The 144,179-nt window shown below is 42.8% G+C and overlaps 2 protein-coding genes and 2 long non-coding RNA genes across 8 annotated transcripts in view; 3 read left to right on the forward strand and 1 right to left on the reverse strand.

Annotated features, from left to right (window-relative positions):
* Positions 1-24,427: 24,427 nt before the first annotated feature.
* On the reverse strand, positions 24,428-84,521 carry NPR3 (natriuretic peptide receptor 3). Of its 4 annotated transcripts, none has more exons than XM_043547199.1 (9): positions 84,312-84,521; positions 83,001-83,674; positions 74,265-74,387; positions 70,447-70,613; positions 44,884-45,019; positions 40,223-40,317; positions 35,770-35,905; positions 33,881-33,968; positions 24,428-30,834 (listed from the first exon to the last, which is right to left on the reverse strand). In XM_043547199.1, exons 2-9 carry the CDS (start codon positions 83,656-83,658, stop codon positions 30,723-30,725), a joined length of 1,515 nt encoding a protein of 504 aa, XP_043403134.1. In that variant the 5' UTR covers positions 83,659-83,674; positions 84,312-84,521; the 3' UTR covers positions 24,428-30,722. The 4 variants fall into 4 exon arrangements, with proteins under 4 accessions (XP_043403134.1, XP_027687347.2, XP_027687346.2 ...); XM_027831546.3 differs by lacking the exon at positions 84,312-84,521 and adding an exon at positions 83,789-84,023; XM_027831545.3 differs by lacking the exon at positions 84,312-84,521 and having other exon boundaries at positions 33,881-33,965; positions 83,001-84,024.
* Positions 62,655-80,259, forward strand: LOC122465925. Its single transcript, XR_006291069.1, has 3 exons — positions 62,655-62,950; positions 76,212-76,291; positions 78,261-80,259. It is a non-coding gene; the product is annotated as an uncharacterized LOC122465925 (long non-coding RNA).
* Positions 84,522-102,346: 17,825 nt separating the features above from the next.
* LOC122466029 lies at positions 102,347-118,163 on the forward strand. Its single transcript, XR_006291230.1, has 3 exons — positions 102,347-106,566; positions 115,793-115,861; positions 116,933-118,163. It is a non-coding gene; the product is annotated as an uncharacterized LOC122466029 (long non-coding RNA).
* Positions 118,164-123,481: 5,318 nt separating this feature from the next.
* Positions 123,482-144,179, forward strand: part of TARS1 (threonyl-tRNA synthetase 1) — a 28,382-nt gene continuing 7,684 nt past the window's right edge. Inside the window, exons 1-10 of one of the 2 annotated variants that reach the window (XM_037902617.2) lie at positions 123,482-123,937; positions 126,987-127,064; positions 128,532-128,722; positions 130,346-130,469; positions 132,915-133,036; positions 133,345-133,462; positions 135,934-135,998; positions 136,108-136,186; positions 136,886-137,032; positions 138,056-138,154. In XM_037902617.2, the coding sequence (XP_037758545.1) occupies positions 123,929-123,937; positions 126,987-127,064; positions 128,532-128,722; positions 130,346-130,469; positions 132,915-133,036; positions 133,345-133,462; positions 135,934-135,998; positions 136,108-136,186; positions 136,886-137,032; positions 138,056-138,154 (1,032 nt within the window). In that variant the 5' untranslated portion in view covers positions 123,482-123,928. Of the gene's footprint in view, positions 123,950-126,986; positions 127,065-128,531; positions 128,723-130,345; positions 130,470-132,914; positions 133,037-133,344; positions 133,463-135,933; positions 135,999-136,107; positions 136,187-136,885; positions 137,033-138,055; positions 138,155-144,179 lie in introns of both variants that reach the window. The other variant, XM_037902616.2, reaches the window with a different exon arrangement.

Below are 144,179 nucleotides of genomic sequence, written 5' to 3' on the forward strand. Positions count from 1 at the left end.
GGTTGCTAGTTGGTTTCCTGTTGCAGGAGAAATCAGTGATGAGGAATCTGGGTATGTTCTTAGTGTAACTTCTTGTATTTACACATATGCAACAGTCCTTGACCAGGCATGTAGGCCCTTCTCTTTCGGGGATCTTAGCCCAAACACCAATGTTCCCGGGGACAAACTCGGACCCAACTTGCTCATGCATTAAAATGAAAGGAACATACTTGTAAGACTCTGTGTAAAGACACCATGTGGTGATCCCTTCGCTAATGATGTTAAGGTCTATGTGGTGAAGTGGTCATCAAGAGGTTAATTGGGTTACTTAGACTATTGCATTGGAGGAATACGCCTCTCCTCGTTACTTCCTGTTTAGTTAGTGGGAGTCCCGGCAGCACCGCGCTTGCGCATGCACACACTCTGTGATGCAGTTAAATAAAACCACAAGTTCCCAGCCTGCAGTTCTGAGAGTAGATTTTTTGTTGCACTAAGCAGTCCCTTTACAAAAGCCTATATCCTGCCCCGTGGTTCACCAATACACTTGGGGATAAAAGGTGCAAGAAGCTGCTTCTCTCCTACAAGTGACAGGGATATGTCTCCCCTCAGCATTCAAGAGTACTAGCAGGGTGTACTAAATCCTGCATTGTACTGAGCCCAGGGCCACAAAGAGATGGGGATGCAGCAGATGCGAGCTTTTCTGGACATCCTATCTGATGATTATGCAGGCTGCAGTCATTGGCATGTGCTATCCAGGGTTGCACAGTGGTCCTTGTCAAAGTTGCAATAAAGTTCATTCTATTCCACCATGGAATGCCCCAGTCCACCCCTTGCAATCCAGCTCTGGTCAACAGGATTCCTATAGCTAAGCAGGTACCTGCCAGGATTTCTCTTCCGCCTAGCAGTGTTGTCCAGAGAAGGATTAGGCCACAATTTGTGAAGAGCTTCATGATTAAATATGCTATTTAATGTGAGATATTTCTGTGATCTGATGTGTAAGGCACTATTTGATTTACTGAAAACTGAGGTTTTGTAAAAAATCTCCTTAAGGTTAGTTAATCATTAGTTACAGATTTAGGGATTGGTTTTCAAAAACTGAGAACCCAGGAATGTTTGTTTCAAGTTACTGTCGTGAATACAAACTGAGCATCTACACTTACGAATACGTGGTCCTCAATTTTCAAAAGTGACTATTGATTTTGGGTGCCCTACTTGAGCACTTTAAAGAGACCTGATTTTCAGAAAGTTCTCAGCACCTCTCCTCTTGACACATTTAAGGTGCCTCCAGTTGGGCACCCAAAAATTTAAGTACCCAAAGTCCCTGATCATTTATGAAACTTAGTCCTTAATTTGTGTAACCAATTTTGATAATTGTATAAAAATTAGCTAAACAATTTTACATACATCTCATGATATCTTAGGGTTTTCTAATTTTTTTAATTCAAATGTAAACTGACACTTGCAAATATGCAGATTTGGTGGTAAATTCCCAGATTTTGCAAGTGAGGGGTTATATTTGCAGAACAGGACACCATCTGGATAATATCCCATAATTTACTGTCTGAGGAGAGGGATTTGGATTTTCTGCAGGTTTAAACTAGACTCACTGCTAGTCCAGGGTTGATTTATACCAGCACTACCACACACAGGCAGGTTTGCCTAATCCCCACAGAATGTAATTTAAATCCTGATGAATGAGTATGCAAAAGATTTAAGAAATAACCAAACATAAAAGGCCAACCACCTAGACTGTGTCTGGATGATTTGCACGCACACAGAGTGGGCATGAAAATCCCATATTTTGTGCAAAGCTCTTCCTGAAGAAGAGCTCAGTGTAGCTTGAAAGCTGGCCTCTCTCACCAACAGAAGTTGTTCCAATAAAAGGTATTACCTCACCCACCAGGTCTCTCATGCATGGAAATAGGCAGCTGTGTGTGGTAATGTCCATTGGGAGGAACAAAGGTGGGAATTTGCATGCCCAAAAGAGATATGTGCTAATTTTGTAGGTGAAATATAAATATCATCCTCTGAACAGTTGATATATATAGGAGGGGGCACCCTCACTTCAATAATCTGATTTTTTTTTTTTTTTTTTTTTTTTTAGTCACAAGTAAAATAGCAAATTCATTTGGATTAAACTCATATAAAAGTAAAGATTTTGTTACATTTTACATAAGCAGCTCTAGTAGGCAACCTAATTTATTTCAAATACAGTAATACTTTCAACCTCTGTAATGCTACAGCAGAGGGGGGCAAACTACAGCCCATGGGCCACATACGGCCTGCGGGACTGTCCTGCCTGGCCCCTGAGCTCCCAGCTGAGGAGGTAGTCCCCGGCCCTCCCCCGCTGTTCCCCCTTCCCCGCAGCCTCAGCGCGCTGCGTCATGAGCACTCTGGCCCGCCACTCCTGCCGGGCTGCACAGACGGCGTGGCTGGCTCCGGCATGGTAAGGGGGTGGGAAGCAGGGGTCCGGGGGGGCAATTGGATGGGGCGGAGGTTCTGGGAGGGGCGGTCAGGGAAGGGGGGGCTGGATAGGCGTGGGAGTCCCGGGGGGCCCGTTAGCGGGAAGGGGGTGGATAGGGGTCAGGGCAGTCAGGGGACAGGGAGCGGGAGGGGGTTGGATAGGGGGTGGGGTCCCCTGGGGCGGTTAGGGGCGGGGGTCCCGGGAGGGGGCGGTCAGGGGACAAGGAGCAGGGAGGGTTGGATGGGTTGGAGGTTCTGAGGGGGGCAGTCAGGGGGTGAGAAGTGGGAGGGGGCAGATAGGGGGTGGGGGCCAGGCTGTTTGGGAAGACACAGCCTTCCCTACCCTGCCCTCCATATAGTTTTGTAGCCCTGATGTGGCCCTCGGGCCAGAAAGTTTGCCCACGCCTGCGCTAGAGGAATAAGTCCTATGTATAATTGCTAGCACTTCAGTTTGATTAAGGGTAGGGTAGTCAGGGTCAACTTGCTGTTGCTTGACCTTGTTCTTCTGAAAATCCTTTTCCTTCTACTCACACATAAGTGAGAGTTATTTTCTCCCTGTAAAATATGTGGGAATGAGGTGCCTCCAAAATTCCTCCTGGGAGGGCTACACAAGGCCTATTATTGTTTTAAAAAAATGCAGCCCAAACTAGTTGCCCTATCACAGATGGCGCCTCTCCCATATGCCTCCTTGTGGCCCTTCCACTTCCCTCAGGTTCTTTCAGTTACCAGACCTCGGTTGGCTCAAGAACATGCACCTCTGTAGTGGGGGCTGCTTTTATTAAGTTTTATACAAAGGTTGACTTTTTTAGTTGCCCCAAGTCATCCTGCTCCTGGACCCTAAAAGAGGCCTGGTCAGCTCTTTGTCCCAGTTTGGTAGGAACACACATACCTCTGGCCCCCCAGAGCTGGTGTTGTGCTTCAAACAGTCACTCTGTCACTAGCCCCAGCTCTCCTCCTTGGGGCTGGGTTATAATTTAGCCACTGTAGCACCTTAGCCAGCTTTTCCCTCAACTGGCCCCTTTTTCCTCAGCTTAGGTTAGGACAGTGGTTTTCAGCCTTTTTTTCATTTGCGGACCCCCAAAAAATTTCAAATGGAGGTGGAAATCTTTAGACATAGACTGCGGGCACCAGGTTGAAAACCACTGGGTTAGGAGGGTTCAGGAGGTGGCCTTCAGCTGGCATCTTCTCCCTGCTAACTCAGGGATCTGCAGGAGCCTTCTTATTCCCGGCAGTATCAACTACTGCCCTACTGTGAGGGAAGAGGAGCTTTTATGCTGGTCTCCTTCTCCCAGCTCATTCCCAGTTGGTTGCAGGGAGACCAGCCCCCTCTGCAAGTCTCCTGGCTCCAAGCCCTTGAAGATACAGTGTCAGGATTTGCTCCCAAGTACCATTCATTCCCAGGATTGCTTCCTGTCTCTCCACATCCCCCTTAGGTCCTTATATTGGAGATTTCAAACTCTTAATCAGCCATGCCACCTGGTGGGGTGGACTGACCACTAAGCATGTCATAAACATACAGTTAAGGGTAGCATAAAATCCCTCCTTTGCCTGTAAAGGGTTAAGAAGCTCAAATAACCTGGTTGGCACCTGACCAAAAGGACCAATAAGGGAAGAATATCCTTTCAAATCTGTGGGGGGAGGTTTTGTTTGTGTTCTCTTTGTTCTCTCTTGGTCAGAGAGGGATCAGGACAGGGAAAAAAATCTCCTAAAACCCTACCTGAAATAAGTATCTAAGATTACAAAAATTGTAAGTAATAGCAAGGAAATGCATTAGATTATCTTTTGTTTTAGCTTGTGAATTGTCCCTGTGCTAAGAGGGAGGTTTATTCCTGCTTTTTGTGACTTTGAAGTTGAGCCTAGAGGAGGATCCTCTTTGTTTTAAATCTTATTACCCTGTAAAATTATGTTCTATCCCGATTTTACAGAGGTGCTTCTTTTACTTTTTTCTTTATAATAAAGGTTTCAGAGTAGCAGCCGTGTTAGTCTGTATTCGCAAAAAGAAAAGGAGTACTTGTGGCACCTTAGAGACTAACCAATTTATTTGAGCATAAGCTTTCGTGAGCTACAGCTCACTTCATCCAATGATGAAAGGTCACGAAAGCTTATGCTCAAATAAATTGGTTAGTCTCTAAGGTGCCACAAGTACTCCTTTTCTCTTTATAATGTTTTTCTTTTAAGAACTCGATTGGTTTTTAGTGTCCTAAAAACCCAAGGGTCTGGTTTGTGCTCACTTGGTTAACTATTGGTTGGTATATTATTCTCAAGCCTCCTCAGGAAAGAGGGTGAAGGGGTTTGGGGGGGATATTTTGGGGAAATAGGAACTCCAAGTGGTCCTTTTCCTGAATCTTTGTCTAAATCACTTGGTGGTGGCAGCAATACCGTCCAATGACAAGGAAAGGATTTGTGCCTTGGGGAAGTTTTTATCGTAAACTGGTAGAAATAAGCTTAGGGGGTCTTTCATGTGTGTCCCCACATCTGTACCCCAGAGTTCAGAGTGGGGAAGGAACCCTGACAAGGCGCTACTGCCTTTAAGGGAGCAGACTATTCCATCACATTCCCAATGTCTACATATTCTTGTGATAGCCCTTTAGACAGCCTTAGTACAGGTACCCTTATCTGATACATTCCACTGTACTGGAGACATCTTTTAGTAATCAGGATTATATCCTTAGCACCTGTGGGAGTATCCTGGCATCGATCCACTTGTGGAACACCAGTAGGTGTTCTGCACAAAAATTGAGGCTGAGAAATGGCAGCATAGCTACATGGCAAAGCGTAAGCCGTTATTGTAACCAAACAGATATCATTCAAACAATGGAATGCAGAGCAAGAGAAACCTCCTAGCACTTCCTTCCCTAGTTATTAGTGAATGTGATTTCCAGAACTGCACAGAACCCATAGTAGGGGGGAAGCCTTGGGGAAGAGTGGCTGTTCCTAGTTGTGGGGAGCTTGGGGAAGGGAGCACTGGCAGGCTGGCATCCCTACTGGGAGAGAGCAAGGGTCATGGGGGGTTGTCTGTGTTTTACGGTGGTGGTTGAAGTGATGAGGTGCACATCTCTGCATGCAGGAGTAAAAGGTGTGTTGTGTTAGCTGCCATTACTTTTCATTTCTTTGCTTTTGTGTTTTGTATAGAGCAACCTTAACTTACACACAGTGTTGCAGTGTTATTTTGTACTAATGAAATTCCGAAGGCCAGATCCTTGGCTCTGTTACAGCCCCTTTATATTTGGCACGATATTGCAGTTGGCTTAATCACCCTTCTTAGGCTATGCCAATGTCTGGGAATCCCTGGGTGGCACAAAGGAAAAACTTTTTGACACAATCATAATGAACCTCTGGGTTCAAAAAGGGGACTTGACGTTTCTACGGGTAATGCAACAATCCACAGTTAGGTTGGACAGGATTACAAAATGCATGAAGAGTACAAACCCTCTTGCTTCAGGGTAGATGCCGACCCCTAATTGATGGGGATATAGGAATAAACTTCCCTTATGGGTGGGGTATTCTATAATTGTCCGGTATGGAAGTTTTTACAGCTTCCCCTGAAATATGTAGCCATTGTGGAATGCAGGATTGTGGGTTAGGTGCACCGTTGGTCTCATTCAGTATGACAACTCCTGTATACCTAATACGTTTCATGAGCAAAAGTTACAGCAAACAAACTATCCTTTTCTCAGTTTATTGCCTTCTTGATAAGTACATATATTTCTGATTCAACATATTGGAAGCAATACAGCCCTCAATAGCAGAACACACCCTTCTTTGGAATAAGATTCATTGCTAACTAGTCATAGAAAGACTTGCCCAACTTCTTTATCCATGAGATTAGAGAGAAAAAGGGGTGGTTATTTACATGTCGCTTTCAGAAATGTTTTACCGCAACCGCAGCAATTACTGAGTTCACCTATTGGTAGAACTAACCACCCATACACAAGCTGAACTCACAGTGGATCTTGTCTCGCATCACCAGTGTAACCCCCTGACTTTAATGAAGTTACTCTTGCTTTACACTGCTTTAAGAGACAGGAGAAATCAGGCCCCTCAGATATTTATTTAGCTATTTCTTTGACATAGAAGATCAGTGGTCAGACACATCGGTTAGCAGGTTTTCCTCATGATTTTTAAAAATCAAGAGCCAATTAATTTTTAAAGAATTTTAAAAAATCTTTAAAATATCTCCTCAAACTAACCTGTAAAATCAGGTTGCCTCGCATGGGAGAGAGGAAAACAAATTAATAAGGGTCCCCCCTGTCAGAATGTGCTGTTCCAACAAAGAACATCCACTAGATACCAAAAAAAGCAACAGTCCAGGAGTGCTGCAGAAAACTGAAGGAACAAAATGTTGTGGATCAGGTTATGATGTCCATGTCAGTGGTATAAATCCTAAGAAATTGTTGATATTCAGTGGTTTCATGAGTTCTTGTCTCTTCCTGAAGTAGCAAGTCCCTTTTGCATTTAGGCCCCATACAGCAAATATTTTAAGCATGTGCTTATCCTTAATTTTGACTTCATTGGGATTATTCATATGCTTAAAGTGCTTTGCTGGCATGGTGCCAAAGATTTGTGCTTGTTAAATCCCTTTATTGTTCCTGTTCTTACATAGGAGGTGATTAAATAAATAAAAATAACGGGCCTGATTATGAGCGCATGCCACCTTTACCGCTGCATGACTCCATTAACCTCATGGACTTACTCCTGATTTACTTCTGGATAAGTGAGCTCAGTATCCAGTTCAGAATTTGTTTTAAAAAAACCCCCCACCCTGGAGATCAAATTTAAATGTATTCCTGTGTAAACAGCAATTTGATGGCTTGTGTGAGTTCCTTCTTTCTTTTGTTTACTCTTCTATCTTCTTGAGTAACAAAAGTGCCAAATGCTTTGCAAATGCTGTATAGTAAGTTAGCTTTTTTATATTCATTCAGACTTTAAAAAAATCTCCTTGGGAAGCCTTGAGGCTAACTGAGAATGATAGGAAATCATTTATCACAATTACAACATACTCTGGCTTCTGTGTGGTTTAACTGCATCTGGGTTTCATGAGTTCATGCTTGTGTTCTCCCAAGAGCCCTATGGAAAAAACATATTTGGATATAGTTTCCCCCGGCAGTATAGCTCTTACCACAGGATGATACAATGTCATTGTTTTTTCAAAGCTCAGAAAGGGTGCTTCTACCTTTCCACTCTTGAACTCGCTCATTTCACTGTGAGCCAGGGGCATTTCATAGCCTGTAGAGTAGAGGACATCAGAAAAGTCCCCTTGCAAACAAATTGTCGTCAAGAATTCTGCATGGAGATAATTTCCTATTTATTTAGAAATAACTTTGCTCGAAAACATTTCAGTTCTTTTTTTCAAACACTCAAGGAGCACTTAGCCCAAACTAATATTAACAGATGGTTAACATAATATTTTTGACAGGTTTCAGAGTAGCAGCCATGTAGCTCACGAAAGCTTATGCTCAAGTCCACTGAATGCATCCGATGAAGTGAGCTGTAGCTTACAAAAGCTTATGCTCAAATAAATTTGTTAGTCTCTACGGTGCCACAAGTACTCCTTTTCTTTTTGCATAATATTTTTGGTTCAACTCTAATCAGTTATTACAAAGAGAGGGAAGCAATGTAATTTTAATTGCCGGTCACAATTGCCCAGCATCTTATCATGTATTGATAAAACAATGTAATCACACCCTCTGTTCTACACACATTTGCACACCATGACAATGGAAGTGGTGTAAGAACCAGAACAGAATAGAAGGAAGAAAGTTTACAAAAGCCCTTTAAAATGGTGAAGTGACAACAGTATCAAAAGCCTGATTTAACAAAGTACTGTTTGAATTATTTAGGGCTCAATCTTGAAAGGCCTAAATTTCATGCTTAGTCCCATTGGACCAATTTTTCAGGGATGCTAGAGCTCTGATCCGTGCACCTGAAGAGCGTGTGCGTGTGTGTGTGTATGTGTGTGTGTGCAATCATGTTATTAAATCACCTTAATCTTCCCTAATCCTGAGGCTGACTGGGAAGGGACCATCTGCATCCCTTGTGTAATTAGAGCACCTCAAAGTTGTTCCAAACCACTCTAAGCTATGACAGACCTCAGGGGTCATTTCTCAATCTGGGATTGCCAGAGCATGGAAAGGCTTTGGCTGCTTTCCCATGACCCTGATATGTTCCTTAAGCTAGGGCTACAAGCACAGTTTCTGCAAACCTGGATCTAGCTATATCATTTACCTCCTCACTGTAACTACATCTACAACATTCTTGGATTTTCCAGGAGGCTAATGTTGTGGTGGAAAGCATGGTATGAAGGATGAAATCATTTTCAGTATGCTTCTGATATTCAGAGGGTGGAAGATGTTTCAACAAAGCATTGGCTGTGATTTTAATAACAGAAAGAAAAGATTACTAAGGTTGGAGAGAGAAAGAAAGTGAAGGTGAAAGAGAGAAAGGGCCATAAGGGCAGAATTGGAGCACTGAAGGGGGGAGGGATAAAGTTAGTTACATAGCAGTCTAGCCCCAAGTAACCCATCTGGGCAAAGAGGCTGTGAAATCACCAAAGGTTTACTGTTTATTTTAACCTGAGACAAAATCTGAAGTTATATACTGAGATAGGAGATATACATTCTATTGTATTGTGGATTCCTATGTAATTTCCTATTAAATAAAATAAGCATTGTTTTCAGAAAAATGGAAATTTTTTTAGATGTTTAGGAGTACGTTAATGTGGAAAACAGACAAAGATCTTGCATCCTTAGTTATCAATTATCTCAGTCACTTAAACCATCCACAGCCTCAGAAACAACTCTGATATCATAATCAAAAAGGTTGACAAAGGAGGTGCTCTCGTCATCATGAATAGGTCGGAATATGAACAAGAGACTGCTAGGCAGCTCTCCAACACTACATTCTACAAGCCATTACCCTCTGATCCCACTGAGGGTTACCAAAAGAAACTACACCATCTGCTCAAGAAACTCCCTGAAAAAGCATAAGAACAAATCCGCACAGACACATCCATAGAATCCCGACCAGGGGTATTCTATCTGCTACCCAAGATCCATAAACCTGGAAATCCTGGATGCCCCATCATCTCAGGCATTGGCACCCTGACAGCAGGATTGTCTGGCTATGTAGACTGCCTCCTCAGGCCCTACGCTACCAGCACTCCCAGCTATCTTCGAGACACCACTGACTTCCTGAGGAAACTACAGTCCATCGGTGATCTTCCTGATAACACCATCCTGGCCACTATGGATGTAGAAGCCCTCTACACCAACATTCCACACAAAGATGGACTACGAGTCGTCAGGAACAGTATCCCCGATAATGTCGCGGCAAACCTGGTGGCTGAACTTTGTGACTTTGTCCTCACCCATAACTATTTCACATTTGGGGACAATGTATACCTTCAAATCAGCGGCACTGCTATGGGTACCCGCATGGCCCCACAGAATGCCAACGTTTTTTTGGCTGACTTAGAACAACGCTTCCTTAGCTCTTGTCCCCTAATGCCCCTACTCTACTTGCGCTACATTGATGACATCTTCATCATCTGGACCCCTGGAAAAGAAGCCCTTGAGGAATTCCACCATGATTTCAACAATTTCCATCCCACCATCAACTTCAGCCTGGACCACTCCACACAAGAGATCCACTTCCTGGGCACTACGGTGCTAATAAGCGTTGGTTACATAAACACCACCCTATACCAGAAACCTACTGATCACTATGCTTACGTACATGCCTCCAGCTTTCATCCAGACCACACCAAACGATCCATTGTCTGCAGCCAAGCTCTATGATACAACCGCATTTGCTCCAACCCCTCAGACAGAGACAAACACCTACAAGATCTCTATCAAGCATTCTTACAACTACAATACCCACCTGCTGAAGTGAAGAAACAGATTGACAGAGCCAGAAGAGTACCCAGAAGTCACCTACTAAAGGACAGGCCCAACAAAGAAAATAACGGAACGCCACTAGCCATCACCTTCAGCCCCCAACTAAAACCTCTCCAACGCATCATCAAGGATCTACAACCTATCCTGAAGGACGACCCATCTCTCTCACAAATCTTGGGAGACAGGCCAGTCCTTGCTTACAGACAGCCCCCCAACCTGAAGCAAATACTCACCAGCAACCACATACCACACAACAAAAACAATAACCCAGGAACCTATCCTTGCAACAAAGCCCGTTGCCAACTGTGTCCACATATCTATTCAGGGGACACCACCATAGGGCCTAATCACATCAGCCACGCTATCGGAGGCTCGTTCACCTGCACGTCTACCAATGTGATATATGCCATCATGTGCCAGCAATGCCCCTCTGCCATGTACATTGGTCAAACTGGACAGTCTCTACGGAAAAGAATAAATGGACACAAATCAGACATCAAGAATTATAACATTCAAAAACCAGTTGGAGAACACTTCAGCCTCTCTGGTCACTTGATTACAGACCTAAAAGTGGCAATTCTTCAACAAAAAAACTTCAAAAACAGACTCCAACGAGAGACTGCTGCATTGGAATTAATTTGCAAACTGGATACAATTAACTTAGGCTTGAATAAAGACTGGGAATGGATGTGTCATTACACAAAGTAAAACTATTTCCCCATGTTTATTCCCCCCCCCCCCCACGGTTCCTCATATGTTCTTGTCAACTGCTGGAAATGGCCCACCTTGATTATCACAACAAAAAGTCGTTCCCCCCCCCCCCCTCCCCGGTAATAGCTCATCTTACCTGATCACTCTCGTTATAGTGTGTATGGTAACACCCATTGTTTCATGTTCTCTGTGTATATAAAATCTCCCCACTCTATTTTCTACTGCATGCATCCGATGAAGTGAGCTGTAGCTCACGAAAGCTTATGCTCAAATAAATTTGTTAGTCTCTAAGGTGCCACAAGTCCTCCTTTTCTTTAAACTGCTGACACAAGCTTCTGTGCTACAGGGTGAAAAGTACGTTAAGCAACAAATCTGAGAAAAGAACCTACGGTGTCAAATACTCAGTGGTTTTCTGTGTCTCATTTCTCACGTCAGCTAAGAACACAAAAGTCATGGGAATTCCTCATAGAACCCTGAATGAACATTTTTAATCTAACAAAGTAGCTAAAATTATATCACTCTGAATTTATGAAACTGTGGGGGGGAAAGGGTGTAGTTTAAAACACCTCCCTTTAAAGAACATTAGCACAAATCTGCTCTCGTAAGTAAATAAATTAGGACATGGAACTTTGCTGAAAAATTCCTCATGGATTTACAAGTTGCTGTAAATCCCTGGGGAGATGGATTTTGATCTGTAAACCTGTCCTAGGTACACAGATCTGCATAGTATAGTGAACATTTGGGAACTGACATCTTTCCACAACAAAGACACCTCTGATTCTAAAACCCAGACCTATCTGGCTTTTTTTATCCCCTATGTTAAATCACACTTAGTGTAGACTTAAATACACATTAATAGTTACTGACTTTAGGAAGAGAGAGATTTTAGCATTCAGTGTGAATGTAAAAATTAAATGGAGTAATTCTGAATTAAAGAAACTTGTGACAATTTTCTTGTGTCCCTTTTACTGTGCACACTCCTGGACAAATGATTTAATGTTCATTGTTTAGAATATATTTTGCAAAAATATTTTTCTCTTGTCTTTATCCTCTGCTTGCTTCAGTGCCAAAGGAAAGCAATTACTCCAGTCTGTAATACCATTCAGTATTTTTATTGTGCAATGTATCCAGATCAGCTGATATGAATTTGTCAGAGCATGGTACACTTTAAAAGCAGGGCCTGAATCTGCTGCTGTTCCTCACACTGAGAAGTGACACAGGGCTTGATCAAAAGGCCACTGAACTCCATGGGAATCTTCCATTGACTTCCATGGGCTTTGCATGAGGACTGTGTTATGCAAATAATCTCACTGATTTCAAAAGGACTACGGTGGAGTAAATTACTATTCTTCTTAGAGTAGGCAGAATTGGGCCCTTAGATATTAGACATTCCCTTTTGAGTTTACCAGGGAAGTAAAATTTACAGCTTAATTTTTCTGCCTTTTCAGTGTTTGCTTGTTGAAGGCAGTACTGTATAGTACACCTAGGTTGTCTTAATTTCCTCGTTAGAATTGTATGCTTAAAAGTAGAGCAGGTCAGAAAACAAGGGGTTTTTCCTAGGGAAAATGTTGACTTTTCCGTGAAATATTTCTCGGAAAACTGAAATATTTCAATTCAAAATGGAGCTGTGGTGCCTCATGGAAGTTGTAGTTTTAGTATGCTGTGCTCCCATTCTCTTTCATTGACTGGATTCTCTGGCCAGACTGTATTTCCCATGATGCACTATTTTTCCCATCTTGGCAAAGGGCGTATCATAGGAGTCCCTGGCTGTGGTGCATAACAGGAGATGTCCTACTGTTATGCTATGCAAAGCACACAGGATCTTTTATAAGAGAGAAGGCAAATACGCCATATTTATTGAAAATACAATAGTTAGCATATGCGTTTCAGTCACACACATACACATCATGCATACAGTCCTGCCAATTGATGTTTTATAGTTACCAGTCCAGAGTCTGGATCAATCTAGAGGCCAGCCAGACTGGTCGCAGAGGGGAGCTGGGCTCAGTCGGTCGCAATCTGATGCTCCCGGAGTAGTGGCAAGACTGAACCCAAAATCCCATGGCAAAGCACCCTATTCTTATAGTTCCTTTCCTCTGTTGAAGTCTATGGATTTTGCTGTGTCAGTTTGTGACAGGTTACTTCTTAATTGGTAAAAAGAAAAGGAGTACTTGTGGCACCTTAGAGACTAACCAATTTATTTGAGCATGAGCTTTTGTGAGCTACAGCTCACTTCATCGGATATTATCTTCTGATGTAAACATTCTAATACGCCTCCGAAAGGGTTATCCTGTCCTGGTTCCAATTTAATCGATTGTCCTGTCTTTAGGGGTGCCAACCTTCACCTCAGGGTTGTCAATTTGCCCTTCCTCAATCATGAATGCGCATTGATGGTTCTCTGGCAAGGATAACTCTCCTTAGGCCCCTCATTTCTTGACCATCTGGTTAACAATGGCCTTCACACCTTATCTTTTCCTGAAGCATGCATTCCTCATTCACACAGTCTTTCACAGAAACCTTCAAAGGTAGCAGAATACATTGTAAATTAAGCCTTCCTAAATCTTATAACTAAAATGATTTACACTGGCTTCAAGCCCTCAACATTTCTCTAATCTGTTTATCATAGACACAATACAAAATCCTGTCTTTTACTAACTAAACTTTATAACAGGTCCTAATTGTAATGCATATGGGAAACAGGATCCCAGTCTCAGACCGTCATTTCTTTCTGTTATTCAAAAAGGGTGGCTGGCAGAATAAATTAAAAGTTTACATCCATTTTTATAGTACAATTATAAAATCCTGTCCTTACACTACAGGCAGAGACCTACAGTTACCACCTTTGAAATTCAACTCTCACACACCAGGCAAGCCCACCACAACCCCCACCACTCTACACTTTCCCTTCTTTCAACAGCCACTTATAGTACCTAGAGAGAGAGCACATATAGTGATTGATAACATCACATGTCTCCTCACTCTTGCGCGACTCAAACCCTCTCCCCTACACACTCTTGCATATTGGTGGGAAGACAGCTGCTGTATTCAACAGTTTTGATCTGTTATCACTTAAACTGCAGAAGTGGGAGCACTGCAGCATCTTTAGCCAGACACAGAAACTTTTAACATTAGGACAGGTTTCAAAGTAACAGCCGTGTTAGTCTGTATTTGCAAAAAGAAAAGGAGTACTTGTGGCGCCTTAGAGACTAACCAATTTATTTGAGCATAAGCTTTCATGAGCTACAGCTCACTTCATCGGATGCATACTGTGGAAAGTACAGAAGACGTTTTTATACACACAAACCATGAAAAAATGGGTGATTATCACTACAAAAGGTTTTCTCTCCCCCCACCCCACTCTCCTGCTGGTAATAGCTTATGTAAAGTGATCACTCTCCTTACAATGTGTATGATAATCAAGGTGGGCCATTTCCAGCACAAATCCAGGTTTTCTCCCCACCCCCCCCAGCAGGAGAGTGGAGTGGGGGGAGAGAAAACCTTTTGTAGTGATAATCACCCATTTTTTCATGGTTTGTGTGTATAAAAAGTCTTCTGTACTTTCCACAGTATACATCCGATGAAGTGAGCTGTAGCTCACAAAAGCTTATGCTCAAATAAATTGGTTAGTCTCTAAGGTGCCACAAGTACTCCTTTTCTTTTAACATTAGATATCTCAGTGTGATGATAATGCAAATCTTTAGACCCATGTAAAAAAAAAAACTTGGCAGATTAAATTATTTTTCTGTCAACTGGTAAGTCCATAAAAAAAAAAACCTGGCCAGGCCATTCAAATACTATCCCAGGTGGTAACCCTACAGGGAGCCCAGAGCCTGGAGGAAATGTGAATATGAGGCAAGTGAACTACAACTCCCATAAGGCACTGTGGTGTTAAATTTAAATATTTTGGTTTTCAGCTGAAGTAGTTCTGCTTTTCATTTTTTAGTGAAATATCAAAATTTTCCTTGGAAAGCAGCCACTTTTTGTGAAAAATATAGATTAGTTCAAAACCCAATTTTCCTCAAAAGTAATTTTGATGAAAAATGTTCAACTAGCTCTACATAAAGGTTTTTCTTTTGTGGTTACCCAATTGGGAAAAAATGGAGAAGAACCTGACAGACATCCGGATCCTTCAAAACCTGGAATATATACTCTAAAAGATATGGGTGGGTTTTTTGCCAAATTCTGTATTCTTAGTTACAAAAAATGGGGTTTTGGTTTTGATAGTATTACATTACTCTTCTATAACAGTTTATGAGAAATCCCATATGTATGTGTTTTATCTTATGGACCAGATTCACAGCTGGTGTAAGTAGTTGTAACCCCACTGAAGAGCACGTTTGGAACCATTTATGAAGTTCAGACCCTATTTAAAATTAAATTTTTGCTCTTTCTGAGTGTTAGACTTGATAAAAACAAACAAAGAAACAAAATTTCCATGATAAATGTTGTTTTTGAAGTATTGGTTTCCCCTCCAAACAGTGGAAACTGTGCAAATCAGTAAGTCCAGAGAGGGGACACACTTCCAATAGCATTGGATAATATTTTATACCCAGAAGCAGGGTGTAATAATGAAGCACAACTGGTGCGCAACAAAGCATGGTGTCCAGCATATAGTTAACATGAAACGTTGACATTTATTCTATTCTGTTCTATGTTGGTCCTTGTATCACACTCATCACCACAGTGTCTGAGCGCCTTCAAGTAGTTAAGCAAAGTGACTAACATCCAGAGGTGAAAGTAAGCTGGTATGCCCCGGTACGGCGTACCAGCAAGAGCCGGTGCACCGTACTGGGGCAGCCTGGCTTCCCCAGGGGGCAATTTAAAGGGCCTGGGGCTCCCAGAAGTGGCTGGAGCCCCAGGCCCTTTAAATTGCCTCCAGAGCCCTGCTGCTGGAGCCCTGGGGTAGCAGCTGCGGGGCTCTGGCGGCTATTTAAAGGGCCCGGGGCTCCCCTGCTTCTACTGTCCCAGGGCTCCGGCTGCTAATTAAAGGACTGGGGCAGTAGAAGCAGGGGAGCCCCGGGCCCTTTAAATAGCCTCCGGAGCCCCGGGCTGCTGCTGCTATCCCGGTGGGGGAGGGGAGGAAGGAGGAGAAGGAGAAGGAGGGGGGGCACTTACCTTACAAGGTGGGCTGGGGCTGGCTCTGACCCCCTCAGCCCCACCCCTTCCGGGGGCCAGAGCTGGCCCTGGCGTACCGGTAAATCACTCGACTTACTTTCACCCTTGCTAACATCTGTCATGTACTGTTTGTCCTCTCATCTTCTCCCCAGGGGGAGAAGAGTGTGCACTGGAGTGTCTTGTTTTAGTATGGTTTTAGATTTGTGGGGGTTATTTATGTATACTTGTGGTGCATTTTCATGTTAGAAAAGGCAAGGTGAAAGGAATGTATGTGCCTTGCACTTGGAGCAGAAAATAGTGGGGTTTGTGATGGTCCTTTAATTCCTGGGGGAGTTCATTCCAGAGTACAGGACTGCCCCTGATACATTTCTGTCTTTTGCACAGACAAGCTTTGCCCTTATTGTAGAGAGTTCCACTGTGCCAGAAGAATGGAGTTGTCAGCTTTAGCTCTAGCTGGTCTTTTAGATATCCTGGGCCAAGGCCATGGAGTGCCTTGAAGGTAAGGACCAAGACCTTGAATTTGTTTCAAAATTCTATGGGAAGCCAGTGTTGGGTGGAGGAAACGTGTGATGTGCTCACCTTATCTGTGTTGCTGAGGAGATGCACTGCAATGTTCTGTACTAGCTGGAGTTTCTATACATGGAAGGTTTTGTTCCCAGGGCTATTGCATAGCTGTAATCTAACCGAGAGGTGATGAAAGAGTGAAAAATGAGACCAAGTAATCATCTGCCAGATTTGGAGGGAGTCTCTTAGCAACTGCAGACATAGATGCTGGAACTAGGGTGCTGGGGGTGCTGCCGCACTTCATGGCTTGAAGTGGTTTCCATTATATACAGGGTTTACAGTTTGGTTCAATGGCTTTCTGCACTCCCACTATACAAATTGTTCCAGCGCCTCTGGTGGGAGATGATAGAGAGTGTTACTCACAGATGCTACTATGCAATAGCGTAGCATTAATGAGGAACCCATGTGTGTTCCTAAACTATGGACTATATTTATTTGTTTAGTGTTTGCGTATTCGTCAAACCAAGCAATAGCGTTCTTAGTGGCCAAGTGGAGCTCTTGGAGCCCACCACTGGATTTGGCTAGTGGGCACTCCTCGACAATGTGTGTCATTGTTTGATCTGTGCAACAGCTGCAGCCTGGATTGTCTCAAAGACCCCTACAGTGCAGGTTGGCTGCACAGAGGCCTTGCCCAGTCCAAAATCGGTTGAGAAGAGTCCACTGACGACATGGTAGATTGAAGCTGGTAGGGTGAGCAGTAAGGTCTGTGATGAGGAACTGGTTGGTGTTAAGCACCAGTTTTCCCACCATAGGGACTCCGCTGTCACAGCCTGGCATGGCAGCCTTGACCACAGTGGGTGTCTTGATGTAAGACATGTAGCTGGTGGGCTAAAAAGGTCATTGAACAAGGGCAAGCTTGGGTTGGCATGTATCTTCTCAAGCAGCTTGCCAACTGCAATCTCTTTCCTGGTGTAAGGGGGAGCAATGTGGTTCAGAACTGGAAGCCATGGAAAATGAGTCGGTTGGAGAGTTCCTGTGATCATGCACATTGTTAAGATGAGTTGGATGTAAACAAGGTTGATGTGTGCCAACTGACTCCATACAGTACTCTGCTACTGAGTATGAGATGGCAAGGACTGAGGTCCTTAGAGTTGGAGCACCTGCTCCCCATAAAGAACCTGCCAGTTTGCTGAGAAGGTCGTTGCATGTCTTGACCTTCTCTACTATCTTGCTCCCATGACTTTTGTATGTCAGTGTTCAGTCGAGGGTCATGCCTAAGTAAACTGGGTATGCTTCAGTGGCAATGGATCAGTGTTTTCATTGAACCACCTGTCAGTATCCGGCACAGTCCAGGGAAGGTAATGATCCTCCTACAAAACCGAATTCCGCAAGTTCATACTTGAAGAATCCCAGTATTGCCACTTCTGGTAACCCGAAAACAGTGCAATCCCATGGTTTTCATACCATCAGGCCCTCACTCTAAGTCTTACAACTCAGTGTTGAGGGTTTATCAACAGCCAAGCAATGTTTAATCAGTGCTCTTGCTCATCAGCATGCTATTGATGTGAGCTGCATGGACTATATTGATCAATTGTTGGTTTCCTTTTGCTTTTTTGGTTTAACTCTAGTAAAACAGGATTTGTTTTTTTTAAATTATGCATTCAGCTGGCATGACATTGCCTTCTTGGTATGGACATTGTAACTAGAGCTGCAGGGAGCTCATCAGCAAGGTCAGATGAACTGATCCTCAAAACTTACTAGCTTTCCACCATCCTTCTGGGAAGTTACTCCTTATCAGCAAGCCTGATTCCATCCAGTAAGGTTTGCTAGAAGGAGAAAGGCTGAACAAGGTGTGAAAATTAGAGCCCCAGAGTCACTGTAAAAGTTAAAGATTTTGCATGTGTAGCATTCCACCCACTCTAGCCGCAGAGCTGAGATGTGATGTTCTGACAGAGCATTGCATTAGGAGCTCTTTCTGAATGTGAGTTCAAGACAGATAATCATGTTGCATTTGTGATGTTCACAAAAGGTTAATGGGCTTTTGGAAGTCAGTAGGTAACAATATCAATGCAACAACAGGATCGGGAGAATAAATAAGTCACTTTTAGCTTATTAACAAAGGGGAGTATGAGGTTTATATGTTACTATTTACTTGAGTTAAAAATCATTTTCTGCTTTTCTTTTCTTTTTTTTAAAAAGGAGGACTTGTGGCACCTTAGAGACTAACAAATTTATTTGAGCCTAAGCTTTCGTGAGCTACAGAGCTGTAGCTCACGAAAGCTTATGCTCAAATTTGTTAGTCCCTAAGGTGCCACAAGTCCTCCTTTTCTTTTTGCGGATACAGACTAACATGGCTGCTACTCTGAAACCTTTCTTTTTTTTAAGTTTTACACACAGCTACTTTACTATGGTTCATGCCTCTCACTATGTCACTTTTATGGAAATAGTCTGAGCTAATGAAACTACCAGAGAGAGAGGAGACAAAGATCAAGTTCTTCAAAAGTGAGTAGTGACTTTTGGATGCCTGACTCTGAGGCAGTTGAGGAACCTGCTTTTCAGAGCGTGGGTGCTCAGCCCTTTTTGAAAATCAGGTGCTTTTTAGGTGTGTCAAATTGGGCAACCAGAAGCAGACCCATCCAATGTATATGTAAAAAGTGCACAAACTTTAGCTCCGCACTGTTCAAAATCTCCACCAAAGCATCTGAAAATATTTCAGATCACCAAGGGTACTTTGATGTGTGGAAATAGTGGGTGTTGCCCCACTTCCATCACTTAGAGTGACTCAACCTGAATATTTAACTAAATCAAGAATAGAAAAAGAAAGGGCTTTGTCAAATACCTGAACTATCACAGGACATATCTAATTACACTGAGTTTCAGTCAAAGAACTTACTCTGTAAGGAAAACTTAGCTGCCATTCAGCGAGAATGTTGTAACATTATCTGAGAGGTGGTGCTGTTCATTGTCACTGCAGTGATGGGTGGGTTAGTTAATGTTTTGTGCATCCCATTTTACATTTACAAAGAGGGAACCTTTACCATGCTTTTAGTTTTTGTCTGCCATGAACCTTTCCTTGTTGGTTGTGCATAGAGGTGCAGTTCTAAAGATAATAAAAGAAACATACAGCATATGATTTCACATTTTACAGCCATATGGTAATAAGAAGAATTGCACAGATGTCATGAGGAATGTGAAGGCATGTCTTTGCCTCCTCCCTCTACTGTCTTGTTGATAGTGTAAGGTTGCTAAGTTAGGCACAATATGTTCTAGCTGGACATGAACTCATAACAGCATGTGATTGACAATAAATTTTATTTAAGGTCAAGTTGTAAATGGGTGGGCCTGGGCATGGCTGAAGGTTGCAAAATTGCAGTGTAGAGTTTCATTTTTCCTCACGGGTCGAAGGGACAGAGTTCAGAGAGAAGGCAGCAACGTCTGGAAAAAAAGGTTCAGAATACCCAAATGAGGTTTATTTTACCTTCCTAGTAAGAGTACATGAAAATAATCCATATCATAAGACGTTATAGCGGATCACAGATTGAATGAGTCAACAGTGTGATGCGGTTGCAAAAAAGGCTAATATCATTCTGGGGTGTGTTAACGGAAGTGTTGCATGCAAGACATGGGAGGTAACTGTTCCACTCTACTCGGCACTGGGGAGACCTTAGCTGGAGTACTGTGTCCGGTTTTAGGTGCCACACATTAAGAAAGATGTGAACAAATTGGAAAGTCCAGATGATAGCAACAAAATTGATAAAAGGTTTAGAAAACCTGACATAGGAGGACAAACTGGGCATATTTAGTTTTGAGAAAACAAGGTTGAGTGGGGACCTAATAAGTTTTCAAATAGGTTAAGGGCTGTTATAAAGAGGACAGTGATCAATTGTTCTCCATGTCTGCTAAAGGTAGGACAAGAACAAATGGGCTTAATGTGCAGCAAAGGCGATTTGTTTGGATATAAGGGAAAACCTTCCAACTGTAAGGATAGTTAAGCTCTGGAATAGGTTTCCAAGGGAGGTTGTGGAATCCCCATCATAGGAGGCTTTTAAAAATAGATTGGACAAACACCTGCAGGGTGGTCTAGCTTTCCTTGATCCTGCCTCAGTCTGGGGGGGAGGGGGAGGGGGAGGGAGGCGATGGACTAGATGACCTCTCAAGGTCCCATCAATCCAGAGTAAAGCTAAGATACTCCATCATCGAAAAGGATTGAAGACAATTTGTAGTTATTTATATTGCAGCAGTATCCTGAAGCCACATTGTAGAAAGATATAGTGTAAGACATCATCTACCCCCAAATAGCTTGCAACCACAATAGACAAGACAGACAGAGAGGGAGGAGAAACACAGAGGTGGGGAGAAACATGCAGTATGTCAGTGACAGAGCCATGAACAGAATCCAGGTTTCCTGACTCCCATTCCAGTGAATCCAAACAGAGAAGAGTCCATTAGAGCCTGTGTTTTGGTTGTCCTTGGTTGCAGGTACTGTGAGGACATCTTTCTGGGTTCTGCAGCACCCAGATTGACCGTTTTGAAAATCAGAAATACCTTGAAGAAAGAGAGAGAGCTGAGGAAAATTAGTAGGAAGGGGGCGGGGGAAGGGACAGGGGATGGAGAGAACCATGGGAGGACCACAGAGGAGGAGAGGAAAAAATAGAGAATGATCTGAAGGTGAAAATGAGTGATGAATAATAACAAGAGAGTGTGATGGAAATCCAGGTCTTCCTCTTGCTCACACATAGACTTTCAAGGTTGGTAAATGTTATTTATCCTTCATTTATTTCCTTGGCCCAGAAAGGGAAACTTTAGGAGAGGGAAACTCAAATGTTAGCTGGTGCTGGTGAAATCTGTTGGTCCAGTTGCAGTTAGGGACAGGGGAAGGAATTTTCAGGCCAATCATGGCCCAGGTGATGAGAACATATAGCAGCACATTGAGCCCTTGAAATGTCAATAGCTCCTAATGCCTTTAATCTCCAGGATCTGACAAAAGAGGGAATTTGTTAATGAGGCCTTTAAGATATTTGCTATTGCCTAGTGGCACACCCCTATAAGTATTCAAGGAATGATGGGTTTCTGGGCTGAGATTTGTGAACCAGTCCTCCTGAGCTTGAACCTCAACTCCCTTCCCAAATGGAAATGGAAATTTTTAAATGGCATGTGGCTTGCTTTCGTTAAATTAGACCCCTCTCTTCCCTCTGTCTCCCTTTTCCGGTCTGCTTCCCCCAGATCACTCCATCTGTCAGTATCCAGGCTGCCTTCAACTCCAGCACTAATTTGGAGGTTTCCTCTGAATGTATCCTGGCCCATAAATAATGGGGAATCAGAGCTGTAATGATAACCAATCAGATCATCTTGCCTTCCCACCTGCTGCTGCAGGATTTTTCCCTGCTGCGTACTCTCAAAGGCTTTTGCTTTAAATACCTGAAGCAACAAAAATTCTACACACCAACTTTGGGCGATTAGTAGATTCTACTGTTCTGCAATTTTTCCTGATACCAGCCTACATTTTCCTCGGTTCAATGTCATGATTCCATTGTTCCTATTTATAACTGGTGTTGGGTGAAACTCAAAGGGTTCAGAGGCTTATTTCAGTCCAGCTAAGCATCCAAAAATGCATCTGCTTATCTGAATTCTCTAAATCTTGTGGGAGTCTCACAGCCAGGCCTAGTTTCCACTCTCCCCATGCTGCCCATCTCCCTGCAATAGGCCCTGCTCCTCGTGTTTTTTGTGTCAAGGTGGTTAGGTACTGGCCAGTTTTTGAATCCCTGACTCTCCAGTATATAACCATAAAATGTCATTAATAGCTCTTCAAAGAGCTCCAGTATAGAACCATGTAAAAGCAACTTGATTTTTTGCATTTCTTGTTGACAATTTCAGACTTTACCCACCTTGAGAGTGGGACTGTCTTTCAATGTGTGTGTACAGTATCTAGCTGATAGCGCTGCTTGTTTTGCTGAGCGGCTGTCCTACTATCCCACTCCACTGCTCCATGACACTCCCCTTCCGCTTCAGTTTTCACAAGATGCCATCCCATTTAGCACGGAACATGTATAGCTTAGCTACATGATGGCTATGAAAACCTTTCAGTAAGATTTGGATATATACATCAGTTGGTTAGGATTGTCCGAGCAATTATAAATAGAAATGTAAACAGACTTGTTTAAAGTAGTATTACACCCAAAACACCATCCCTCAAAATGATCCCAAACCTACATCCTTCAGTGAGGCCTGCTGATCTGATTGCTTTATAGACCCTTTCTTATGCATCGCACCTCAAAGTGTGGGGTGGAAGAGTCAGAAAAGACTTAAAAAAGACATGCTGAACTTCTCATTTATTCCCTTCCTGTGAGGTTAGCACCCTTCTGGGAAGGGGGAAGGCTGCTGCCTTTTCACTACCCCTGGTACAGTCTGGGACATGAATTGTAGAAAAGCCCCAAAGGATCTTTAAATGTTATCATCATCACAGCACCAGGCCCAGTGAAAAGGGTGAAAAGTGAGCCCCGGGATCTTGGTAAGTATGGCAAGAGTGAACCACTTGGCAGCCCCCTGAAGTTGATAGGATGCTAGATTGGGGGAATCAGGCTAATAACTAGAAAATGGCACATCATAGACTGAGGTGAGCAGGAATTCACTTGAAGAGAATTACCAGAACAGGGGAACAATGCATTCCCATTTTTCTCCTGGGATAGTTTTTTCTTAGAAAACAGCCTCAAAAATTGCTATTCAGCCCCTGGGAATTTTTATGACAAATGTCAGACTTGAATGGGATCAAACACAAAATCTGGAAAAATGTGCATTTTTTTTTTTTAAAAAAAAAGGTGGGCGGAATATATAGGTTAAGCAACTTTCCCAGCGCTACACTTTCTGTTTCTTAGGATTTACTCATCTCTATAAATTGATTTAATAATAAGTATCAGCGTCACAGGTGTGCTGAAAGAAGTAATATTAGTGCCCTCCATGGATAAAAGACACTACATAGTGCAAAGTGTTCAGTTGTTGGACCTCGTTAGGCCTATATTTTTTGCTTTCATTTACCCTTTTCTTGTTTGCCTGTAGACTTGCACTTCTATGATTATGCTCAGGGTCACAGCTAGTCATTGTACTGCCTGGAGAGAGCAAGCCTATTTGCACTCCCTCATTTTTCTACGCCCTGCCCTGGGTGGCTGCCCTGCTCGCCCCGCCCTGGTTATGACCTTGGTAACTCTGTTGGCTGTTACATATCTAAACCTTCTCTCCTGCAAATTCTCAAGGTCTTTTATTTTGATGTGAACATGCATTAGATATTGACTCCTCATATTCGTTTTCAAGTTGTTTTAGGTTATCAAAGTTTGGTATGGTTTCAAGAACTGGCCTTAAATTTGGATTGCACCCTAACATTGATGCAACATACAAATGTATATTTATAAGAAGGCTGTAGACTAGGAGTGACAGGATGTCCTGATGACTGTATTTTAAAATCCCAGAAATGGGTCAGAGTGATACAGTCACTAATGTAAGAGATTTGATACTATCCTGCAGTCCATTCTTGGGAAAAATTCTTCAATGCAAGTTTTGCCTGACTGCAAGAATTTGCACATAGAGGTTTAATAGCCAGTTGATTTAAATAATCATGTCTCTATTTTATATCTCATTGGAGAAGCCAAGAAAATGTATCAAACACTTTAAATTTATTTTATTTATTAATCAAAGCCTTTTTTTGACTTTGAAACAATTGTGGTATCTTTCTTCTGAAACAATTAAAATGATGCCCAGTGTAATCAATTATTGGATTTATTTAATACTTCACCTTTGATAAGCCCTAGTCATTATTAAAATCAGGGTTTCATCAGATGTGTTAAAAGCAAAACCAGAAGAATTGTTTTATTATTAACACACTGTACTCTGATGGCTCCACACATTAGAGACCAACAATAAAATCAACAGGTGATGAGAACAGAGCAGGAAAATGTACACTATCAGATTTCTATTTCTTTAATGGGAACATTTTGTTATAATCTGGATATGTGACATTCTTGCCTCCTTGACATGTTTACAAGAAAATGTACACAATTAAAATCAGTGGGCACTGATGAATGTAGACATTTTAGATGACCAACTTGTAAAAGAAAGAAATACATTACACAAATAAAACAGAGGTTATATCCACAGTCATGAATACACATTCTTTACCCCAAAACAACAATAAATAAAATCACATTATATGCATATAGTTCTACTTACATCAGTACAATATACTGTGCAGCTTTTCATTCATTTTCTACTAGACTGATACAACATTTCTGTGTTGTCCAGTATTTTTACATTGATAATGAATAGTATCACCCCAAAAAAGGGAACAAAGTTAACTTCCACAGTCTCTATCCTGAGTCCTCTTCGTTTCGTGATAATTACATACTAGGCACAAGGAACAAAGCAAATCCATCCCATCACCTTCCTCTCAGCATTCTACCCCAATGCATGGGGCTCCCTATATTTTTAGACATGCTCAATAAATAAACACCCTTATTTAGGTAAGCACTTCGTTTTAGAGGTGAAATTCATCACTGGGAAGAGGGTCAGTCCGAGTCCTATGTGCCACTTAAATTCAATTTAAGCCTTAAATGGGATTTAATTGGTGAATAGGCCTTGGGCTGGACCTCTGAGCTTAAGTATAAAATAATATAGACCGCATCCTGTGCAGAAAGCAAGAGCTTGATCCTGCTCTCGTTAAAGTCAGTAGCACATTAAAGGGCGTACAATCAGTCCCTGAGTTTCTCTCTCCTTTCTCCCTCAACTCAACTGCGCAAGTATTCATTCTCTAGTCCCAAAAGACCTTTCCACCCTTAAATTCTTTGCTACAATAAAAGCCATTAAACAGTCAACACTTGCCAATCATAACCCCACAGTCGCCCCAGATATGTCCTAAATACAAAGAAAAGCTTTAACGATCTTGTATACCACTGTGTGGTAACTGTTACAGTCGCTTTTTTAATGGTGCCTCCTACACTATAAGGAGAAACACCCAAGCATGTGGTTCATAGGGGATAAAGTGTCAAAGAAACGAACCAGATCCTCAGCTGGTATATATCCGTGCAACTCTACTGAAGTCAACGTAGCTGTGCCAATAAATGTCAGCGGATGATCTGGCCTAATATTTGTAAAACCCGTGGTCACAGACTTTGATGTGAGAGAATTGTGAAGTTATTCCTTGTGCATATCAGCTTAGATTAAGAAATTAACAATTAAAACAAGATTTTTAAATCCCCTATTAGGTACATTTCTTCTGCTTGCTCAAGTGTCTGGTAGGAACATTCACACAACAGAAACACCAAGCAACAGTTTACAGAGAGTCAGGATTTTTAACCTTCTGAAGTTTCAGCACCTAATGAATCCATGAAAGATATCTGATGTGCTGTAGCTTAACATATAAACTTTAACAGTGTCAGATTCTTCAGAGTATTTTGCCATGGATGCAGAATATTAACATTAGTGGTTAATGAGAAATTTTGAATGAACTCTAGTCTAGCACCTTTTAAGTCATTTTTGTAGGGGTCTAAATGTGGTGTACACCAGTCAGAGGCATTTTGAAATGTGCATTCTGGAAGAAGCAATTCTAGATTAAAAAAAAAATCTACGCAGTTATTTCATAATTAAACACTAATCCAAGAAAGTCTCCAAGTCATGGCAGTATTATTTTCCTGATGAAAAGCCAGCAATATCCTTGTAAAACACCAAAGTCTCCCCTTTAACCCAGATGGGTAAAATATAAAGGGATGGTCTCCATTTTACATACATGCTAGATTTAAGACTGAATTAAGGCCAAAAAGAAGTGCATATGTTTCTTGTGATTCCCAAGAGGAGAGAACACCATCATAGCCCATTGCACTACTTGTTAACCCCTTCAGGTGGTCCACTTTCACTGGCAACATTTCTATTGACTTCAACAGAAATTTGGTCTGCATGTGGTCTACAGGATCATTCTCATTCTGTATTCGAAGATGTCTGAAAATAAGACCACACACCATTTAAACTCCTTTCTGCCTAATATTTCTATGAACAGAGATGTGCACAGTGCAAATACTTCAACTTTCTCATGTGAAATGTGTCATTTAAACAAAAGCTCCTGTACTCATAAACTCTGCTTGCAGATATTCAGACAGCCAATGGGCGTTAGGCATATATCTGAAGTCAGAGCTTTCCCCAACATCAACTACTACCAAAAAAAAAAATTATGTACGAGTCCTCTATTAACTATATCACTTTAACACTTACGGATGTGTTTAACTTTGAAGTTTGTGTGCCAAAGTGCTGGGCTCATTTGTGACCTTTATATGTTGATTTGTTGTTATGTGAATGTGTGTGAAATATGGATAGCCACAAACATAGGTTTTGGTTAAACAAGCTTCTGTGAAACCCACATTTTACGATACATTTTATTTACTTTTATAGCCCCTTAGAGCCAAAGAATTCTTTAAAAACTTCTTTGAAAATCAGTGTGTTTTGTCTGAACTTAAACATTCCCCTGCAGTATTAGAAGCCTAAGCACTGAGCTACTGCAGGAGAATCAGAGAGGGAGACTGACTAGTCTGTATTTCTTGTCCTAATTAAGGAAAATGTAAAAAGTAAACAAACGCCAATGGTAAAAAGTAAATTCATGTTAAAAAATTGTTCAATTTTAATAATCTAAGGTGTTATTACTAACACAGGACAGAGATTTTAAAGAATAGCTAAACAGGCTCCAGGCATTCCTCCAACAGCAGTCTGCTATGCTCCCAACGTTATGGTGCCTCCTCTGGAAGTGAATGAAGTGGGTTGTGGTGCTTTAAGCTGTGGCCCATCTCCACAGGAGCCCTAGCTGGTGAGACTTCCTGGGCAATGCTATAGAGGGTTATGATTAAAAGCATGCCCATAATCCAGGACCGCATGATTTTTTTTTTTCAGCCTCACAGTGACTCTCTAATGCCCCTTTTCTCCTCAATTACATTTAGCTGAAACAAGCTCATGTGATCAAAAATTGTCCTGTTCATTATCCCATTTACTTTGACTTAACTGTGCTTGGCACAGGACCAGGTGATGAGGACAAACGCAACTTGAGCCCACCTTTGTGTTCCTGATCTGTAGGGAAGCTCGGGGGGCCAGACCAGCCTCCCGTGTAAGTCACAGCAAACAAAATTTTTGTTTTGTGAAAAACTGTATTTTAAAAAGTCCTTGGTTTACAACAAAAACATTTTGGTTTTTATTTTTTGCTTTTTTCCTTCCCTCCTTTTTCTTTCCCTTTTTTCAGTAGAAAAACAGAAAAAGAGAGAAAAGGAGGAAAAAAACAAATTTGAATATTTCCGAAAGTCAAAAATAAATCAAAATGATTTTGAAACCAGTAAAATTTTTCCCTAACGTTTTAGTTGAAACAGATTTTGAAAATATTTTAGAAATTTTCCAAAAAATTGATCAACTTTTTTCAGCCAGCTCTACAGCAATGTGAATTCTGCTCTAACCTATGCCAGACACAGTGGTTCATGGCTTGAGGGGGGCCACTCTAGTGGCCAAAATTCACTGGGCTGTAGTGCTGCATTGGCCACATCACTTTTTCAACAGACACACGCTGCAGACCTGGACTGGGAAATGGGTGATGTTAGAGCCTCTATCCTTACTCTGTGCTACCCAATGAGAGGGAATCTTTAAGGTCTCAAATCCACCCAGTTTTCAGCTGCTTTGATCTACTCTGGAGCAGCTCCAAGAATGGGCCCCTGCCTCGATGCCTGAGAAATCAGACAGAACTTCACAAATGCAGACAGTAAACCGTATGCCCAGATACAACATGTTTTAGAAAAAAGTAGTATGATGAAACACACCAGCAAAATCTGTCCACTCACTGAAAAAAACAGAAAGCTGTAATAAAACAAATAGGGCCAAACTCTGCTCTCAGTTTACTGTAAGCTACTTCGGTGTACTTTCTCTGGATTTACACTAGTGTAAATGATGGCAGAATCTGGCCCTTAGAGCAGTGGTCCCCAAACTTTTCCTCTCGCGCCCTCCCCGTTACCAGTAATAGAATGTGTCTGAGCCTGCCCCGGGAGCGGAGCTGCGGCCGGGCTGGGGGCCGCAGCTGGGGCCAGGAGCGGGGTCCAGCGGCCGAGAATGGGGGCAGGAGCAAAGCTGCGGCCGGGGCCAGGAGCGGAGCTGGGGCGTCAGCTGTTGCCAGGAGCTGGGGCTGGAGTGGAGCTGGATGGAGCTCCCTCCCTGCCCCCTGGTAGGAGCTGGCCTGGGCCCTGTTGTGCCACCCCGAGATGTTCCTCCACACCCCCTCCCTGGGGGGGCATGCCCCACAGTTTGGGGACCATTGTCTTGGGGACTAGTTTTCTTAATATGAAAAGTTGCCAGGATAAACCAAAGGATTCACAAACTCAGTAATTTTTCTCTCTCTCAGGCAATACTCTTCGAGCTGTTATTCTCCAAATCAGGCATTCTAAATAATACCTACATTTCCTGACTAGAAAGTGTTAAGAACTTTTCTATATACAGTATAAAATAACCTGCTTTTAACAGCTAATTCACCACAGAGCCACTCCTGCGCCAACTGAAGTCCATTAATTAATGAGATAATTACCAGAGAGATCAATGGCAGCAGGATCTGGATCAAGCGCCACAGCAGCATCTTAAAGCCCCAATCCTGCAGCCGCTTTACTTTACCCCTGTAAGTAGTCAGTCTCATTGACCTGAATGTGTGTAAAGTTAAGCGTCTGCAGGATTAGGCCCTAAATTTGAAATCTGAATAATTTTTGGCAATTTTACAACTAATTAATCAATTGCATTTTACTTTAGCTAATTAATTATTTGCATTCTGCACATGCCTGGGGAAGAGGGAGGAAGAAAAATCTGGTTAATATTCATAAACCAAAATAACTTTTATTTACATCAATGACTTCCTGTGCACATTATTCACTCTTGTAAAAATATTTCTTCAAACCTTCTCACCTTGACTTTTAATCTCACCAAAGCAAAAATAGACATTTTCTAATAGAAAAATACAAGATAAAAATACCGAAAAATAAAATGCTAGCATGGAATGTCATTTTTATTAAAAAAAAAAAACAAAAAACTCTTGAATTACCATTACTGTACAAACACTCCCCTATCATTAATATTTACAGAGTCTGGATCGTACCCTCCTCTCACTGAAATCAGGGGGACTTCTGCCATTGACTTCAATGGGAGCAGAAGCCGGCCCTTTAGGTACTGCACTAGCCTTTCTAAGAGGTGGTGATGGTGGAGAGAGAGAGAAGGATGATGACTCTTCTGGGATGTTTTGTTATAATATAAAAGCATATGTCAGGCTGAAGAAAAAGCCAATCCACTCTAGGGTTCTGATTCTCCCCTTGCTTATGTCTCATACCAGTGAAACTCCACTGACTACAATGGAGCTACTCTTGACTTACACCTAGTATAAGTGAGAAGAGATGCAGTCTCTGCATTCCCTGTCTTGATTTTGATACTGTACGTGCAATGAAAGAATGACTTGAGTGTTTCCACCCTCTTTACTTTCTCAATAGTTATTTATATCTCAAGTGCCAACTCCTGAGATTAAACTCTAAGGGTCTAATCCTGCACCCACTGAGGACCATGGCAAAGTGGCCCATTGGTTTCAATAATGCAGGAAGCCCAAAATGAAGACATTTTTATTTTAATGGCAAAGCAGCATTGAAACCACATTTTGATATCCTTGCTTGTGATGCAGCTAAGAAAGGAGGCACTAGGAGTTAAAAAGAAGGGGTCAGGAAGAAGCATAACCCAGCCCTAAGCACAAAACTGCGTCCCTCAATAAATGTCTTAGAAAATACCCTCTCAAAACACTAAGAACGTCCTACAATGTGAAACTTTTTTTTTTTTCACGAGATGAAAGGCCATGTGGCATAATGTGATTAGTAAATCATTCCTGAGTTTCTGAAAGAAATTAAGACAAAATGACTCTACTGCTTAAAGAATGAGTTCTTCAGGAGCCTCTTCTTTTACACTGATGTCTTTGGTTTTGTCCATTTCCCTAAAGTTTTTTTCAGGAAGAATGGGATTTTTTTTTCTTCTTTATGCGGCAGAAAAATGAGATCTAATGGAGTCTTCACGTAACTGCCGATGCTTGCCCACATTACACTCTTCCTGTTGACTTCGTCTCTCAATAGTTATTCTGTATTTCTTTCTGCATGAAAGGAGAGGAACAGAGTAAGAAATCCTCCCTCAATAACAAGATAATAGGACTTCTCTTTCAAAGAATGCCTATAGGGGACAACTGGGTTTCTGTTGAGAAATGAGAAGTGACAGAATGTGAAACCCTGGTAAAAGATTAAAGTCGTTTGCCTTGAAGCATTTTGCCCTAGCCCAAGAATTCTGTGTAAAAGTTAACAGGCATTCTCAAAGCACGCAGACGCAAACATTTTCTTCTTTGACAATTTGTGAACTAAACCATTAGGACATTTTTGTATAGTGGCATGGGAACTATGCCAGATTACTCTTTTCGCATTGATCAGAGCCAAATTACTTTCTTATACCAGACATGGGGGCCACTTTCTGTGGATCTGCACAATGGATCTGGCTCTTTATGCAGTCAAAACTCCCACTGAAGCCAGATACTATCTAATTAACCCCTCACAACATCTACATGAGATAGATTAGTGTGTTTATGATGTCACTGGAAGTACTATCTGTGTAATTAACACTGGATCCAGCCCTAAGGATCTTAAGGAAAACTGGAAAAGAAATTTAAATGATATCTAAGGGGTATATTAAATTGGTTGTGCATCAGCCATGGTTTTCCATGTGTGCCCACCTTAAGCCCCTTATCAAGAGTTTCTTTATATTATTCATACATCAAAGTAAGGTACTAAACCCACTTCCTCCCATAAATCTCCAAAACGAAATTTTAGAAACTCTGAGTCTAATGTTTTTAACATTACTCCTATGAACCCACTGGGTTTCAGGGCTGATTATTCAAAAGGGCCTCAAACCAGCCCCTGTTGTACATGCAGTTTTTGCACAATATTGCTTTTGCACACAAATGACATAATGTTCACATACAAAGGAAATTTGCATTCAGTTTTCATGAACAAGTGGGATTTAAGTCCAGGATTTCCAAAGTTAGGCTTCTGAAGATGCAGATAGGCACCTAACCTGCTAACACCCTTTTGAAAATGCTAACAAGTGCCTAACTCCCATTGAAATCAATGAGAGTTAGGCACCTCGCTACTTTTGAAAATCCCAGTAGGCATCTATCTGAATCTTTAGGTACCTAAATTCCTTTAAAAAACAGACTCTTACTGTATATATATATTCTATTATTTCTTTGTGTATGGAAGTTGTTGAGGCACAAAACCAGCCTATTTCTGGAAATACAGCCTTTCAGTTCCTTTCAAGACAATGTATCAGAAGAACTATGATTCAGATTTTTCAACAAAGTGCAGTTGTACCCTCAAAGATATGCAAGAAGTTGTATGCCTAATTGTGGTAATTACACATGCAGATGACCAAACAGTTGTATAACTATATTTGCATGCACATTAGTGTAACTGCTGCATAACTATGGATGTGTACACAAATAATTTTTGTGAACACAATCCCATATGCACTTTTCTTAAAATCTGGCCCTATATGTCCAGTGAATATATGCCAGGTGTGATATCTAATTCTTGCCACTCATTCTAATGGATGAATTAAGGCCCTGATCCTCCTCCTCCTCCCCCTAGCATCAATGGGTGCAGAACCAGTCCCCAAATGTCAAAGTCAGAAGCCCTTAGGGGCAAGTCCTCTGCTGGTGCATACTGTCAGTTTACACCACCTATGGATCTGCCCCCTGGTGTGTGTAAAGTTTAAAAAAAACACCACCTTTAGTTTCAAATTGGGAGGGTTGTAAAAGATGCAAGGGTCTGGCTGCGACAATGCCCAAAGTACATTACAAAGGCACATTTGTACCATTTTTTTTGTCTTTTTCAAAACATAAATGGGGTCTTTAATCAATCCTGTCATTTGATAAATGGATGCTTTGTTTGAGACCCACAAGATGTACTGAACATGCCCTGACGCAGGCAACAGTAAGTTTTCCTTGTGGACATATATCATAGAATCATAGACGTGTAGGGCTGAAAGGGATCTGCAGAGATCTAGTCCAGTCCCCTGCACTCAAGGAAGGACAAAGTATTATAGACCATCCCTGACAGGTGTTTGTCTAACCTGCTCTTAAAAATCTCCAATAACAGAGATTCCACAACCTCCTTTGGCAATTTATTCCAGTGCTTAACTACCCTGACAGTTAAGAAGTTTTTCCTAATGTCCAACCTAAATCGCCCTTGTTGCAATTTAAGCCCATTGCTACTTTTCCTATCTTCAGAGGCTAAAGAGAACAATTTTTCACCCTCCTCCTTGTAACAAATTTTTATGTACTTGAAAACTGTTATCCTGTCCCCCTCAGTCTTTTCTTCTCCAGACTAAACAAACCCAGTTTTTTCAATCTTCCCTCATAGGTCATGTTTTCTAGACCTTTAACCATTTTTGTTGATCTTCTCTGGACTTTCTCCAGTTTGTCCACATCTTTCCTGAAATGTTGCTCCCAGAGCTGGACACAATACTCCAGTTGAGGCCTAAACAGCGCAGAGTAGAGTGGAAGAATTACTTCTTGTGTCTTGCTTACAATACTCCTGCTAATACATCCCAGAATGATGATTTTTGCAATAGTGTTACACTGTTGACTCATATTTAGCTTGTGATCCACTGTGACCCCCAGATTCCTTTCCGCAGTACTCCTTCCTAGGCAGTCATTTCCAATTTTGTATGTGTGCAACTGATTGTTCCTTCCTAAGTGGAGTACTTTGCATTTGTCCTTATTGAATTTCATCCTATTTACTCTATTTTAATCACATCCTCCAAAACACTTGCAACCCCTCCCAGCTTGGTATCATCTGCAAACTTTATAAGTGTACTCTCTATGCCACTACTAACACAAGGAAAATTACCCACAAGCATAAGGGATTGAAGGTTCAGGGCCTAACACAATAAAGCTGATTTAAGCATACAAAACAGCTATTGAGACAGTAAAAGTGAATGAACTGGCTTCAGTGGGAGTTTTGCCCCAGAGAAGTAGGCCCTTATTTTAGCACCTGTCTGTCTCCTCTTCTCATACCAGAGAAAGGCTTGCAAGGTGTGGAGAGGTTTGGGCTCTGTAGGTAGCTAAGGGACTTTTAGTAACTGGGACTAACCTGAAAAAGTAGAAAGCCATTAGTAATCCTGCTCCAAGTAAGGCACCCACTACGATCCCTGTAACTGCTGACTCTCCTAGGCCACCTGCTTGAAAAAGCAAACAGAAATAAGTGATCAGCATTGCTACCCAGAACCGTTCATGTTCACATTCTGGAAAATATGTATTAAAGAAATGACCAATGCAAAAAAATAACTAGAGCTGTTCAAAACCCAGTTCAGAAGGGGCTTGGGGGGAACACCTCTCATTTGGTTCAAACTCATGTGACTTTATTTTCCTCACTGCTTTACTGTGAGTGTTGGGGGCCAACCCTCCCACCACCACCAAATCAAAGAAACACTCAGTCACAGTTGTTATAAAGGTGTGATATAGAGAAATGCTGGTAAGAGATGGGTGTGTATGGTCTACCCCTCACGACAGGGGCTAGGATTACAATAGATCACATGTCAGGGGGCAGGGTCTAATGACTGCAGCAGCTACTATGACAGAAACGACCGAGTTTCACCTGGGTTAGCATCAAAATCGTACACCAGCCCAGATTAACTCAAGGATGGGCTCGTCTTCACTCAGTAGCCTCATAGGCCTCAACAAACCTTTTGATGACCCTGGGCTGAGTTTCAAGTTAAATTCATGTGATGTTAGTTCTGTGCTGAAAGTTTTGCACATGAAGTTACAGTCAACGAATGACTATGTGAACATAATCATAAATCAACAGTCAGCTGAACGGTGAAAACATAGCACTTTGCCACAGAGTTGAGTAGGGGGCAGAGCAGAGATGTAATGACCCAGAGGGAGCTCAGGGAAGAAAGCCCCTCTAAGGAGCAAAAAAGGAACATGCTAGCTGCATCAGTCTTTAGGATGGCATAGCCTGCTTCTCTTGCCATACCTGGCCCACTCCATGGGCTGGTACTGAGGGAGGGGGAAGCGAAGGACCTGCCTCCTCTTCACTCTTCCTTGACCCTTTGAAGGGCGTTGCTGCTCCCCACCCCTGGGACTCATGGAGATAATAAAAGGTCTCAAATGCACTGTCTCCCTCTGCGCTAGTCGGGGACAGACCGGGCCGCAATGAACGTGTACAGTAAAGTATGGAGTACTGCTAGTGTTTTAAATCTGAATGGAAAAGAGGGAAATAATACTGTCAAGCTGGGGGTATCTCCTGCCTCCAGAGCTAGCAATGCATTTCCTGCAAAACCCTCCTTATAAAAGGGGAGCTAAGACCATCCTTTTGAGGGAAATGTCCACAGCAGAGGGAAACTTGCCACAGAAATATTGCAAGTATCTTTTTCCAGTCACCTTTCCTCATTATCCCCTCTGTGAGGCCTGGTCTGTGAACACAGGGAACTGGAAAGAGATGGGGCTGCTCAGGTTGAGAATCCCTGGAGGGCACCATCCCTAACCCCGTGGAGAGTTAATGCTGTTCTGATCAGCATCTGTCAAAGGGGTGTGATTACGCCTTGTCTCGGGGGACAAGCTTGCATATTCCAGCTACTCGCTATGTTTGCTCCCTTCTGGCCTGCGGAGAACTACCCGTTTATTTTCCTGGAAGGGGACTTCCATGGGCTTAGGGCCAACCCGGAGATCTCTGTAGCATAATGGCCATGCACCAGCTTAATGATGGGAGTCTGACAAGAAGTTGCATATCTGCTTGAGCTTTTTGTTCCCAGTAGCAGCATGCAATGTCTGGGAATAAAGATATGTCCCGGCCATGAAAAACAGAACTGTTTCAATACAGCACAGCTGTCAAGGTCCTGTTGGCATTTTCAGGCCCAGCAACCTTGACAGTGTTCCATTCAGGAACGTGAGTGTAAACAAGGGGATGCTGTATTACAGTATGGGCTGCTTCCTCTCTCTCTTACAACTTGGAAGGAAACATTAAGTCACTAAACTTACATGATTTACAAGGCGTATTGTTCGTGTGCTCTAAAACTCTGTTTTCATCTATTCTCAGCTTGCCAGGACCCCAAGGATACTTCACGTTTGATCGAATTTCAAAACGCCCTTGCTTTCCATAGTAGTCCCCAATCACCTGTGTAAAAACAAGAAATGACAATGCTTTTCTAATGAATTTATTCCCAGAGAAAAGAAACAAACTGGAGAGCTGCATGTGCTTGGAGCCTTCTGGCACGTCCTGAATAGCCACAGGACTTGAATGAGTTGTCCTGTCAGAATCCCACTGATGAGATCATTAATTAGCAGCATTTACGGCAATGGACAAAATTCCATATCCTTCTCCACTTTAGTCACTGAAATCAATTTTACCAGCTTTCTGTCCCAAACAATAAATGGCCAGGGTTCAGAGAAAATTTGGAGCCAGCTTGTTTAAAACTTTGTGATGGTTCTTGAAATGGTTCCTGTGACGTACCAAGCCTTTTGTGACCCGCTGCTGGAGGCTCCACAATCCTACTACACCTCGCCCCAGGAAAGGAGCAGCAAAAGTGGGCCCTCCAGACCTGCCTAGAGCGGCTGCACAGATGCAGCCAATCAGAGCCCAGAAGGCTTAGATAAAAAGGAGCTGAGGGCTTTAGCAGGTCAGTTCCTGGGACCAAGGAATGAGAATTGATGCTCCTCTCTGGGCAAAGGAGCTTGAGGGACAACCAGAGTTTGGTTCTGACTACAATAGTTTAAGCAGGGAGAGATAGGAACTGAGAACTTTAACCCTAAGGTAAGGGGGTGAAGATAAAGGGGCCAGGTGAGAAGAGGTCTAGGGAAACAGCAACAATGAACTGAAGTGAGCGGTATGTGGCTGCTGTGTGTGTGGCTGCTGCTCGGCTGGAAAACGGAGTAGTAGGCAGGCCCAGGCTCCCCTACCAGCCACTGGCAAAGTGATGTAAACCCTGAGAAGGGGACAAGGCTTGTTTGGGAACCTCAGCCAAGGGCTGAATTTAAAGGGCCCAGAGCCAGGACTGAACTCCCTAGTAAGGACTCTTGCTACCCCAGAAGGGGTTCATTTTGACTGTGATCAAGCTGGAGGACTGAGCCACTGGAGGGCTAACAAGTAAGGTCAACAACCTATAAGGGGTGCCAGGAATGAGAAAGACCTGCAGTATCTCATGCAGTAGCAGGTGCTGCAGAGGTGTTACAGACCCAAACAAAAACCCTTTGATCTCCCACAAACTTTTTGGCATTTGAAATCTGGACTCAGGTCCTGACTTTCTTGCATGGAGACCATCTCTACCAAGTTCATGGACCTCAGTAAACCTGGACCAAGGGTTTTGGGCTTATAAAGAAACTTAAAAGCAGGAGAGCTTTGACTGATTTGGGGTTCCGTTCTATAATGTTCTAAGAGGTCTACATGCATTTCTGTTTTCTGTTCAGGATTTTGGGTTCAGATGTGAGAGTTGCAAAATCGAGATTAGGATTCTGAACTCTGAACTTCTTTAAAATTCAAGGCTGTATGTAATCAAGGTTGTGAGTCGGTTCCTTCCTTAATTTTATATGCCTGAGAGGACGATTCATGTTGCATCCAAATAAAACATACAGGATATGGTTTACTACTGCATTACTCCAGATTTACACCACCAGTGTAACGCTAATGGAACAACAGAGCTACAACAATATACAGGTGGAGTAATACAGTAGAGAATCTGCCCAAATTATCTGTATAACTAGCAGAGTAAAAGAGGCTGCTTTCTATCTACTTGATGAAATTCACAAAGGAGAATATTTTAGCCTCCCATTTCTGGGTGCAGTTTGCACTCACAAAATAAAATGCAAGAACAAATGAGTATCTGCATCTGTTCGTGATTTGTGCCTTCAGTCAAGTACTGCAGTTAGAGGGACAAATACCAGATATGTGAACAGCAGGGGCAAAAATACAGGAACAAATCCTACCTGCAAAAGGAGATGGGCTGCCCACCCTTCTGAAAATATTCCCTAAAACGTATAAACATTAATGAAGAAAAAGAAATGGAGGGCCAAATTCTGCCTTCAGGTAACATGCACAGCTGCCAGGGAAGTTAATGTGAGTGGTGCATTTGCATCAGAATGTATAATTATCTGAACACAGACATGAATTTTCAGTTAATTCTGGGCTTAAAATAAACTTTCCTTATTTGAGCCACTGAGGCATGTTGATGGGTGAAATTCATCATTGTACATAGGTCCTGCCCAAGCCAGATGTGCCACTTAAATCCTATTTTGAGGGCTTATATAGGAGAATTTCATGTTAAAGGAGTCTGCATTTCTCTGCCATTAGTGCAACTGTAGTTCAGATCTTTATAGGAAACACTTTTATTCATATTCCAACTAACAATTGCTCAGATATGGGACTGCAGGTGCAGCAAATTGGAGAGGGTGCAGAAAAGAGCCACAAACATTATTCAAGGGCTGGAGAAAACGCCTTACAGTGAGAGACCTGAAGAGCTCAATTTTTTTAGCATATCAAAAACAAGCTTGAGAGGCAACTTGGTTACAATGTATAGTTCCCAGTATTTCCCCGCCCCCCATTAAGGTACTTAAAGGCTCTTTAACTGAGCAGAGAAAGGCATAACAAGAATGAATGCTTGGAACCTGAAGCCAGACAAATTCACATTAGAAATAGGGCACAAATTTTTAACAGTGTAGCTGATTAACCACTGGGACAAACTACTAAGGAAAGTGATGGCTTCTCTATCTCTTGATGTCTTTCTGGAAGATACGTTTTAGTCAAACACCAATTACTGGGGTCAATATAGGCGTAACTGGCTGTGATATACAGGAGGTCAGATTAGATGATCTAATGGTTCCTTCTGATCTTAGAGTCTATGTATGAAGCTGTGAGCAGGGTTCTGGCCAATGCATGCACTCATCTGGCTCAATTCCATTGAGGAACTAAAGTTTTCATGACCAGATGGAAGGAACCAATGAAATAAATAAAAAAAAACAATGGCATCAAAGAAAGAGGCCAGGTTATAAATCAGAGCAGGGACAGCGGAAAAACCTGAGCAAAACAGACACAATTAACAACTAATAGATTACAAAAATGAAAGGAAGAAATTAACATGAGACATACTTTTGAAGAGAAAAAGAAATGCAACATCAAAGGGGGAAAAGAGAGGTTCAATTGGAAATGAAAGGCAAGCAGAAGCGAATCAAGGGAGAATGAAATGACTAAAAAAAAATATTAATACAAATAGGGGCTGATCACACTCAATCTTTCCCCCATAATCAGTCCTACTGACTTCCAGTAGCTATGACTACTCATGTAAGTATGTGCAGGTTAGGTTCATAGTTTTCAGTCATTTGTATCTATAGAAATGTATTAGTGACCCAGCCCAGCCCTGTAAATCATTACTCACGTGACTAGACCTTACTCACTGGGACTGTTCAAATGAGGTCATTGGAACTCCCTGAGTTACTACGAGCTTGTCTGCACTGCACTGTTAGCTCGAGGTATAACTTGAATGTTGCCCTAAACCTAACTCCCATGCACATACAAAAATATCTAGCTTGAATTAAGTGGTGCTTTAAACTCTGGCTAGTAGGACTCTGTGGTGAGGTCAGCGCTAAACCACTGTCTGTGGCTGATTCATCTAGTTTACCTCATGGTAAAACTAAAGTGCCTTATCTTCACTGTGTCTTTACCTTGGGATAGCTCATGTGTTTTAGCTTCCTGAGGTAAAAACATATCTTTTCTTACCAGTGAAGATGGGAACTTAGTCATTTTACTCTGCAACTTCTCTTTTTCAAACTATATCTCAGGACCAGCAAGATATAGAGCAAGGGTGGCCACATCACAGCTTGCAAACCGCATGCAGCTCTTTCTCAGTTACTGTGGCTCGTGGAGCCATCCCCCCACCCCTATTCTCTGCCTACCAGACTGGGAGTAGGGAGTTGAGGGCCTCTGCCCTGCGGTGGGGTGGTGGGGCTTGGGGCTTCTGCCCAGCAGGGAGGGGGATGCCTGCTGGGGCTTGGGGCTTCAACCCCTAGACCCAGCAGGTGCTCCCCTCCACCTTGCAGGGCTGAAGCCTCTAGACCCGGCAGGTGCTCCCCCCAGCCCCACAGGGCAGAAGCCCCTAGTCCTAGCAGGCACACCCAGCTCTCAAACTTCTGAAGATTATCGTATGTAGCGCAGAACGTCAGTAAGTTTGGCCACCCCTGATATAGAGCCTAGTCCTGTAAACTCTTACACCCAAGTAATCCTTTGAGTGAGAATGGATTTGTAGAACTGAGCTTTATGATTTAAGATTACTTTTACAAGCAGGATTTGCATTTAGGGTTTGTAGGATTATGTTATGACATTTTAATACACATAGTTAAATAATTAGCTGTCTATTGAGTAAGCAGACAATATGATGGTACATTATACTGACACTAGCTGGGACATCTCATCAGTAGGCATTTGCAATTATGTTTATTTTCTTACCTCCTGTGTGCCTGCTTCTGGGTTGGTCATTGCAATCACTGAGAAATCCCCATATCGGTCTCCATTGGCATCGATGGATACCTGCCCTGCAATGCCTAGGGAATGGCATGTAAGGAATTAGAAAATTAATTAGCTAAAATGTTGGACTCTTCCAAGGAAAACAAAACTATGAGTGGACAGATTTTTACCGACTGATACTTGACAGGAAATCTCATCAGTCTCACAGCACTTTTATTGGCATTCCAGAAGAAATTGTAATTTCATCTCAGCGTCTGCATTCCGAAATGCTTAACATTTCTCCTTTTGAAATATAAAATATGTGAGCCTGTTTGGGGAATATGTGCGAAAAATGTAATCCAGAAACTCAGAGCACTGGAATAAAAATAAAAATGCATTTCATTCAAATTAATTTACATAGGGCCTTGTCCTGAAATAGATAACAAAGCCCAAGTAAAAACACACAAGCTTATGTGAAGCTGAGAACTAATGAAACAGAGACCAAGGCCAGAGTCAGCAGCTCCGACATGTGGTACATGTGTGGAGCTGGTTTATTGCTGTTCTCACTGGATATGATGTGGGGGGATAATGGATATAGCTGCTTTACTGTGGGCTGAATCCTGCCCTCAGATTCCATCATCTTCACTGGGGCTGAAAAATTTGATCCTGAAAGGGCAGGTTTACTCTGACAGGCTCCAGTTCAGTAAAGCACTTAATGCATATACCTCAGTCTCACTGTCAAGCTTAAAAGTATGTTTAAGTGCTTTGCAGAATTGGGGCCATATTTCCTTTCTTCTCTATGTTACACGTAGAGCTCAAGGGCATTATTAAACATTCACTGAAGTCAATGAGACCCTTCCCATAGAATTCAATGGCACTGAATTATGCACCCCCCACCCAAGAATATACTGTGTGGGTCTGACAAACCCACAGCTCATATAGACTTAAATAACAGTTTTGGGTAATCAGCCCTTCTTAAGGTCAAGGCTCTATACAAATTCTCTACATGAAATTGGGTTCAATTCCTATTTATTTCAATATTTCTAGTTACAGCTTTGAGAGACTCATAAAACACTCGTCGTCAGTTTCTCAAGTCTTCACCATGGCACCTGCCCTCAGTGACTAATCTCCAGTGAAATGTAGGGTCAGTTCATTCATTGGTGTAAATTGATGGAGCTCTACTGAAGACCATGGTTCTATTCCAGTTTACATCCCTGGGGCTCTGGCTCAGAATGCATACAGAAACAGCCACACACATTTCTGTCAAAGATACTGTAGAACTTTGCGAATACACACTCATGACTGGGAAACTCTGTGCCAAATCCTGAAATTCTTAATGAGTTTTTAATTCAGGTTTAACTCCGGGAACAACTCCACTAAAGTCACTGGGCCTGATTCTTCTCTGACCCCAATCTTACAGCAATTTGCCTTCACTGATTTCAGTGGAGTTACTCCTGAGTTATAGCAGTATAAGCAAGAGCAGATCAGGCCCACTCGGACTTTTCCCTGACTGAGCAAAAAAGTGAGCAAGGGTGTCATGATTTGACCCTGGTGAATGACTGAATTTAGCAACTTTGGCAGATTTAGGCTCTTACTGAGTAGTCCCACTGAAATCAGGGGACCTTCTTGTGGAGTAAGGTGCCATGAATAAAGCTGGCAGAATCAGGCTGACAGTCAACAAACCCAATAATAAAACAGGATAATGCAACACATAGTGCACTGTGATCGTTTATTTTGTCAGCTTTCCTGTAGTTTAATGATTATGGATAATATGTCCCAGTATACTAGTACATGTAATGTGGCAGAGTTTGTGAAAACAATGGAATCATAAGAACACAAGACCTCTCTCCAGTGCCAATTTTTTGCCGAGGGGTGGGCAGAGAACAGGGCAAGAACAAAGCAAAGGGCACAGTTAGCAAGGTTCTAGTGTAGCTCTTCTTCTTCTTCTTCTTCAGTGTGGGGATGAAGACCATGGGCCTGATTCTTTACTGCACTGTGCAAAGTGAATGCACATCAGAATGGTAGCCCTTTACACCCATGCCACAGAGACGATTACGCAAAGTGCAGGGGAGTGGAGAATCAGGTCCCAAGGTGCAATTACAAACCAGGAGAGAGACTTCAGCTACCCAGTACCAGAACGTACATTTTTCTCAACAAACCTAATCTTCCCAAATGCTCAATGAGCTAAAATGCTTCACCTTTGCTCTTTTCCTATTAAAATGGAATGACCTCAGGAAAGATTAATGCGAGTTTAATCTTAGGCCTACTGAGTATTAACCAAACTGTTTACAACCAAATGACTGCCTGTAGATGTAATGGTACAGTAGCCAAACAATCACAAATTTGTGTTACTATCCTGGACTGAAGGATTAAGGAGTGAGCACAACCAAATCGCAATAGCAACACTCAGAGGCCACTACCAACTTGTCTGGCACGGCAAGGCTGGCTCCCAGAATTGAAAGGAAGTGTTTACTGGAACAGAAAGCTTACTGACTCAGGAAGCCAAGACCATCTGGCCTGAAGTCATTAATAGAGCTAGTCAAAACTTGGAAAATCTGAAATTTTCTTTCATCCTGAATTGTAATGAAAAGTTGAAAATAGCCTGCAGAACAAAATTTTTTGAAATTTTGATCTGGATATATGGAAGCGCTTTGTTTTGACGTGATAAGACTATCAAAACATTAATATAATTTATTTTTTTTAAATCAGCATTTCTAATGGAAAACTGTTTCATTGGCGAATTTTTGACCAGTTCTAGTCCATATCCCTCTCCTGAAGCATACCATTGACTGGCTCTCCCCTGCCCCAACCTATGCAGAGGGGAGGAAATGCACAAATGTTTCTTTAGCAGCTATTAATAGCCAATTGGATTCCTGACTGGACACCTGTCTGATATGGACCAGAATGTACTGTGGAGAAAAGGTGCCCAGGCTGTTAGAAATCTAAATGGCAACAACTATGTTTTCAATGATCCGTGTGTAGAATTTCAGGTGCAATATAAGGCCCCATCCTGCAATGGACTCTGCATGGATGGTCCCCTGGCTCCCGCATAGAGCCCCACTGACCATGGTAGGGCTCCCCACAAGGACAGGAGCCTGCTTGCACGGTTCTCCTTGTAGGATTGGCTCCTAAGAGGCCAACATCAGGCCCATAATGAATAAATATTTGTCCAGCGAAGTACTGGGATGGTGAGGAGTGTGTGTGTGGGGGTCTTGTCTTATGCTCCTGACAGCTCAGTGTTAAGCCTGAATTTTCAAAATAGCTATGATAAGAGAGAGGTTGCTCAGCAACACAGAACTGTTTTTTACCAGTGAGGAAAGAGAACCTTCTTTTCTCTTCGCTGATTTTATGAGTAAAGCAGCTCAGGACGCTATTGTTCAGCCTGGCAGTCCCATTGGTTGGAGCACATATCTCTATACGAAACTTGCAAGGACGCACCATAGCTTGGCATGTTCTTGGAGGACTCTAGCATAAAATTATGGGTCATAAGATGGACATTTTGGGCTGGATTCTCTGTTCAGAGAGGCTGCTGTAAAAGGAATCTCATGACAGAGGGGAATCCCCTGGGTGTAGAGTGCTGTGAGGTGCCATGATTTGGAGGGGATGGAGCAGGTTATACAGCACTGTACCCGATCCTCACCTAGTGCAGTGGTGCCTGTGGGACTGCTTCAGCTGCATAATTCAGAGTAGTCACCAGGCTGCTTTAAATTACACTGGGGATCATATTGGCCTTTGGTCAACCCAGGATCAGGGGAACAGAAAGGTGGCTTGGAGTCACCTGCCCCTTCACTTCTCCTCAGCTCTGCCCGGTGTATACTCATTGCAGCTGAGCATCTGGCCCATTATGTCTTTCATAGCTGTTATATTTCTGAGTTAATTGTTCGTTTCTTATGTAAGGGAAATATTTTCTTTCTCAAGTACTTCCACTGGAAATCTTGGTAATCTAACACTGAAAGATTAATGTAAGAAATGATATGTGGGTCTGGTGATGTCACACAGCTCGGTTTCTTTACTGAGGCCCCTACTCTGCAAAAACTTAAGCACATGCATAACTACATCAACGGGAGGGACTACTCACATGTTTAAAGTTACGCATCTGCTGAAGTCTCTGTAGACTCAGGGCGTAAGGGATTAGGCCCAGAAAGCCACAGTCCTCTTTGGTTACTGTATCTCAGATAACAAACAAAGCTCTTAAAAGGAAGGGAAGAAAAACCTTCCAATGCTCAAAACAGCATCGGCGACAAAGGAAAAATTGGCACCGGTGTGCTTTTATCGAATCCAGCTTGTTAAGATAAAAACGCTAAATGGAAAAAATGAAGCAAGCTCAAGAGCTAGTAGATGCACATGAAGTAAGACAAGCTGCTGTAATCTTTTCAAAAACAAAGGAGCCTGAGAAAGTTATTGGCATTTCTTTAGAACCCTAATGAGGGTCATTAAATTATTAGGAGTTCCTTTGGGCAGAATAATACCTAAAGGGATGTTATGAAAAATGTTCCAAGTGGTGAATTATTTGATCTTTAAAAATGCAGTGTGTATATTTGAAGAGCATATAGTCGGACTATTTTTTAACCTCTTGTGTCCTGGTCCCTAAGCGGCACACACAGTAATAGCCTGAGTTGTAATGATACTGATATAATCCAGTATTCCAACTAGCAGACACCTACCTTCATATGTCCTGTTCCGTGTCTGATGTACAATTTTATCCCCATCCTTCTTGCTAAAGCCATATTTTAGGACTTCACGCAAAGCCAGAGCATAGAGAAGAATGGCATCATGGAATCCTTCCACAAACATGTTAACCTAAGAACAAGACAATATTCATCTTTAAGCCATCTATGAAAAAATATTTATCTTTACAAAGGCTCAAACCCTGGATCAGGGAGACCAGGCTTGGCCCAAATTGATTAATATTAGGGAACGTCTACAGAATAATCGAAAGAACCCATTTTCTGGTTCTGAATCTTTGTTTCAAATTAAAACAGAGAATTTTGCAACTTGTAATATTTAATGGAAAACCACTAACTGGTTTTTTTGGTGTGTTTTTTTTTACTCTCAGCAAATCTGGCATTCAAATGGTGCTTCATTATCACATCTAAACAATGTTACAGAGGGGAAACTCACTGTACCACAGTTCATGTGCCAATCTGCGTATAAACTGTGCAGCTGATCCTTTGAGATGCTGAGTACCTTCTATAAGGTGCTGAGCATCCTCATCCTCATTAGCCTGAGGGCCCTCATCATCTTGCAGGACCGTTCTCTTACATCATCTTCTGTATTCAGGCCAGATTCTGCAGCCCTTGGCTGGGTAGCATTTACACCCCTAGTTCATAGGCTTACTAGACTAGTAGAGCTGGATCAATAGTTTAATGCAGACATGCGCCTGTTCCAAAACCCCAGGAGAGCACATCTGGTTAATTGTCTGTTTTACACAGCACACTTCATTGGATATGAAAATATCCTCTCCCCATTATGTTTATGGAGAGAGGAAGTTTTTCTGACTTTGCTGACAGATTTGTTTGTTTAATGATTACTCCCCTCCATTTCTGCTGATTCTGGATCTTGCTCAACAGACCATCTCTCCGCTAGCAAATGAACAACAGAGCAAGCTGTTTACCCTGTACTATGTAACGTTCTCTGGAGTTGCCAGAAAACTAGTTTCCCATCTTTTACATCTGTTTCAGTAAATGGCATGAGCTAAATGAAATGTCATTTTCCAGTACAAATACAAAAAGTAAATACTATATTGTAAACCAGCACTGCCCTTCAATGAGAGCAAATGTGATTTCACATTAGAGCTACACTTACACTGATCTCCCACTGATCTCCACAACACTTATGAACAGAGCAGTGCAAAAAACTGGTAGGTTTGGTTCACAGTAGGGTGGCAAATTTAAAATAAGTCTTTTTAGGTGCTAGATCTGAAATCTTATTTTTTTCTCAAGTTCTGGGTTCAAACTGAAAATTCAAACTCAGTTGATGCCAGCTAAGTTTGCCTGATGTGAGATCAAAACCTAGACTTGAGAGTGGGTGGCAAAGTTCAGTGCTGGATCCAAACTTCCTCAAAATTCAGGGAGGTTGGAGCTGGGGATTTTGGTTCAGCGCCTGGTAGGGAGACGGACCACACATGAACTCACATTTGGGTTCATTTTCCCCCAAAATCTGGGGTGTTCAGTTCTGAGGTTTTGGTTCAGGTCTATTTCAAGTTGAAACAATGTGAAACACCCAGTTTTCATATTGATTCTAAAGCATGAATTCCTACCTGGCATCTGTGGAGAAGGAAGGGGTTTGCTGAAAACCTTCCCCCCCAAAACTGGAAAAAGTTCACCCAAGGTTGACCTTCAACTAAAATTTGTGCCAAACCCACTGAACCTGAAATGATTTGGGCCTGATCCTGGCTCCCACTGAAGTCAATGAAAGTGTTGCCATTGACTTCAATAAGATCAGGCTCCAAAATATCAACTAAACCCAAATCTCAATCAATTTTGCTTGCTTTCCTGGAAGTGATATGCAATACATGGAAGTTACTTTATGCACCTGATTAAGAAGTGATAAAAAAGACCAGACTGTGGGGGTATCGTTGGAACAATTTTTATAGTGGGGGTGCTGAAAGCCATTGAACAAAACTCTAAACCCTGTATATGATGGAAACCACTTCAAGCCAGAGGGTGTGGGAGCACCCCTAGTTCCAGCACCCCTGAGAGTGTGTCTGTATAATGGTTTCAGAGTGGTAGCCGTGTTAATCTGTATCAGCAAAAACAACAAGGAGTCCTTGTGGCACCTTAGAGACTAACAAATTTATCTGGACATAAGCTTTCGTGGGCTAAAACCTACTTCGTCAGATGCATGGAGTGGAAAATACAGTAAGCAGCATATATATTACAGCACATAAAAAGATGGGAGTTGCCTTACCAAGTCGGGGGTCAGTGCTAACAAGGCCATTTCAATTAAGATGGAAGTGGCCTATTCTCAACAGTTAACAAAAAGGGGTCAATATTAACAGAGGGAAAATTACCTTTGTAGTGCTAACGAGGCCAGTGCAATCAAGGTGGACATCGCCCATTCCCAACAGTTGACAAGAAGGTGTGAGAATCAGCAGAGGGAAAATTACTTTTTGTAGTGACCCATCCACTCCCAGTCTTTATTCAGGCCTAATTTGATGGTGTCCAGTTTGCAAATTAATTCCAGTTCTGCAGTATACTGTACACATACTGTATATATACAGTTCTGTATACTGAATATGCAGTATGCCAATCATGCCCACTAGAGCATGGGCACAACTCACACTGACTTCCATGGGAGTTTCACGTATATAGTGGAGCTCAGCACAAGGCTCAATTCATGTCAGTGAGCGATGCTTCTTTACTTCCACCCTTTAACTGTCTTATTTGTTTAGCTACTAAGTTCTTCAGGGCCTCGACTGACTCCTACTATCTCTGTGTACATAGAGTGACAATACGATGGGGCCTCTGGGTACTACAGCCCTACAAATCAATAATATTAGCAAATTCAGTGCTGAAGTGAAGCTCCTGCAATCTCAGCTGAGCCATCTCAGCTGAGCCCCGTGCAGAAGCTGTTGTAGCACTTTTCCTACATAGAAAGGGCTCAATTTTACCATTAAGTCAATGTCATGGAGCAGAAGTGCTATGCCCAGCAGCCACACCAACAAGAGTTTGACTTCTAATATGTGCCAGAGCATCCTTGTGTGCAGGGTGCATGTGCTCACTGCACTACCCCTTTTAGGAGAGGACCATGTGTGCACCCCTGTGTCTCACTTGCTCTGCTGGCCAGCGTGAGCAATGTAGCCATAGTTGTATCTCTTGACAGCTCCCTGCGCAAGAGAGTCCTGGAGCTACAATTGGGGCTAGCCTCCGCACGGGTATAGCATGCTGGAGGATAGAAGGAGACACCCATGTGCACTCATGCTAGGACCAAATTCAATCTACAATCTGGCCCCCAATTTTTGTGCTCAATATAAATAAAAAAAAACGTAACAATGGAAAGAAACAGCTAGTGAAAGGAAGATGACTTTGAACTCAGTGGGACCACTTGTGTGAGTCAGTGCTCACCAATGTGAATAAAGTTTGCACCATGTAGCCCTGTTCTCCCCTGTATCTCTCAGTATATCTTATCTTATAGGTGCCTGAATCTTAGATTGCAGGGACTGCCTTTACGTTTCTGTTCTTCCGAAAGCAACAGTGCTTAGCAAATGACTACATAATAATAAATAATAACACCACCAGCTGATGTAGTGAATTACATTAGGAGCCTAGATTCAAATATGGATCCCATTGTAAGGCAATACGGCTTAAGCTGTACATGTGTTCCTCTCCTGTAAGCAATTGCTCACATCTCAAAACCACAACACATCCTGGCTTGGTGCACAATAATTCACAGTGAATTATCTTTTCAGCCACAAGGAGGGTGGTCCCATTCACTCACAGTTTAGTTATATTGGGAAAGTGCCTGCCGGGGCTGCAACTAGCCAATGAGCAAGCAAAGATTTCACTCTTCTTGACATTTCTGGTGCGCCCCTGCCCGCCTTCCCCAAATATACTACTGTTTAGAAACAATATTTAGTTTACCATTAATTTCATTGCTTTTGAACAGCTCAAAATCCGAATAAATAAAGTTCTGTTCAGCCTCTCGTAGTTGTAGCTGGACATATACAATGCCAAAAGATAACAACATGTAGCCAGTTAAGTAAATAGCTGTTACATAGATAATAAAGAATTACATAGTCGATTGGCTGTGTTAAGATAATCAAGCTCCTTGTTATGTAGCTACACAGAAGACATTCTTTCGTCCTTAAGCCAGCTATCTGCAATAAGCATAGTTCATTCATCCTGACTCTGAAGCTCATAGAATCAAAGTTAAAATTTCTCTGACATCTTAACTGGGGCTGCGGATGTTTCTAATTCTAACCTATGCTTCATTTAAAAAGATCCGCCAAATGTTTAGAAAAAGGAGCCAGTGCCACCGAAGCAGCAAACAGTTCATGTGAATGAACCTCAGAAAAATGAAATGCAAAGGTTAAAAGGAAGCCACAGCCTAAAGATCAGGAAGACAAAATTATTTCTACCTTGAGAGACAGCAGACGCTCTCCAGCAGCTGTTTGCATGGAACTGTAGGATCTGTGTGTGGAAAAGCTCACGCTATGACAGTCCCTCATTATATGGATATTGGTTTTTCATGTCGTTTTTTTTTAAACAAACAAACAAAAGAGAGAGTTGGGCAACTCAATAAATCCTGGCCCCACTGAAGTCAGTAGAAGTTTTGCCATTGACTTCAATGAAGCCAGGATTTCTCAACTGGATTTTGGACCATGGTTTCTAGTTTCATTAGGTTCCTGCCCTAACTTCTTATACACCAGCTGTTTGATGGTGCCTATCTTTTCTTAGTGCTCTCCTCATTTCTATTCTACCAGCTGGTTTTAGCATGAGACCTGTCTTATTCTACAACATGCTATTTTACTGTGGCAGATTCTGATGCAAGTGTTCTCTTGTATGTGACATGAACACAACTGGCTTTTCATTCCCAGTGCCCACTAAGAACACTTATAGGGTACCTTTTCATCACACTGGGCTTAATCCAAACAGCCAGAGTTCCTGAAAGCAGTCAGTCTTAAGGGACTGACGATTAATAGTTTTAGTAATGTCTGCTTTAGGCCTGGCAAACCTAACACTGGAAATTCTGCTGGTTTCATGTTTTCCAGTTTAAAAAAATTATTACCCCCATTTATTACCCCCATTTCTAGTGGAAGAGGCACCCCAAACTATGTAGTGCCTTGTGCATTAGTTAGCCCTCACATTAGTCACATAGCACTTTCAAGCACAAATCCTTAAAAGGGAATATGGGATGTTATAAAGCGCTTACAATCTACCTGCCTGTCCTCCTGCTGCACATCTGGATATCCCTATTGCTGTGATATATTTTTTTCTTTTTCACACTAAGGGTGTCACGGGGATGTGTAACAAAGAGCCCTCTTAGGCTGTTCCTCTCTAATGGTTGCATGGTTGCAGCTGAAAGGTATACTGCAAAGGAGAGGACATAGGGATAAGATGAACATGAAGTCACTATTTTGCTATTTAATGACTTTGAGATAATTTCACAGATTGTTCTGAAGGAACTCTGTTGCTGTTATTGGGTACCATTCCATTTGTCTTTGATAACACTCATCCAGTTTCACTTTGTAGCTCTACGGCTGTAACTAGAACTGGGGTTTTTTTGTTTTTGTTTTTTTTGGGGGGGGGGAGACCCTGTAAACACAAAATAATTTTAATATACCATCTGTCATACTAGGCACACTAGTTATGGCTAAGAAGGCACTTTCTTACATACCCCCATTTTCAAGCACATAACTCTTTGAAGCAAAGACCATCTGATCCAAAATATCTCATCTTAGTTCTTAGCCCACACATGAATTGCTTTGGAAACTCTGATATCATTCTCTTTGGCACTGTTTGAGGTATCTGTACATGCAATATATATATATTAAATAACAGTGGCCAAGATATTTAAAAAGACTAGTGATTTTTGGGAGCCCAACTTTAAATACTTTAAAGTGGCCTCATTTTCAGATAGTGGGTCCTCATCAGTTTAAGCCCCTTTATGGTGTCTCAAATTGTGTATCTGAAACTTGAGGCACTCCAAAATCACTAATCTCTTTTGAAAATCTTGATCATTGGTATATTAAAAATGGCCATTTAGAATGATATTGAACTTTCCAGAGCAATGTGTGCTTTTCTTATGTTTATTCAGATGTTATATCATCCAATAGTAGAAGCAAAATTCACTAGCAAAAAATAACACACCCTCCCCTCTCTGTAAGAAGAAAATACATCACTGTGGAAAGGGATAGAAAGTGATGGAATAAATGGACATTCAATGAAATTTATCCAGTGGAGAGTACTATACTTCTGATGAGTTCTTTGTAGGATGCTTAAAGGCAAAATCTGGGTCTCCATAGTAACTAATTGTGCAGTTCAGCAACAGACAGTAATCAAGGAAGAGCCCCATATTTGATAAAAGCTTTTATAAGAACCTCTAATCTTGTAGGTAATAAATAATTCTGCTAGCTAAGATTTAAAAGTGAGAAGCATTAAAGAATGTTGTGCACACTATTTTCTGCTAATTTTTAAAATAAGTGAAAGAGAGAAGCTCCAAACACTGTACATATGCAGGCACAATGGGTCTATCTTAATCTTGGATGCTCCAGTTCTCTCTGTGCCCCACCAATATGTGGCTTGGATGACCTGAGTGACCAGCAGAAAAGACTGCCAGATTTGCTATGCCCCTTTGGTGACAGTCATAAAGGGAGGCGGAGAACCTTCCTGCTCAGACTTCTTTACCACCAATTTCAGATTACACACCCATTGTAGGGTGCAGTGCCCCCTATGTGTAAGATCCAAGAGTGTGCAAAATATGGTCTAAGTGCATAGCCAAAAGTCATAGTCAAATAAATGCACATTCTTCCTTTCATTTTCCCATCCTTCCCCTCTATTCCTCATCTTTTTGCCCTTCGTAGTCATGTTTCATTATAAAAAATAATCCTCCAAGGAAATTAAATGCAAAAGCTACATCAGTGCTACACTATGGTTGTGATTTTTACATGCTCAAAAGTCGGGCAATTCAAAGTTATGGATCCCCCAACAAGCTATAGTGTGACCACACTGTACATATACACTAAGGCATTAATGTTAACAGCATGTACAGCAATACAAAATGTTACTTATGTGGAAGACTGCCAAGTTACAGCTACTGGGGACCCATAACTCTCCATATCCTGATTGCTCTATGTATAGCAAAGTGTTTTGCATTTAGAATTGCCCAGTACTGAGCCTCCCTATTATATATTAAAGCGCTTACAAGCCATGGAGCATTTTAGTGATGGGGAAGGATCTAGGCATCAGCCTCACTCAAGCTATGTGAAATGGCTAACATTTTCAAACTCGAGTGCCTAATGTATGGGCAAAGACTATGAACTAGCTAATCAATTCATGCATACAGGAGTTAACAGGGAAACGTCCACTAAAAGAGAGCTGAGCTCCAGTTTCAGATCTGGATGTCAAGCCTCCTCAAAGATTAAGTGCGTTCAGAAAAAAGCACTTGGATTTAGCCATAAAGCTGTCACTAATATTTTGTGTCTTGGTACTGTCTAAGTTGGCAGGAACACGGCCAGTTGCCTAAGCCTGCACGTTCACTGGGATACTGGAAGATCAAAAGATCGTGAGGGCAACACAGCAGCCGGAATGGGAGGAACAAGCAGTTAATGTGAGTTGTATGTTTAAATCCACACATGCTGAAAATATACCCCATTCTCTCAGGCAACAAGACTGCTTCCCTAATGGAGTTGGAGCTTAGTGGTTCAAAGAAACAGGAAGAAAAGCAGCCCCTGCTAAGGGAAAGAGGAAAAAATAATAATAGAAAAAAATGCCTAGCGCAGAAAAGGTCATTTCCTTAATATTCAGTTTACCTTTGAAAAAGAACATAGTGCAGGGCATCGTGGATGTAACTAAGGGCAGCATTTAGCCCACAGTGTGTTGAAAGAATGAAATACAGAAATAAATTGGCCAAAGCACTCACTTGTTCACTAGATCAGAACTAGGCAATGGCTTTCTAAAGGATAAACAGCATTCCAAGCCTCACTAGATGTTATGGTATTTTGTTATGTAGTGACTTAGGGCGGCATCCTGCAACCTTCACTCAGGTGAGTAGTACCCACAGAAGTCACTAGGGCTGCTCACCTGAGTAAGCTTGCAGGATGAGGTCCTTAGGGGCTTTATGTAACAGTGAAAGATAGTACAGTGTTATAGAAACATTCATTCATGCACAAGCCCGGCGACAGCAATTCCGGGCTGCAGGGATGTCCCTAGCAGGAGGTGCGGGGTCCAGGGCAAACGTGATGAATCCGTCACTTCCGGCACTGACCCCATCACTTCCGGCACCGACCCCATCACTTCCGGCACCGACTGCACTGGGCTGGCCAATCGCGCCTGCCCGTGGGGCCCCCGCAAAGTGCAGGGCCTGGAGCATTCGCTACATCGCACGTGCCTAGGAGCCCTGTGGCCTGCCCAGGCTATTTAAAAGGGCCCAGGGTTCCCGGGCCCTTTTAAATCATCCAGGCCCCTGGGCAATTACCCTCTTTGGCTCCGCCTGTCGGTGGGCCTGTTCATGCCGAGTTATATGTTTTTCAACATTGATGAAACATCCACTTTATATTTCACACTGAGCAATGGTGTATGTGTTAGTGATAATAAAAGGCATCCTATATTGTGTGTGTAGTTTGATTAGTCTGCCCCAGGATTAGATTAAATTAGATTAACACAAACATAGATTAAAACATTTATTGTAACATGTCAGACTTGTCAGAGAAACAAAGCCCAGGTCATTAACACAGCAAACTCTTAAGGCGCAGCATTCTTTTACCCTTCAGAGGGATGGCTTGTTGTCGGTCATGGGGGTAGGGAGGAGAAGAAATCCCCTCTTCTGTCTCCCCTCCCTTTACTACTATTTGTATTGTAGTAACACTTAGAAACCCCAGTGATGGATCAGGGTACCACTGTGTAAGGCACTGTTCACATATATAGTGAAAAGCTGATCAAAAAGTTTACAATTTAAGTGTAAGTCAAGAGAGAAAAGGTGGATATAAGAACCAGAAGGGGGAGCTCATGGCAACAGTGAGACAACTAAGATGTATTTTGACAGATTTCAGAGTAGCAGCCGGTGTTAGTCTGTATTCGCAAAAAGAAAAGGAGTACTAGTGGCATCCGATGAAGTGAGCTGTAGCTCACGAAAGCTTATGCTCAAATAAACTGGTTAGTCTCTAAGGTGCCACTAGTACTCCTTAACTAAGATGAAGTAAGCAGAGGTCACAGCAAAGCAGCTGCCTAGGCACTGTGGCAGAGATGAGTTTTAAAAAAAGATCCCTGCTCTTAGTGCCACTCCAATATTTACCGGAGGTCTGATCCATTCAGCGACTCCCTCACAACAACAGAAAAGAAAAGAATCTGCCTTTTGGTATTTGCCTTTTCATACCTTCTCCTTGGAGTAGGTGGAGTCAAATGGAAGGGAAGGATGGCTCAGTGTTTACACCACTAGTCTGGGAGGCCCAAGGTCAATCATTTGCTCTGCCACAGACTTCCTGTCTGACCTCGGGCATCTTAATATCTCGGTGCCTCAGTTTCCTATCTGCAGATGAGGCTAAGAGCATGTCCTGACCTCACAGGAGTGCTGTGAGAATAAATATATTAAAGATTGTAAAGTGCTCCAATACTACGTTAATTGGGGGATGTACAAATATCATAGAGAAGTGCTTGTAGTTCCACCTTGGACATCTTTCTATATAAATGGAATTTCAAACAGCACCTCTCCCAGAAAGGGAAGGCTACCCACAATTTCCATTCCTGGGCACATGACGTGCCCAGTGCTCTCCAGGCATAGTTGGAACAAAACATTTTCATCACTGTAACCAAAAGTGATTTCTACTCCACCATATATGGCTGAGCAGGGTCCCAGTACTGAATAGCACTTCAAACACACTATATGACTAATAGTCAATATTCTGACTGGACTGCACTCCATGACATTTACATTTCCTGCAATAAGAGCAATACATATGTAAAGGAAAATGTAACAGCCATGACTGAGTCCCGGGATTTGCTAGCTTCCGCTGATGTACCTCAGCTGCAAAAAGTTAGCTGCAGTGGGGGGTTGCAATGGCAAAAGGCCCTAGCAATCCCTGCTGTTCAGGGGGGTGGGGGGGAACTGGAGCCCCCAAAAGTTGGCAGTGCTGGCCAGGAAGCCCAAGAGATGAGCTGATTTAGCCTCTACTAACTGCTTTTCTATAACTTGGACACAGTTTTAAGATACTCTCCCCCTGGCTAAGCACCTCCTTCCCCAGGGAGGAGATGATGAATATGCTGCCTGCTATCCCCTCCACTAATGTAGCTGCTCTGCTGGCACTGGGACAGGGGTTACCATTTACCCCAGTGGGATGAGGTAAGCCTAGTGATTTGCTATTACTGTTCTTCCTAGACAAAAGGATCATTAATACCAAGTAGCAAGCATATTATCTACAACAAATAGATGTTCTACCTGGAACTTGGTATCAATGAGAGTTCTGCATGTGGATTTAGGGCAGTATTTAACCCACTATAACTAACTCTTTATATGTTTTAATACCATACTTGGGTCAGAACCTGACTAATTGTTCAGTAAAAATTATACTAAAACAAAATTAAAAAACAACACTTGGGTAGTGAGCTATAACAAAATTACACAAATTCCAGAGAATTTAGGGATTCTATCTGGGTAGGTTATTGTCATTTAATAGAGAAAAAATATAAGCACAACATCCCTCTTTATTTATCCCTTCCTCATAATTCAGACTTCATTATACTCAGAGAGATGGTAGGTGGGTTGCATAGGAAGAAAATCTAAGGGAAAAAGGAGTTCAGGAGAGCTGGCAGTTTCTCAAAGCACAATACTAAAGATACAACAGCAAACTATAACAATACAAAGTAAAGACAGGCATAGTAGTAAGAAGCAGATATGGCTCCATCAGGAGTTCTTTAATGATCTGAAAATCAAAATGGAATCCTACAAAAAGTGGAAAATTAAACAAATTGCTAAGGATGAGTACAAAAGAATAGCATAAGCATGCAGGGTAAAAATCAGAAAGGCTAAGGAACAAAATGAGTGAGAACTAGCAGGGGACATAAAAAGCAATAAGAGGAGGTTCTATAACTACATTAGGAGTAAGAGAAAGATGAAGGAAAATATAGGTCCACTACTTAGCAGGAGGAAGAGCTAATAATGGATGACACCAAGCAGGATGAGGTATTTAATGCCTATTTTGCTTCAGTCTTCACTAAAAAGGTTAATTGTGAACAGATGCTGAACACAATTAATATTAACAACAAGAGAGGAGGAACACAAGGCAGAATAAAGAAAGAACATATTAATGAATAATTAGATAAGTTAGATGCATTCAAGTTGGTAGGGCCTGATGAAATTAACCCTAGGATACGTAAGGAATTTGCTGAAGTAGAATCTCAGAACCATTAGCAATTATCCTTGAAAACTCATAGTGGACAGCTGAGGTCCCAGACCACAGGAGAAGAGCAAGCAGAGTACCTATTTTTAAAAAGGGAAACAAAGAGGACCCAGGGAATTATACACCAGTCTACCTAACTTTGATACATGGAAAGATACTGGAACAATTATTAAACAATCAATTTGTAAGTAACTAGAGGCTAAGAGGGTGATAAAGAAAAACCCATGTGGATTTGTCAAGAACAAATCATGCCAAACCAACCTAAGTTTTCTTTTTTGACAGGGTTACTTGCCTAAGTGATGGACAGAAGCAGTAGACATGATATACCTTGATTTTTAGTAAGGCTTTTGACATGGTCCCATGTGACATTCTCATAAGCAAAGTAGGGAAATGCGGCCTAGATGAAAGTGGCAGGAGTCAGGGCCTGCAGCAGAATTAGTCTACTCAGCACTTGTCAGGCCTCAGCTGAAGTAGTGTGTCCTGTTTTGGACCCCACACTTTAAGAAAGATGAAGACAAACTGAAGGGAGTCCAGAGCAGAACTACAAAAATGATAAAAGGCTTAGAAAACCTGAGCTATTAGGACAAGTTTTAAAAAATGAGCATGTTTACTTTTGAGAAAAGAAGACTGAGTGGAGACCTGATAAATCTTCAGGTGTGTTAAGGCTGTTATAAAGGGGACTCTGAATTTTTCTCCATGCCCCATTGAAGGTAGGACAAGAAGTAATCTACTTTATCTTCAGCAAGGAAGATTTAGGTTAGATATTAGGAAATACTTTCAAACTATAAGGATAGTTAACTACTTGAATAAGCTTCCAAAGGAGGTTGTAGAATCCCCATCACTAGAGATTTTTAAGAACAGGTTAGATAATTGCCTGTCAGGGATTGGTTTAGGTTTTCTTGGTCCCGCCTCAGTGTTGGGGGCTGATGACCTCTTGAGGTCCCTTCCAGCCCTACATTTCTATCAGTATTTCTTCCTCATTTTTCATTTGTAATCAAGTGGTTAATTTATTCACCATCATCTAGCTGGCACAGCCACAAGTTGCTCATTTGTCACAATTGTGAATTAAAGTATAGGCCCATTTTCGTTCTAAGATGCAGGATAGCAACACAGTAAAATGCAGAACAGAGTATAGCAGAATGGAAAATGACATACAAGTATGGGGAAGAATCCCTCCAGAACAATAACTATAATGGTTCCGCACTGTTTTATTTATTTATTGCTTACTCTACCTTTTACTAGGGCATTTCTTTGGTCTCATTATCTATAAAATAGCCTTAAATTTCTACTAACTGCCTGCTGCCAACATACCAAACAGCAGGCATCAAAAATATAATCTAAAACTCTTCCTTGAGTTAAGATTAATAAATGCATAAGGGCAATAAGACTCCCTTCAGCAGATTTGGGGCCTGATCCCAAGCCTACTGAAGTCAATGGGAGTCTTTACCACTGACTTCAGTGTGCTCCACACCGAGCCCTTAAGGAAGGAAGTAAATCCCTTGGCTACATACAGCAATTATCAACCACGGATGTGAGGCCCCCTGGGGGGTCGCAAGCAGGGTTCAGGGGGTCTGCCAAGCAGGGCCGGCATTAGACTCACTGGGGCCCAGGGAAGAAAGCAAAAGCCCCACTGGCCCGATCCCTGCCAACCGGGCCTCAAGCTGAATCCTGAGTAGCTTAGCTTTGTGGGGGCCCTGGAGCGTGGGGCCCTGAGCAGCTGCCTTGCTTGCTACCCCCTAATACCAGCCTGGCTTTTACATGCAGAAAAACAGTTGTGGAACGTGTGGGCCATGGAGTTTTTATAGCATTTTAGGGGGGGTGCAGAAAGAAAAAGGTTGAAAACCCCTGCTACATATCACAAGTCTCATTATCCTCCAGAACGTCAGTCAGAGCAGGGGGCTGGGAATCAGAGGAAAAATCCTGGCCCCACTGAAATCAATGGGAATTTTGCCATTAACTTTGATGGGACCAGGATTTCGCCCAGGATTCCTAGCTTTTCTATTCCCAGTTCTCTCTAGCTCTCTTACTGACATATGATATAATCATGTGCACGTTACTTTATCTTTCTGTGGCTTAGTTATTGTAATATTATAGTATAGTGTTTACTTACCACAGAGGTGTTGTCAGGCTTAACTAATCAGTAGCACTGTTTGACACTGGAAATAAATTATTAATTGAATAAATTATTAGATTAATTTTGCCTTTATTCATCAAAGTATTCATTAATATAATTAAAATAGATATAGAGCTGGCCAAATACTTGAAAATATTATAGGTCAAATAATGTTTTCCTGTAAATATGGTGAAATTTACCGAACAATGTATTTAGTCAATAATATTTGACCAACTCTATAAATTAGTATCAATAACAGGTTTTTAGATCTGAGGTGCAAAGTGTAACATTACTGTCAAATGACTATTGAAAGGATTCATAACTAGAAAAAGCGTGTTTGTGACTTAAAGCATGAAGCATTCTTCATATCTTCAAATGTTCAGCTCTTCTTTTAACTAAATCTTTACTGACTCTTGTAATGAAGACTGAGCACAAGCCTATAGTTAGATGTTATATTTCTACCCACATGGGCAAAGTCCTAAGGGAAAAGATTAAGAGGAATATTCTTTTCAGCTGAATGCCAATCCAGCTGAAGAAATTCTTTTGTTTCAAACACATTAGTCTAATCACCTTATTGACAGTCTATGAAGGCAGCATATAATACCTGCTCTGTGAATGTCTACATTTTAATGGTAAGAGGTTTGAATGGCTTATAATGTGATCATTCGTGCATTTTGGCTACAGATGAAAAGTAAGATAAGCTAGTAACTCACAGAATAGCGCTTTTATTAGATCCTAAGTAAAAATTCAAAACTGCAGGAGCAGGCCAGTTCTTTAGAATAATAATTAATCTGAAAATCTAAAAGACTCAGTTACAATTGTTAAGATATGTTAACTGGTTCAAATCAATGCAGGATAGGACAAATTGGGAGGGCACTTTTTGTTAAATGTTTGCCATTCAAACCTTGTACACAACATGTAACACATGTTGGGGTCCTGGACTGCTGATTTTATCACAAAACCAGTTCACCTCATTTGAAATGCTTTATTTTTACATATCTTTTGGGTTGTTTCTAAGTGCTTCTCATGCCAGAATGAGTAAAATCTCCAAATCTGGAGAAAGATCACCATTGGGGAGATGTAGGAATGTTCATACTGAAGTCAACTCTATTAAGCTAAGCCTCTAAATAAATACAGGACATTTGTTCCGTACAGGCTGACGACATCTGAAAGTGGCTAGGCAAAACCTGACACATGAAGGGAAAACTAGAACCAATTTACAGCAATGTGTAAAGACCATAGCTTAAGAAAGGCTACCCAGAAGAGAACTTGTTTTCAGTGTAGTCTAAGCCTTCCTGTTATTGATTTCTATAGGTTGTTTTAAAATATTTGACAGAGAGGGTGCCATTCTCTATGATGGTAATGAAAAAATAAAGTTAGCTTCATATTATGCTCTGCAAATTTAGTCATTTGGAAGGTTTCATTGTACTGAGGTTTGTCCTGGTTATGGCCACTCTCACCATTTCAGGGAGGGGGGACCTAACAAGCCTTGAGGTTGGTTATTTAAAATACTACAGCATGTGTTCAAGTCTCATTGCTATTCTTAGATGCTCTAGATATATTGGTATGTGTGTTCCTTTAAGAATTCTCTCTGCATCTGAAGAGCTCACCTAAGGCAGGGGTTGCCATGGCGAATGATTTTTATTAAATACCAGAGTAAATGCGCATACTTACTTGCAAAACCTGATGGCAGGTAGCTAATGCAAACCCTCAGGCTGCTGTTATTTATGTCTCCATTTTCAAATACTTTTAAATTATTTTTTTAATTCCTGGATATCAGTTAATATGTTTTATTTGGCTGATTCTTTAACTATAGAAGTCATAGACTCATAAATTGAGGGGTTTAATGACTACTGCATCAGTTCTCTTTGGCCCTATTTATACTAAGCAAAAAAGCACTGAAAGAAATCATTGCTTACAATCAGTTGAACTTGCACCACTTGTATTCCACTCATCGCAGGCATTTTGCAAGGTTTGGCTGAAAAACACGAAAGGTCTGGCTAAACTGGTGCAAGTCTAGGACAACTCCCCGCACCCCCAGGGAGGAATGCAAGCCAGAAGTATTGCACTTCTTCAGCAGGCCCTCCCAATCCCATCTCTAAAAACAGTGCCACCTAGTTTGGAAAAGTTCCCAGAAACCCCTGCTCTCCAAAAAATCTACTGTGCAAAATGGGGTAGATAGTTGGCAATCCCATTGAATGCCTTGGTGCATATAAGGGAGGTGGGGGGAGCGGTGGCTACAAATACAAACAATGCAACAAACAAGTTCTATGCACTCCGTGTCCCTGCAATGGCATCTCATTGTAATATGGACAGGACTCCTTGAATGTAGCAATCCTTGTTTCACACTTTCCCACATATGGTAAAATGCTGCAAAACTTGTTGATAATTTAGGAACATAGGAAGTCCTATGCAGGATCAGACTGATCGTTCAATATCTTCTCTCTAACAATGAACAGTATCAGCTGCCTCATAGGATGGGGCAAGAAACACTGCCATAGGCAGATATGGATAACATGCCTACAAGGAAAATTTCTTCTCAATCCCCATTAGCTAGAGGTTGGTTTATGCCCTGAAGCTTGAGGGTTCACATCACTTCCAAAATTCTTAGATTTTTTTTTTTTTTTTTTACATTTTACTATGATAACTCTGGATAGTCTTATCAGTATATTAAGATGACACATAACTGTTGATAGTGGGGGGGAGGAGGTATCACAATTTAAAGATGCTGGTGGTATGTTCAGAGCAGGGCATATAAACTCTGGCAGAAATCTGGAGTGCTATGTGACCCTGCATGCCCCCTTCATGCATTGCCTCTGTCAGTATAAATGTCCAGTCCTCTCTGGAATTCTGCTAAATTTCTTGCCTCAGTGGTATCTTGTGGCAATGAGCACCATGAGCTAATTGGATAATTGAAAGTTTGGTGAAAGAAATAATTCCTTTTATCAGTTTTGAATGTTCAGCCTATTACTTCCACTGACTGTCCCCTTGCTCTGGTATTGTGAGGAAGGCTGAATAGAAATGTCTGAGCCATCTCATAGTTTTCGACGTCCTTCTCATGCCCCATTTTATTCATCTCCTCTCTGAGGCAAACAATCCCAGTCCTTCCAATCAATCTCTCTTCGTTTGTTAGGTTTTCCTCTTGGAATGAACTGAGCCTTTTGTTTCACTTTTGAACTCCTCCTCCAAGGTTATTAGTACTCTAATTCTGTTCCAGGGGGGCCATCCTCTACTGGGATTCCTAGACTTCCCTGCATTCCTCATATGCATGAGAGCTCTCATCCTCTTTATTACACAGGTTTCGGAGAAGGAGCCGTGTTAGTCTGAATCCACAAAAAGGAGTACTTGTGGCACCTTAGAGACTAATAAATTTATTTGAGCATAGGCTTTCGTGAGCTACACAGCTCACTTCATCGGATGCATCCGATGAATTGAGCTGTAGCTCACGAAAGCTTATGCTCAAATAAATTTGTTAGTCTCTAAGGTGCCACAAGTCCTCCTTTTATTCACACAATCCATCCTAAAAATATATTGTTTCTACCAAGCTAACCATGTTAACCCACCTAAGTCAGTAGGCTTGTTACCTGTCTATTAAAAAAAACAACAACAAAGCCTGCATCCTTCTATGTTAATCTTCTTCACCCAGGGCTGGCTATGTTTATATTATTCCACCTGCCCACTTAGGTCCCAATCCTACATGTCAATAACTTTATGCCTGTGAATAGTTCTATTGAATTAAATGGGACTATTTATGTAGGTGTTAGAAGAATCAGGGACTTACATTATAAACTCTGAGACAGGGACTGGATCTTTTTCTGTGACTTGTACAACTGCACCGAGCACCCAGTCAGCGCTTGGTAAATAAAAATGTTCATGTGGCATAACATCACAAACACAGCACAGGACCAATAACATTTATTTATTCTTAGAGCGCCCCTGTGACAGACGGCTTGCACCCTAAATGCTGTAGAGTTTAGGGATAGCCAACCCAGACTACTGAAGAGGCAGCCCTGGATTGGATCAGGTAATTCCCTACAAAGGATAGCAGGTTGCTACAGTGAAGGTGGAAGTTCTGGACATTGTAGGAAGTAAGAAAGGCTTCAGCAGGGAAGACCCTGACTGGGTATACTATACCTCCAGGTTTTCCCAGACATTGCCCTCTTTTTTGAGCTCCTTTCTCTGTCTGGGGGGATTTTTCAAACAACAGGAAACGTCCCAGGTGTTTGCAGAGCAGATAAGCTGCAGCTCAGAAGGAGCCCTGATTGGGCCCCTTCTCAATTGGTCCCTCCCCTGCAAGCCACAGCTGGCGGATCCTGCCCACCTAGGCCCCTCCCTGGGAAAGGTTCCACAGGGAGTTGTTGACTGTCGCTGCATCCTTGGCTTGTGCCAGCCACCCTGCCACAGTGATAGGGAGTGATATTGCCCCCGAACTCCAGTGAGTACGTCTGCTACAGGTACTTCTCAACTGTACCTGCTCCTCCATCTCCTTCTCCCCCTCCAGCAGTCTCCTCGTTTTGGGAACCGGAAATATGACTACCCTACTGATAGCAAGGAGCTTGGAGTGGTAAGTCAAAGCCAGAAACCTGAGGCTCCAACCAGGCAGGGCCTGGGAGTGGCCTGCCCAAGCAGGAAATGCCCCAGGCAGGAAGGCCTGGGGAGTCAGGTGGGCTGGAGACTGCTAGGAGTGAGCAGGCTCTAGAAGAAAGACCTGTGGCAGGGAGTTTTGCTGCTGAGATTATGGGCAGGAAAAGCCTGGGAGTGACCTGATGAGAAGGTAAAATGGATGGGCTGTGTTTTGGAACTTTTTCAGAGTTTTATTTGGGAACTTTATTTATGTGAATAAACTCAGACCCTCCAAGAAAGGGTGGTAAATGGGTGAGAAAAGCCTGTGTGGAGTTTAAGAAGTCCCTTAAGGGAGAAACTGAGGCAGGCTGCCTGCAATATGACCCCATGTCAGGAGGGGGTGCATGGGAGGTGGCTGCAGCCTCCCCTCCCCTTTCTGTCAGGCAGTCAGATCATCAACTGGTATAGTTTAGCCTAGCTTCACTGAAATCAGTGGACACTGACTTTTTACTAGCTGAGGATCTAGCCCAGAGTGCCTACAGGCTCAGCATAGGTAGCCTCTTGTCTCTATTTGGGCCTCATCATGGGTGTTCAGGTCTGCCCACATGGACAGATTTGAAGGTCAGGGTCATAATTTGCAACTGAACATTTTCTGTTGCATCTCTCAAAAAAAACCAAACAAACAAAAAACAACCTCAAACTATTTGACTCCAGTAAAGTCTCTCATGCTGAAAGCTTAGTCCAACATAGCTGACTGCAGCTCTGCTCATAAAAGCAATCCTCTCCAGTAGCTGGAATGTGAGCCCCCAGGGCTGCAACATCTCTGAATACCCATTAAGACAAGCACTTCTCTCCTGGGGGAAAAAGGGATCAAATGGCCACCTTGTGCTTTTTTTTTTTGGCACTGGATTGCTATTTGCTACCATATTTCCTGCTGCTGAGGTCTTTATCACCTAAATCCCTGAAGACTTTTTGTTCAAATGACCTCATCTTTGCTGGGCTTAGATTTTTGTGCAGTTAAATAAAGAACTTCCAGTTGAATGTTATTTTTCATAAGTTACTTTGGGACTATGAGATGTAATGGATGTACTTACTGGCTTCTAGAAAAGTGAGTTAGTGAATGCTCTGGGTTTTTTAAAATGTCAGTTTGTGCAAAATGAGCTATACATGCTTGATCTGCTCTAGTTGAAAGAGAACAGGCCCAATCCTGCACTCCTTTGAAATCAATGGCAATATTCCTGTGAATTTAAATGGGAGCAGGATCTGGCCCAATATTAGCTTTCGTTAATGAAATAAGCATAAAGACCTTTAAAAAGTCCTGCAAATTTCAACATCTTATCTCCTTGTTAGTGGAATATAATATATATATATCTGGTGAGTATTTTAAAGAAAGAGTATCCTGCCTGCATTCTAATATTTCATGGAGGTAAATGCAAATGTCAGTTTACTAAAATGAAATGTGACTATCTGTGAAACCAAAGTAAAGTAAAAAGTAAAAAGACTGAAGACATATGGGAAATATACAAGTATATAAGACTAACAATGCTAAACATGTACATTCCAGTGAGTCCAATGTTCTTATTATAAGTCATAACTAAAATTTTGTACTAACTGGTTCAGTTTAACAACTTCAGAAGTATCCTGAGATACTCTCTGCTCTCCCCGCTCCCGCAGAAAAACTAAACAGACATCAACAGTAAGAGGGAAGACTAATTCATTTATTTTCTTATCTTTTATGGCACTCATCAACTTCAGTATTTTTTGTTTAAGAACCAAATATACTCAAGAGATTTAGTCTTTCCCATCATTAGGGAAGCAGTAAAGGCAGTATCTTTAATTAAAAAAAAAAAAAAAAATGGAGTGGCTACTAAACCCAGAAAACTTAGCAATCAGGAGTCCAACTTTGCTCCTATTAAAATCAGTGGGAAAACTCCCATTGACTTCAATGGATGTAGAATTGGGCTGGAAATTCCTAATTATGTTTTGCTGATAGAATTAATCTTCTTATTAAGATAGCATGTGAACTCTTTTTTTTTTCTTGCTACTAAAAGCAACATGAGGTTTGCTTTTATTCTTTCAAACACAATTAGCAAAGCACTCTAGGCGCTGAATAAACCTATTCATTTGAACAAATTATTCCCTGGCAGAGGCATAACCCCCCTCCCTCCAAACCCTTTCCTATTCTGATGCAGTCAAAAGAGACACAAAAGCCTGCCTGTGCATTTATCCTGCCTGGCTGGGTCCGAGAAAGACAAATGGGACATACGCTATTGAATATATTATATTTTTCCTGTCTCTCTCAGTGACTTTACTGAATTGCTTACTTCCTCTCCCCCCTCCCCCCATCATCTTTGTGAGTGTACAATCCCAATTAAAGGATGATGTAAGGCAATACACATGGGGGAAGAGTCTGGCACGGATGTTATGGATGAAGTGATAAACTTTATGACTACTGCTACCTCCCACATAGCTTTTGTAGATAATTGGTGAAGCCCTAAAAGTTGGTTTAGAGGCTTCCCTTCTGGGCCATTTCTCATTTGGAAGACTCAAACCCTTAAAAATAACAGATCGTCACTTTTTAAAAGGTAGTGTCTAGCTGATCTAAATAACGTATTTAGCTTTGACTTTGTATCTTTGGGTGAGATAGCTTTGCAGGCAAATTGATCTTCAGTTTCCTTTTCCTGGTGCTCATTGTGAGTGTTGGGAAGAGGACAGTAGATAAGAAAAAAACTCCACACATCTTTCCCAACAAACAATGCTGTTGTGCCGTTAACACAGTTGGAATGTTTGTTTAATTAGCTAATTTTTCAGCTTTTAAATAAGAAGGAAAAACAAGCCATGGGTGGCCTGCTAACCTCAAAAGAGCAAATATCCAAGGTTATAAAATCATCCCAGCTCAGAATACTGGGTTAGATATAAAAACAGCATTTATTGAATTCTACTCCCAAGCCAGGAACAGAGGTAGTATTAAGAAGTTTCAAACTGAAGCTTTAAGCCAATGCATTAAGTGCTTAGTGTTATTTAATAAAAATATACCGTGTATATACTTTAACTGAAACACTGTTTCTTGTTAAACATGTCTGTCTGGAATTATTCTCACCCCAATACAGAGGCAGTTGCAAATGCTGATCTCAGATAAATGCAAACCACTCCCATTGCTGTCTCTGGCACATTTATCTTAGAGCTCTTATGTTATGCCTTTAATCCAAGCATCCCAAATCACTCTACAAGCGTTCAGAGCACGCTGTGAGTAGCTGACGGATACCTTGTTTAAATCCCAGAGGATGATACAGGCAATATTTTAGCTAGTGATGTTTAGCCTGTTTTACTGTCCCTAATTCTGACTATCCATTCCAGATGGATTATTGAGAAGTTTCAACTACTAAGGGCCTGATTCCATAGCCCATATCAAGCAAGTCCAGATAGACTTCTACAGGAGTTAAGCTAGCTCTAGGGGCTAATCCTGCACCTACTGAAGTCAACTGGAGTTTGGCAATGGGTAGCAGGATTGAGGTGGAAGATCAGATTATCAGACGAGCTCAGCTCCCATTTAGACACCAAAATAAGTGGCCATATTTTCTAAAAGCAGCATGTTGGATGCTGGGCTTTTGGGGAAGAATCTCAGTTATTTAGGTTGATAAATAGAAGCTGGGCACCTCTGCACCAGGTCCCAACACCGGAATGGGGAGCGAGGCCCAGCCCCGTGGGACAGGAACCTTTGCTAAAGGATGAGTGCAGGGTGGGCTCACTCTCCAACAGCCTCCTCTCGGTGCCAGGCTGGAATTACGATGGTATTGCTGGGGTTTCGGTAAAAGAAAAAAAAAGACACAATGCAGCTGGTGGGTTGCTTTATTAAAAAGTTTGGGAACCAATTGTCTAGTGCCTTCTTAAAAACCTCTCTCAACCACTTGCTTCTCTGACTGTGTCACCAGTGATCAGTTAAAGACTGCTTAAAGAAATTTGTCCAGGACAAGGATTCTCAAACCTTTTGGACTTCATCCTAACAGCGATATTGTCTCCTGGACATCTCCACACATTCTTGATTATAGGGCTGCTACTTAACAATGACAGCAGCTGCTTACATGGAAAAGCAACATCAGGAATGTTTTGTGTATTTTTAGCTTCTTTCTGTGCAACATACCAGCTGGAAACAAGGAGGGCCAGTGCCATGTGAGCTGCTAGCTCTCGACAAGCCACAAACATGTCCACCAATCTGAGAACTGCTACGTTAGTGCTTTGCCCCTCCTGTTTTTCCATCCTTTGTTTTGGGCTGTTATGTTTTCTCCACTTTTATTATGCTCTTTCTGTGTAGCATAATAATGCCCTTGGAGTTTACAATGGCAAGAGTTCAGGACAAGATGCTGTATTAACAAATCTCTCTTTTTTTTTTTTTGTCAGAGTCACTGTCAGATGAATTAAGCCACACATTTAGAGCTTCATTCTCCCATATGCTGGAAAACCCAGCACAGAGAAGTGGATTCTCTGTTTTACAATTCAGAGTTTCCCTGGATATTTACATTGGGACACATGGTTTGCACATGCAGAAGAAGCTGAGGATTGCATTCAAACCCCCATTGATCACCCGTGTAATCCACTGCAGGCAAGATTCCACCTGAAGTAACAGATTTCATGTGTAGAAGAATCCAGTAGAGTGGAGACATCCCCACCTCCTCCCAGTCCATAGAGCCTAAATGCTGGGAAGCCTCACAGAGGGAAACTCTCTTGGAGTAGCAAGGGCCAGCATATAGTGAAGCTGGCATCCCCTTTCCCTTCCATGCAGATAGGAAGAGGGCTGGGTGATGAGGCCCTTAATCAGGTCATTCGTTTTTGTTTTGCTTTTTCTTCTTTCACAATTTTACAAAATGTAAGTTTTCTTAATTGACATTTTAAAAAATTGCTTGGTTTGTAACAGTGTCTGCAACCCAGTCGTTGCTGTTGTGTGCTGGTGCATGAGAATCAGATAGGGGACACTGACTAGTCTGTTTTTGTTGCCCAAGCTGAGTGACTGTAAAAAACAAAGGGTATCACAAATGGTAGTAAATTAGATTACTAAAATCTGTTCATTTTTGAATGCTCTCAGGTATTAGTGACACAATAGCATCACTTTAAAATTGTTTATTTTTTCAAAAATCATGAGGATAAATTGACGTGGGAAGGTTTTTGATTAGATCTTTATAGCACAGTAAGTAATAGTACAAATTCAGTACATATTGAACTTGTGTTTGAAGCTGACCCCCTTTTCCGTGTAGCTCTGAGCCCCTGCTCTGAGCGAAATACAAGAGAGCTTTAGGGTCACCTGACTGTACTATGGAGAGCAACCAATGAATGTTATCAGCACTGAGATCTGACTGCTCAAGCAGCTAAGGTCTGATAAAAGTGAACAAAGAACTGTTGGCAACATGGATGTATTTGCAGGGAATCTCCTATCTGGAGAATAAGAAAGTTAGCCAACAAAAAACTCTTCTGTTTGCCAGCATGAGGGAGCTTGCTGATCTCTCACACACATTGTGCTAATTCTGCGCATTATAATGAGACTCAGATTTTGCTGGCAATGTAACTGTAGCCAGGCGTTTAACACAAAGCTGAATTGATACATGCATGGTCCTCCAAACATAACTTCGAAGCGGGCTCCATGTCCTACAGAACCACAGAGTGCCTCTCCTTCTTACTCCAAACTGTCCTCCTTAATCCACCCACCTCAGCCTCTGAGCTGGGTAGATAACATTCATGCTCCTGGCTTCACTAGCTCTCCTAGCCATTTGGCTGCTCTTGCCTTTTGAACATTAGCCTGGCTGCCCTTGACTGGTGGGGCTACCAGGACAAGTCTTCAGTTCCAGTTGGTGGGAATCAGGGTTTGTCGCTCTCCTTAACAGATCTCAATGTTCCTTGGAAGGCATCATTATCCCCATGTCCTATGGGAGTTGTGTTGTCTTACAACTTCATCTGCAAAAAGATGTGCAAATCTGAATGGGCCTCCTGTGCCCCTCGTTGGAGCACTATTTGAACTCAGTCACGCTTTCTGTTTCATTGCAGCAGTAAGGTGTGAACTAGGCTTTCCAGGATTCCATCTGGATTTGCATGTTTCAATCTGATTTGCATGTTTTCAGGTGACTGGAATTATGACCCAAACTGTGACTGTAAACCCTCCTGGGTAACTATATCAAAAAGGCTTTTCATTCTAAATAACCTTCCCCAGTACCTAAAACCACAAATAGGTGATAGGTTTTCAAATACAACTGTTCTATGGTTGGTTGAGTGCAGATTTTCTGAAGACAACTGATATTGTACAATACCTTGCAGGAAAGACTTCCTGTTTGTTAATTCAGCATGCACATTAGCAAAGCTTTTGATTTAGACCTTGTGTTTCTGCTCATAATCTCAGTTTTCAAGCAATATATATTGACTGTTGCTGCTTTCCTTTATTTTATAGACGTCAATTAATGCCAATCCTTAAATCAATATAAAAACAACATAAAATAGTGTATGAATGTATCCAACAAGTCACTTTTCCTGACTTTTCCAATTTCACTGGTCTCCTGTGTAAGTGTGGTAATTTTAGTTCCAGTAGTAGTGATGGTGGGAAAGTTCTTGCACGGCACTGTCGCTGCAATGGATTGACATCCTAACCCTGTTCCCCTGGAGCTGTATGAGCTTCAGCTCTCATGTGGCCACATTCTCTTCTTGCCACATCAGGGGTTTTTTAGTGGCCCCTTTCACAGGGAATGAAGTACCTGCACCAGCATGCAGGCAACTGTGTGTGTGTATATTGTGCCGTGAGCTCCTCCTATCTTCATCTCAAAGAAGACCCATCTAGGAATGATCTTAGAGAAATATCCTTTCAGTGTTTCTGATACTCTGTGCTAATTCCCAGAAGTATCCTCCTCCTAGAGGTGAATGGTAACAAGAAATATAGTATTTTATCTCCCTCTTTGGAGCACTGTGGTACTTCCAGGTTTAAAATACTTGACAGGATTTGTGGAATACCTCCAGTGGGTATTTGGATGGTTAAAACCACACACAATTTTAGCATGGTAAGCTGGGAATTTGGGCACAACTCCCCTTAAGGATAAGAAAAGTTCAATTTACCAGATACAACAGGATAGCACAACCTGCTGAGACGTCATTTCCCTAGAGTGAAAAAGTATGAGGAAGAGCTGGAGTGAGAGAGAAAACACAGAAATCAAGAACGAAAAAAATATTTTACCAATAAAAGGAGTGTGATGAACGATGGAAGTGCTAGAGACGTGTAGAGCCCTTGTTTCTCCTGCCCCTCCCACTGTGTACTCCCTGATGACTGTGGACAAACAAAGAGCAATTTTCTTTAGCCAGGGAGAAAAACATCTTACCAGAGAGAGTTCACAAAGGTAACAGTGAATTTCACAACTGAGCCCAGGTGTTTTTGACGGATTCAGAATAGGACACTTTGTCACCTTTGATTTAATCAGGATCCTGTTTTTGAGGATGCTAAAAGCTCTAGGCTCATAATCAAGTACTTACGTAATCATCCTCGTTCAGACCTTGTTTCTGAACAGAACTTTTCACTTCCATGGAAAACCTCTCAAACTCAGGTTTCACTGTCCTCAGTAGAGTGACTGTTTGGAGGGATGAGTAGGCTTGCTTTGCTTCAAGGTCATGTTTGTCTCCTCTCTTCCACGAGCCATTTCCTAAGGGAGAAATAAAAATATTTACAATTCCAAGCTTGTTTGCATAATGGGCTCACTCTCCCTTTCTGCTTAAATATCCTCTATACGTTGCTTGGGGGTAGACAGCAATGTACAAGGTATTGTCGCATTTGTGCAATACGTGCTGTGAGGCTAATGTACCGGAATTCAACATGCCTCTTGATGCTAGGGGAACAAGATAGGAAGGGGGACTGACATAATGCCCTTGAAATAATTATACAGATTATGATCCTTAGTCAGAAGCCCAGCCTAGCAGAATGGTCAGCAATAAGATTTTCTTCCCATATTTGCTTGATTATTTTTAACATCTGAAGTCAAGTCTAGATATGAGCAAATAACATCCTCAAACACGGAGAAGCAGGTTGTCTAGGGGCTAGACCAGGTGAGGGAGACAAAACTGGATTCAGTTCCCAGTCAATGTGCCACTGACTTCCTTTTAAACTTCAAGCAAAGTCAGGGCTAAGTAGAGTAAGAAGAGTAAAGTTATTACTTGGAATGTCGTCACACAGGGCCTGATCTTGTAGCCACTTGTCGCCCAGCTCTCCCACTGAAATCAATGGGAATGCCATGTGCACACTGGCTGCACGATAGGCCCAGTTTCTCTTAGCAGAAAACAAACACCCAACTACCAATGTGCCATTGCACACATTGTACTTGCATTTGCCCAGTGACACAGCAGGTGGGAGACTGGACTTGGTAAACTAATACAGTAATCAGAGATTTTTAAATTCAGTTATAGCTTATTTGTTTAAATGCCTTTGCCTACTGATCCTGTCCTGTCCTGAGTACTTCCTGTGAGTTGGTTGAGGCCAAAGGACCTGATTCAAAGCCCACTGAGGTCAGTGGAAAGACTCCTATTGCCTTGAATCAGGTGCTAGGGCTGTTCTATGGAACTGATAAATAATGAGGCCTTGGGGGAATAATAGTGTCCTTAAACAACTTGCTTTTAAATATTTAAAAATAATTAAAAAGCCAGACAGTCATTTTTATTTTTGGAACTAAAAGCCAGTTGTGGCTAAAAGTACAAAGACTAAAACTGCAGAACACGAGTAGCTGCTGAGGTTTGGAATCTGGAGACACGCAGGACCCTGAGATGAGGGAGGATGTGGTCATTCAGCCTGGTTAAAGGAATTTGTTGATTTATAGACAGGCAGACAGCAGGTTAGCTGAGACCAAGGGAAGGGAATGGAGATGGAGTGAATGCCAGAGATGGCAGCAGCCAAGTATCAAACATTTTATCCGCCTTGACTTGGGACTATGTGCTTGCACAGGGATGGATGAGGGATAAAGGTCTTCCGGCCATGAGTGGGTTACACGGACCCTGGATCCAGGCATGCAGGTGGGTGAAAAAGTGAGAGAAGCCTGCGTTTCACTTCCTCTGTGTGTTGTGATGGCAGCCAAGCCATTGGGGAGATGTCATAATTTGCTGCAGGTACAGGCCAACAGCAAGTTACTCACCTCCTCCTGACAGGGCATGAGGGAACCAATGAAGGAACAGGGCCTCTGAGAAGCACATTTCTTTCAGCGTGCTGCTCCTGGGAAACTGCAGCTGCTTGCCACTTCATACACAGGACTTGTGGCAAAGCCACAGTCTAGCCCTCAGTGAGATCCAAGTCAAATGGTAGCTCCCTTCCATTCTCTCTCCTTTCCCAGAGAAAGGCCTCTATGCTTCGGACTCTGTTGCTTGTTTACCAAAGCACAATGCCGTGAAGGTGCTGCACCTCGATAGCCCTTGTGGATTACGATTTTAGCAAAATTCATAAATGACCTTTTTAATTCTTTAATTTTTATTGACCATCTGTCTTCTCTTTTTCAATCAGTTCTTTGTCTCATCTCCTTGTGAGGTTCTCAGCTACTGTTACAGCCACCTATCACGATTCTAGATTGTAACCCAATCAAGCACAAAAGCTTTGTTCTACCATGAGGTCCACACAGAAGATCTCTGAAAAGTGAATGACAACAGATGACAGCCACAAAATGTTATAAAGCCATGCTCTAAGCAGCATAGTTCCCCAGTCCCACATATATGCCACATTTGGGATCTTGACTTTCCCAGAGAAAGCTGGGTTTCAGGTAATATTGGGTCCTAAATGTGAACAAGCTTCTGTACCTCAGTCTGACCTAAACATGTTCACTTGAAAAGCTATTGTAACTGGAAACAGAGAAGCTCCCTTTACTTAACAGAGCTTCTAAAGTAATTTTACACACTTTCAAATCCTTTCAAAGATTGCTTTGGGCATGGAGTCTGTGAGCAACACTTAAAATGACTTTCTGATGAAGCAGCGCAACTGTTGCAGCCTCAACAATTAATGTGCCTTTTTTGCACATTAAAATAAACTTTAAGGACAACAAAAAATAAGTGTGATTGTGTGACCTTATAGAAACAATAGCTACTTGTAAATCATATTCTGTCTTACAGTTCTGTACCTTTTTAGAGTTCCGATAACACAAAGTTTACTAGAACTGTAAGAGGAGGTCTGGAAATTCTGTGTTCAGTTTGTTTACTTTATGCATTTGACAACAATTTGTGTACAGTCAGTTTCATAGATTTCTCTTCAGAGTTAGTTTGTCCTGTCTTAAAAAAAAGAGCAGATCCTTCTAATGTTTTCCCCCCTAGGAATTATTTACAAAAAATACTCAGGAAATGCTATTTAAACAATGCTGCATCTGAAGTTAGAATTTAAAACAAAAACAACAAAACACACACCCCAAAAAACTGGTCAGTCACCAAGAAACCAGATAGACAGTGCTCCCTTAACTCTGGGGTTGTGGTGCTGAGTCCTTTGTGAAATATTTGCCTTAACTCCTAAGGATACCTTTTAGTATATGGCTGTGTGGGGCACAGAAATCTGAACCAATTAAAAAAATATAAGCACATCACATGTATATGACTACATTCTACTGGGGTGAACATGACTGTGCTTCTGTGCACCAGGTGATACTACAAGGCTAAATATAGCAGCATGTCTCTGCAGGAATTATGTACCATGAAAAACTGGAGCATATATTAGATCAAGGGTTTCCAGCCACTGGCAGGTGTACAAATCTGCAAAACTCCTATTGACTTCAGTGGGACTAGGATTTCACCCTAAGGCATCAAGATTTTCTGGCTGGTGAACTAGGCAACCCCTTATGACCTTAACAATGACTCTCTGGGCTGGGATTCACTGTGTCACCGCTGCCTATCTCCCAGTCAGTCATTTCCTCTCTAGCCCACAACAGGTTTGGGCTATTCCAGGCCCAAGACTTGCAATCACAAGACTGGGATTTGTAGCAACCTACAGTGAATCAGAACACACACAATAGAATAGAAGGTAGTGAAAACGGGCTGGTATAACAAAGGTCTTTGTTGGAAGCAGTTTTTCCCCCAGCGTAAGGGAATTTCTATATTAGATCTTCCATTTAGTCACATTGCTTCCTCACACAGATCAGTCCAGAAGTAGTTAAATCCAGAATTTCTGGTTTCCTTCTTGCTAATATCATAATTCAAGTGGCGGGTAACCTCAGGACCAGGGAGAGATAATGGTGTATTTTAAGGACTAATAGTGGAATATTTTAAGACTAAATCTAAAAATGTTATCATGTTTACAGAAAGTTTTGCAACATACTGGGGGGAGGCGAGGATAACATTACCGTATGACGAGCTGTTGAAGAGTTCAATATTGAAGAAAGCGTAGTCCCCGTTGGTCATTCCTTGTCGATGAGCAACTAGCATGATGTTCCTTATTGTGTCACTGCTGGCACACATTATTACAACTGGTGGAGGAAAATGGAAAACAGAGATAAGAAGCTGTTCTTGAAACCTCTGGGAACAGATTGTGAAGCTTGTCCATTGCCAGAGACAGTGACCTGAACTGTCCACCCAACATTTTAAAAATCATGGGAACAAGGCTAACAATTAAATCTGGGATTTCCAAAGGAGCCAACATGAGACAGGGTCCAGTTCACATTAAGACTCCATACCAATACCAAAGGCCAATCCTTTACCCACTGAAGTCAATATCAAAAATCCTATTGACTTCAATGGGAAAAGAATTATTCTTATTCTTGATTTGATTCATGTAATGTGGTGAGGTTTTTGTTTTGTGCATTTAATTTTTTTTACAACAATACCTAGCTCGTATATGCACTTTTCATCAACAGATCTTAAAGCACTGTACAAAGGAGTATCATTATCTCAATTTTATGGACTGGAAAATTGAGACACAGCTGGAGAAGTAACTTGCCCAAGGTCATCCACAGGCCAGTGGCAAAGCCAGGAACGGAACCCAGGTCTCCTGACTCCCAGTTCAGTGCTCTATCCACCGCTTGGTTATTGCAAGTGAATATGTAATTATTCCAAGATTAAGGCATAAAATGATAAAATCATTCAGAATTTCATTTTGAATACCTTGAAAACAGCTACAGTCTTAAGACTCAAGGTCTCATTTATCAATGATCCAAAAGCCAGATAAAAGTTTGGATCCTAAAATGTGATCTTCTATTATTCAGTGGTACTCCATCCATGCTAGAGGATTAGAAGATCAGAGCTATGCTATCATCTAGGAGGTAATATCAAGGCAACATTTACATTACTTCAAAATTCTAAATACAGGGATGCAGCTGGGCACTTGGCATTCTGGTTTGTACTGTATGCTGGAGAGGAGGGGGTTACAGTGGAAATCTACTGTTGTTACCATATGTCAGAATTGGTGCCAGTGATTTGCAGAAGGACAAGCTACTTACTGGAAGGTTCAATAAGCTTGAGAGAGAAGTCTGGTCAAAAACTTCCAGGGCATGTTAATAGTCAGTTTTGTGCATGTGGTGAAATTCACCCCTTCCCACTCAATACTTGAGTAAAGAGACTTTGTGCAGGGAGCTAAGTGGAAACTGCAGACACAGAATCTACTCCCCAACCTGCCACTAATAGGTTGCAGCTGCTATTCCAGCCTATAGAAACATAGTTGCTCTTCCATCATGCTGCCTTTTTTTCCTAGACACTTGATCTGTGTAAGTATGGATCTAATCCCTGTTTTTCCCTCTGTTCTAGCTTAATGATGCTTGCACATAGGTCAGTTCCCCAGCATACAAGGCATGGAAGGCGACATCACCTGTTTTCCCCCTCCCCCTTCATCAAGAGATGTACTTCTCTCCTAGTAAACAGTCTATATCACAAACTGCTATATAACTTCACAACACACATGAAACGAGCTAAACTGTTAAATATTTGCAGGTCTGTGTCCAGGCAGAGCATTCTGTTCCCATTCCTAGGATGACACATGCAGCAAGCACAGAGGGCGGTCAGGTGTGATACAAGTATGCTTGTTTAATGGCTTGGTCAGTGAGATTTGATCAAAAAAATCAAAATAAAAGTTGTTAGCGCGCTGACTAAAAAGAAGCATAACATATATATTCGCAAGAAGTACTGACATGCAATGGTAAAGTTACAACAATGGAAGGAGCTATTTTCATCCAAACAATAAAGCTCAATCAAAATCATAGTCAGTTTTTCTTGTCAAGTGCTTGTGCTCACATAAAATAAAGTTGCAAGCAAGCCAAATCTTTACTCACACAATCCATTTTCTTCCCTCTCTTTTCTAGGTTTATTCCATTATAGGCATAATGATCCAAATTCATCCCTGGGATAACCCAACACTTCAGAGAAGTTCCACCAGGGACAGGTCTGTCTGACTATAGTCGATTAGTATAATAATTTCCAGAGCAAACTATAACTTATGAGTATTGTGAGTCGCTTACACAAAGAGGGGGGGAAAAAGAGCTCATGTTTGATATAAACTTTGGCATAGAAATTACTGAATCATTATCAAATACAACCTATGAGATCAAATTCTTTCTGGATTTACACACTGTTCCTAATGGGAAAGGTGATCTGTTTTTCTTTTAAACACTTGACTTTTGCCTTCATAGTTCACATCTACCAAAAAATCCCCATCCTGTAAGTGAAATTGAAGTTATTCCCTCTGCACCAGTTAATGATCTTGACTAACAGGAATGAAAAGTGGAAAAATTTCTGCTTTAAAATGTGTTGACAGGTCATAGTTTGAGAACTGATAAAGGAATGTAAGGGGGCAAATGTTAACTATTTGGATGTGGTTTTAGCACAGCAGAAATATATCAAAGATTACATTTTTTTGGTGTGTACAGGAAATACACCCATAAAATCCAAAGATAAATTGTGTGTGTGTCATTTTTTTGTAAGCTTTTAAAAATGCAACTATGTTTATTTGGTCTGTATTTGTAAATTAATAGAACATAACTAAATTCTTATACTTTCTTCAGTTTAAAATATACATATCAAAGTAATTCCAAGTATTAGTATTTTGATCCTGCAAGCATTTATACAGTGCTTAACTCTATGGACACGCAAAAAGAAAAGGAGGACTTGTGGCACCTTAGAGACTAACAAATTTAGTTGAGCATAAGCTTTTGTGAGCTACAGCTCACTTCATCGGATGCTCAAATAAATTTGTTAGTCTCTAAGGTGCCACAAGTCCTCCTTTTCTTTTTGTGGATACAGACTAACACGGCTGCTACTCTGAAATCTATGGTCACGAGTAGTCTTACTGAAATTAATGGGATTACTCAAATTCTTAACTTAGGCATGTGCATAAGTGTTTGTAGTATCTGGACCTCAGCCAGCATTGTTGAGTTTTGTTAAACTAATTATTGATGAATTGAAAGCTTTAGCCAGTTGACTAGATCTGAAAAAGCATTAAAAATAAAAAGGCCAATCTTTGTAATAAACATTCACTTTTCATGGCAATTTTTTGTGACATTAAGATTTGGAAGAACCATTTTCAAAGGCTTAGATTCATATTTGCCAAGCTGTCTTCCTTTCTCAACCACGGTTAGGGCCCTACCAAATTCACGGCCACCAAAAATGCATCCCAGACCATGAAATCTGGTCTCCCCCCCGTGAAATCTGGTCTTTTGTGTGCTATACTGTACGGATTTAACAGGGGAGACTAGTGTTGTTCAAGTTTTTTGGGGTCCTGACCCAAAAGGGAGTTGCAGGGGGGTCACAAGGTTATATTTGGGGGGTTGCAGTATTGCCACCCTTACTTCTGTGCTGACTCAGAGCTGGGCAGCTGGAGAGCGGCGGCTGCAGGCTGGGAGCCCAGCTTTGAAGGCAGAGCCGCCGCCAGCAGAAGTAAGGATGACATAGTATGGTATTGCCACCCTTACTTCTGTGCTGCTGCCTTCAGAGCTGGGTGGCCGGACAGTGACAGCTGCTGACTGAGGGCCCAGCTCTGCGGGCAGCAAAGCAGAAGTAAGGGTGGCAATACCATACCATGCCATCCTTACTTCTGCGCTGCTGCTGCTGGTGTTTCTGGACTCCTGGCCTGCAGCCGCTGCTCTCCAGCTGCCCAGCTGTGAAGGCAGCAGTGCAGAAGTAATGGTAGCAATACCGCAACCCGCTCTACAATAACCTTGTGACTCTCCCCATAACTCCTTTTTGGATCAGGACCCCTACAATAACACCGTGAAATTTTAGATTTAAATAGCTGAAATAATGAAATTCATGATTTTTAAAATCCTATGACCATGAAATTGACCAAAATGGGCCATGAATTTAGTAGGGCCATAACCATGGTATAACTTTTAAAATGTATTGTACTTCTGTATCAGGGCTTGATCCTACCCAGGGCAGGTGGGATAACACTAATGAATGGGATCCTAAATGGCACTGAACACAGTACGGCAATCCTGCTGGTGCAGCTCTCCAGATGTGCCAGGTGCAGAGAGCTACATACGCATGGCCGCCATGCAGCAGAGCCGTCCAGAAACACCCACACCCTCTAGGAGTGTGCAAAGACTGTTATGGATGTGTGATCCAGGAGGCTGCAGGAACTGGAACTGGTTTCCAAACTACATTTTCAAAATGTTACCTTAGTGTGAAAATAGTGTGTTCTGAAAACTAAAATTCATTAACTCTTTAAGGCAGACATTTATGAATGACCACATAAGCAGGTTCTTAACTTAAAACATGTGCATACGCCCCATTGAAGTAAATCTCTTCCCAATTGCTATGAAAGTGAGTGGGACTATCTGCATGAGTAAAACGAGTAGAATTTGAATCTATATCAAGATTTCAGTTACTGTCACTCATTCTAATAAAAACATCAAAATTTATGAAAAATTAAGCAACAATCAATTGCAAGTATAATCCTCTGAGAAATTATGGAAATTCCCCTTGTAAACAGGGATGAAACTGAAGATGAATGAGTTGAAGGAAGGGAACGCCACTCCCTTTGTTAAAATAAAATGTGGCTGTATATATATAAAATGCAATTAGGAAGAGATTAGAAAAGAAATCAAGTTCCATTTGCTACAGGTTAACACTTTTCTTATTGAAATAGAATTATTATGCTTTTAAGCATCAAGAAAACAAAGCAGAGATATAAATCTCATGTTAATTAAAAATGCTTTTCTCTGCTTGGCTGTTTAATCTAGCTGTCATTTGTTGCATCTTATTCATTCAAGAAAGCACTTAAACTAGTGCTTAAATTCCTCTCTGTTCAACTTTAGCACTTAAGTGCTCTCCTGAATGAGATAATAAAAACCGATCAGTTGGTACCAATTATCTTATAGGACCTGAGTGTTCAGGAAATTCACACCAGTGTAATTATTATCACCAGTGCAAAGTCCTAAAGTATATACACAGCATCAACACAAATATACCGTGTGGTGACTGCATCGGAGTTATATGGAGTGTGATTTGTATCTGTTTTTTTTTGGGGGGGGGGGGGGGACGGGGAAATCACTCACTCAATAGGATTCTATTTAACTGGGTGTTAAAAAAATAGTTTTAAGTGCATAATTTAAAATTTAAATCTCCAGTCAGTTTTAGGGAGGGAATTTCTTTAACGTGATCCACTATCAATTAGTGCATAGTGCATGCTTGGAATATTTTGACAGGTTTCAACAAGCACTTTTAAAAAAAAATTCCAAGGTTAGCATTGCCTGTAGCAGGAAAATGTTATTTAATATGCTTGTGTACCAAATGCGTAAAGTAATTAATTCAGGTTTGCAATTAATCCAATGTATTCTAAATATATGGTTGTTCTATTATGTTTTGTGCTTTTTGCTATTATATGATATATAATCAGTTCATCCAACCAAAGGGAGATTTTTTTCAAGATGTTTTACAAGCCACTTATCTCCCTGTTGTTTTGCTAACAGTCAGTGGCAAAATTACTGCACACATGCAAGAGTTAGGAATTCACATGTTTCCCTGCTAGCTGCTTCCACAAAATGTTTTTGCTAATTATGCAATACTCAATGGGGCTTCTAAATGGAAAAAGGGGGGAGGAAATCTCCATGGTAAGACTCAGCAGGATAAGAGGAAAACTTCTTTGCTCAACCTTTGAACATATGCAGAGTCACTAAAACAAAAATTTGCAGCATAAGCAACAGGTCTGCTGTCCAATCCAAAAATCTGCGGTTTGGCAGCTACATGTGTTTTCTCTCTTGTTAGCAATGCAGCTTGTTGAAATAAATCAGATTTCTACTATAAATAAAGAGCATCAAAATACAAAAGGGTGAAATCTTAGCCCTGCTGAAGTAAATGGTAAAATTCAAATTGATTTCACTAGAGCCAGGATTTCACCCAAAGGTGCTGGTCCTGCTCTCCTCTAAGTCAGTGGGTTCACTGGGAACAGAATCATGCCCAAACTTTTCAACATGTGACAGTCAGCTGGGAAAAATATTACCCCTTTCAAGTGCCCTCCCTCTCCCAATACCATCAGGATATTAACTACCCTTAGCTGCATTAATCCCTGCTAATGAGGATGATCAGCCAAAATACCATACAGCTCAGATGCACCTCCTTACACCAAGCTGAATTTGGTCCAGCAAGACTCAATATATTTTAATATTTAAGTATAACCCTAAAGGAACTTTTTTCAGCGTAGCAGCCATGTTAGTCTGTATTCGCAAAAAGAAAAGGAGGACTTGTGGCACCTTAGAGACTAACAAATTTATTTGAGCATAAGCTTTCGGGAGCTACAGAATGCATCTGATGAAGTGAGCTGTAGCTCCCGAAAGCTTATGCTCAAATAAATTTGTTAGTCTCTAAGGTGCCACAAGTACTCTTAAAGGAACTATATGTCCACATTAATTATTTCAGGGAGAGTTCCCTACAAGTTCTAAGCAGGTTACTCAGAAACCACAGGTAATTTTCATACTCAAACACACCATTCAAGCATTCCATGTTTCTTTTACTCTTGCATTTAGTGTGTGTATGTTGGAGAGAGAGATCCATAATCAGAATTAGTCAGCGAGTCTTTAAGTGCCCCAGACCAACAGTGAAATCTGCCCTTTGAGATGTCTCTGCATAACAGATGACATACATATGCAATGAGTAACACAGCAGAGCCAGTGTGAAGCTTCTGCAGTTTATATCCCACCCCCACCACTTGCATAACTGGCTCCTTTGATAGCTACCGCAGTGCTGAACTAAAAGCCTAAAAGCCATCAGTGTGTGACCTGAACGGAGAAAACTTCCAGATCTGAATAAAAACAGGAAACGACACAAAAGATCTACCCTGCCGATACTGAGTGGCCACGTGAAAACACAGAGCATGAAATATTTGCAGCACAGTATACACAACAAAATAGCCTCGAAAATCTCTTACTTATCTCTATGCACAACTAAGTAACACATTTTTAATGTCAGGTTTCAGAGTAGCAGCCCTGTTAGTCTGTATTCGCAAAAAGAAAAGGAGTACTTGTGGCACCTTAGAGACTAACCAATTTATTTGAGCGTAAGCTTTCGTGAGCTACAGCTCACTTCATGGGATGCATTTGTGTCACGTTTTAGGGGAAGAGCTAGAAAAAAGAATCTGGCATGTTGTTTGCTATTATATACCTGCGGAAACATAACTAATACCCTCTCTGAAACAGAAAATGCATGCAGCATGCAAAGAGCTAGCTGAAGAAAAGATACTCGAGGATTTAGCTTCAACAGGCGATAAACAGCTAACCAGTGCCTGAAGGGTTACATCGTTCTGGACCAAAGGTTTTTAGCTCATCCTGTGCATTTTCACAGTCATGTTTATTTATCATTTCTTGCGCATACTGCTGTGGATTTCAGATTACTCTGCTTCCGAGCCTCGATAGGCAAATCTGCTTTAGCAACCCACATGCATTTCACCATGTTACTTCCGCGATGAATTCGCTTTACTTTCAGACGGATGATCAATGTCGCCCCAGCTGAATGCAGCTACAATTAATGGCTATTTTTCACTAGCTGCCTTACTGATCAGACAAGCTGCCGGCTGCGTCTGGCAACACGTTGCGCCTACGCCCTCCATCTCAGGTGCATAGCACTAGAGCGAGTGCATGGGGGAAAAACACCCTGATTCCCAGCTAAGGAAGCTGGCGAGCACTCGGGAGCACAGCGTATAGGGGAGACGGCGTTACTCAATGGGACTGTGAATGCGTTCAACAAACCACTGGCTGGAGGGACTGAATGCTGAGCGTCATGTTTTGCACGCTAGGAATCCCCTTAACGTTTCCCGTTTACATGCAGCCAACGTGGGAATAAACCGCTGTGGCATCAGGGCATAGTAAGCCTATTGCAATGACTTTCCACACAGGGGATTTGAAGACCCTCCCCAGTCCCCGCACACAGCCAGGGCTTTATCAGACGTTCACCAGCTTTGGAAAACAGTGTTGTGTCTTTGCTTTAAAGGGGGAGGCTTATGGTCCCCTTTCTGTAGATCGTTATGGGGATGACTGACCGCCCGTGGAAATCTGCTCCGCTAGACACGGTGAGATTGACTCTCTGTCACCTTGCGCAGCCATCGGCGCCAGTGCGCGGTGCTGCCCTGCAGCCGCTGACCTGCCAGCGTCTCCCACCCGCTCGGCGCTGGCGGGGCTGGCTGCAGGGCGGCTGAGCCACGGCTCCTCCGCACGGCCACAGGAGGGGGCTTTGCACTACGTCTCTCCACCCACGAGGCGCTGCCGGTGAGCCTGGCCCCGGGCTTTGGGCAGGGTGCGCCTGGGCCAGATTTTTACGGCGGGTGCATCGTTGGAGTGGAGGGGGATTGCGGCGATTTAACTAAACTCCACCGGTGGCGATGATTTGGCCAAGGCTCCTTCAGCGGAGACTGGGAAGGGGGCGGGGGGGCTGGTTTGGACCAAGCTCCTCCCGGAGGCACTGGAGGGAGATGATGGACGCAGAGGGGAGCAGCGGAGCTACAGCCCTGGCTGGGGTGGGATGTTCGGGGCGAAGCTGCTCCAGCCAGGGGGAAGGGGAGGTTCGGGCGGGTGCCCGGCTCCAGTGGAGTTGGCGGGGTGAGATCGGGGCAAGGGGCCGGGGGGATTCCCCCCTGCGGGTGCCCGTGCTGCCCCCGGCTCACTCACCTCGCTCCCCAGCCTGGATGGCGCGCACGATCTCGTCCAGGTCCAAGTAGCGGCCGCTCTCGTCGAAGCTGTGCACGGCCATGGGGAACGCCTCCTCCTGGAAGACCACATGCACCCCCTCCATGGTGAAGTAGCAGTTGCGCTCCTGGTTGTTGTCGCTGTAGAGCAGGGTGGCCCGGCTCCACTTGTGGTGCCGGAACAGGGCCAGGAACATCTCGCCCATCTTGGAGTAGGCGGGCGAGACCCGGGTCAGGTGCGAGAACTCGCCCGTCCGGGTGCTGAAGCCGGTGGCCAGCGCCCCAGCCGAGATCATGGGCAGGTTCCAGTGGGAGGCCAGCCGGGCCACCGGGGCAGCCGCGTACTCGCAGACGGGCCCCAGCAGCAGGTCCGGTTTCTGCTGCTTCAGGGCCACCAGGTCCACCAGGCTGAAGAGCGCGCGGTTGCCACACTCGGAGTCCTCGTAGATGAGCTCGAAGCGGTAGCCCGGCAGGCAGGTCCCGTTCTCCTGCAGGCTCCGCACGGCGTACTCGATGGCGGGCTTGACCCTGGCCAGGGAGAACAGGTAAGAGTTGTCCTTGGGCAGCAGCACCAGGACCGTGATCAGCTTCTCCTCGTTGGGGCTGCTGCTGCTGCTGCTTGCCAGGAGCATCCAAGCCATCAGGATGCAGGGGACGCTAAGTAAGAAGAAGGATGGCATTGTTTCAATAGCAGTGAGCTCCCTCCCCCCTCTCGCCGCTGTCTCCGAGTCCCCCTGGGTGCCCTGCACAGAACAAGAAAGTGCTACCAACCTCCTCCCCCTGCACACTTTAATACAGAGATCAGTAGCCCGTGGGGTTAGAAGGAGCTGCTGGTTTTCTCTCGGTTGTTGGGTGGCTGATTTTTTAGGGTGTTTGGCAGGTTAACTAACTGTCCCAGCAACTTGTTATTGGTGGGGCATCTTCCTCCCCCACGCTCTGCCTCCTGGCTGATCTTATGGATCCTCGCTGGTCTATAGCTCTCTGTTTAAATAGTGTGGGAGCCAACGCGCCTGTTGCCACACATGGCGCTGCGAGGCCGGGTTTGTGTTTGGGGAGGAGTCGTTCATTAACATTCCTGCAGGACTGATCCGCCCCCTTCCCCCCCCCCCCCCAAACAAAATCCCGGGCCCCCCACCCCGCCGCCCCTCTTCCTGTAACCAACCCACATCTCGCCCAGGGGCGCTCTGATGAGCGATGGCTGCAAAGGGCACTGCAAACCTGGAGCAAGGGGAGAGGTGGGTAGGAAATAAAAAGACCCCGCTCGGCTGCTGCTTGCCTGAGAAGTCGCGCTCACCCTTGCAATCCGGACTTTGAAAATCCCCTCGATGCGATTGTTTCTGTTCCCACCGTGCACGTGTCCCAGCAGGGCGTGCAAAAGACCCGTTTAAAATCAGGACCTGGAGATGCAGCGAGCTGACTCGTACTGCTGTAACTGTGGTTGCGGAGCGACCTAGGGCGGTGCACGGCACCCCTCGTGTCCCGGAGCTAAAGCGCCGTGTTTTAAAAGCCCTGCTTGCAGGATTGGGAGCCGCCCTCCGAATGAATGAATTCCCCCAGCCCTGCTTGAAATGGCCCTTTCATTGCAAGAGCGGGTGAGGCGCCCCTTTAATGCTGCTGCCCCTGCTGAAAGGGGAGCGTTCCTGGCTCCCCTCCGGGTAAAAGCCCCGCGCCGCTATTCTACAGCAGTGGAAGGTAGCGCGCATGCTAGTATCAGCCTAGGAACTGGAAGGGAGAGGACACAGTAGCTCCCCTCCCCCCCCATGCAGAATCCCAGACAGTCCGGCAGTATTCTCCTTGGCAGGTTGTCACTGCGTCAGGTGTGCCACATGGACTCCGGCTGAGTGGTACCTTAGTGCAGGAGCATGCCCGTCGACATGAATGGAACAACGCCTGGTGTAATGTACAACTCAGCCTGAATGGGTGATGGACTCAAAGCATAAGCCCGGATTTCTTACTGGGTGGAGGAGTACCTTACTCCTCAGGCAGGCTCATGGAAAGCAGTGGACTACCAATGTGGGTAAAGCTAGCCGAATCTGTGCCCCTGCCTGTTCTGTGGCTGGGGGCAGGAGGCGGGGTAAGAAACTCTTCTAGTTTGCACAGCCTCCATGGGGAGGGGTATAACTAGCACTCAGTGATGCCCAGAGGATACTTCCAGGGAGTAGGTAGGACTTTGGCAGTGCCCCACATAAACTGTCCAGCAGACCTGATCAGCAGCATGTGAGAAGCATGTTGCCTCCTTTAAGGGTACGTACAGTAGTATATTAAATGCTCCCAATCCCCCCATGCAACTGGGGAGCTCTGGGAGACATTGTGCCACTTTGGTGTGGCCCCTAGAACAGAGCAACTCCGCACTGCCCCTCATTACAGGCTGGGCTTAACAGGCACAATTTAATTCTGCAGAAGACTTTGTGTGCCCCAGTAAATAAAGTGTGTAATTAAAAGCAAAACAAAACTCATTTTTCAGTTATATTATTTCATTTGAAAGACCTTGTATTCGGAGAATTGTGTTTAACACTGTTTTGGTGTGAAAAATTCACTTGTTAAGTAATCTGGGCACCACTCTCTGACTAAATTACTTAGCTATTGCCCATGGTAAAAAAAAAAAACCGCTTGTTTTTATATGTATTGCTAACAAAGCAACTATAACTTCTGAATTTTTGGAAATGCCACTTGAAAATGGATGATCATTTTCTGAATAAGAAACTATACTCAACATTACATATTGAAAAGAGTTAAAAATGATATAATGAAGGAGGATACAAGGAAAATGCAGAGGGGGACTAACTGCATTCATTATTTGCAACTGTGAAATCTCTGTGGATTCTGCATGTTCCATAATGGTCAATGGTCCACGTCTGCACGCACACAGTAATCCTGCACAGTTTGACATTTTATGCTTATAATGAGAGGCCCAAGGTTGAACTGGTAGGGTCAGTGAACTGCTTCTCACCTTACAGAAGGGGTCTGTAACTCAGGGTTGAGGTCACTGTCAGGGCAATGTATATAAACAAATTGTTTCTGCCTTTACTGTACAGAGTGCAAATTGGAGACTTCGGTTCCAAGTGGAATCCAGCTGTTCATCTTTAAGAGCACATGAAGTCTGAATTAAACACAAGAGGAAACTGCACATGCTTTTAATGCAATTAAACTAAGTAATAGAATTTAAAAGGCCCAATAACACTATTTTCTTTCTAATCAAAACTAATCAACTAATCAAAAATTCACCAGAATATTTTCCTGGAATATTTATCTAATGGCAATCAGTCAAAAAATAAGATGTAGAAATTCAAAGACAAGTAACTTGCCTGAAAAATGTGCATTTAAAGTAATATTATTTGATTAATTAATTTGGTTTCAGAATGATTTTAAAGTTTACATATACATCCACCCTGCTGAAGATCATTTTGTATGTTGCCTTTCCAGCCACTGTTTTCCATTGACCCTATATGTCTGTTTATGACACTGCAACCTGGCAACATCTCTTCGATTTTGTTTTTCAAAATGTATCTGTCTTTTTCATTTGTGCGTGCTGCATTTTGTCTGAGAGCCATCTTATTTCAAATAGCATGAATTGTATCAATGTGGACGAGATAAGCAAACAAATCATAAGTCTGCCATCCTTATTCATTCTGACTACTCCTCAGGGAATAACGTACTACTCAGCATACAGGACAAAAGTGATGAAAAAAGAAGACTGGAAAATATGAGGTTTGAAGGCCAGTTTTCATACATAGATACAGACTTGGATTTAGGCCCCAACATGCAACCCTTATGCACATGAACACTGTCATTCAAGCTAGTGGGAGTCTGCTTTTAGTAAACGTTTCTGGATCAGGCCCTTAGAGCACCAGGATCTTTTGGAGTCAAAAGCTTATGTGTAACAATTTATTGTTGATCCAAATTACATCTGTCACTTAATCTACCTTGTCATGAGTACAAATACAGTACGGCTGCAAACATTTTCCAGGGCTGTAAATCTAATTGTTTTTCAGTGAGCAGACATTAGTTCTTTCAACTACATACATGTTTTTTAATAGGACCAACTCCTACAGTCCTGAATCTTTTGTCAGGCAAAATGTCCGTTGGCTACAATAAGAGTGAGGATTTCGGAATCTGGCCCTTTAGGATTAAGGTCATTATGGAAACAGTATTTTCCTCCCAGAATACCATGCATACAAATCAAGATTAGAATCACTGTTCCAACTCAAAGTATTACAGTGAATTGTGCTTTTGATTCTGGAAGGCTTTATTCCTAAATTAAGGTCCAGCTAACATTAAGAACAGTTTGTGAAGCCTGCTCTCGATTAAGAAAATTCTTATTGGGGGAGGGTTTGCTGAAAACATAGTTCCCTCTAGAGGTTGAAAAGATGAAAGAACTTAATATTGTCTGCAGTGCAAATAAATTCCTACTTTTTGGATTTTTAAATTCGTTCCCTGTTTTCCTATACAGTTTTTATTTTATTTTATTATTGTCCCTTATGGATGTGTTATTGGTTCATTATATGTCTTGGTATATCTTTTCATATTTTTGTATATTTATGTTAAGTAAAATGCAACAAAGATTTTAAATGAAGATACTGCAACGTAAAATCTCATGAGGGACAAAACTCATACCAGAAAATTAAATGAAACAAATTAATATAAGATCTTCTTGCATGTTTTTTCTTTTGTTATTGAAATACAGGATGGAAAGTCACCAACAGTGAATGGTGTATGTGAGTGCCAAAGAGGATATATTAGAAAATGTAGATGTATAATAATAATAATTAATAATACTTTGTGGTTCTACGGGGATTTCTATCTGCATATCTCCGAGTGCCTGACAGATTAACAAATTAAGTCTCACAACACAACAACCCTGTTAGAAAGGTAAGTAAATATAATTATTTCCATTTTACAGATGGGGAAACAGAGGCACAGAAAGGTTAAGTGGCTTGACCGTGGTCACACAAAGGCCTGGGATAGAACATGGGAAAGAACTTTGATCTTCTTCCTCCCAGTGCTGTGCCTTAACCTCAAGATTACCCTTCCTCTCCTATGTAACTTTCCTCCTCTATGTCCATTTAAGTCATGAGTTCTCAGCTGGGAGCTCAGAAACAGGTGTCAGGGGTTACTCCCTTATTTGCTAAATGGGGGTGGGGTAGTCCCAGCTACATGGGAGAGGGCTTCCAGGGGTGTGTAAAAGGGCATCCTTTTACAGTATGGAGAAGGTTGAGAGAACCACTGAACAAGTCTATTTGGTATTTTCAGAGCTTCTATTTTAGCAGTTTCTTAAGTGTCAAGAGCAAATATTTTGTCCCAGACATTCTCCTCTGGAGCAAGTTAAATATGTATAATGCTTTAAATATCTGTATGTATATCAAACCCCAGATGCACTCTTTTCTACAGAAATACAAGGTAATATTGACAAAGTGAGCAAAGGTGAGGAAAAAATAAACCAGCAAATCTCTCTAGAGTATTGGAAGGATATAAGGCTAATTACTCTGAACAGTACAAGTTCCCCTTCATGGAGAGAATAACAGTGAGAAATTATTATTAGATATTTTTGCACAAGTGTTGTAAAACAAGAGACATAGCTGGAGCAGATGCCATGGTATAGGGAATCATCTTCAGATCTTCCAGGACTGTGCCAAATTGAAAGGCATCTGGTCTCATGTTAGAAAACTGATACAGGACTCATTTCTAATATATCTGGTGTTAGGAAAATGTATTGATTTCCTGAAATTAAACAAAGTTGGGTAGTTGCTTAGAGTTCTAAGACTGGGGTAATATAATTGGGATGAAATTTAGCAGTGCAACGTGCAAGGTAGTGCATTTATCGACTTAACAATAAGAATTTTTGCTATAAGCTGGGGACATATCAGTTGGAATCAACAGAGGAGGAGAAAGACCTGGGTATAGTGGTTGATCACAGGATGACTGTGAGCTGCCAATGAAAATGATGAGACCATTAAAATGCAATCCTAGGATGCATCAGGCGAGATGTTTCCAGGAGAGATACAGAAGTGTTAGTACCATTATATAAGTCATTGTTGAGACCTCATCTGGAATCTGTGTGCAGTTCTGGTCTCCCATGTTTAAGAAAGATGAATTCAAACTGGAACAGGAGCAGAGAAGGGCTACTAGGATAATCAGAGGACTGGAGACCTACCTTACGAGAGGAGACTTAAGCAGCTTGGCTAGTTTAGCCTAACCAAACGAAGGCTGGGCAGGGAGGAGATATGATTATTCTCTATAAAAATATTGCTCGAACATGCAGGAGTGTAATCATGAAGGCCAAAGCACAATTGGAGTTGCAGCTAGCACGGGATGTGAAGGGTAACAAGAAGGGTTTCTACAGGTATGTTAGCAATAAGAAGAAGGTTAGGGAAAGTGTGGGACCCTTACTGAATGGGGGAGGCAACCTAGTGACAGACAATGTGGAAAAAGCTGAAGTACTCAATGCTTTTTTCGCCTCAGTCTTCACAGACAAGGTCAGCTCCCAGACTGCTGCACTGGGCAGCACAGTATGGGGAGGAAGTGAGCAGCCCTCAGTGGTGAAAGAACAGGTTAAGGACTATTTAGAAAAGCTTGACATGCACAAGTCCATGGGGCCGGAATTAATGCATTTGAGGGTGGTAAGAGAATTGGCTGATGTGATTGCGGAGCCATTGGCCATTATCTTTGAAAACTCATGGCAATAGGGGAGGTCCTGGACGATTGGAAAAAGGCAAATATAGTGCCTATCTTTAAAAAAGGGAAGGAGAATCCATGGAACTACAGACTGGTCAGTCTCACCTTAGTCCCTGGAAAAATCATAGAGCTGGTCCTCAAGCAATCCATTTTGAAGCACTTGCAGTAGAGGAAGGTGATCAGGAACAGTCAGCATGGATTCACCAAGGGAAAGTCATGCCTGACAAACCTGATTGCCTTCTGTGATGACATAACTGGCTCTGTGGATATGGGGAAAGCGGTGGACATGATATATCTTGACTTTAGCAAAGCTTTTGACACGGTCTCCCACATTATTCTTGCCAGCAAGTTAAAGAAGTATGGATCGTATGAATGGACTATAGGGTGGATAAAAAGCTGGCTAGCTTGTCGGGCTCAACGGGTAGTGATCAACGGCTCAATGTCTAGTTGTCGGCTGGTATCAAGCGGAGTGCCCCAGGGGTCGGTCCTGGGGCCAGTTTTGTTCAACATCTTCATTAATGATCTGGATGATGGGATAGATTGCACCTTCAGCAAGTTCACGGATGACACTAAGCTGCGGGGAGAGTTAGATATGCTGTAGGGTAGGGATAGGGTCCAGAGTTACCTAGACAAATTGGAGGATTCGGCCAAAAAACATTTGATGAGGTTCAACAAGGACAAGTGCAAAGTCCTGCACTTAGAACGGAAGAATCCCATGCACTGCTACAGGCTGGGGACTGACTGGCTAAGCAGCAGTTCTGCAGAAAAGGACCTGGGGATTACAGTGGACGAGAAGCTGGATATGAGTCAACAGTGTGCCCTTGTTGCCAAGAAGGCCAATGGCATTTTGGGATGTATAAGTAGGGGCATTGTGAGCAGCTCAAGGGATGTGATCGTTCCCCTCTATTCGACACTGGTGAGGCCTCATCTGGAGTACTGTATCCAGTTTTGGGCCCTCCACTACAGAAAGGATGAGGACAAATTGGAGAGAGTCCAGCGGAGGGCAACGAAAATGATTAGGGGTCTGGGGCACGTGACTTATGTGGAGAGACTGAGGGAACTGGGCTTATTTAGTCTGCAGAAGAGAAGAGTGAGGGGGGATTTGATAGAAGATTTCAGCTACCTGAAGGGGAGGTCCAAAGAGGATGGAACTAGGTTGTTCTCTGTGGTGGCAGATAACAGAACAAGGAGCAATGGTCTCAAGTTGCAGTTGAGGAGGTTTAGGTTGGATATGAGGAAAAACTTATTCACTAGGAGGGTGGTGAAGCACTGGAATAGGTTACCTAGGGAGGTGGTGGAATCTCCATCCTTCAAGGTTTTTAAGGCCCGGCTTGACAAAGCCCTGTCTGGGATGATTTAGTTGGTGTTGGTCCTGCTTTGAGCAGGGGGTTGGACTAGATGACCTCCTGAGGTCTCCTCCAACCCTAATCTTCTATGATTCTATAAATACATCAGAAGGATAAACACTAGGGAGGGAGAAGAGTTATTTAAGTTAAGGCCTAATGTTGGCACAAGAACAAATGGATTCAAACAGGCTATCAATAAGTTTAGACTTGAAATTAGACGAAGGTTCCTAACCACCAGAGAAGTGAAGTTCTAGAACAGCCTTCCAAGAGGAGTAGTGGGGGGCAAAAAAACCTAACTTTTTTTTAAGACTGAGCTTCTAGCAACTAGACCAGCCAGCCAGCTTCCAGCAACTAGATCATGGTGGTCCCTTCTGGCCTTTAAGTCTATGAGATCTGCTGCTATTGAAGTAAATGACAAAACTCCCTTTGACTTCAGTTCCAGACTGTCAGTTAGGGGATGTGGCTGGGGAAAGGAGCCATTAACTGGTGCACTTGTTTCTGACTGTTCCAGGCAGCCAGTACAACTTAAAGCAGCATGAAGACTGCTCCAATTTACGGTAGAGCAAATGTTTCTTAAAGCAACCTGTGCACGCCCCCTCCTTTGTTATGTGCCCTCTGCATTTGTAGCTAGGGATCTGGATCCATATCTTTATTTCCATCAGGGAATACCTACAGCATGCCTGGCTCCTTTTCACTGTCTGCTGGGAGCAACAGTAACCAGTCCTGGAACTAGGGATTCCTCATTAGCCTTTCCTCGATAGGGTAAGAGGGGCCTTTTCTCTCCTTCCCTTTTTACTCAATGGAATTATGGCAGGGATAAGTCTGGCCCAGTATATCTTATTAGAGAATCCTGAAAATATGCTATCGATCATTTGTGGTTGCTGAAGTTTTGAGAATAACGTTATTGTGCAGTAGTATTCCATCAGGACCATATGTCTGAATTATATTTCTTGGTCCTTTTCCAGTTTATACTGTATCCTGCATGAACGTTAAACTCTATCTACCTTACTCAAATGTCACTAGGAAAACATGGAGGAATAGTTTTTCATTTTTATGATGATACTAAAATTGTCAAATTTTGTTTATAGCATTTTCAGTTTCTAGTCATTTATCACCAGCTTCAGGAACGCTAAGACGTATTAACTGCCTGAAGGAAGACTGTAAATCCTAACAGGGATGAGCCAAAGCATCTTTTTTAATGATTCAAAGTAGGAAAACGTGTACATATAATTATTTTTCCATTTGAAGTTCATTCCTCTTTAGTAGTACCACCTCTTCCAAGTGGAAATAATCACCTAGAGGAATATTACAAAGCATGTCAAGGATTTTTGCATATGTTGCTATCCCTTCCGATGCCTAATATTCATAAAGAAAATTATCACCTGTATTTCTGTAGTCAAGGCATGTCTTCAGCTGCTGCTGTGCCTTTGCCACGTCTTTGCCTTTCATTTCCAAACGCATGGAGGTTAAAGAAGGTACTAGTTTTCTCTACAGACTATAGTCCTGACTTCGGTAGATACTGCAGTGACGATCATTCGATATCTGAGGTATTATAGGTGGGTTGGTAGCACTGCCTATTATTAAGGTTGCCCGATACGTCTCATTATAAGACCCAGTATTCAGTTGCCTATAACTTAGCTAAATTTTAACCATTTGGGCTGAAATTTTCCTTGCCTGGTGGCTACTTTAGGCTGAATTATTTTGAAATTTTTCAACCAGAATGATTCAGCCATGTCCAAGAGTGAGACTAGGGAAAAATATGTTGTTTTCCCGTGTTAAAAAATTCCAGCACCCTTTTCTTTGAACAACTTTAGTGCCCCCAAGCTTTGGAGCAGGATCTCCAGGACTACAGAGGTAAAGCCAGGCTTTCCCTGTAATGGCTGCTCCCAACTCTTTCAGGCCAGGCACTAGGATGATCCCCCACTGCTGGCAACCAGGCAGTATGGAGGAGGAAGCTGTCTGAATCAAATGCAGAGGGAACAAAAGCTGGACCAGGGAGAGGGAAAGTAGTAGAATGAGACAAGAAGTCTAGTGAGATTGGGACTGGAGGAAAGGAGAGAAGCTGGGACTGATTGGGCAGGGAGGCTGGCACTAGCAGATGGGGTAGGAAGGGGCAGGCTGAAACTGGGCATGCATACTGGGAGTTGGTGACCCTCCCCCTAATTAGAATGAAACAGGCTGGTGCTTCCAGACTGGAGCACTTTCCTCCAAGCGTTCTCGACAATCTTGACGACACCCACTCAGCTGAAGCCACCGTACGGAAGCTCTGACAGGGACGGGGCCCGGCTATCATACGCCGTTCGGTTTTGATGGCTTGCAGTTGATGTGGAATGGAATGAGGTGGCCCTGCTTTATCAGTTTCAGTGGGCTCCAGAATGAGATCAAGGATGAACTGGGCTGAATAGAGATCCCTACAAGCTTGGATGCCTTCATTGATTTAGTTATTTGTATTGACAACGGGTTGCGTGACTGAAAAGAGGAGAAAAAGGGGGTGTTGCAGCTGTCCTACCCACACCCCACACTGTCATCCACAGACCCCTGAGCCCCTGCAGGTCGATCTAGCTTGCTGGCATTTGACCACCCAGGACAGGGAGCAACACTGGCGTAATAACCTAAGTCTTTATTGCTCTGAGCCAGGTCACGCTTTTGCTGCCTGCCCTTTGAGAACACCAGCCCAGAGAGATCAGGGAAACGACCAATCTCAGGCCTGGTAGAGGGGCCTGGCATGGGTGTGACCAAGGGGTTATAGCCTGGTAGAGCCCACCTCCCCGATCTTGACTGGGATGCATCCTGAGCCACATGGGTCCTCACCACACTTTCAAGTATGATACAATTACGCATTCCGGACGAGAGCCTTCGAATACCTGTGCTATGGGCCCTTAATGATTCCAGTGCTGCTGATAACTTTATTGATATCAACATGGTTCAGACCTGCAAATCCCTGCACAGCCAAAACCTACCCCAGACCTTTTGGACAGGATAGGTGGGCCCTTCGTGTCCTCAGGTCCAGTGGTAGAAGAGACAAACCCCTGGAAATCACCATCTCAGGACACCGAGAGACACTGCCGTTTGGTTCAATCCGTTATGTGCATTTCCCCCTGATTCTCAGTGTTTCACGGCTAGCTCTCCACAACCCCCATATCTTTTGGTAGGAACAAAAAATCAGCTTCCCTTCCAAATTCTGCTGGCATGTCTGCTTGTGCAAGGCTGACAATGGTTCTTCAGATCCAGGTAGATCCTTCCACTATAAGGCAATGTCAACGTCAAGGGTACTCTGGGCTCTCAGGGTGGGTCAGATGGGGCTGCCCTCAGGATTGTCCCCTTACTTCCCTGTCAAATACCAAGAGTACATGGCCATTTTTGAGAAAAAGAGTGCAGACATCCTACCCCACATCGGGGCTACAACTGCCCTATAGACTTGCAACCTGGTGCAATAGCCTCTTATGGTTGAATCTGTGCGATGCCTGAACCAGAGTTAGCTGCTCTGCATAGTACCCCCAGTCTACAATGCTTCTTAGGCTTTACCATTTTCTATCAGTGTTTTATATCAGTTTTTCAGGGCAAATAGTGCCCATGACCACACTCCTCTGCAAAAATGCAGGGTTCATTTGGTCCCACAAAGCCCAAAATATGCTTGAATGACTCAAGCTCACCTTTGCCACTGCCCCCATTTTGGTATACCTGGACCCAGCGCTGGCCTTTATTGTGGAAACTGATGCGTCCAACACGGCAATAGGAGCAGTGGTGTCTCAGCGATATGGTCCGGAATCATTATTACACCCATGTGTCTACTACTCCGGAAACTCACCCACACAGAACAGAATTTTGAGAAATTGGATAAGGAACTCCTGGCAACCAAAGCCGCTTACGAAGAATGGTGTCATTACCCTGAAGCAGCCCAATATCGGGTACAGGTCTGTACAGACCACAAAAACCTTGAATATCTACACAAGGCCAAAGTACTGAACCAGAGGCAAGTCAGGTGGGCAGTGTTCTTCTCTCTCTTTGACTATATCATCGCTTACGGGCTAGAGGCCCGGAATGAGAAGATAAACTCACTATCTAGAAAGGTGGAATATTACTTAGGCCAAGAAATGCCTAGCAGGGAGCTGTCCTGCATCCTCAAGCCCTGTAACTTTCTTAACAGTGCCATCCCCTAAGATCTAATCGTTTTCAGCCTCAGGGGTTGGACTAGATGACCTCCTGAGGTCCCTTCCAAATCTGATATTCTATGATTCTATGATTCTCCAGACTAAACAAACCCAGTGTTTTCAATCTTTCCTCAGAGGTCATGTTTTCCAGATCTTTAATCATTTTTGTTGCTCTTCTCTGGACTCTCTCCAATTTGTCCATATTGTAGCGAGGCGGTGTGGCTCCCCGCCGCCTTGGAGAGGGTCGAGCCCCTCCAGACACCAGAGTGGGCGGAGCCAGGAAGCTCTGAGCCCGCCCCTCAGAGGGACAGATAGCAACCCGGAAGTAGAAGGGCGCGACCTGGAAGTATAAAGGCGGGCCCTCAGCGCTTACTAGAGGACCAGCCGCTGGGGAGGCCGGGTGCAGCCAGCCTAGCCCGCGACTGGAAAAACCCCGCAGCCCCAGGTCCACACCAAGACTGGCCTGACCTGACCTGCGCCAACTATCCAGGGGAGTTGCTGGACCTGCCCTGTGCCAGCTACCCAGAGGAGGTACCAGACCGGCTGCTTGTCCACTGCCCCAAGGAACCCATGGTGCTGGACCCCCCGGAGAACCGGGATCCAGCTACCAGAAGGAGGGGAGTTAGGAAGTAGCCCGGGGACAGCCGACTCTAGTCTGGCTGTAACTCTGCCAGAGCCCATGTCAGTGTGTTGCGGTCAGGATCCCCACTGACCCAGCAGTGGCTCATTTGCCGCTGCTAGGGCCCCGGGCTGGGATGCAGTGGAGTGGGAGGGCCTGCATCCCCCCCGCCTCCCAACTCATGGGTGCCAGTCTCCCCCTCTTCCAGGTCCTTGGAGGCCTGGGCTATTTCACACACGCTGTGTTGCTCAGCCCCTGCCCGAGGGTCTGAGCTATTAACTGTTTGTTGCCCCGCACTGATCCAGGGCCTGGGCCTGCCTAATCTTGAACTGTTTGCTCAGCCCCTGACCCTGGGCCTGTTACCACTGGACCATTTGCTCAGCCCCTTCCTGAGGGCCTGAGCTACTGACTATTTGGTGCCCTGCCCTGACTCAGGGCCCGGGCCTAAGGTGCTCATTCCAGTTACCACAAGGGCTGCCGAGGGAGACTCCGGTGGCCGGACAAATTCCCCAAAGTCAACAGTGTGTAGCGAGCCAGTGTGGCTCCCTGCCGCCCCAGAGGGGGTCGAGCCCCAGCCTAGCCCCTTTACACACATCTTTACTGAAATGTGGCACCCAGAACTGGACACAATACTTCAGTTGAGGCCTAATCAGCACGGAGTAGAGTGGAAGAATTACTTCTCATATCTTCCTTACAACACTTCTGCTAATACATCCCAGAATGTTTGCTTTTTTTGCAACAGTATTACACTGTTGACTCATATTTAGCTTGTGATACACTATGACCCTCAGATCCCTTTCTGCAATACACCTTCCTATGCAGTCATTCCTCATATCTGTATGTTTACAACTGATTGCTCCTTCCTAAATGGAGTACTTGTCATTTATCATTATTGAATTTCATCTTATTTATTTCAGACCATTTCTCCAGTTTGTCTAGATCATTTTGAATTTTAATCCCATCCTCCAAAGCACTTGCAACCCCTCCCATCTTGGTATCATCCACAAATGTTATAAGTGTACTCTCTCTGCCATTATCTAAATCACTGATGAAGATATTAAACAGAACCGGACCCAGAACTGATCCCTGTGGGACGCTACTCAATATGCCCTTCCAGCTTGACTGTGAACCACTGATAACTACGGCATTTTCTGGGAACAGTTTTCACCCAGTTATGCACCCACCTGATAATAGCTCCATCTAGGTTGTATTTCTCTAGTTTGTTTATGAGAAGGTCATGCTAGACATTACCAAAAGCCTTACTAAAGTAAAGATATACCACATTTACTGCTTCCCCCAGCCACAAAGCTTGTTACCCTGTCAAAGAAAGCCATTAGGTTGGATTGACCTGACTTGTTCTTGACAAATCCATATTTATCACCTTCTTATCTTCTAGGTGTTTGCAAATTGATTGATTATTTGCATCATTATCTTTCCGGGTACTGACGTTAAGCTGTGGTATGTAATTCCCCTGGTTGTCCTTTTTATTTATATATATATATATATATATATATATATATATATAGATTGGCACTATATTCCCTTTTCCAGCCCTCTGGAATCTCTCCTGTCTTCCATGATTTTTTAAAGATAGTTGCTAGTGGCACAGATATTGACTCAGACAGCAACTTGAGTATTCTAGGATGTATTTCATCTTTTAATAATAAAAGAAGAGAGATTAAACCTCATGCTTCAGCGCTTATAACTAATTTCTGACTGTTAGAGATCAGGATGAAACCTAATGTGGGGAGCAGGCTATCCAATATCTGTCTACTGTAGTGTTCTTATACCTTCTTTTGAAGCATCTGGTGCTGGCCACTATTAGAGACAGGATTCCAAGGAGCTGGACTCCGATCTGATCCAGTATGCCAATTCTCATGTTCCAGCAACCTCTTCCCCATGGGGCATTCCATATGCTCCACAGGAAAAAAAAAAATCCTCGCCAGCAGGAACTACTACCTACTTTTTAATATGCAGCCTGGAAAACAACAGGCTGGCTCTTGCCAACTTGAAAATGTGACCTCGTTTGTTAACATGGCCTTATTAAAAGAACCAGCTGAGTTTCAGTTATAAAGATCAATTTTAAAGGTAATTAGAGGCTGATAAAAGCCAACTGCACCGTACAAATGTGACTCACCATTCATTCTAAACAACCTAACAGAAAATGTGGCATGTGAATCCTGTGCTTTCATAATGCAGTAAGGTAAAGATTTTACAGACTATTGCATCACTGCCAAAGAGCCAGTTAGACAGTGTGGACAAACATTTCGGAATTGTTCAATGCTTTTAAGCTTCATAGAAAGACAAGGACATTGACTGACCATAACCCAGCTCACAAGCAGAAATGGGATGATAAAGATTCAAGGGTAATGGAGTTTTGTATTACTCAGGTATTCACAAAACAAAAAGTGCACTTACTATGTAGCCCAGTTGCTGATATAATGCAGATATAATTTCCGTACCAAATATAAACAAAGGTCAGTGCTCTTTTGGTTTATTATGAATTTAAGTGAAACAGCGCTCTGCTGTGAAAGTGGTTTTACATTTGCAGTGAAAATAGTTAACATGGGCTGCAAAACTGGGATCCCAGTTATGAACCCATCCCAAACTTTGGTTGTTTGGATCTGGGATTGTGTTTGATTCATTGTGAAGATAAGGGCTGTTTGCAAAATTCAACTTTCAATCACACCAAAGTTCAGGTGGGTTGGGATCCTGGATGTTGGTTTCATCTCTTGAAAATATTTAAATTAATTGTACCATTGCCATTGAAAAGAAATGTAGTGTCTGCTACCATGTGTAACTTATCAATTTGACTATAAGGACCAGGTAGAATGTTTCCCAAAGAGAGCAATATAAGCAAATTCTACTGTATATATCGGGGTGAAAACAGCGTTTGCCTGCTTTGGATACTGAAACACTGAAAAATATGGAGATATCCCTTCTAAAATCTAGAAACTTGACAAATGCTCTACATTGGAAACTCTTTGGGAAAAGGGGCTGTTTTTTAATTATACGTGTGTAAAATGTGGATTGCTAACTGGGGCCTCTAGGAGCAATAATACAGAATAATAATAATTAATGACCATCTGACCCTTAGGACAAAATCCTGCCTTAGTTAACACGGCTAAGGTAAGCAAGGATTTGTCAGCTATGTCTTTTGATCTAAGAGTCCTGCCACCCTGCAAGTGAACTGTACAGGCAAGTGCACTGTGTAATGGGATACGCATTGTTGTGCTAGCCTGCTGGAGAACCGGAGATGCATCAAGCCAGAAAACTGCCTCCTTGGAAACAAGTTTGCCAACTAACACAAATCTGCATAGCTCCATTGACTTCATTTGGGTTATGCTGATTTACCCCTCCTGAGGATCTGGTCCATGCAATGCAGGATCTATCATCCCCTACTATCATTCTCAAGCACTAGAGCAAAATCCCATATGGAGTGGGAGGAACAGCAGCTTCCTACCCTCTTCGGCCACCAGCACAACATACAGCATGGCACAAGATCCAGCCTTTAACATAAACAAGACTAGCTATCATTCATATTATTATTGAACAGGATACATGTGGTTACACCATAGCCTGCATCAGAGAATAGCACACATAAATTAACAGTAGAATGTCCCAGACACATTGTTTTTGAGTTAATATATTACTAAACATTTTTCTTATTTTACAAAAAGTACTCCCATGCTTCTTTCTTATTTATTTTCCAAGTATTTGCTGCCATCAGAGAAATATTTAGAAAACAAGCTTATTTTAATTACCTAAAAATGTAACAGTATGCAATACCATTTTCCCCATGGTATCTCCTCCCAGCATACTTCTCTTTTGCATGACAGTCAGTGGAGTCAAAGCCAAACTGTAAAAGATCCAGCAGCAAGAGCTAACTTGTTTGGAAGCACAGACAACCGTGCTGGCTGTATTGTTGTCTCTGAGATTACCTCATAAGGAGCCAGCTAGTGATCAGTATTTTCACTCTTTAAATGGCCAAAGTTTTATGCACCATGGATCAAATTTAGAAACAAAGGAGCTTGTTTTCTATTATCAGTGCTGAATTGGGTTAGGAGGAGGGATCACCTCTGGAGTCATGTGGCCATATTTCATGTTATCGATTGTTTGAGATTGTGGACGAGAAGCTGGATCTGAGTCGGTGTGCCCTTGTTGCCAAGAAGGCTAACGGCATTTTGGGCTGTATAAGTAGGGACATTGCCAGCAGATCGAGGGACGTGATCATTCTCCTCTATTCGACATTGGTGAGACCTCATCTGGAGTACTGTGTCCAGTTTTGGGCCCCACGCTATAAGAAGGATGTGGAAAAATTGAAAAGCATCCAGCGGAGGGCAACAAAAATGATTAGGGGGCTGGAGCACATGACTTATGAGGAGGGGCTGAGGGAACTGGGATTATTTAGTCTGCAGAAGAGAAGAATGAGGGGGGATTTGATAGCTGCTTTCAACTACTTCAAAGGGGGTTCCAAAGAGGATGGATCTAGACTGTTCTCAGTGGTACCAGATGACAGAACAAGGAGTAATGGTCTCAAGTTGCAGTGGGGGAGGTTTAGCTTGGATGTTAGGAAAAACTTTTTCACTAGGAGGGTAGTGAAGCACTGGAATGGGCTCACTAGGGAGGTGGTGGAATCTCCTTCCTTAGAGGTTTTCAAGGTCAGGCATTCTATGCATTTGACTGCATCACAAAACTGCTCTATACTTTGGCATAAGTAGCTATTTCCCTGAAGGAGACCCAGTGTAATGACCCACATGTCTTAAACCTAGGGCTGCCGGCTTTACAGACATAGCTATACACCAACCTTCCATCTGGTAGCTTGCTGATGCTTGCTTACCTGTGACTCATGAAACCCAGCCTTATTTTGGATGCCACTTCTGCAGTCCTATTGGTAGAGTCCTGGAGCAGCTGATTGGCCTCCTGGCTTGACTTAAGCCAGCAGCAGGAAAAGGAAGCTACCTGAACAACTAGGTTCTGCTCTGTTCTGGCCTGTGTGCCTTGTGCTTCCTGCTCCCCTGGCTTGATTTCCTGGCATCTGATTTGTAGTTCTGACCACCAGTTTGTCTCCTGAGTCTGACCCCTTGGTATCCTGACTCTGGTTCCTGACTTGTGGTTTTGATCTCCAGTTTGTGTCCTGTTTCTGACCTCCTGGTGTCCTGAGCCAGCTGACTCCTGTCTTGTGACTGTGGGCTCTGGCTATGACTACTAGCTCTGGCCACTCATGACCTGGCTGTGATGCCCAGTATTGAAATATAAACCTCTACTTTGCCTGTCCCACTATTACAATCATTATAAACAGATGACTGATAGTGTCAGATACACATGTACTTATGGTGTCCTAGCTGGATCAACATTCAATAGGATTGCCAAGAGTCCCTTGTTACAGGGGATGTCCTTTATTTTTTTTTTAATCTCTGTACAACAAGATTGGGAGTTGCTAAGTGCTGTGAAAGGCAGCAAGAAATACTGCTAGCGAGTGTAGGTGAGTACCACTTATTGATGATAATATTGAGAGGAAGGCTGGGGCAGGAATGCTAGGAAAACAGTCCTTTACTTCTTGAAATACAAGGTTTGCAACCCTATCTATAACAGGGTGGCTTGCCCCATGAGCTGGAGAGCCTGGAGCTAAGCCAGTGCTGATTACAGGATGGGCCTCAACTGAGAAGAATTGGGTGATACCTGTATGGAAAAAGCCAGGTTTAAATACTGAGAGGGCCCAGCTAGGGAAAGGCTGGAGGGAAGAGACTGAAGGGAGCTAGATGGATCCTACTGGCCCCTGAATGAGCAGGGAGGCCTGGTAGAGACCCTGAATAACTGGGAGAGAGAGTGGCTAAAGAAGAGTCCGAGAGGGTGGAAGTTCTTTTTCTGTCAAAGACAGTTTTTTGAATTTTTAGTCTGGACAATGACAGGTTTCAGAGTAGCAGTCAGTGTTAGTCTGTATCCACAAAAAGAACAGGAGTACTTGTGGCACCTTGGAGACTAACAAATTTATTTGCGCATAAGCTTTCATGGGCTACAGCCCACTTCATCAGATGCATAGAATGGAACGTATAGTAAGAAGATAGATAGACATACAGAGAACATAAAAAGGTGGAAGTAGCCATACCAACTGTAAGAGGCTAATTAATTAAGATGAGCTATTATCAGCAGGAGGGGAAAAAAACAACTTTTGTAGTGATAATCAAGATCGTCTATTTAGACAGTTGACAAGAAGGTGTGAGGATACTTAATATGGGGAAATAGATTCAATATGTGTAATGACCCAGCCATTCCCAGTCTCTATTCAAACCCAAGTTAATGGTATCTAGTTTGCATATTAATTCAAGCTCAGCAGTTTCTCCTTGGAGTCTGTTTTTGAAGCTTTTCTGTTGCAAAATTGCCACATTTAAGTCTGTTACTGAGTGATCAGAGAGGTTGAAGTGTTCTCCTACCGTTTTTTGAATGTTATGATTCCTGATGTCAGATTTGTATCCATTTATTCTTTTGCGGAGAGACTGTCCGGTTTGGCCAATGTACATGGCAGAGGAGCATTGCTGGCACATGATGGCATATATCACATTGGTAGATGTGCAGGTGAACAAGCCCCCAGTGGTGGTTCCAGAAGGGGTGGGCTAAAAGACTGAAACCTGGCTGGGGGAGGGGGGTCAAATTACCCGACACAAAGAAAACCACAGTGGTGAGTGGACTCTGTTACAGGCCTCAAAGTAGGTACCTGTACTCTGAAGAAGTAAAGTTATAGGTACCCCTCTACACTGTGCAGTAGAAGTAACAGCAGAGGGCACTGTTCTCACCACTGCCAATCTTCTCTCCTTTTAGATTCCAAGGCCAAAAAGGACATTGTGATCATCTAGTCTGACCTGTATAACACAGGGCCCAGAACTTCCCCAGAATAAGTTCAAGAGCATAGCTCTTTACCAAAACCCTTGGTAAATTGGTCCAATGGTTAATTACTCTCACCATTAAAAAGCTATGCCTTATTTGCAGTCTGAATTTGTCTAGCTTAAACCTCCAGCCATTGGCTTATGTTACATCATTCTGTACTAGAGTGAAGAGCCCCTTATTAAATATTTGTTCCCCATGTGGATAACTATGGACAATAATCAAATCATCCCTTAACTTTCTCTTTGTTAAGTTAAATAGATAGACTGAAGGAGCTCAATCACTATAAGGCATGTGTTCTAATCCTTGAATCATTCTTGTGGCTCTTCTCTGAACCCTCTCCAGCTTATCAACATCCTTTTTGAATTGTGAGCTCTAGAACTGGACACAGTATTCCTGCAGCTGTTGCACCATTGCCAAATATAGAGGCAAAATAACCTCTTCTACACAAGAGTCCCCTGTTTATGCGTCCCAGGAATGCATTAGGCCTTCGGGCCACAGTGTTGCACTGGGAGCTCAAGTTCAGTTGATTATCCACCATGACCCCCAAATCTCCTTCTGTGTCACTGCGTTCCAAGATAGAGTCCCCCACCTGTAAGCATGGCCTACATTTTCTTTGTTCTTTCAGTGGGGAGACACTATCTTTTTTCCTCCATCACTGTTTATGGACATTGGGGAACTCCTAGGAGGCACTCAAGCATTGGACTGGGTCTGTAAAGGTGATGTGTAAAGGATTTTTTTAGAAGTTAGGATTGTGTGTCCCCCCCTCCCCTTTTTTTCTTTTCTCCTTTATGATATATAAAGAGGATCTGAAAGGGTTTGGTGTGTGATAGGGGTTTGGGGGGGGGGGGGTGGGGGGGGGGGGGGGGTTGGGGGGGGGGGAAGGGGTTCGTTGTTACGCTATCAGGAATGTCAATTCTATTTCCTGTTGTTGATAGAGGCCTTCTTAGGGCACGGCAGGGAAAAGGTATTGAGTCTTAGGCAACCTTTTGCCAAGAGCTTAATTAGCCAATAAAGCTGAATAGATATTAACAAATTAAAAACAAAGGGTTTTTAAATATTCTGACTAAACATCTTATTTCAGTTACTCAGCTTTTACTTTTTTTGGCTCTTGTGATGTCAACATTTTGCTAGTTCTCTGGTCATTAGAATCTTCCCAATGTAAAAGAGAGAACTATCTTTAAAACAACTCCTTAAAGGCTGCCATTGTACTTCATAAAGAAGCAAAAAAAAAAGTACAAGTCAATTTTTTCCCTTTACACTAAAACATACCAAATTAATTGCTAACTAAATACAACATATGATTTATTTTAGATATAAATCCAGGTACAGAAATGGATATCCTTTCATGTACTTGAATTGAAACAAAATAGCATATGGTGTAGGAAGACAGGTTTTACTCCAAAACAGCAAGTGCTTACTCAAATAATTCAATTAAATACACTTGTGTGCTTTAGGAGTTCTGCCATTTGCAATTTAATAAAGTGCTAATTTAATAGAAACCATATGTTCCCTTTCCAGGGCACTTCTCTCGAATCTAACTCCCAATTTAACTTATTACCTAAGCAAGCCACTAACTCAACATTGAAGGCTATAGTTTAGCCTCAGAGTTTTCTCATGGAAAATGTTCATTATAAGCTTGTACATCATAAAGACAATGGAAAATGTTAATTTGCTGAGTTTGACTAAATTCTGTAAAAATACCCATAGTCTAAAGGATTTTGTAGATGACCTTCATCACTAACTCACATTAGATCTATATAAAACTAACTCTTTATTTTTAGGGAGAGTTAGTCTAAGGAATGGCCATGAGTCCCAGCTCACTCTAGTGTCCAGAGTCTGTACTGCAAATCAATGATTTTCAGAAATTTTAGTGAGATGACTTTTTAGTGTAGGGCTCTTCAGGCCACTGTTGAGCCTCCTTTGGTTCAGAAGTGGAGCCTAGCTGCTTGTGCAAGGGTCATAACATAAGAGGAGCATAATGAACAAAATCAGAGAAATTGGGAATGAAAAAGACCTATCAGACCTGCCGGCTGGCTGTTTTTGGGGTACTTTTTAGTATTCCGTCTAGTTTTGAAAGCCCTTAGCAATGGGGCTTCTGCCACTTCTCTTGGGAGAAAAGACCAGAGTCTAATATACATACCTCCCACTCTGAAAAGTTTTCTTCTTCCACCTGAATCTGATTTTTATTAATTCCATCCCATTACTTCTAGTTATACCCCTGTGTACAACTCTAAAATAACTCCCCTCCGTTCCTGATGTTCACATCTCTGGTGTAATTTAAAGCTATCATATCCTTAGCTAAACTACACCTATTTAAGTCTTGTGATCTAGCCTCATAAGCTAATCCCTTTATTTACTATGTTGCTCCCTGTATTCAATTGTCTCTCCCCAGTTGTGCCTTCTCTTTCCCTTCCTGCACCAGAGGTCCATGCTGCCCCCTTACTCTCCTCACTGGAAGGTCTTCCATGCCTCCTTTTACTCTCTCATCTCAAAGGGGTTTGTTCACCCTGTGCTCTAACTCCCTCATTTCTGAGTGAAGCAGCTGCTACGTCTCTCCCTTACTCTGACACCCTCCCCTTGCCCAATGTTTCCTCCTCTCTCAGTAGCTGTTGCCACATTGTTGAGAGTTGTTGGACTCTAGGTCCCTTTTGCCTTCGCTCTCCATGTGTCGACATTTTTCAGCTGAGCCAGGTGTTCATTAAGCTACCCCCCACCTTGTGGATGGGGGGTTCCATTCACAACGCAGAGGAAGGGCCTACTGAGCTGCTGCTCACTCATAGTAATGCAAGTGTTGCTGGCAGAAGCCTACGGGGTTTCCTCACAGTCAGAAGTCAGTTGTGGGGACTGTAATATATTATTTTATATAGTGCTTCATTAACGGCATCTGAAAAAGACAGTCACAGGTTTTACTTTTATTTGAAGAGTAATTTAAACAAAAAGAAATACACATGATACTCCCCAAGTTCAGTCACGACTTGATTTATTGCTTCCAATTGTTTCAGTTGTTTTCTCAGAAGTGAATGCATGGCGTTAGCCTGTTTAGAAAAGGGGGAAAAGTCTTTTATTTCTCAACAGGAGCTATTTTTAGATTCTGCCCAAGTTACCGACATTATATCTGCAGATCAGGCAAGGTGGTAACCTGATGAAAAATAAAGAGCAGGCCTATCTCAGTGGGTGGGGGTAGAGGGGAGGGAGATTAATTAGATACATTTTGTGCAGCACTTCGAAAATAAAAATTGCAATAAGTTCTAACTTATTAACATGAGATTAACTCAGCAGGGTCTAACACAGGGAGTGCCCAGTCAATACTTGCTTACCTTATCTACATCACATCTGCGTTACAATGAACAAGTCTAAGCCCAAAACAAAAAAAAGTTCTCTAGCAACTGAAAAAAAGGGTTTCCACTTTAATGTACACAATAATACCCCTACGCCGTACTAAAGAATTCAGTGCCCACAAAACACAAGCTCATCAAAACCTTTTGTTTTCTTCCTACAGCTTGGAGACAAATATCAAATAGCTAAGAGCTGGAAGAGCATTCTGGGTATTGGCATGCAAATGAACATACCAAGCATCCCACTTTGCTTAAGAATTCCCATGTCTGAAAAAAGTAGACATTTATCAAACAACTTGTCCTCAGGCAGCCTTAACAGATGTACCATTTGTATAGAATATTTTTAACATTTTATTTCTTTGTGTTTTTTGTTGCAGTTCCTCAATTCCGGTCACTAGAAAAACAAAGTTAAAAAGAAATAGTTGCTGCATTTGCCATGGAAAGAAACAGTTGCTCTATTTACTATGGAATCTCTAATACGTATGCTAATGGAAACCTGTGCAGAACTAATAACCCCTTCTAAAAATACAGGGATTGATAGGTAATGAACTCCTGTACATTTTGTTACTTTAAGGATAAACAGATGTTTTCCAATAAACAAATTTTCTTCCAATTCTGTTTTTTAACTTTTTAACTTGAAGCATTTTGGCAAACATGTTATAAATGTTTTTCTTGGAACAAAAAATATATTAAAAGTAAAATATTGCCTGCCACCACACTTTTAGGTGGAAGGAAGTGGGGGTAAGATGTTATAGCTGGTATGTCTTGCAAGAGGGCTGTGGTCTTCTGCTGGTGGATTTGTCACCAGCTCTGATGTGGGTGAGACAGTCTGGATTTTCTTGTGGCTGTGTCACATCCCAAAGATATGTTTGCCTTGTTTTCCTCCCTCTGGATCAAGTGTGTCATACTGGAACAGAGAGGCCAACATTTGATGTGACCCAGTCAGCTAATCCCACATACAGAAGACAATTGTCTGATTATATCAAGGGATCTTCACAATGGCTTCTGAACAATATTCTTGAGTGAGATTTCAAGCACTAGCCTTACCAAATGGGAGGAGACAGGTCTTTAGGAGGTGTGACCTCCTTTACAAAGAGAGGAGAGAGAGGCTTTAAGACTCCTAATTATTTATCATTTCTATAGCACCAAAAAGTCAAACAGCAAGTTTATATATGGAGAATGCAAAAAAGTAATCCCTGATTTTTGTGTGTGTGTGGGGGGAGGGGGGGAAAGCTGGCTACAAATACAGTGCAAAACCAATAATGCCAAGTTAATCAGAGGTTGGTGTGGTCAGTGTAGTTTGAAGGCTTCCCAGAATAGGTATGTTTGTAGGAACTTTGTGAGGCAGGAGCCTTGTCCTGTAGTAATGAAAAACTATTCAAGACATATGGTAGTAAAGTTGTAATGAGAGAGAAGTTACAAAGACATGAGAGGGGGAATGATCAGAGAGAGGCTTGGGTGGGGCTAAGGACAAGAGAAGGGGTATAGGAGTAGATAGTATGATATATAGGTAGGCACAAGTGCTCTGAAGGTTAAGATGTTTTAAACTAGTTTTAGAAGAATGGAAGCCAATGCAGAGATTCAACAAGGGGCAAGACATACCATAGAATAACGGGAGAAGATGTTGATCTTAGCAGCATTCTGGATGGCTTAGATCCTGGGGGGACCAGGACTCCAAAGAGCAGGAAGATGCAAAAGTCAAGTCAGGAGATGACAAGAGTTTGGGCTAAAATATTGGCAGGTAGCAATAGAAGAGAGGGAGACGTACTGGACTGAGGACAAGAGACACTGGGTGAAAAAATAAATTTGATTTCACATAGTAAAAGTGAGGTGGGAATGAATAAGCTTACCGTGAGAGAGAGCATTGAGGGAGAGAAAGGGGCTGAGGATTGAGCTCTCAGGAAAACCAACAGATGGATGGAGCAGGAACCAAAGGGAACCAAGACAGAAGTCTGGAGAGCAATGAATGAGAAGGGAGTGGTCAGCAGTGGCCCAGGCACCACAGTGACCTAAAAAGATGAGGACAGAGAAGAGGCCGTTAGATTTGACCAGAAGGAGGCCATTTGATACTTTAATAAAACCACTTTTGTAGAGTGTGGTGAGCAAAAGGTCAAAAGACAAAAGCAACAGAGGATCATAGAGCTGGAAGGCAGGACCTAGCAGGCACAGGAACAGAATACTTTCTTGAACAGTTTAAAAACCTCGGGGAGAGGGGTGGCCTCATTTACACATCAAAGATGGAGAGGCCTTAGGGGGTGTGGTGTTATTTACATATGCATCTGATGAAGTGAGCTGTAGCTCACGAAAGCTTATGCTCAAATAAATTGGTTAGTCTCTAAGGTGCCACAAGTACTCCCTTTTCTTTTTGCGAATACAGACTAACAGGGCTGTTACTCTGAAACATATCAAAGAAATAAAGGCCTTTAGCAGGGAAGGTCTTAGTTGCATGCTGCTTACTCTGAACTTTCTAAGAGCACACTTGACTTTTTATTCTTTTCTTTAGTTGTAAATTTCATTTCTGCTGACAGCAGGAGTAAATGCTTTTATGGCAAATAAAATGTATTGCTTTAAAAGGTTATCAGTCTTCCTGTATGTGCGCTTACAGACCTAGGTCAAAAGGAGAGAGAAATTGTTGGTGTGTTTTTGTTTTTTTGTTTTTTAAATTTCAGGTGCCAAAGCAGACAGAATAAAGTATGTACTACTGTAGCAAGCTAAAGGGGAGTTAAGGCTTTCTGAGAGAATAAGCATCTTGTTTACTTCCTATTCCTTTTTACAGTTATTGCTATTAAACTTTTCTGTTCTTTTTCAGAGAAAGGGGCATCAGGATTACGGTGGTTTTTTGGGGGCGGAGGTGAGGTTGCAAGTCAAGCAGTTTTATAGCTCAGTTTTAAAATTAAATCTCGAGAGAGAGAGTTCAATTGCCTTTGCTTTGAAAGACCGGCAGGAGCTAGTCCACATGCACACAAAAAAGCATCACAGCATTTCCCATAGGGGGCAGACTTCACCGTTGCTGCTTACCTTCATCCTCCTGCCATTATTGGGAGAAGAACAAAGAACTGAACTGAGCAAGAAATCCAAAAGCAAACCTGAGTCCAGCATGGGGCTACTCATTCTTTTTCCAATTAGGCTACACCTCGTATAACTCCAGCAGTTCCGACAGAAACAAATAGGAAAGCACTGAAATATTCCCAAGCACCATGCATGCACTGTCAATTATTCTATATTACTTTTTAAGTGAACATAAGTATTCTGGGTACCTTGCAAAAACAATTAAACCTCTTTCTTCAAAAAGCATATATTTGACATTAAAGAACTTCCTTTGTATTCAGAACATAATGAATTACAGCACCAATGTACATGAAGCAGCTTAATTAAGTGGTCTGCTGAGCAGACCAGAAGGCAGAAACTTCCAAGTTTTAATCCCAGTTTGCCACTGCCTCACTAGATGGTCTTGAACAAGTCTTTTAATTTCTCTATGCCTGAGTCTCCCCTTCAGTACAAATGGGAATAGTATTTTCTTAGCTCCCTAAGTGGAGGGTGATATAATGACTGATTTGCAAAGATTTAAGATGCTTTGCAGATAGTAAATTCTATGTAAACAACAAGTATTATCAGACAGTGCCAGCTTGTGTAGCCTTCTGGAGTGTGGAGAAGCCATCCTGCAGTGAGAAAATGAAGACTTTGAACCTGGGACTCCTCCTAAGACTGTACTATTTGCATGGTAGGCAGGAAGGAGGACTGTAGCAAGAATAAATACATCCAGAAAGCAAAGCATTTTTTTTCCAAAATAGACTACAGCCTGTCTGAAGTCATCTATGGTGAGCTATGGAAGTAGAATTAGAAAAGTAAACTAGAAGGCATCATTATCCCTCAAGGTCAAGCATCGAGATTAGTCCCCCATAGGAGGGAACCCAAGGAGGTTAAATCCTTTGAGGAAAAGGACAACCTAAGGTGCAGTGGTGAAATTCCTACAATGGGGATGGTGCCTGAGCATGGCTACTAGTCAGTATGAGGCTCATGGACAAAACCTCAAAACTAGGTCCTCCCACAGTGCAGCTAACCAGGCTAACTTAAAAACTAGTCTCCCCCCCCCCCCATTCATAGCCCACATAAAGAATGCAGGGTCAGCATAATATGATTGTAGCAGAAGTGGGGCTGTTCTGTAGTAATTTATGAACCCTGTATGTTGACCTGGTTATCGGGATGTCTACTGTATGACTACTGGGTTAAATCAATAGGACTGTTGGGAAACAAACAAGAAGGCTAAACAATGGCTTGAGATGTCCACACTGAAGTGACAATGCAAGAGCCTCTGTTCCTCTGCTGAGCTCCCTGGACTAGTTTGTCAAGGGAAGATCCAAGCTTGTGAACACCTGAGAACAAAGACCATGTCTAGATTTAAAAGGTCACACTCCCTCAAGCAGAAGGAGAGATTGTTAGGGGAAACAGACTGACAACCAGACCCTAGAGGTGAGGCAGGGACGGATTAAGACCTTTAGAGAACCTAAGCACTGAAAAGATTATGGTCTTCCCCCCCCCCCGCCCCAACATTTAATTCAAAATAAAAACAATACTATACCGTAAAATAAAATTTTATTTTTTGAAATGACACAAAACTTACATGTATGCTGAAATTAAAATAGCTTCTTTCTAGATTTTTCTGATTGCAAAATTCTGGATGAGTTCATCGAAACTGACTTGATGAAGCATGTCCACTTCCATACACAATAGGGAAAGTGAAGCAAGTCTGTCCTGACACATTGTTCTCTGAGGATATTTTTATTCTTTTCAACTGAGAAAAAGCATTCTGCGGAGCAGTTAGTAATCATCAATGTTAGAAAAATATGTAGTATGATCTGTACATTTAGAAATACACATTGTATTCCGTCTTTCAGTATTGTGTCATAAAGATCAATGTGACTGAATTTCATTTTTCCTGTATCATTAAACTTTGCGCACATATAACAGTGGAACTGGTGTACTTCTCCACAGAGATTCATGTTCAAGTCAACTAGCTTTTGGGAACCTTGTGAATATTGTTTGTCAGATAAGTCCATATCATTTAGAAAAGAAAATCTACTCGATACTACTTCGTACACTTCACCTCTCTTCTTCGTATGAGCTTCAAGTGTATCAATTATAGCATAGTAAGTAGATACGTGAAATTTGTCTCTAGGATTCAATGCTGTTTCTGTTGCACTGCTATCATTTGCTTGTTTTTTCCTGATTTGCTTGTGGGACTGGGCTTCTTTGTCGTTAATATCAGGCAAGATATCTTTTGATATGTCTTCAAATCTTCCGAAATCATTCCTCAAAGTGTGTAAGTGGTCTGCTAATGATTGACAGAGGTCTGCACATGTGTTCAAATCCAGTTATTTGTCTTGGAGAGCTTTACTTGTGTTGTAAAATTTCATTCCACATGGTCAACGTGAATACAAACTCTAGTTCTTGCATCTTGTTTGCCACTCGTATAATATCTCCCTTTTGTGATTGGTCTTCAGCTATACTTTCTAATGCATCCACAAGGATGCATTCAGAGGGATCAGAGAGGGGGCAGACATGCAGCTATCCCTGTAATTGTGACGGTGATCACTGTGGAATATAAAAACAAAAAACAGGCATGTGTGTGCATTCTCCGTTTAGCTTTTTTGAAAGGCTTTCTAAGAAGGCATTAAAATAGTCAGGCCTTGTGGTTCCAAGGACATGTGAGGGTCTTATAGGCAGATTTAATCCTTGAGACTTATTAATAGTGAGGGTGCAAATTGCAGCCCCTGGTGGGTCCGAGTTGTGAGGCTGGAAGTGGCAACAATAAAGTAAGTATTTCCCCCTCCTCGCCTTTTTCTAAACAGGAAGAAGATGGAAAAAAGGGAGACCAGTGGGAGCTTCATACCGAGAAAAGTGTAAGAGAGTGTGTGTGTGTGTGTGTGTGTGTGTAAATGCAGAAGCCACTTGGCAGGAGAGGTGAGGAGAAATATTAAAGATGATGAACCAATTGCCCATATTATTTCAAACTGTGAAAAAGCTGGGGAAGAAGTGATTTGTGCAGGAGAACAAATAAGTTGTGTTTTTATTTTCCCCATGAAGAAAGTGGGAGTCCATCTATTTGCCCCTCATTACAGGCTGTAAAGCATGGTAATCCTTTTATTGGCCTGGGAAAGTTGGACATAGCTCCCTTTGGAATCCTCCTACTCTATTCCATATACAGGAAAAGCTGCATTATCTGGCACTTCACAAACCAAAAAGCTCTATAAACCGCCATTTTGGGAGGAGGTGCAGGGCACAGGCTCTGGCAGGGGTTGGGGCACAGGAGGGGTTTCGTTGTGCCAGATCCAGGTGGTGCTCACCTCGGGCCGCTCCCAGCAAGCAGCGACATGTCTGGAGAGGTGTGGGCAGGTGGCTTTATGCGCTGCCTCCGCCCGCAGGCGCCACCCCTGCAACTCCCATTGGCTGTGATCAATGCTCCTAGGCAGAGGAATGGCTACAGGGGCTCCATGTGCTTCCCCCGCCCCAAGCGCTGGCTCCGCAGCTCCCATTGGCTGGGGACCGCAGCCAATGGGAGTGTGGGGTAGCGCCTGCGGGTGGGGTGGCACGCAGATACACCTGGCCGCGCCTCTCCACACATGACGCTGCTTGCGGGGAGCCGCCCAAGGTGAGCACTGCCTGGATCTGGCACCCCGAAACTCCTCCTGTACCCAAACTCCCTCCCTCTTAGTTAACTGAAATTTTTGACTTACTGACACCCCCCATTCTCTCAACATGCTGGATAACAGCTTTTACTGTAGTAGCTAATACTGAAGTCACTCAAAATCCCATTTTAGGGCTTCCTTGAACTAGATATGGACAAATTCTTTACATGTGAACTATAGGATCTTGCAATAACTTTCAACTTCAGAATTATTTTTTTAAGTCTTAGTTCAAATATTTCCATATGAAGAGGACACAAATAAAAAAAACACCTTTTTTTTACATAACTGGCAGTGATCATTTAGACAAGATTCACTGAGCAAACTGTTATATATTGCTCTGATGCTGTTGTTTGCTCAGATGCAGCTCTCTCTCTCTCTCTCTCTCTCTTTTTTGCAAAAATGTTATTGGAATGTTTCCATGAAACATCATAATAAAGCCTGTACATGAGATGATCACCAGAACATTTGAGTCATGGCTAAGAAATAATCCAAGAACATGCATTGCAAACAAAATATATTTCATTGGAAATGTCTGGAAAACAACAACAACATGAATACAATAAAATAAAGGTTAAAAGACCCTAATACCTAAAATACAATATCTTTCTTAGTATTTTTAGGGAAAACATCACTTTAAACAGCAAAGTGCGTATGCACCTGAGAGAGAGAGCGATTGGACTCTGTTCTCAGTGCCTGGAATTCATTTCTAACCCTAGTGAGCATAAATAAAGAGAATTTTGGAAAAGTCATGCCCATGGAAGGTGCCAAAGTGACAGCTCAGGATGCTAAAGTCTGTATTTATCAACATAATGTGTTCAGCTTCCCTGTATTACTATGCTACTGTGCCTCAACCCTGATCTGGATGGATTTCCTTGAAAGAAAGCCCTGTGCAAGGGAAGTTGTGTGACCTGTGTTATATAGAAGGTCAGATTAGATGATCACAATGGTCCATTCTGGCTTTGGAATCTGTAACTCCATGCCATGTCAGTCACCTGTCTTTCTATGAAGACTGGCAATAAGGCTGCCAGCTAGTGCCCATTATGATGGGGGTTTTATGATATGAACACATGTCCACTTTGAACTGGACCGAGGTCACAAACTTGCTATCCAATAGGCCCCAGACACTAGACCATTTGAAACAAATGTGAAGTGGAACTGTGAATATTACCTTATTTTTTTACTGGTGTCTAAAGTTAAATTTTTTGATTTTCCACTCGTTATAACTCTACATCACTATAGCCAGCTAACAAGATGTAGAATTAGAAGAGGGTGGGAAGTAGAAGTTCTTTACATACAAGATTCAGAGTAACAGCCGTGTTAGTCTGTATTCGCAAAAAGAAAAGTGGGGAGGTATTTTTTCATGCTTTGTGTGTGAGCTTCATACCGAGAAAAGTGTAAGAGTGTGTGTGTGTGTGTGTGTGCTAAAACCACACTTGTTAACTTTAAACACTGAGTTACACAATATGAAGAAGCATAAAGAGCCAAATACTGTGGTCAGAAAAAAACTCTCAGTTTGGGGTTAAAAAATTTTACTGAATGTAATTGGTTGCACCCCATTTATGTGCAGGGAAGCTTTGTTTTTGTAGGATGATTGGTGATGCTGAAAAGTGTACAGTTTGCTCTAAAAGTTAGGCAGTTCTAAGTGAGGTAAGAAATAGTAGGGTGTGCCACAGAGACAGAAGGTGGGGTTGGGGGGATGAGGAGAAAAAATTTAAATTACATTTTTGGAATTGTTTTGTTTTAATACTCTAACAGGATTAATAACATAGTTAAGAACCTTTTTAAAAAATATATACCAACTTTTTAACCTGAGAGTGTCATTTTAAGTGATTTGCCTAGGCCACACAGTGAGTCAGTGAAACTATAGGGGAAATCCAGAAGTCCTAAATCTCACTTCCCACAGTCTAAACATAAGATTCAAAGTGCGTAATGGCAACACCTGGAGAGCCACAAATGGGGTATATTTCTGAAACCAATCTCCAAAAGTGAATTTTTTTAAAATGAAAAACAGAAATAAAACCTCCATCTGGAGTTTCTGGGTGTACATTTTAATAGAAAACTGTAATAATTTGTTGCAATACCTTTAGGACTGGATTCTATAGTCACCCTGCCCATCAAGCCGCAATTGATGTAAAAACAAAACTGGACGCTTTACTAATATACAAGATTAGCTATTTATCTAATGCCCCTAAGACACCATTGCATTAATGATTCAGAGGCCTCAAAAGGTGAATTAAGAACAAAAGATTAGGCTTCATCTCTCAATATTCCTAATGTATACCAGTTTAAACTAGACCCATGAAGTTATTTTCACACAGGTGCTTAATTGTCAGTTTCCTTTGGGTTTTTTTTGTTTTTTTTTTGTATTTCATGTATTGTTAAAGCTCCTTCAATGTTTATTCTTTCATTTCTGCCTTACTGGCATCATTCAGAGAGGCCTTTCACCGTACCAAACTAGCCCAACCAAAGATAATTCACTAAAAACTGGACAGAAGAAAAAGTTCACTCCTGACTTGGACTCTGCTCTTTCATATGTGGGCATTTGTCAATTGTCTCAGGGGTGGGGGGAAAAGGGCACATTATAGATGCCACTTTACAGAATAGAGCAATGAAAATAAATAATAGAATAAGAGTTATGATATGAAGTAGATGGTTTAGGTGTCTATAGGCTATAGTTCCTGGCTATTTGCAGACTCCAGAGCACAACTCTGCATCAGATTCCATTAGAAGGTTCACAACCATAAAGGCAAGAAGTCATAATTAAAAACTTTATATTTTAAAGACGGAATCCTAGATTTTTGACAGTAAATTCAATAGGAGGGTGGATTCAGCAGCCAGTCCAGCAGTGAGGGGCTCATGGAAAAGACCAAGTCCTGCCTGAAGTTACGTACTGTTAACACTAAGTAGGGATGGATGAATTTCATGGAGTTCAGCTTTTTGCAAACTTTTCAAATATGTTCTTGTTTGAAAAACTAGTGAGAGTTTGTGGACCTTTTCTTCCTTGAATCCTTATTCCTCCTACAAGGATGCTTCAGTTTAAACCAAACATGAAAACATTCAAATATGTTTTTCTACCTACAGGGAAGCTGTGCTACGCAGATTAGGCTAAAAGGATCCCCCAAAAGAGGCTGGTACAAGTGGGTGGCCTGGGTATGTGGTATCTATTTTTTTTATTAAAATGTTTACCTCTTCCCCATTTCTTCACTCCCACTTCCCTTGCACCAGTCTCTCTGTTTCACAGTCTCATTGCAATTTTTCTCCCTATTATTTCACTGGCTTTTTTTTTTTCTTGGCTCCTTTTTTCAGTCTCTCCTAAGCAGAATGTGAACCCAATAACATTCTAATTCCAGTCAGTCTTTCCAACCACAACTTTCAAGTGAGTTTGACATTAGGCAAAACAGGCCAGACACTCAGCTGGTAATAATCATCATAGCTCCATTGAAATCAATAGTTACAACTATTTACACCAACTGAGGTGCTGGATCAATTAATTCTCCCATCGGTAGTTAAACTGCCTGAGTGTGAGGTGAGAAACGTAATCATACAAGAGCTCAATAGTGTTTGGTTTTTTATCTCAGAAATAGCAGTTCTCTGAATCCAATGTTATAAACAGGTCGCCCCCTTGAACCAGTTTTATACGCTGAAGAAACTTGCATCTTTGCTGCCATCTTCTGACAAAAGTACATTTTTTGTTACACTTCTGCCAATGTTAACATTTAATTATCTTTTGTCCATTTTTAACTGACCATTGCACAGTTTTTCTTTTCCTTACTTGTCAACATAATTTTTGGGGATGTTACACGAAAGTTTTTTTTTTTAATCTTTTAAATCAGCTGTACTGATCGATTTTAGTCTGAAAGGCCACCATCAAACTAAACATCAACATTTTAAAAACTTCATTTCTTTTCACCATTTATGCTATATTTGGCATTTGGTCAGTGATAAAGTGAAGGGGTTGATTGTTTTTGGTTCACGTGTTCTACTCAGTGAAACAATTTTGGGGTCGTAAACACTGCAAGAGAATGTTTAAATCCAAGCTAACTGCCCCTCCCCCCAACCCATTTTTAATTTAAAAAAATGCAAAAATATCTGTATTCTTCTTAGGTTCCTACGTTTATGGCTAAACTATTGGATAGTAGTCTTATTAATTGCCTTTTCTTTTTGTCTGTATATAGATAAGTATAATTTTACTAATGTTAATCCTCTTGGCTTGTCTTTTAGCATTTCATTAGGTCTGTAACGTCCAGCATGGTCTACTGCCTATCACAGTAAACTTTACTATCTGAATGAAACACCAAAAATCTAGAACCCCAGATCACTGCTGCAAGGGGCCAGAAAGCAGCCAACACAATAAGGATTCTCTGTGCAATGTAGGACTCGCATAACAGCCCTATCCCTATCTTATGGTTCCAGGGCAAGCTGTATCTTTGAGACCTCAGGCCTGGTCTACTACACCACAAAGTTAGGCTGATGTACATTGTCTTGCATTGACCTTATTTGTGCATATGTCTGCTCTAAAGCTTGTTGTAAATGCCCCATTGATTATATAGTAAAACCACCTCCTTAAAGAGTTAAAGCCACAGTCAACATACTGAGGTCAATACGGTCCAAGTGGGATTCAACCCTAACAGTCTTCCAGCTGTTGTCCCACAATGCCCTATTCGCTGGGATAGTGAATACTCTGGTTACAATTGTAAACTCCATTGTCCAGGAGTCATAGAGACGGGAAGCCATGCCCCTAAAAACGTCCCATGCATTTTTGAAATGTCTTTTCTTGATTGCCCATCTTGGCAAGTACACCTAGCAGTTCTCCCTTGTTGTGTGCAACTGCCCAACCAACCATACCAACTCCACACACTTGCAGAGCTCCTGCCTGGAGAACACAGGAGATATATTGGCCTGTGGGGAGAAGAGGCTGTGGAAGCACAGTTATGGACCAGCTGTAGAAAGGTGGGCAGCTAGGAGAAGATTGCACAGGGGATGTACATGAAGGGTTAGAACAGGGATTATCAGCTGTGCTGCATGAAAGTGAAGGAACTGCAGCAGGCATTCCACAAGGCCAGGGAGGTCAACAATAGATCTAATGCTGAGCACAGATCTACTACCTTTACAACAAGCTGCATACTATTCTCAGCAGAGACCACACCAGCACCCCCCAAACTACTGTGGCTACCCTGGAGGCCCACAAGACAGAGACCCCTGCTAAACAGCAAGGAGGAGGAGAAGAGGTGGCAGACATGGGGACTCCAGCCATGCCATGAGCCAAGACCTGTTTGATAGTCCTCAACAGTCTAACCAGCCAAACGTGGATGAGACCGATAAAGGGGAAGGGACCTTTGGTAACTGTGTACAGTACATACAATTTTCCTTAGCAAATTAAAATTTAAAGACGGTGCCTGGCCCATCTCCAAGTTAACAAGCCGTGGTATCGGCTTTCAATTGTTTTGCTCATACAAGAAGAGATAGAATAGGTATCTACTTCCCTGTTGGGTTAGGCAGGGGGAAGGGGAATAGGGAGCAGTTTGTTTATGTACAAAGTGATGTCCCTTTTATCTTTCTGAGAGATCTCTATGAAACTTTCATGGAGATACTCTGCAAATTCTCTTAAAGATTTATAGGCGCGGTTGCCTTATTTCTTCCTCTGCCATAGGACACTTTACCAGGACACTTTACAATATCTTCAGCAGGCACCATTGCAGTTAACAAGCTAGTGGCATGTGGGCACAAGTGGCTTTGGGATGCCAGTAGCAGCTATGCTTTCTGTGCCTCTATTACCCTCAGGAGTAAGATATCATTAGTGATCCTAGTTTACCAGGATTAAAATCAAAATTCTAAAAAAAACCCAAAAAAACCCAACCATAAAAATCCATGTTTTTCCATGATTAAAATGGAACGCTGAATTTTAGTTTCCCTAGCCACAATATATATAGGTATCAGTTGAACTCGGTGCGTTATTGATATAGTTACAATTTTTAAGCAAGTTCAAAGCCTACCAGTGACATCAATTATTATAATCAAATTAATAGAGTTGCAATTTGTATTTGTCTGCCTTCAAACATAATCTGCAGCCTTGCTGCATATAGTACAGAACAGAACATTACCGTCAACTTGAAATTTGACCTTGACAAACTCAGTGACATGGTCTTTAAGGGTGATTTTAAGTTTTTGGCATCTTTTCATAACTTTAATTATTAACATCTGGAGGTTGAAGTGAACTTTGAGATGCACTGAAACATGAACCCCTATACGCCGGAAGCAGTTTATTGGAATATGTTTAGCTATGTAAATTTAAAATCAACCACAAGAGGGGAGGTTACGCACATTGAAATAAGTGACACTGGTACTTACAGTAAAATGTAGTTAATAGTTAATATATGATTTTATTTTTCAAAAATTAAAAAAACTAAAGATTCTCTATAAAAATGCAAATTCCATGCTTTTCCGTGGCAAACAGATTTCTAGGATCTCTGGATATCAGCTAGAACCAGCCCTGACTGTGGAAAATAGTTTCAATGTTCAGTGCTGTTTCCCTGTGCTTGCACCCGTGGAATAGAGACTGCAATTTTATTGTTTCATGCAGCCAAAATTTCTTTCTGCCCCCTCATCCCTAATGGGCACCATGGCTGGGACTGGAGAGAGATGCTGGGCAGAAGTGCTCCAAAGCTGAAGTGTCAACAAACATGTCTTATTAGAAGTTGTTATGGGAATAAGGGAAGGGAGTTTTGAAACTTATCTTTCTCTTTCTATTATGAGTATAAATCCAACGATATATCTGTGCACTTTTACGAGCAGCTGCTGCCTTTTCAGTCTTGAGGGGTGCCTCCTCCACGTCTGTAGAATGCAAGATCCTGTTGAGGCAAAGAAAGAAGATGACAAAGGAGGGCATGTTTTGCGAGATCCTGCAAGCCAGTACTGCATCAGACCTTGAATGAAGGACCTGGAGGCATAGGCACCAACTTTTGCCGGTGCTGGTGGGTGCTCGCCCCCGGACCCACCCCGCCTCCACCCCTACGCCAATTCCAACCCCTTCCCCAAAGTCCCTGCCCCAACTCTGCCCCCTCCTGCCCCTACTGGACTCCTTCCTCAAATCCCTGCCCCAGCCCCGCCTGTTCCCGGAGCACACCACATTCTCCCTCCTCCCCCCTCCCTCCCAGTGCTTACCGCCGCGAAACAGCTGTTTGGTGGCGGCAAGCGCTGGGAGCTAGGGGGAAAAGCGGGGACGCAGCGTGCTCAGGGGAGGAGGTGGAGACGGAGGTGAGCGGGGGGAGCGGGCGGGAAGCTGCCGGTGGGTGCAGAGCACCCACCAATTTTTCCCCATGCATGCTTCAGCCCTGGAGCACCCACAGAGTCGGCGCCTATCCCTGGAGGACCAGTATGACCAACAGCACGGACAAAGGCTCAGGGGTCCCAGCAGGAAGGACAGGGAGATGTACCAGGACATAGTGTGACAGATTTATGTTACCAATCTGCCTAAGGCGTCAGGTGATCAGGCTGAGGCCACAGGATCTTTAGGGAGGAGATGACGGAACACACCATGTAACTGAGTTTTATAGCTTTACTGATAAAAATAAAATAACAGTGGAGAGTGATGGGTGCTCCTCACGTCACTCAGAGGAAGGAAGAAAGCGTTAGTGCCCCAAGCCCTAACCCACGTTCATACTCACACTCACTACCTGAGGCTGGCCAGGCCTGGGTGTAATGTAAGAAGAGGGGGAAGGGTGGTCGAGAGTTCTGTCCTGTGTACACAGGTCATCCAGGGTTCGCTGCCAGTCTCCGAATTGCTCCAGCTCTCAGGAGGGTTTTAAGTCCTGGCTCCTTTGGGGGTGTTCCATTCCGCAACCTCTGTTCCTGGTGCTCTTTGTGCCAGTCCAAACCGGCTTTCTGTGGTCTTCTTTGCTTTCCCAAAACACAACGGCTCCATGGACATGAAGCTCTGCCCCCCCCTCATCATCTCACCTGTGTTTTCCATCTCTGCAGCCCTGGTTTTCTCATGGCTGGATGTGGCGGGGTGAGGGATAAACTTCTTGTCTAGCACCGTGACCTTGAACTGGGGCCAGCATCTTATCGTTGGACTGAGCTTGTAGCTACAGTGTTGAGTTAACTTGTTCTCTGCTCTCTTTCTTCTTCCCCCTTTGGCCTCTTGCAGCCTGCAAAAGAATCTTCCACTCCCCACTCACACCTTTGACCCTTCCCAAAATGCTTTGCGATGCTTGCAACAGCGTTAGCAACATGCAGTGCTGATCTGCCTTCCTCAGGGGAACCCCTGAGGTTGTGACAATAATGGGTCCTCTCAGGCAGAAAGCCCAAATGTTGCAGACCTCTGGTTGATCTCTTGGTTTAAAAATCAGACTCCCCACTCTTTACAGTCTTTGGAGAACTCCATGGTAGCAGCTCATTATCCCTCCCAACATACCACGTGACATCACGATGGCATGTAAATATCCCCATCACTCCACACCAGGGGACAACAAGGAAAACTACAGATTCATATACACTGACCTGTGAGAACCATGGCAGGTGTACATATAGCCACAAGGGACTACATTTGTGGACTGATATGGATAGAAATGTTTGCTGCCTTTCCAATTCTTAAGTTCTGTAAATCTGTTAAAAGTTTGTATTGCATTGTCTTTTGCACATTGTTCTTCTACTCTGGTTTGGCACTCAATAAATTTCTATTGTTAGAAAATACAATTATTTTTATTAGCTTGCAACACACTGTGGAATGCATAGTGGTACTCAAAGCAAACAATACTTGTACAGAAATAAAAAGGTCAGGAAAACACCCAGTCATATTTATAAATGTACAGAAAGCACCACATAATTCATAGCTTCACTAAAACACACAGTAATAGTTATAACTTTAAGTACCCAAAGCTTCGGGTCCAGAGAACAGTACAGAACACAACTGTGGCTGACTGTTCTGGTGCTCTTTTAAAGTTTCCCTCAAACGCATAGTTCCAAGTTGAGCCCTTGTGTTTTGTTGTTCAGTGTCAGCAGACAGATGCTCCACCATCATCTATCTGGTGGCAGCTTTCCCCCCTTTGCCTCACACATATTATGCAGCACAACACAGGCAGCTATAACCATTAGCATATTTTTCTCACTGAAATCCTATCTAGTGTCCCTTCAATCTACCAAAAGCACATTAAACTGTCATTCTGTACCTGCAGAGCCAGTACGCAAACCAGCGTATGGTTTCATGAATGAGGGAAGTAAGGGGTAGGCTGGGTCCCCCAGAATAACTATTGGCTTTTCAATTTCAAGTGGTAAATGATCAGAAAAGATGTCCCTTGCTTGCAGCTTTCTGAACAGTCCTGTGTTCTTAAAAGTTGTGACTGTCCTATACTTTCCCTGACCAGCCCATATTAATATCAGTGAAGTGTCCCCAGTCATCCACCAGTGTTTGCATAGCCATAGAAAAGTAGTCCTTTCAGTCTTTTATCCATTCTAAAGTCCCTTTGCATGTCCTGGGACACTAGAACCTAGTTAATCTGGTTTATGCATCTCCCCAGGTGGGATAGAAGCAGACTTCCAGAAGTGGATTCAGTGAAGTCTCCATCTGAGCAACAGCAATTGAATTAGAGATATTGCCTGTTTCCTGGGCTACATGCGGAGAGTACCAATGGGAATTAACCCTTAGTGTTTCATAGAGCCAGCCACACCACAATGCTCAAGCAAACAGAGATACACAAAAAATATTTATAAAATATAATGCAGAATTCTTCTATGTGCTTCACAGCCTTCCCTCAGAGTCTCCAGCCCCAAGGCATGCCCAGGACTAGCAAGAATTATTGGTGGAGGGCGGTGGTGGGTGGAGTGCTCTAGTTATGCTGCTAGATGGTTCTTTGTGGACTTCTGCAGCTCAGGTGTAAATTAGAACAGCCCCTCGGGCCACTCTAGTTTATGCCACTGGCCCACCCAGTATCCTAGGGGTGTAAACCACCTTTGTCCCTCATCCTCTGGACTCAGAATCAGGGCCTGTGATCATGGTAGTTCAAAATGGAACAGTCCTAGTACAAGAGAGTAGTTGTAGCTATGTCAGTCTCAGGATATTCTAAAGACAAAGTGGTGGAGGTAATATCTTTTATTGGACCAACTTCTGCTGGTGAGAGAAACAAGCTTTCAAGAGCTCTTCTTCAGGTCTTCAGCACAAAGCCAGGTTCCAGGGCGAGGTCACACACAGGCCTAGCCAGCTCAGGCAACTGATGCAACAGAGGCACAGCTGCTCCCATCCCCGAGAGCCAGGAGGTGGGCCAGGCAGGCCGTAGCTAGACACAGAGCTGTGTGGCTCAAAAGTGTCTCTCACCAACCGAAGTTGGGCCAATACAATTATTACCTCATCCACCCTGTCACTGGAGTACAGTAGAGTCCATCTCCCTGCCAAAATGGGTCCAAAAGAGGCCATGCCAAAACATCTTTTAGTCACTCGAGTTTGGTTTGGAGATCGGCTCTGGAATCCCACAATAGCATGATGGGGTGGGAACAAGGGAGAGGAAGGTGACACTTTAAGAAGCTCCCTCGGCAAGGATCTCTGCGTAGCTGATAGTTTTCAGAGTAGCAGCCGTGTCTGGCTTGTGGCACCTTAGAGACTAACCAATTTATTTGAGCATAAGCTTTCGTGAGCTACAGCTCACTTCATCGGCTGCATGTAGTGGAAAATACAGTGGGGAGATTTATATACACACAGAACATGAAACAATGGGTGCTACCATAGCCACTGTCACCAGAGTGATCTGGCCTAGTCAATCCTCTGCTCCCACTGCCGGCCCGGCTCCCTAGTTTGTCATCTCCTAGCCCAGGGGCTGGGGTCCTCACGCCGACGGCTGCCGCGAGAGGCCGTGGCCGCCAGGGTGGGAAACACAGGGCCGGGCCGCAGGCCGGCGAGGGGCTCGCCCCGCACACGTCTCCGGGCTGGCCACGCCGCTCAGGCAGGTCTGACGTGAGGGTGAGACCAGGCGGAGCGATGGCGCCGGGCCCGGCCCTTTGACAGGCCAGAAGCGGAAGGGCGGTGCTGGGCAGCCCCGGCCCGCGTGGGCCCCTAGCGCTGCTCTAGGTCACCCCGCGCAGGCTTGGGCCCCGCCCGGCCCCAACCCGCTTCCCGCTGCCGGGGCGGGACCAGCCGCGCCTCCAGTTGCATCAGCTGCCAGAGCCGGCTGGGCCTGCGCGTGGCCTCGCTCCGACCGGCACCCGGCCCGGCTGCGTGCGGAGAGCGGCATGGCGGAGGTAGGGAGCCTGGTGAGCGCCGCGCCCGTCTCAGGGGCTTCTGTGTGGGCCCCCGCCCCCGGCCGCTCTGGGCTCGGGGCCCTCTGACCCCGGGCTGGGTTTGAACCTGGGGGCGAAAAGCCCCTTCTCCCCGGCCCACCTCAGGCGGCTCTCCCCCGCCCTCCCCCCGGCCCTGTGGCGGGTTCCCCTCTCGCTCGCGCAGGGTGTCCCGCCGCGGCCCTGCCCTGCGGGGTGGGTGGCCGTGGTCGGGCAGCGCCGGCGGGGCAGGTACCGCCCGCCCGCAGCACGGTGCGGTTCTGCCCCGCAGAGCGCGCAGGATTAGGGGCTCCCCGGGTCCTGCCATCGGGACCCCTGCGCCAACGTGGATCCCTGGTAAAATCAGCGGGGCTCGGTGCCGGCACAGGGGCTGCGCGGGATCCGCCCCCAGGAAATCAAAAAGCCAATTGAAACCCTGCTAAACAACACGTATAGGGATGGCCAGCGCACAGCGAAACCTCCAAGTAACTATCGTGTCTGTTTCTGTCCCCTCCCACGTTATTCCCCTTTCCGCTGTAAATGGTCATCTCTTAACCACTGATTTAAAAGCGACGTGATTGTGGGACTCTTCACATTGGCCTTTAAGCTCTAGAGGGTACTAACTTTTAAAAACGCCTAGAACCACAACCGTGCGAGGTGTTTTACAGGTGGACAGAAAAAGGAAGTCCCTGCCCTGTGGAGCTTGCTGCCAATTATAGTGTCACCTTGCATAGTTAGGTTTCAAAGTAGCAGCAGTGTTAGTCTGTATTCACAAAAAGAAAAGGAGTACTTGTGGCACCTTAGAGACTAACACATTTATTTGAGCATAAGCTTTCGTGAGCTACAGCTCACTTCATCGGATGCATAAAGTGGAAAATGCAGTGAGGATGTTATATACACACAGACCATGAAAAAACGGGTGTTTATCACTTCAAAAGGTTTTCTCTCCCCCCACCCCATTCTCCTGCTGGTAATAGCTTATGTAAAGTGATCACTCTCCTTACAATGTGTATGATAATCAAGGTGGGCCATTTCCAGCACAAATCCAGGGTTTAACAAGAACGTCTGAGGAACAGTGGGGGGGGTAGGTAGGAAAAAACAAGGGGAAATAGGTTACCTTGCATAATGACTTAGCCACTCCCAGTCTCTATTCAAGCCTAAGTTAATTGTATCCAATTTGCAAATGAATTCCAATTCAGCAGTCTCTCGCTGGAGTCTGGTTTTGAAGTTTTTCTGTTGTAATATCGCAACTTTCATGTCTGTAATCGCGTGACCAGAGAGATTGAAGTGTTGTCCGACTGGTTTATGAATGTTATAATTCTTGATATCTGATTTGTGTCCATTTATTCTTTTACGCAGAGACTGTCCAGTTTGACCAATGTACATGGCAGAGGGGCATTGCTGGCACATGATGGCATATATCCCATTGGTAGATGTGCAGGTGAACGAGCCTCTGATAGCGTGGCTGATGTTATTAGGCCCTGTGATGGTGTCCTCTGAATAGATATGTGGGCACAGTTGGCAATGGGCTTTGTTGCAAGGATAGGTTCCTGGGTTAGTGGTTCTGTTGTGTGGTATGTAGTTGCTGGTGAGTATTTGCTTCAGGTTGGGGGGCTGTCTGTAAGCAAGGACTGGCCTGTCTCCCAAGATTTGTGAGAGTGATGGGTCATCCTTCAGGATAGGTTGTAGATCCTTGATAATACGTTGGAAAGGTTTTAGTTGGGGGCTGAAGGTGAGGGCTAGTGGCATTCTGTTATTTTCTTTGTTGGGCCTGTCCTGTAGTAGGTGACGTTCTGGGTACTCTTCTGGCTCTGTCAGTCTGTTTCTTCACTTCAGCAGGTGGGTATTGTAGTTGTAAGTATGCTTGATAGAGATCTTGTAGGTGTTTGTCTCTGTCTGAGGGGTTGGAGCAAATGCGGTTGTATCGTAGAGCTTGGCTGTAGACAATGGATCGTGTGGTGTGGTTTGGGTGAAAGCTGGAGGCATGTAGGTAGGCATAGCAGTCAGTAGGTTTCTGGTATAGGGTGGTGTTTATGTGACCATCGCTTATTAGCACCGTAGTGTCCAGGAAGTGGATCTCTTGTGTGGAGTGGTCCAGGCTGAGGTTGATGGTGGGATGGAAATTGTTGAAATCCTGGTGGAATTCCTCAAGGGCTTCTTTTCCATGGGTCCAGATGATGAAGATGTAATCAATGTAGCGCAAGTAGAGTAGGGGTATTAGGGGACGAGAGCTGAGGAAGCGTTGTTCTAAGTCAGCCATAAAAATGTTGGCATTCTGTGGGGCCATGCGGGTACCCATAGCAGTGCCGCTGATTTGAAGGTATACATTGTCTCCAAATGTGAAATAGTTATGGGTGAGGACAAAGTCACAAAGTTCAGCCACCAGGTTTGCCGTGACATTATCTGGGACAGTGTTCCTGACAGCTCGTAGTCCATCTTTGTGTGGAATGTTGGTGTAGAGGGCTTCTACATCCATAGTGGCCAGGATGGTATTTTCAGGAAGATCACCGATGGATTGTAGTTTCCTTAGGAAGTCAGTGGTGTCTCGAAGATAGCTGGGAGTGCTGGTAGCATAGGGCCTGAGGAGGGAGACTGCACTGCATTTTCCACTTTATTCATCCAATGAAGTGAGCTGTAGCTCACGAAAGCTTACGCTCAAATAAATGTGTTAGTCTCTAAGGTGCCACAAGTACTCCTTTTCTTGTTGCATAGTTAGTAAAGGGTAAAGCAAAGCACAGAAAGTGTGTTTCTTAGAAATGGGGGGTTACTGACTGTTCTTCATAACATGTTGGTAAGTCTTATATGCCCAGTTAGAACTGGAGAAACTGAGGTAGTAAGATGAAGTGACTTATCTGAGGATATGCAGAGTCCTTGTCAGAGCTGGTGTTAGGATTCAAGACTTTCTGAAGCCCTGTATTGTGCTGTGCTTAAACCAATGGGCACCTTTTCCCTCACCTATACAGTTAGATACAGCTATAAATTTGACATTGAGAAAGGAGAGTAAAGTAAAAGATTAGTTTATTTGTCTTTTTAGATAGCTGCTGGGGAAGAAAAGAAGGAATGGGGAAAGAAGAAAACCAAAGAAGGATCTGGTGATGGGGGTTGCACAGAGGTAAATTTCCAGTTCATTTATATGCTTTTAAACAGTTCAATTTCATTGCTGAATGTTGGACCGAGGACATCAATGTATTACACCAGGGTTCTCAAACTTAATTGCACCGCGACCACTGTCTGACCACAAAAATTATATCACGAGCCCAGGAATGGGGGACCGAAGCCTGAGCCCAGCTTGCCCCAGGTGGCAGGGTCAAAGCCTGAGCCCCACCAGCCAGGGCTGAAGCCCTTGGGCTTCGGCTTTGGTCCTGGGCAGTAGGGCTCAGGCTTTGGCCCCACCCCTACCAAGTCTGAGCCAGGCCTGGCAACCCCATTAAAATGGTGTTGCGACTCACTTTGGGATCCCAACCCACAGTTTGAGAACCACTGCATTACACCTACTATTGTGGGTGTTCTTGTGCGCCAGCTGATTTATAGTAATGACATGCAGCAGTGAAATAGTTACGAAATAGTTTTTGTTTCTTTGATGCTATTACTACAGGTTACAATGGATTTGCAGAGCAGTCTGTAGTAATTCCCTTTTTACTATTAGTCCTCGGGTTTGCACCAGGATGAGGGATTCATTTGTAATGATGATGTAACCTTTGTCTTTCTAAGTTTTCTAATTCTGAGTAAATGAGAATGCATAGTAGTATAGACATGAAAAGCATATTTTTTTCTTAACCCTGTAGTTTCTGAAATCTTTATTATTTGGCATATTAGAATTTTAAGCAAATTATTATAAACCAGGTACAAGCCAATGTTTATTTAATTTAAATAATCTTAATCTTAATTTAGCTAAAGTTTTTTTGTCTTTAAATTAAAATTAATTATGATTACTTAGTGTTTAAATTGCATTAGCCACACTTCTGGAGGCAGACTATTGAAGGAGTAAATGGGAAGAGTGGAAGAGTAGCAGGTTACAGGTTAAAGTGGGAATGGAAGAAGAAAGTGGAGATGGATAGGGAAGGTAGAGAGCATCAATACAGATTAGCTGGGATGTTAGTAGGATTTGATTTATTAGAATAAGGTCGAGTCAGCGTTTGTATACCTGTAGGAGGCGGAAGTAGGAGATCTTGAGATACATACGATTATAAACATTTTTTGTTTGTAACTGAAACAGTGTGCTGTTAGTTCCCCCCCCCCCCCCATTTATTATTGTGATAATAATGTCAGCAGCTTGCTTTTTCCAGTGTATTTTAAGCTACAGTAGAATATGTGCTTCTCAAACTCTTGTTGCATTGCATTAGCTGCTTTTTTTAATAAGAAACTAGCCTGGCCCCTCTCTCTCTCTCTTGAAAAAGGATACTGACTAAAACTTTCATAAGGACCCAAGTGACTTGAAAATCAATGAGATTCAGATTCCTAAGTCACTTAGACACTTCAGAAAAATTTACCTTCTTTGCTTAATTTTTAAAGTTGTTTGTCATTAGAACTGCAAGTCTTTGCTAATTACTTCTCCTTTTCTCCATACTTTTACATATAGCTGAATCCCTGGCCTGAATATATCAATGAGCGTCTAGAGAGGTATCATAAACTGAAAGCAGAACATGATGCGCTTCTAGCAGAAAGAGCTGCAAAAGACAGCAAACCCATTAAAGTGACATTACCTGATGGCAAGCAAGTTGATGCTGAATCCTGGAAGACCACTCCTTATCAAGTTGCTTGTGGAATTAGGTATGACTGACTTCTGTGACCTATGCTATCACTTTCAGACAGAACTACTGCAAATTGCATCTGTGATCTTTTATAGTTCTTAGCGTGATGGATTGTTTATTTCTTAGCACAACTTAATTTTCTTCAAGGCATTATTTTTAGCAATCTTGCTTTTACTATAAATTCAAACTAAACAGCTTTCTCATTTCCGTAATTCTTTGCCTTATGAAGATGCTGTTTCTAAAATTAAATCATTATTTATGGGCTAGATCCTGTAAATACATAAACATGTGAGTAACTTTTACTAAGTGACTACTCCTGTTGAGTTGGGAACTAATCAACCATGCAAATAATGTTACTCACATGCTTGAAGTGTTTGTAGGATTGGGTGCTAGTGCATCACATAACTTAATCTATTCTGCATTGATATGTGGAGGACTGGTGGGTGAGAGTCACCCATAAAAATATCTTAATTAAACCCTTTTCCTGCATATGTGTGGCACATCAAAAAGAGCACTACCTTAACTTTGGATGTATATCAAATGGTTAAACTTTTATTATAGTTTTGGGCAAGGTAGTAGGCATCTTGGAAAACTTCATGGTCATGTTTTATGATGCTCAGAATTAAAATGAGAAGACCTTAAACTTTAAATAGAAACACGAACCCTGTTGTGGCTATGTTATTCATTGTACTTAAAAGCTTATCTCTTTGCTTTCTTGGTACATATGTTTAAGGCTGCCAGTTCATGTCCATGCTGTTTGCGTGCTTATTCATCTGTCAAAATAGTCTCTGAAAATTTGGCCTCAAACTTTAATTTAGTGCCCTTTATCATAAAAATAAAGATTGTACCTATATGTTCATTTAGTGTTTCCATTAAGGTTAGGGTGAGTCCGGTATCAGTGGATGTTTCTGAACAATATTGGTAGGGTTCTTAGACATCAAATAATCTCCAGTAGAGTTGATTTCTTCTAGGTTGAGATGAAATAAACTAAGAAGGAAAGATTAGGTCTTTCTTGGAGACTTGTTCAGCTCTAAATGAAGTGCTTTAGAAACACTCGTGGTGTGCTTCTTCTCTTGCAGTCAATCCGTCTGAACTGCTGATCTGTTCAAACATTTAATAATTTCAGTTTAAGGTTCAAATGACTGCCAAATTTATCATCTTCAAGAATTGTTGGCATTTTTTTGTTAGTGGAGACAAATGTGAAAGTAATAGTACCTACCTGAAGTTTAAAAAAAAAAAATCTGATCTCATTCATATACTTACTTAAAAGAGCTGCATCTCCTATTGCAGAAGGATCATATTAGCAGAGTCAGCAAGTACTGCCCTAAGTAAGTCAAATATGTTAGTAAGAGTGCTCCACTGTGGGAAATTTGCTAAATAAACTACATTTAGTTTCTTCCTGCTCTTTGCCAAAAAATAAATATATATATTGTGTGGGGGATTTTCTTAAGTGCTTAGTGTTGGTCTAACTTTGCTTCCATTGCCGTCAGTGAGTGTTCTACCACCGACTTCAGTGGAAGCAGACTTAAGTCAACGCTAAGCATCCTGAAAATCCCATCCTGACTGTGCAGGGGAAAGGTTATGGGGGTGTGTCTCCATTTGTTGATTCCAATAACTGACATACAAATTATTTATTGTATAGTCAAGGTTTGGCTGACAACACTGTTATTGCTAAAGTGAACAAAGTGGTTTGGGATCTAGATCGTCCCTTGGAGGAAGACTGTACCCTGGAACTGCTCAAGTTTGACGATGAAGATGCTCAAGCAGTAAGTATCTTCCACTAAACTGTTTCTCCCCTCCCTTGGATGACAAACTTCAAAACCTGAACTTAGTCCTCAGTGAGCGTAACTGCCTTTAACATTTGTAGAATAAAGAATGAAAATCATTGTACAGTACGTACCTTATTTTGTACTAACTAATTCTTAAGAAAGGTGTGTGCTACTGCAGATATATGTATGCTGGCATGTATTAAGAGCAATTGCTTTGCTAGTAGTTGTGGTAATTAAGCCTATGTTAGGACTCTCATGGTGAGAATAAGCCTCTAAATCTGTAATCTTAATCTTATATTAATGTTTTTTGTATTAGTATCTTTTTGCACATCATAAAAATGTAGCTCTTTATTTTAATGCTTGCTTATTCAGATTAATGTATATGGAAAGTAGTATTAAGTACACTTTAAAAATGATATTCAGTACGAGCAGCACTCAACACTGTAGCTGAGATCTCAAATTCATACTTATTGTTCCCATATCAACTAACTCTGCCATGTTGTACATATGATATAGTTTAAGGCATATAAAATAATGCTCTTTATGTGCAACATGGACAAGTTACACTTACGGTGAGATGCATAATTTTGCATTTTCAGGTATGTACATTTAAAAACATGCTGCAGTCATATAGATTTGGTTTTAATTTATCAACAAAACTAAAAATAGTACCTTTGTAAAATTAATGTGCAAGTGTAATTTTTGTCTTCGTTTGATTTTTAATTGAAAACACAAACTAGTAAAAAAATCTTATCATGTGGAAAGACTGTTTGCTATGTATCCAGTGTTGTATGTGTAAGACTTATTAACAATTTAGGCCCTGGTTTTGCAAACTCCTGCACAGGTGCAGGATCAAGACCTTATGTTCCAGTTGTATCTTTCAGACTAAATATTGTGGGGGTGCAATACACAAAGTAACAGAGGTGCCTAAACTCCAGTATTAAGCACCTAAGTTCCTGTGTGCAGCACCACTATGATCCATGAAACTCCCACTCGGCTGCTGCCTAGCCCTCTAGGCACCTAAATTCACTCAGCGTTTAACTTTCAATTGTAGAAGTTCCCTAACTTTTAGATCCTGTGGCATGAGCACTGCTGCCCCACTCTAAGGGTCCAGACAACTGTCTCCTGCCTTAGCCCCAGAGCAATTCATGAACCTGGGAGGCATCGGGGGGAAGCTTAGTGTTTGGCTGCCTAAGTCATATGCGGGACCCAATCCATTAGGTGTCCCTTGAGCATGCCTAGCAGATTGGGTCCCATTCAAAATCTTGGATGGAGTGGGAGGATGGGGAGAGAGAGAGAAATAATGAAAGAGGGATTGGAACAGGCGGACTAGACTCAGGGGCTCCCATCTCCCAGGTGGGTGCCCTAACCACCGAACTACAGAGAGTGTCTCTCTCTCACCCACCTAGTCACACTGTCAGTATTTATCCTCAGCAGAACAGCTTAAACAGGCGAGATGGAGGGTGCCCCACATCAGAATCTCCGATTGCTCAGTTGTGTCAGCACATTCCTGAGAGGTGTGGGAGACCCCTGTTCAAATCCTTTCTCCCCTTCAGGCAGAGAGGGGGGAATTGAACCTGTGTCTCCCATATCCCTGGTGAGTGCTCTAATCACTGGGCTAAAAGATATACCACAGATGGCGGCTCTTCCTCCTCCAGCCTTTTTGTGTAGAGTGAGGCAGGCACTTAACTCATTCCTGCAAGACGCAGCATAGGTGCCTAAACCACCTGACTCTCCAGGAGGTAGGTTCCCGTTTGTGGAAAGAGAGGTGCCTCCCTGCAGTAGGGAGGGGCGGGACTTGGCACACTCTCTGTCATTGGCATCTCCTGTTGGCTAGCTTGGGAGGCACAGCACCAAGTGTGCTGAATTTTTGTGGATCACATTCTAAGCTGCCTGTCTCTCCCCACTCGTTGAATAGGAGCCTAGACACCTAACTTGGCTATGTTAATCACAGTGTAGTTCTGTGATTCTCTAGGCCCCTAAAAGTTAGGTCCTGCAATGCTGTGTCACAGCACATAAGTCCTTTCGTGGATCCCAGCTGTATTACCACTCCATTTGCTGGTATTTTAAAATAGATCGATGATGTCTGAATGTAGTAAATGAGGCTAGTCAATTAACATTTGTGCAACTTACTAAGTGAATTTTCTCTCCTCCCCCAACCATTTGAGAGAACTTTTATGAAATAAATTTTTCCAATACTTAACAGCTGTAAAGATGAGCAAGTACAATTTGTCAGATAATTACTCATGATTTTTGGGGGGTAAATTGGCAAATTGATATGTGAATCATTTCCCACAGTGCAACCGTCTCTAATATTAGATCGCCTCCTTCAAGTATCTGTAAAAACAAATCATCAAAAGACTTCTGTATGGATTTCAGAGGGTCTTGAAATGCTTTGTACATAAATACTCAAGCTGATCCACTTTTTATCCCTCTCATTAGGTATACTGGCACTCAAGTGCTCACATAATGGGTGAAGCTATGGAGCGAATCTATGGTGGATGTTTGTGCTACGGCCCACCAATAGAAAATGGATTTTATTATGACATGTACTTCGAGGATGGGTAGGTTCTTTCATTTCACTTCCAGAAGGCTAGACTGTAACCCTATATTCCGGACCAAGAAAAAGGCAGACTGCGTAGCTGTCCTGCTCCAGGAGCAGGAGTGGAGTCACAATCTGGGGAGTTTGTCACAGTCTAGTTCCTGCTTCCCCTTGCTCCTGGGGCAAAGTCCTCTGTCTAGCCCTTTTTCTGATGAAAATTATGTCCCTCATTGCGGTGACTCTAGTGCATGAGCTGATACATTGTGGGTGTGGATCGACAGCAGAGATTACTAGTAAGAGATAATGCAAATTTATTTTTGTCTGTTGTAGAGGTATGTCCAGTAATGATTTCTCTGCTCTGGAGACCTTATGCAAGAAGATCATGAAGGAAAAACAACCATTTGAAAGACTGGAAATTAAGAAGGAAACTCTACTTGAAATGTTTAAGGTAGGTTGTTCTAGACTCTTTCATATTTACTGGAGCTGCACAATAACATTGGCTGGGAACGTTAGCTGTGCATCTGCTATTAGCATTAGTGAAAATGCACCGCTGATGATGTGTGCAGCAAATTGACATAATTCCAAAGGTGTAGGTTTTTATATGGGTTTACTCGGGATATTTAAAGGTGAGCACATATACCTATTCATTTATTTAAATGACGGGAATGAGGGTTAATCATGGGACTGTGTTCCTGAAACACCAGAGTTCTAATCTGATTCTTCCACTGACTCACATCATGGCCCTGGGCAAGATGTCTTTCTGGTACTTTGTTTCCCTGTCTGCAGAATGGGACTAATAGCTTACATGGATGTTGTGAACACGAAGGGGATGGTTCTATAACTCTTTGAGAATATAAAACACTAGTGATAGTTTTCAGAGTAGCAGCCATGTTAGTCTGTATCTGCAAAAATAACAGGAGTACTTGTGGCACCTTAGAGACTAACCAATTTATTAGTGCTGGCTTTGCAGATGTCTGAAGCTGTATTCAGCGAGCTCTTAAAATCAATTTTCACATGACAGCACTAAGTCTGAGTATGAAATAATATCTGTACTACCTTAAGCAACAAGGATTCTTGTGTTATCCTGTAATGTTCACTAGATAGACATACATTAAATCACCATGATTGCTCCTAGTGCTGAATTAGACACAAGCATTTTCCAACATGGTACTATTTTTGCTTGAACTCCATTTGCTCAGTATTAACAGTGAACAGACCTTAGAAGAAATGAAAATCATGGAATCACAGAATTGTAGGACTGGAAGAGACCTTGAGAGGTCATCCAGTCCAGTCCCCTGCACTCAAGGGAGGACTAAGTATTCTCTAGACCAGTGCTTCTCAAGCTATCTGTTGTGGGGGACTGGCAATTTTTTTTCCCAGTGTGCGTGCAGACCGGCAGCTGACGGAACGGTCCACGGACCACGGAGTAGCACCGATCTAGACAGTGGTTCTCAACTAGGGGACTGGGGCCCCTTGCGGGGGCTGCAAGCAAGCTTCAGGGGGTCCACTAAGCAGGGCTGGTGTCGGACTTACTGGGGCCCAGGGTAGAAAGCCGAAGCCCTGACACAGGGGGCTCAAGCCTGGGACCCGCCGCATGGGGTCAAGCTGAAGCCTGAGCAACTTAGCTTCGCTGGGCCCCCTGTGGCATGGGGCCTCATGCAGTTGCCATGCTTGCTACTCCCTAATGCTGGCCCTAGCTTTTATATGCAGAAAAACATTTGTTGTGGCACGCATGGGCCATGGAGTTTTTATGGCATGTTGTGGGCGGCTCAGAAAGAAAAGGTTGAGAACCCTGATCTAGACCATCTCTGGCAGGTGTTTGTCTAACATGCTCTTAAAAATCTCCTGTGATTGAGATTCCACAACCTCCCTGGGCAATTTATTCCAGTGCTTAACTGCCTTGACAGAAAGTTTTTCCTAATGTCCAACCTAAACCATTCTTGCTGCAATTTATGCCCATTGCTTCTGGTCCTATCCTCAGAGGTTAAGAAGAACAATTTTTCTCCCTCCTCGTAACAACCTTTTATGTACTTGAAAACTGTGATCATGTCCTCTCTCAGTCTTCTCTTCTCCAGACTGAAAAAATTGGGTTTGTTTAATCTTTCCTCATAGGTCATGTTTTCTAGACTTCTGTTGCCTCTTAGGTTAATTGCTTGTCAGCCGAATTACTTTTCTTTCAGAGATCAGCTGCAGTAATACTGGTGTATACACAAGGATTGAGGGGCGGGGGAGAAGCTTTGAAGGAAACAACATAAATATAGTTGGTTGCCCTATTTTTAAAAGAAACACCACAGTCCTCCTTGTGAATAGAGCCCCGAGTGTTTTGTCTAAATACTCATATATACTGTACAAGTTATTAAATTCCAAGTGATTTGAATGAACTTTGCCACTCCTCAGAAGTATGTCCATCCAAAACTGATGCTGATAAAAGCTTCATACCACACCATCATACGTTCCTTGCAGATGAATGAGAGAATAATATGGGAGTTGCATGTGTTCAAGACCTCTCAGAATTTAGCATTAGAAAGGCTTTTTCAGAAGAGTGCCTTCAGCTGTGGAACCCAACGGCCAGAGATCAAGATGAATCTGTGTTGTTCGGTATAGAGCAAAATGCAAATTGCATTTCTTTGTGAAGATCTACCCTGAATAGGAGGCCATACGTGAACACTCAAGTGCCACAAAAAGCTGGTCCCCATCCTTTAATCTCTATATCTAGCCCACTCTGTAGGATACACTCCCATCTGGGATAGGAGGAGGGGAATTAGTTTGTTCATGAACCTGCATTGAAGGGTTCTTTTAAATTAGTAGAATAGATTCTTTCATACAGTGGCAATAGCACATAACAAATACTTGATATTTGAATCTCAGTTTCGAATTGTGAAGAATTAACAGGGACTCTGCCATTCTATTCCCTCCCAGTATAATAAGTTCAAGTGTCGGATCTTGAATGAAAAAGTCAACACTCCAACTACTACAGTGTACAGGTAAAAAAAATCTATATCTATATACACATATACACACTATAATGTCAGTGTCTGTAGTATTTACTAACATAATGTGGGCTAACTGAGCATTGTCTTTGCATTTTCACAGGTGTGGTCCCTTGATAGATCTGTGCAGGGGCCCTCATGTCAGACATACCGGCAAAATAAAGGCATTAAAAATCCATAAAGTAAGCACTGAGATTCTGTGCCTAATTCTAAACGAAGATATTTATCTGTAGACATCTTGGGTCAAATCTCCGGGGGGTTGGGGTGGGAGGGGGTCTTGTACTTTGTGTGACACTGCTAGTATAATCTGATCATAAACTTAGTTTAGCCCAGTTGAGGGAGGATCATCCTGATGTAAGAATGACCTTCTAGTGGTGCAGTCAAATTATGAGGGCCTAAGCCTACGCTCATTGCTGATAGCATAGAAGGAGAGGGGACATGGCTCAAGAAAAGAGGTGTAGCCAGGTACCCCATATGCTATGCCAATCCTGGCTTATAATTTTTGCCCCTTGTAACTGCTTCTTGCAGTTTAGTTTAAATTGGAGCAGCCAGAGGGGAACTGACCATGTACAGAGCAGTACCAGGAGTAAAGGGCACCTTTTCACACAGCCAGCCAACTTGTGTTTGTGCATCTTTGCTACAGTCAGGTAATTTTTTAATGTGTAGATTTAGCTTTCATCGTGATTCGAAATCTAAGAGCTCTGTATTCATGCTTGTGTTCTTTTTACATAGTGCCTTTATCAGTTTCATTTTTTAACTATGGCTGTTTAGTGTTTGTTTATTACATGCCTTTAAAGAACATATCACAGACTTGTACAGTGGCAGTTATAATGGAGGGTGCTGTTGTCCTTGTTGTACTATACCGTTTTGTCTGTCTTCAGAATTCCTCAACATACTGGGAAGGCAAGTCTGATATGGAAACCCTCCAAAGGCTTTATGGAATTTCATTCCCAGATGTAAAAATGTTAAAGGAATGGGAGAAGTTCCAGGAGGAGGCTAAAAATCGAGATCACAGAAAGATTGGACGGGTAAGACAAACTTGCTGGTAGTGTATTTTTTAAATTCTGCCTAGAGACTACTCAGGGCATGTGAAAGACAGCACCTATCTGCTGACACTTTCAGAATTCAGATGTGATGTATTTCACAGAAAATACAGTAACAAGTTGCATAATTAAGTGATTATCCTCTTCAGAACAGAGCCCCAAAACCTCTACAATGGACTGTAGACAACTAAGCGTCTTTTTAGAGAGTTTTTGGCTATTTAATGCTATGCTGAAGCCCAGGAGGAAGCTCGTTCCTGGAGGGGGCTCTTACAGCTTGTCGTTGCTTTGAGTTTTTTCTTTGTACAGCTCTAGAATCCATTATATACTCTTATTTTTTTCTTCTTGATTATTGCTGACGATTTCTAGCGTTCACAGTTGCACCACGTTTTTATTCTTTGTCTGCCAATAAAATCAAATCATCTTCATGAAAATGCATTGTTTTAGACCAGGTGATTAATAGAGTCCTGAATAAACTGTTACAGAGTCTGCTGTTTCTATTTGAAGAAAGAAGACCGCAACACACTAAAATATCTCCTGCTCTAAAGCAGGAACACAATCTAGTGAAGTATCAGCATACTGATTAATTGTTTGAATAGTGCTTTGGATATGTAAAATGTCACAGCAGGACTAGTTATTGTTAGTAGTAATAGCAGATGAGATGAACCTTGAGGGGTGGGGTGTAGTTAACAAGACATCGCACACAGATACGTGAAATGACAGGTATATGTAGGAACATCTATATTAAAATAGGAAACTGAACACCAACCATAAGATATCGCTCATGATGGAGGATATTTACACAGGGAAGCATATCAGATCTACTGCACCTTGCTACTTTACAGTATGTTAAGTTTAAAAAACTAAACAAAACTGTAGTCTGGATAGTGATGTGTAATAAGAACTGACGTTTCAGGCCTGACTTTAGCTGTAACACTGGGAGAGGAAAAGGGTTTGATCAGAATCTAAACGTATCAGATAAAACTAAGATGTACTAATGTTTTCCTACAGGACCAAGAACTATATTTCTTCCATGAGCTCAGTCCTGGCAGTTGTTTTTTCTTGCCAAAGGGAGCTTACATCTATAACACGTTAATTGAATTCATCAGGGTAAGTAATATCTTTTGGTTCTTCTTCGAGTAGTGTCCCTGTGGGTGCTCCACTTTAGGTGTCTGTGTGCCCCTGCACCTCTAATTGGAGATTTTTGGTAGCAGTGTCCTGCATGTGCTCTTGGTCTGCCTCGAGGCTATTTAGCACTGCACAGGTGGGAACCCCCCTCACTTCCTTCTCTACTGCCTTTGGCCTCTGAGGGAAGGAGCAGTCCTCCTTTCCTTATCTGTGTTATTAGCATAAGTAATGCTTGTTTTGTTACCTTTGTTCTCCCTAAAAGTACTCAAGCTAGTGTTTTTGTTTTGTTTTATTCCTTTGGTTTAAAGAGAAAAAGGAAAAGAACTTCACTTTCCTTCCCTGTCTGGGGACATTCCCCCCACCCTCCCCAGGCATCTAGTAGACTCATAATTATTTTCTTTTACTTTGTCTTTTCTGTTAAAAAAAAAAAAAAGTTCTTCTGCATATTCCTCCCTGCTAGAGGATGACAACCCCCTGCCAAGGGGCTTGCCTGGCTCTCTCTGCTCCAAGCCATGCCTCTCCTGCCAGGAGTCAGTTCCTGTAATGGCCAGACACTCACTGTGCTTGGGAGACCCTCACAGAAGTGCTTTACCTGCCACACCTAAAACTGCAGCCTCACAGGAGCTGGGAGCTGAAGTTAAAATTCCTCCCAAAAGAGAGAACACTTCAGTCTGCAGGGGACTCTGGTGGGTGTTGACCCCGGATCATCCCCGGAGCCTTCACTTTAAAAGAGGTCAAGTGGTGAAGAGGAGAAGAGAGAGAGAGAGGGAAAAAAGCCACCTGGAAAGGCTCCTCCGAGCAACTGGCCAGCCAGAGGGGTGTTCCCCAGTGCAGCCCTCTCCGCACTAGCTGGCCAGCCAGTGGGACTCCCTAGGGCGGCCACCTCGGTAGGACAATACCAGCAGAGGAACCTCCTGCTGTGAGCTCAGCTGGCGCTCTTGTTTGGCATGGGGGCTTCCTGCTGTGAGCTCAGCTGCCGCACCTTCGGTACCAAACTCTGGAAGCTGAAACCTGAGAAGGGGCTTCCTGCTGTGAGCTCTGCCCTGCTCTGAGCTCTGCTCTCAGCACCAACAAGGGGCTTCTGTAAGCTCTGTGCTACTCTGAGCTGTACTCTGGGCAACGACTGCACCAAGAGGGCACAGTTACTGTACTATCGCTAAAAGAGCGACACAGAGAAGCCCTGCTGTCAGCTCTGCTTTGGCACCAAGACACCAGAGGCTTCCACTATCATGCTCTAAGGAGAGGGGACAGTTACCGTACCATCTCTAAAAGAGTGACATAGAGAAACCCCTTGGTACCAGATGCAATAAAACTCCCATCTAGGAAGTGTTTTGCACCTTCCCAGCCATTGATACCGACTACAGACACTCCTCTGGGGTTCCGGATGAGCCCATGGTAATACAGGTGCTCTGATACTCTGGAGACCCTTGGCCTCTGTACCCAGGGAGAGACAATTACCATACCGTCTCTAAAAAAGTGGCACCAGCAAACTTTTTGTACTGGGCAAAACTCTCGTTTAGGGAGTGCTCTGCCCAACTATCGGTATTGATAATGTACCACAGACCCTCCTCTGTGGTACCAAATGAATCCATGGTACTGCATGAGCACTGGTACCCTGGAGACTTGATGATTGGGGAAGAACCACAGTCCCTAGTACTTGGTACCAGGACCCCGGTGTCGAGCACATCCCGGCACCCAGAATCGCTTTTAGCACTGGGCTGTATACTGCCAATACCCCAGTCAGCGCCACCCTTACCCACTGACGAATCTGACACTGGCCAGGAGGCAATCATTCCCTGGCCCCTCAAGGTGGCCCACCACCACACTACAGGGGTCATCCCCAATTCCATCACGCCAACCGCCTGTGCCTGCCTTCCTGCCTCTCCCTCCCAAGGCCATATTGTAACTGATTGGGTATATACACACATATGGCGCGACCATCTCCGGCCTCTCTCAGGGAGAGTCCACCAGATGGTTTGCTACAGCCTGGCACCTGAGCCAGGGCAGGAGAAAGCTTTTTCAGAACAGGAAAGAAGGGAGAAGGGAAAAAAAAAAAACCTGAAGAGGAAGCTACCTCTTCAGCACACTTTTCCTCATCTCTCCCAGATGAGACTGTGCTGCCCACCCCTCATCACTAGGTGAAGATTTAAGAACTTTCTGGATCTTACCAAGAGGGTGGCAGACGAGCTGCAGATTCCCTTACAGGAGGTGGCAGATACACATCACAAGTTGGTGGAAATTCTGCACACTACCTTCTCATCTAGAACTGTCCTCCCAATTAATGAGCTGATTCTAGATCCTACCAAAATCATCTGGCAGAGCCAGCCTCCATCTCACTAACCAGCAACAGAGTGTAAACAAAAACAACCCTACATCTCTACCCAAAGAGGCAGACTTTGTTTTCAGCATCCGCAACCCAACTCCATCACAGTGGATGTGGTTAATTCATGAAGCAAGCAACATAACGCCAAGTCAACTCCATATGATTAGGCTTCTCAAGATGGCGTATTCATCGACAACATTACTGTTTAGAGTCATAAATTACCAAACTGTCATGGTCAAAACAATTTTGTTAATCTTGGGAAACCCAGGATGTTTCTGAAATGTTACTGGAAACACAAAAAGAACAGATTCAGACCATTCTTAGAGAAGGTCAGTTAATAGCCAGACCGCTCCTAGAGACACCACTGGATGCAGCTGTTACAGCTGCCCGCCCAGTCTCCATGACAGTGGTACTGAGGTGGGTTGTAGGGTTTTGTTTTTTTTTTTGTTCGCTACACTTCTCTAGATTGCCCAAAGAGCTACAGACTTCCAATTTGAAGGGCCAAACTCTTTGCGAAGAAGACAGATTTTCTCTCCACATCCTGAAGGATTCTCGGACCACGCCACACTCCTGAGGAATCTACACTGTAGAACAGAAGAGAAGATATATCTCTCAACCACGACACAGATCACAATCTTCTCAATACTCACCATCTGTATGCTGTTATGAGCCACAGGGCTCAAAAGTGAGAACAGTCTGCACCCCAGTCATTGACCTTTCAAACTGCCTCTTATAAACACTTGATGAGCAGGTCAGGGGCCTGAACAATGATACCCTACAGCATCAGCTGCCATCTATACACCTGTGACGCCACTCAGAAGTCACCTTACCTTACTTCTCAGCAGTTAGGACCAGCTCTAGAGTAAAGAGATTGATTTCTAGCCCTGAACCTACAGGGTGCTTACTTCCATATCTCAATACAACCATCGTACAGGAGATTTCCTACGGCTTTCCTTTGGGGCAGGATCATTATAGGTACAGACTGCTCCACACAGGGTAGTCTCCAAGGTTTACTCAATTGCAGTGGCATACTAACCCCAGTACAGTGACTGGACTTTATCAGCACCAACCTGATGCAGTACAAGCGTGAGCGCTCCTCTCACTACCCGCATTCACCACCCTGGGACACGTCTCCCGAATATGCTGGGGAGCTCACCTACACAAGAACAAGTTTCAGGACAAATGGTCTTCCACAGAAATGACCTTCCATATCACTCTTTTGGGGTTAGGGGCTGTCAGGAGTGCCTGTGCACAAACTCTGCCTTTCATCAAAAACAACACACAAAGGTTATGACGGACTTAATGTGACCTGTATGTTTTGTATAAACTGCCAAGGAGCTGCCAGATCTCCCTCCCTCTGCAAGACAGCATTCAGACTTTGAACTGATGCACCCATCACAATGTGGTCATCTCAGCTGTCTGTCTACGAGGGATACAGAACGGGATAACGAACAGTCTCAGTTGGAATTTTCTCACAACAATGAGTGTTTACTGAATTCTGAGGTGCTTCAAGATATAGCCACCCTTTGGAGAACCCGGCTTATGGCTCTCTTCGCTATTTATTGGAACAAGAAAAGTCCTTGTTACTGCTCCAGGATCGGCTTGGGGAAACATTTACTGGCAGTTGCCCTCATCTTCCCAGCAGACAGGGCCCACTTGTATGTCTTTTCCTAGTTTCCTACCCTATCCAAGATTCTGTTGAAAATTCAACAAAACAAAGCGAGAGTTATTGTGATTGCCCCTCTTGACTATGACAAGTCTGGCTCCCTTACCTGACACAGATGGCAATATGCCCTCCTGTTCCTCTGACGTCAGCCCATTCCTCACCCGCTCTCTCAAAACAATGGGCTGACCCTTCACCCCAACCAATGGGTCTTCCGCCTCCAGGCTTGGATCTTTCTTTGTTCCAAGGTTAAACACATGTTGCCACACAGCCACAAGTTGACCACTCCACATATCTATCTGCAAAATGGAAACGACTCCAAGTTTGTACCATTCCAAACGGACAGACCCAACCTTGTCTTTCCTCCCTTTGATTTTGCACTACATTTTAAACTCTCAGCATCCGATGAAGTGAGCTGTAGCTCACGAAAGCTCATGCTCAAATAAATTGGTTAGTCTCTAAGGTGCCACAAGTACTCCTTTTCTTTCAGCTCCCTTAAGGTACATCTTATGGCAAAAATGGCTTCCCACTGAGAGTTTGCTCAACGACTAAGGCATAGATTCTTTAAGGGCACTGAGACTCTCTTCCCCCATGTGACACTACCCGCTCCAGCCTGGGACTTTAATCTAGTTCTCAGGGCTTGGACTAGACCTCCCTCTGAGTCCAGGGCAACTTGTTCTCTCCTACACCTGTCCATGACGACAGCATTTCTAATTGCCATCACCTCAGCTAGGCACAAAGGAGAAATAGCAGCCCTGATGGCACACCCATCATTCATGGCCTTTGTCTTAAAAAAAAAAAAAAAAAACTCTCTAAGGCCATATCCCAAGTTTCTCCCTACTTTTTCTGCACTTTCCATATGAATCAACAGGTCCATCTCCCTGTCGTTTCCCAAAACCAAATTGTGACAACTGGGAGACAGTTGTGCATATGCTAGATATTAGAAGGACATGAGCATTCTACTTGGACAGGACTAAGGACTTCAGGAAGTCCCCTAAACTCTTCCTTTCATCCACAAAAAAAATCCAAAAGCTCTGTGATATCTCCTCAAAGACTATCCAAATGGGTCTCTAGTTGCATTAACCACTTAGCAAGGGTGCAGCTTGCTCCTGTCCATACGCACTCCATGAGATCAGTTCCTACCTCAATCACATTCCATAGGGATACCCCTATCTCCCCAATCTGTAGAGCAAAAATTGAGGCCTCTGTCCATACTTTTGCAGAACATTATGCGATCACTGAAGATTTGGCCACTGACACAGTCTTCGACTCCACAGTACTCTCTGTAGTAAAAGGCTCCGCTCCAAAGTCCCAGCCTCCAGTGGTGGGTACTGCTCCGGAGTCACCTAAAGTGGAGCACCCATAGGGACACTACTCGAAGAAGAAGAGGAAGTTACTCACCTTGTGCAGTAACGATGGTTCTTCGAGATGTGTGTCCCTATGGATGCTCCACAACCCGCCCTCCTACCCTCTACTTCGTAGTTCTCTATAGGGCTCTGTAGTAGAGAAGGAAGTAAGGGGGGGTTCGCCCGTGCAGTGCTAAACAGCCTTGAGGCAGACCATGAGGGAGGGAGAGCACACGCCCGGGCTCAACGGGACACTGCTACCAAAAATCTCCAATTAGAGGTGACACAGACACCTAAAGTGGAGCACCCAGAGGGACACACATCTCGAAGAACCATCGTTACTGTACAAGGTAACTTCCTCATTTTTTTTTCTCGTGTGTTTTATAATAAGATTTCTAGACAAAGAGCTAAAAAGGTTTTAGAAGACCATATAACAATAAAATTGGGATTAATTTTAAATGTTTGAATGGGTTCTGCTTTAAAAAAAAAAATAGTAGTATACAATACACGGGTGGTTGAATGCATGTTTGTTTAATAGGTTATTGAATTTAGCTTGGCAGAGTTGGAGAGCTACTTTCTGGAGAATGGCATGTAAGAAAGCAAAAGAGATGGGGGAAACATCCTGACGTTCTGCTGTGATATTTGCATGGTCACCGCACCATGTTTTGCATTTGT

The sequence above is a fragment of the Chelonia mydas genome, chromosome 5, assembly GCF_015237465.2.
Source record: "Chelonia mydas isolate rCheMyd1 chromosome 5, rCheMyd1.pri.v2, whole genome shotgun sequence".
NCBI lineage: Eukaryota > Metazoa > Chordata > Testudines > Cheloniidae > Chelonia > Chelonia mydas.

Excerpts from the sequence above, each read along its gene's own strand:
- NPR3 (XM_007069429.4), bottom strand. The coding sequence starts at position 83,697 with ATGCCATCCTTCTTCTTACTTAGCGTCCCCTGCATCCTGATGGCTTGG. Across the intron at positions 35,906-40,222 it reads CAGAAGCAGGCACACAGGAG|GTGATTGGGGACTACTATGG; the intron begins GTAAGAAAATAA and ends GTTTTTACACAG. Across the intron at positions 33,969-35,769 it reads CAATACGCCTTGTAAATCAT|CAGGTGGCCTAGGAGAGTCA; the intron begins GTAAGTTTAGTG and ends TGCTTTTTCAAG.